The sequence below is a fragment of the Canis lupus genome, chromosome 18 (genome assembly GCF_011100685.1).
Source record: "Canis lupus familiaris isolate Mischka breed German Shepherd chromosome 18, alternate assembly UU_Cfam_GSD_1.0, whole genome shotgun sequence".
NCBI lineage: Eukaryota > Metazoa > Chordata > Mammalia > Carnivora > Canidae > Canis > Canis lupus.
Genome location: NC_049239.1, coordinates 10,096,207 through 10,231,647, shown reverse-complemented (window position 1 = coordinate 10,231,647; position 135,441 = coordinate 10,096,207). Strand labels below are relative to the sequence as shown.

Below are 135,441 nucleotides of genomic sequence, written 5' to 3'. Positions count from 1 at the left end.
ATTGGATCTGATAGCTATATATAGATTCATTTGGGATTGCTTATGGGTACATGGCTTTGTGGCAGTTTTTTAAAAGATTTTGTTTATTTTGGAGAGAGAGAGAATGAGGATGAGTAGGCAAGTGGTAGGCAGAGGGGGCAGGAGAAGCAGGCTCCCCAGCGAGCCAGGAGCCCCATGCACAACTCATTCCCAGGACCTGGGGATCACAACCTGAGCTGAAGTCAGATGCTTGACCAACTGAGCCACCCAGGCGCCTGGGCCTAAGTTTTAAATGGCCAAGAACATTCCTAGACTGTTTTGTGCAATTATTGCCTAACCATTTTTATGGTAGTTTTTTTTTTTTTTGATTATGTGTAATGTGTGATTGTTTCTATTTTGGTTTTTTCTTTTGTTTTTAGTCATTTTCCAAATTGGAAGTAATTGGCCTATCCCTGACTCATCATCTGGGATTTGGCTATTTCTCTGACATTTGCTGAATGTCAGGAATTGTTTTTGTTCATTCTTCTTTCATAATTTATTCCAGATATTTTGCTGATTGAAATAATTCTTTCAAATGTGAAAGTAGTAATTTTTTTAAGATTTTATTTTCAAGCTATCTCTACACCCAATGTGGGGCTTTGAACTCATGATCCAAGATCAAGAGTCACATGCTCTGTGGACTGAGCTAGCCAGGCACCCCAAAAGTTATTTGTTTAAGTGTACAGTTGACCCTTGAACAATGCAGGTATTAGGGATGCCAACCTCCCGCACAGTCAAAAATCAAAATGTATAACTTTGACTCCCCAAACACTTTAACTACTAATAGCCTGCTTTTGGCTGGAAGACTACGGACTACATACACAATCAACACATATATTATATGTTGTGGGTATTGTATACTGTATTCTTACAATAAAGTAAGCTAGAGAAAAGAACATGTTATTAAGAAAATCATAAAAGGGAAAATATACTTACAGTACTTTACTGTAAAAAAAAATGCGTAAGTGGACCTACATGGTTCAAATTTAGGTTGTTCAAGAAACAACTGTATCTTATTCACAGTTGTGACTATGGGCACCTAGACTAGTGCTTGGCAATATGTGGTGCTTAATAAAGATCTTAAATGGATGAGTGAATACTTTAAGTCAAACCCTTTTTTAAATCCCCCAAGTCCTAGTATTGGTTATAATGCCCACACAAAATGATTTTTTCCTGTCATTGAAATCAATAAAATGCTTATTGTGATTTTCATAGAAACAAAATTATCAAAAATGTGTTTTCAACATTCTCTTAATGAAGATTTTTTTTAAGTGAATTGGCCCATTCAGTTTCAGTCGTATAATCTGAAAATTGTTTTTTAAAATGTGACAATAGAGGCACCTGGGTGGCTCAGTGATTGAGCATCTGCCTTCAGCTCAGGGCGTGACCCTGGGGTCTTGCAGGAAGCTTGCTTCTCCCTCTGCCTGTGTCTCTGCCTCTCTCTCTGTGTCTTTCATGAATAAATAAATAACATCTTTAAAAAAAAAAAGAATAAAACGTGACCATAGTAATTCTGTATTTAGATAGATTTTGATTCTAAGACTACTGCTTGTGAAAGGATAATCCGTTTTGATCACTAAAGCTGTTATGAGCCTTCGTGTTTTCCATACCTGAAGGTGATTTACTGAAGTACCTGATACCTCTGTTACAAAATTCACTTGAGTTTGCCAGGAGGCACCATGAGGCCCCTCAAGGGCGATTCCAGGAATCCGGCCCCAGCATGTAGACAGTAACAAAGCCGCTGCAACCAGTCAGCATTTAGGGAAATGAAGCCTTATTTCAGGAAGCCATGCTCGGAGGCAGCAGGCAGACAATAAGGTCATACATCATGAGTTACTGAGAGGATGACTCACCAAAAGTCCCTTTCCAAACCTTGGGACTTAGAGGAAGTAAACACCTGACATATGTCACGAATAAAATATGTAAGTGTTATACTTTACAGTTTGTGATTGTAGAAGCAGGAAATTCAGAACACAAGGGAGTGTAATTTCAGTACAGCACAGCCCCCAGCAACATGAAAATCACATGTGTATGTAAGTGGATTACTACCGAACATACACTACATATTTAAGTACTTAGTATATTATTTTCTAAGATAATATGCTAAACACGTATAAAGTTAAGATTCCCATCATAACTTAAATTTTAATTATTTCGATTAGTGGAGATACTTTCGACATAATTATCATCACTTACACTAATCTCACAGAATCGTCATGAAATGATTATTTATTATTAATTATTTATATGTTAAATGATAAAAATCATGACACTTATTGAACACTTCGATTATGTCAAACACCATCTAAGGGGTCTACACGGAAACTGTTATTTTACTCTCATTTAAGTGCTGTTATCCCCATTTTACAGATAAACTAAGAGCCAGGAGGATTGAACCCCTGCCTTCCTGGCAGCAAACCCTGTCCCCCTAAATACTGTGATCTTTAGCTACTCCCCTCAGGCCTGTCCACTGGAGTGCCCACATTGGCAGCTGCCCACAGAGCTTCATAATACACCTTGCCCTGGGGGCCCTTCTGTCTTCCCCACTCTTCTGCTGTGTTTCCTGGGACCACCTACTGCATTAGTTTGCTGGGGCTGCCATAATAAAATACCATAGTCCGGGTGGCTAACACAGCAGCAGAAATGTAGGTCCTCACAGTGCTGGAGACGAGAAATCTGGAATCAAGGTGTGAGCTGGTGTGGTTCCTTCTGAGGCCTCTCTCCCTGGCTCGCAGATGGCTACCTTCCCCCTTCGTCCTCCACAGGGTCATCTCTTCATGTATCCACATTCCTGGTATCTCTCCGTGTCTGTATCTCCTCTTCATTTTTTTTTTTAAGATTTTATTTATTTTTTTATGAGAGACAGAGACAGAGAAAGGCAGAGACACAGGCAAAGGGAGAAGCAGGCTCCACGCAGGGAGCCCAACGTGGGACTCGATCCCGGGCCTCCAGGTTCAAACCCTGGGCCGAAGGCGGTGCTAAACCTCTGAGCCACCCGGGCTGCCCTGTATCTCCTCTTCTTAGGAAAACATCAGTTGTGCCAAGTCTGGGTGGCTCAGTCGGTTAAGCATCTGCCTTGGGCTCAGGTCATGATCTCAAGGTCCTGGGATCAAGTCCCACTTCTGGCTCCCTGCTCAGTGGAGAGGCTGCTTCTCCCTCTCCCTCTCCTGCTTCTCTTGCTCACGCTCTCTCTCTCTCTCTCTCTCTCTCTGTGTGTGTGTCAAATAAATAAATAAAAAAAATCTTTTTTAAAAATAAAATAAAATAAAAACATCAGTCATATTGGATCAAGACCCACCCAGAAGTCCTCCAGTTAGCTTAATCACCTCTTTTTCTCTGAAAATGTTCAAAATTCAAGGTACCATATCTCTAAATACGGCACCTCACATTTTGAGGTACAGGGTTAGGACTTCAACATCCAAACTTGGGAAGGATATGATTCAGCCCATAACCTCTACTAAATCAACTACTCCAAATGAAACTTTGTTCCAGGCGTGGCTTCTCGGGAACACAAACAACTACATAAAACATGAAGGATCCTGTTTGGCACACAGTATTCCATGTTTCTTTAGTTTTTTGTAAAATGCTGCTGTACCGGCAAAGGACTCTCTTAGTTTTCATTTACATTAAAATGCCTTTATTTCATTTTTATTCTTGAAGGTATCTTTGCCAGATGTAAAAGTGTAGATACTTTTACTAGATATAAAATAGTTATGAAATTCCAAGGTTTTTTTTTTTCTTTCAACACTTTACATATGCCAATTAATTACCTACCGGCTTTGGGTAAGAAGTCAGCTATTATTATGTATCATTCTGTTTACAATGTGCTGTTTTTCTCTGGCTGCTTTAAAGATTTTCTCTTTGATTGGGGATTTCAGTGCTTTGAAGAGGATGTGCTTAGGTGTGGTTCTATTTGTACTTAATGTGCTTGGGAGTTTGCCAAGAATCTTGGATATTTCACCAAATTTGGAGACATCTCTCTCTCTCTCTCATTATAGGACTCTATTTACAAACAATGTGAGACTTCTTGATATTGTTCAACAAGTCACTGGGGCTCTGCTCATTTTTCTCCAGGGTTGCTTCTGTTTTTTTCAGATTGGAGAACTTCATTGACCTATCTTTAAGGGTACTAATTCTTTTCCTCTGTTATCTCTAATCTGAAATTAAAGTTATCCAGTGAATTTGTTATATTAGGTGTTTTAATATATAGTTCTAGAATTTCCATTTGGCTACTTCTATCTTTTCTTTCTTTCTTTCTTTCTTTCTTTCTTTCTTTCTTTCTTTCTTTCTTTCTTTCTTTCTTTCTTTCTTTCTTTCTCTCAGTATGCTCCATGGCCAGTGGGCTTGAACTCAACTACCTTGAGATCAAGACTTGAGCTGAGATCAAGAGTCAGACACTTGGGGCACCTGGGTGGTTGACCGTCCAACTCCTGGTTTCCACTCAGGTCATGATATCAAGATTGTGAGATCTAGCCCCACATCGGGCTCCATGCTCAGTGCAGAGTCTGCCTGAAATTCTTTCTCTCTCCCTCTCCCTCCCCCTCTGCTCCCACTGCCCACTGCGCATGCATGCACATGTGCACACTCTCTCTCTCAAATAAATAAATAAATAAATAAATAAAATATTTAAAAAATAAAAGAGTCAGGTGCTTAACCAACCGACCCACTCAGGTGCCCCTGTTTGGCTATTTAATTCCTGTTTTTCTGCTGGGATGTCCCATATGTTTGTTCTTTACAATTATATTTTCTTTTATATACTTAAGTATATTATAGCAACTGCCTTTAAAATCCTTCTCTGCTCATTATAATCAGAGACATCCTAGGGTTGCTGCCTATTGATTATCTTTTTCTTTGAGTACTGGTCACACTTTCCGGTTTCCTCCTTGGTAATTTTGGATGGTGTGCTGGACATGTGGAATGATACACGGTAGAGACTGAACTCCATTATGTTCTCAAGAATATCAATTTTTCTTACAGAAGACAGCTGGGCGGAACGTGGGCTCCCAACTCTGACTCCTCTATGTCACCTGGCCACTGAAATCTCGGCTCAATTCTTTGAGGCTTACAGAGGCTGCTTGGGTTCTTCCCTGCACCCACATGGGGCAGGGGTTAACCAGATGCTCGTGCAGTTTATATTTATAAACTGGAGACCCCTCGATGGCTCTCCTCTTTCTGGATTTTATTCCTTCATGTTCCTGCTGCACTTGCTCCAAGCACTGATTCTGAACATTTAACCTGTAAGATCAGCAGTTTCTGAGCCTCAGCTACACTGCATGGTCCTGGCAGGAGTCTGCCCTCAGCTAGAGTCACAAAAAATGGAAAACTCACCGGATGTCCTTTCCTTCTTCCAAGTGTCAATTCTCTCTACTGTCTGCCTATTTTGGCCACTTTTCAGTGCTTTCATGCAGTTGTTTTATTTTTCACAAAGCTTAAACGTGTTACCTATGGAACGGTTGATCTGATACAAGCTACTCAACCATTAATGGAGGTGGAACCTCATTTTTTTCTTTAACCAAGAAAAATCTGCTCCATATTGAGACCTCTGTATTGTATTTAATTATACCAACCCCGTTGCTCCCTACCAAACTACGCTTTGATTTTTTTTCACCTTTTAGAAATAAGACATTTGGAAAGAGGACATCCTCTCCCCTCATCTTGGTCTCACTGAGGCTGTGGGAGATGAGATTGGAGCACACTATAAATGTCTTTTTAAAGCAGCTTTATTGGGGTACCTGGCTGGCTCAGTCAGGTAAGCGTCGAACTCTTGATTTCAGCTCAGTCCAGCATCAGGGTTGTGAGATCAAGCCCCACAGGCTCTGCCCTCACTGGGGAAGTCTGCTTCTCTCCCTCTGCCCTCCCCCTGCTCACCCTCTCTCTCTCTCAAATAAGTAAATAATTTTTTTAAAAAAACATTTAAAAAAACAGCTTTATTAAGATATAATTTACATATCATACTATAATTTTTAAGGATGAATAATACCTGAGTAAAATGTTCCTAAACAACTTTTTCAGTAACTGCTGTATTACAAATGGAGAGGGAGGGTTGGCTCCTCCCACCCAGGGAAGCCTGGGTGGCTCAGTGGTTGGCTCAGGGCATGATTCTGGGGTCCTGGGATCGAGTCCCGTATCAGGCTCCCTGCATGGAGCCTGCTTCTCCCTCTGCCTATGTCTCCGCCTCTCTCTCTATGTCTCTCATGAGTAAATAAATAAAAACCTTTTTAAAAATGGAAGGGGAAATGGGCCCCTCAGCTCTGACTCTCCAGTACAATTATTGTTGCTATCATCACGCTCATTCAAAGATATGTGCGGTGGCAGTAAACAGATACATGGCTGACTTTGAAGTCTGGAGTGATTGGGCTTAAAGATGGAAAAAACAGAGATTCTGTATCTAAGGAGTATATTTGAAAGCTGTCTCACATCAAGCCCTCCTGAGATAGGAAGGAATCATACCTGCTTTTTTCTATTTAAGACAGTATATAGGATATTTCTTTCTCTAACTAAGCAGCTAAGTTCCTGCCTGGTTGTTCATTTTCTCTTTTGAATGCGTCTTTTTCTTTTTTCTTTTTTTTTTTGTATTTTTTTAATTGGAGTTGGATTTGCCAACATATAGCATAACACCCAGTGCTCATCCCATCAAGTGCTTCCCTCAGTGCCCATCACCCAGTCACCCCATACTCCCTCCCACCTCCCCTTTAGGGAGTCTCTAGTTAGGAGACTCTCATTTCCCAGTTAGGAGTCTCTCATGGTCTGTCACCCTCACTGATTTTTCCCACTCATTTTCTCTCCTTTCCCCTACAATCCCTTTCCTTATTTCTTATATTCGTCGTATGAGTGAGACCATATAATGATTGTCCTTCTCCAATTGAACACATTTTTTTCTTAATATCTCTGGTCTTAATTAATTGAGCCAGAGAAGTCCCAGGAAGTCACACATGGCTGAATTCTCCATCATCAAAACAATACTTTTTTTTAGAGTTTGCAAAAGGAAGGCACTTATTATTTGGAACATTTGGGGACTGACAAAATCTAACTTTACCGGATCCGGCGATCTGCAAGTAACCTCTAATAATAGATATTACTCACGAGGTAGCTTAAATGTTTCCATCTCCTGGGCTACTTTCCTGACTCCGCTCACCTCACAAGCCTGGCTTAGGCTATGGCTTGCATGTTCTCTGTGCATGCTTTCATCCTATGACTTCCTACATTGCATCAAAATGCCCTATTTACCTCGTGTCTTCCATATTAGGCACTCTGCTCCTTAAGGATATGCTCTTATCTCTCACTTCACTTTGATTCCTTGGCTTTTAGGTCAGTATCTGAAATAAAGTAGATCCTCAATACACGTTTGTTAAATAAATGAATGACTGTGCCCACGCTGCAACTAATGTAGGGAAATTAATTACCATTACAATAAATAAACAGGACATATCTATAAACATTTTAAGAGAAAGATTTTAGAAACACATACGATTCTACATCAACTGGAGTTGACCTTTCCACTTGTGCTTCCAATGATACTTAGTAAGTAAACTTTAAAAGACATTTCTGGAATAAGTCACAGTAACTGTGGGGTTTGCCATCATTTAACAGATTGGAAATCCAAGACTTGTCCCTAAAATGGAGTTATTTTTGAACTGTGCCTTCTTCACAGTAGAAAGAATCCTATTAAAGTCTTTAGGAAATGTAAAAAGATATATATATATATATATATATATATATATATATATATATATTTATTTATTTAGTCCAGATACCCTTCTTGTATTACCCAAAATGCACTACATAATTAAACAAAATGGTTTCACCCTCAGAATTGTGTCACTTATTAGAAAAGAGACAGTGGAATGTATGACTGGACACTTGGTTAATTTATTATGAGTTTAATTTTGGAGACTTATCAGCTCTAAGAACTAGCTGGCCTCAGTTTACTACATTTTGGTTTTTTTCACAAAGGTGTCATTGCTGAGTTAAGATTTTGCCTTACATCCTGGAGAAAAAAATACACCGTTGATGAGACAGCAACCCCTTATCTACTGTCACCAGGTCAATAAGAAACCAGTATTAGCAGTAGCACCAAGATACTGGGCTTTTGATGGAGGAAGGGGTGGAGTCAATAGATACAGCCTGAAAACAGGATTATTTTCTATTCTGGAAAGAACTTAATCCCACCCCTACAATTTCCAAAAGGTTTATCTCTAAAAGATAGGATGCTCTCTGTTCCCGGACCTAGAATAGTATGCCAACTACCTTCCCACTAAACTTCTCAGTAGGGGGACACCAGGGTGGCTCAGCTGTTAGGCGTCTGCTTTCAGCTCAGGGCCTGATCCCGGGGTCCCAGGATCAAGTCCCACATCAGACTCCCCTCAGGGAGCCTGCTTCTCCTTGTGCTTGTGTCTCTGCCTCTCTCTCTGGTCTGTGATGAAGAAACAAATAAAATCTTTTAAAGAAAAATAAACTTCTCAGTAGAGAACCTGGATTTCACAGACTCTGTGGCACAAATTCACTTTCGGGGTAGAAAGAGAAGTCCTCTACAGAAAAGGGGGAGGAAGGCAAAGTAAGATACACAGGAAGAAATGCTGACAAAAGAAACAAATGGTCTTGTGAAGGTTGACAAGTCAGAAAGAAAGCAACAAAGAGAAAGAGAAGGAATTATGACTCTATCCTGGATTAACCATAGATATTATTTTACACACCATTGGAAGATGATGGAAAGACATGTTTTCGATTCTTCCAGCCATTACAAGATGTGTGTCAGTGTATGGATTATGTAGCAGGGGAATCCAGCTGGAGTGCCAGACCAGCTAGGGTTAAATTCTTACACGGCCATCTGTTAGCTTTCCCAGAGCTTCAGTTTCCTTATCTATAAGTAGAAGTGATAATAATTCCTGCTTTGTAGTGTTGTTTTAAGGGTTAAATGAGATAATTTACAGGATGACACTGCACAATGTTCAACAAATGTTGGCCATTATTATTTTTTTTTAGCTATCCTGCCATATGGTTTATGATCATTTATAGTCCCTTTGTGTTTTGTTTCATTTTCTCAGAAGTGAAAAGGGGCACAAATCCATGAACTAAAGGTTTTTGAAGGCAAGGTGTATGTCTTCCTTATTATGGTATTGCCAGTATTTACCATAGTGCTTGCCGCACAAATGGGAAATATTTGTTGAGGGATGGAGGAAAAATTATTACAAAACATAATTTTAATTACACATGATATGGGTTGAATTGTGTCCCCTCAAAATTATTTTTCTTAAGATTTTGTTTATTTGTTAGTTTATTTGAGAGCAAATGAGGAGGGGGGCAGAGGGAGAGGGAGAGAGAGAGAATCTCAAGCAGACTCCCCACTGAGCACAGAGCCTGACACGGGGCTCCATCCCAGGACCCTGAGATCATGACCTGAGCTGAAACCAAGAGTCAGAGGCTTAACCCATCCAGCTGTCCGGGTGCTCCTCCCCACCCCCAAATTCTTATGTTGAAGTCCTAATCCCCAGTACTTCAGAATGTGATCTTATTTGGAAAAATTGCAGATATAATTAGGATGAGGTCATACCAGAGAAGTGTAGGTCCCTAATCCAGTATTATTGATAGCTTTATTGAAAGGGTAGACTTGGGGGCAGACACATACACCAGGGACAACATCCTGTGAAGATGCAGACAGGTATGGGGTGATGCGTCTGCAAGCCATGGATCACCCACGATCGTCAATGGACCAAAGGAAACCTGAGGGGAGGCACAGAACAGATTCTCCCTCACAATCCCATCCTGGCAGAAGGAACCAACCCCTGTCCGCCTTGAACTTAAATGTCTAGTGTCAGAACTGTGTAGTCTTCCTGTTTCCGGCACCCAGTTTGTGGCACTTTGTTACAGCAGCCTAAGGAAATGAATTCAATAAGTTAGTTGCATCATCATCTTTAAAATAACTGTGTATGTTTATTTATAAGTATAGTTCTTGGTGGTTTGAATCTCTTCTGAAAGAGAAGCTTTAGTTAGTATTATTTTGCATAAGCAAATGTTTTTCAAACCAAACATATCAAGAGCAAAATGAAATCACTTTTTGGGTAGGCACAATTCTAAAAAGTTATCTAAGTTTTTTGGAAATGGCATCATATTGCTAAGCTCTATGCCAAGAGCCATGCTCAGTATCTGACATGACAGCTGGCCAAGCGGGTAGCTACAGGAAGCAAACTGAGGTCAGCAACAGAATAAATCTCATTGTTTCATTTTACTGGAGTCCAAGTTCTGTAATCACCTCTACTGCTTTTATGAAAACATTATAAAATGTTTACAGAGCCAAGTATCACTAGTAAGCAAATCTGCTTATGGCACTATTTCTTTTGAATTCTCATGTTTGCTACCTCCATCCTTTTTGGAAACAGACTAGAGTGACTCAAAAAAAGAGCCAGTCAGAAAGGAGACCTAAGAGAATATCTGGTTAGAGAGACATGGTTAAGTTTAGCACTCACAAAGCCTATATGGTCTCTCCCTGAAAATTCACTAATCTGCTGCTGCCAGAAAGACATCATACTCTAGCCCAATCCAGCCAATACATCATCGAAGCAAAAACAGTGACACAGTTTGGCTTCCTTGATACCTAAGACACTTGCAGAGAGGTATGCAGACAATATGATTCTAAGAGTTTTTAAAAGTCGTGTTTTATATTACTCAAAGTTTTAGCATGAATAGGAGGAATTTCCATGCTGTCCAGGTCTTTTTTTTTTTTTTCCAGGTCTTTTTTTTTTTTTTTTTTTTTTCTGTCCAGGTCTTTTTTTTTTTTTTTAATTTTTTTTAAATTTTTTTTTAATTTTTTTATTTATTTATGATAGTTACAGAGAGAGAGAGAGAGGCAGAGACACAGGCAGAGGGAGAAGCAGACTCCATGCACCGGAAGCCCGATGTGGGATTCGATCCTGAGTCTCCAGGATCGCGCCCTGGGCCAAAGGCAGGCGCCAAACCGCTGCGCCACCCAGGGATCCCCTGTCCAGGTCTTTAGCGCACAAAAAGATTCAAAGTTTCTGAGAAGATTCACTTTGCAAATATTCTCACACACTGATTGTATTAGCATTACAAGAATGCTAGAAGGAGGAACATATTATTTAAAACTCACAGTGAGGAAAAGAAGTCATGTTCCATGGCTGGATGAACACTTAGCGTAAGGAAACGCTTTGCCACAGGAGATGAGATGAGTGATCAAGAATTCAATAGAATCAAAAAAAAAAAAAAAAAAAAAGACTTCAATAGAATCAAGAAGTTGGACATGAAGAATGTTAGCCCAAGGAGCTCCAAAGAAACATTGGGAGGATTCTGGATGTCCCACCAACTGTGAGATGAGGGTTAACTCAGTTTTTGAAATAGGTCAAGGGCAGAGTTTATCAATTAAGAGGACTTTAGATGCAAGTGACAGAAAACCCTGGCTCAGTCTGACTTAAATTATAAGATAGTTATGGGATCCCTGGGTGGCGCAGCGGTTTGGCGCCTGCCTTTGGCCCAGGGCCTGATCCTGGAGACCCGGGATCGAATCCCACGTCGGGCTCCCGGTGTATGGAGCCTGCTTCTCCCTCTGCCTGTGTCTCTGCCTCTCTCTCTCTCTCTCTCTCTGTGTGACTATCATAAATAAATAAAAATTAAAAAAAATAATTAAAAAAAATTATAAGATAGTTAATTATCTCATATACTTGTAAGTCGGAAGGGCAGAAAATATGGAGGAGGGGTTGGTTGACATTAAGGACTTAGGTGCTTTCAATACCTTCACTCTGACATTTCCAGCTGACAGCAAAATGCAGTTCCTGGCAATACATCCCGATATAATATCCAGAGGCAGGAAAGAGTCCATTTCTCGGAATCTCCTTTTTATGAATGAGGAAATCTTTCCAAGAAGCAACCCCAGCAGACTTCCGTACACATCTAATTTGCCAGAACTGTATCACACACCTGCCGTTAAACCAATCTCCTGACCAGGGAGATTGCTTCCACCCAGAAACACCGTAATTGGCTTAGACCAATCAAGATTTACTCCTGGATTGGGAATGAGTCATCTGCACCTGAGTCACAAGGCGGGTATGGGTGGATACCTAAAAAAAAAAATCAAGATTTTGGACATACACTGTAACCTCCACCAGTATTTGAGTCTCAGGGAAAATGATACATTGTAGGATATGTAAGAGCTATGCTCACACATGTATATGGTTTGTAGTTTGTGTGTATACACACACACACACATATATATATACTAAGTATAGTATATTCTATATTAAGGCTAGTTTGATTATTAGTCATAAATAATGGTTTTAGTGGTTCTCACAAGTTCCTTTTGCTTTATGGGAAGAATATAAACAGAGACTCAAAGGTTTTTGTTTTTTTTCAGCATAAAGGACTTAGAACCCATTTAGAAAAATGTGTTCAGTTCAAGGCATCACATTTTATGAAAACTGACAAAAGTAGAGTGTATCAAAGAAATCCTGTACTGTGAGAATTAGAAGAATAAATTCGGGCTATTTAACCTGGGGGGACGGGAACACTTGGAGAATAGGAGTCTTAATTTATTCAAAAAGTTAGTATGTGGAATACAGTACAGATATATTCTGAGTAGTTCCACAGGTTAGAAGTAGGACAACTGGCTGAAATTACAGTGAGACACCCTTCAGGTCAAATGAACATGGACAGCTCACAGCAGTGCTATTGAGAAATTCTTGCTTTGGTGGGAAACCAGATCAGGTCAGAGTGACTTTGTAACCTACTGTAAGCTGGCACCCTATTTCATGGGCTGTGATGGTTAATTTTATGTGCCAACTTCGTTGGACAACAGTATGTCCAGATATTTGGTTGAACATTATTCTGAATGTGTCTGTGAGAGTGTCTATAGAGGAGATTAATATTTCAATCAGGAGACTAAGTAAAGCAGATTACCTGCGCTAATGTGGGTGTGCTGTATCCAATCAGTTGAAGGCCTGAGTAGAACAAAATGGATGACCCTCCTGCACGGAACAGGGAATTCCTCCTACCTGATTGCTTTGAACTAGGACATCAGCCTTTTTCTTCCTTCAGAGTCAAATTGAAACACTGGCTCTTCAGGGCACCTAGATGGCTCAGTCGGTTAAGTGTCTGCCTTCGGCCCAGGTCATGATCTCAAGGGTCCTGGGTCCCTGCTCAGTGGAGGGAGCCCAACTTCTCCTCTCCCTCTGACCCTCCCCTGCCTCTCATGCACTCTCTCTCTCAAATAAATAAATAAAATTTAAAAACAAACAAACAAACAAACACTGGCTCTTCTTGAATTTCCGGCCTGTTGGCTTTTGGCCTGCAATTTATATCATTGGCTCTTCTATGTCCCCAGTTTGCTGACCACAGATCTTGAAGCTTCTCAGCCTCCATGTTGTGTGAGCCAATTTCTAGATAAGATAGATAGATAGATGGATAGGTAGATAGATGATAGATAGATAGATAGATAGATAGATAGATAGATAGATAGATATCTGTTATTGGTTCTCTCTAGAGAACCCTGACATACATGGATGGACAATTTTTCACAAAGTGAGTGTCTTTTCTTCAGTTCTTACAGATGAATGATTCATGTTCTGCAGATTATCCTTTCTACTTATTGCTGGTCTGGGGAAAACTAGAATTCTGGTTCAACTTTGATTTTTATTGATCCATTCATCGTTGTTGAGTTCTCATTAGAAAATGGAAACAGGGAGGCTGGCTCAGTCAGTGGAGCATGCAACTCTTGATCTCAGGTTTCTGGGTTCAAGCCCCAAACGGGGTGTGGAGATTACTTAAAAATAATTTTTTTTTTTAAAGTGGTAAGGAAAGAAAATGGAAACAGGCTCCCGAATCTTTTGCCCTTTCTCCAGAGGTCATGGTAAAACAATTTTTGAGAAATTCTCGGATCTAGACCACTTCAAAAGTTTCCTAGAACATCAAAATCCCATTATTATGTTAATTTATTGGTTCCATAATTTTTTTCTCTTTGAGACTTCCAGGTTTACTTTTTTTGTGCTCAGAGAAAAAGGAAATTTGAGCAAAATGAGTCAGAAGTAGAAAAGAGAGAACAATAGATTGTATTTTAAAATGACCAATTCAAAAATATAGAGATATTTGGGATTTAGACTTCATATTTCATTAAATGAATTTCCAGCAATGAAAAGAATGTTATTCAATATTCACTTGCAGTTTTTATTTTAACATTAGGAAATCACATACAAAAGGAACAAAGGCTGTTACTCTCACTCTCTTTGACAGCAATTACTTTGTGCTCACAGCAAGAACAAAAAGAAAAAGTGATTCTGTGCTGCATAAATTTACTCTACCTGGGTGATTTCTTCCGAGCATGGAGGTAGAACCAGGTGAATGGTGGGATACAGACAACATCCCAGTCGCTATATTTGTGCAGACACAGGGGTATGCCCTGTATTTTCTCTCTAGATTGAGAGGCAAATTAGAAGACCCAGATATCTAAAAAATTCAAAATCTGAGAGAGCATTATATGGTGGCTCTGAGAAGCCATATAAAACCGTTTAGTGATTTGCAATCTACAGTTAATCAAATGTAGTTGGCGCGACTATGTGTTTTGCCAATGAATCAAGAGCAGAAATACGTCATGTTAAGAGCCAGTGCAGGATGCGCCGGGGTCTCTGAGCCTGCGGTGATTGTAGAAACACATGTCACTTGGTGCCTCCAACTGCTGAGTTCCTAAGGACAGCGAAGAGCAGAGAATGCCAGCAATCTGGCACCAGACGTGGAGCACAGGCAAGCAATAAACTTTTGTGATGTTAAGCCGCTGAGATAGCAAAATGTTCTGTAACTGCAGTATAGCCTAGCTAATCTTGATTAGTACAGAAGGCATTTACCTCAGTAATTCTCCCCGTGATTCATTCATGTAAAAAGTTGATATCTGGGGTGCCTGGGTGGCGCAGTCCAAAGCAAGCATCTGACTTTGGCTCAGATCATGATCTCTGGGTCCTGGGATGGAGCCCTGTGTCAGGGTCCTGGGTATTGAGCCCCATGTGGGGGTCCTGGGATGGAGTCCTGGGTCTCTGCTCAGCAGGAAGTCTGCTTCTCCCTCTCCCACTGCCTCTCCCCTCACTCATGCACTTGTTCTCTCTCTCTCTCTCTGTTTCTCAAATAAGTAAATTAAATCTTTTTTTAAAGGGTTGATATCAATCTAAGATAAGATGTAACTGTACACAAAGTAGATATAATTCCTACCCTCTTTAGCGAGTAAGAAATACAAACAACTGATTCCAATACACAGTGATAGGTGCTAAGCAAAACCCAGAGACACAAAGGGAGCATATGCCTAGGTCACCTGCGGTAGTCAGGGAAGGTGTGGAAAGTTCTTTTAGATGCAGTGACATCTAAGATGAGATGTGAAAGGAGAATAGAAAGTAGTGATGAGTCGTTGTGAAGTGATATGAAAGAGGAGCTAAGGGGAAGTAGGAGGTTGGAGGGGGAGGAGAGAGATTTTTCTCCAGGGACAAGAACACCACGCGGGGTGGTACTAGACTTCACTTAATGCAATCCCACTCCACCCTCTACTTCATCTAGGCTGAACTGAGATCACAACATACTCACTGAAAAGAATGTGAAGCAGTTATTACACAGCGGTGTTCATCACCAACAAACAGCTGATTTTCAGATAATGCCATCTTTGTGCACCCGGGTTTGTGCAGTTATTTGAATATTTTACTGCACTAGAACTTTATATTTTGTAAAAATTAATGAAAAACATTAAAATAATAACAACATTAAATGTTGTTATTAACAGTATAACTGAGACAAAGGCCAAAAAAGTCATTAGGTTTTCCTCATGTTGTGAATCTTTAAGCCCAAAGATGGGCTTGTGGAAGTTGATTTCCTGTGAGTTCAATGAAAGGAAAGAACTATATTTAAGCACATCTAGAAAATACTGGAAATTTACCGTTGACAGTTGTGTTTCAAACATAAGATACAGTGACACAGGAAATGGAGAGATGGTTAAAATTATGGATTGATAATTGCCATCCTTAAGGATTCCCATGACTCAAAATAAAAGAACATGGTGCAAACAGAATAGGGGTGCACCTCACTGATAAACCTGCTACCAAGAAAAAGCTGAATTCAAGTTTCTCTCAGTACTTTTCCAAAGTTTGTAAGACATTAACAGAAATGATCAATACTCTACAAAATATACATCAACTTCTTTCCAACATGAAAATGAATTTTGTCTATTAAATGCCACCTTAAATGGGAGAACTGGAATGTGTGGTAAGAAATTTCTCATATTTACTATTTGCAAATGTCTTATCAGATAAAGGGCTAGTATCCAAAATCTATAAGGACCTACCAAACTCAATATCCAAAGAACAAATTATCCAATCAAGAAATGGGCAGAAGACACGAATAGAAATTTCCCCAAGGAAGACCTACAAATGTCCAACAGACACATGAAAACTGCTCACCATCACTTGGCATCATGGAAATACAAATCAAACCCACAGTGAGATACACTTCACACCAGTTAGAATGGCTAAAATTAACAAGTTAGGAAACAACAGATATTGGTGAGGATGCAGAGAAAAGGGAACCCTCGTACACTGCTGGTAGGAATGCAAGCTGGTGCAGCCACTCTGGAAAACTGTTTGGAAGTTCCTCAAGAAATTGAAAATAGAGCTATCCTATGACCCAGCAATTGCACTATTGGGTGTTTATCCCAAAGTTACAAAGAGTGATCTGAAGAAGCACCTGCACTCCAATGTTTATAGCAGCAATGTCTGTAATAGCCAAGCAAATAGCCCAGATGTCTGTCAACAGATGAATGGGTAAAGAAGATGTGAGATATATATATATATATATATATATATATATATATATATATATATATATACACACACACACACACACACAACGGACTACTACTCAGCCATCAAAAAAATGAAATCTTGCCATTTGTAATGACATGGATGGAAGTAGAGGGTATTATGCTAAGTAAAATAAGTCAATCAGAGAAAGACAATTACCCTATGATCTCACTCATATGTGGAATTTAAGAAACAAAACAGAGGATCATAGGGGAAGAGAGGGAGGAATAAAATAAGATGAAATCAGACAAACCATAAGAGATTCTTAAACATAGGAAACAAAGTGAAAGTTCCTGAAGGGGAGGGGAGTGGGGGGATGGCGTAGCTGGGAGATGGACTTAAGGAAGGCATGTGATATAATGAGCACTGGGAATTATATAAAACTGATGAATCACTGAACTCTACTTCTGAAACTAATAATACACTATATGTTAATTGAATCTAAATTTAAAAAGAAATTTAGAAAAGAAATTTATCACCTTTAATGTTTAACCTAGGTTTTTTTTTTTTTTTAAGATTTTATTTAGTTATTCATGAGAGTCACAGAGAGAGAGAGAGAGGCAGAGACAGAAGCAGGCCCCATGCAGGGAGCCCGATGTGGGACTCGATCTCAGGTCTCCAGGATCACACACTGGGCTGAAGGTGGCGCTAAACCGCTGAGCCACCAGGGCTGCCCTTAACCTAGGTTTAAAATATATTATGTATGCCTATGGCAGGAGTTAAAAAATAAAGCCCTTGTACAATAATTAGGAATATTCTAGTATTTCTATTATAATCTGGTATAATATGTCTTACCTCTTGCTTATTTAACTTTCACACATTTTGGGGGACTATAGTATGTACAGAAGCAGACAACTACTTGTATTCTAGGAGCTAGATCTGTGTGTGTGTGTGTGTGTGTGTGTGTGTGTGTGATGAGGGAAATGGTAAGTGGGTAAGTGACCGGAGATGAGACTATAGATTGTATAAGGCTGCATAAGACACACAAAGGAATTTAGCCCATCCTGAGATTACTGAAGTATTGAAAGGGTTAAGGCAGAGGAGTTATATGAACCTGTTTGTCTCCAGAAGATCATGAGGCTTTCAGCGTGAAGAGTGGATATAGGGGGGAAATACACTGAAGCCACTCATCTGTACTGCAGTAATAGTAAGCAGGTAATAGTGGTTCGGATTAGGAAGGTGGAAGGAGAAATGGAGTGGAATGGATGGCTTTGAGATATACTAAGGAGGAGAGTTTAAAAGCTTGTGGTGATAGAGTGGATGTTGAGCAAGAAGATGGAAAATGGAAAGTAAACATTTAGATTTCTGGTTTTGGGCATTTGGGTGGGTGATGGCATCAGCTCAGTGTGGACATTCTGCGTTTGAGCTGGATTCCTATGAAACATCCAGAGATAGGGTGTTTCCAAGAACGGAACCAAAGATGGAACACTGGGAGCACCAACACGGAAGGCATGAGCCATAGTGGAGGAATTCTCAAGGGAGTTGAACAAGGCAGAATCAGAAAAGGAAAGTTACAAATGCGAATGGTTCACAAAATTCTGCAGCTGTATCCTGATGCTGGATGATACCTGTCTTGTGTAGTCCTAAATTGGTTAACGTAATATAGTTCCACCATCTCAGAGGCACCACTGCCAATGTCATATATGTTGCAGTTACTCCTCAAAACAGATGTGTATTTACTCTGTTCTGTAACTTCTGATTCCTTCACCCCAACACCCGACATGCCTAGTCCATCTTTTTTTCTTCCGGGATCCAATGTATAAATTCAATATTGCATGTATTGTGCATAACTCTTCTAAAGGATCTTATTTTGTGTACTATATAGTATACATTGCCATATAATGTAAAAAGACAATGCAACCAACTGTCATACCAACTAAAATACCAAATAAATTTTTCAACAGTGAGTCTTTTAAAAAAAAAAATGAGTTTCGAGCTCAGGAGTGAGCTAATGGCAAGAAGTCATCTATATACAGATAGTAAAACCATGGACACGAATGAGATCATCCAAGAAGAATGTGTGGACTAGACTAGAGTGATAAGAGCCTTAGACTTCCTTAGAATGACAAAATTTGAACAAAGACAGAAGGACCAAGGACAACAAGGAGTGGCCAGAAAGGAAACAATGAAGTATGGTATTATAGGAGTTAAGGGAACAGATTGTTTCAAAAAGAAAGGAATGCTCAACAAATTCAAATGCTATTGAAACATCAAAAAGTTGGAGGTATCATGGGGTGCCTGGGTGGCTCAGTTGGCTAAGCATCCAACTCTTAATTTTGGCTCAGGTCATGGTTTCAGGGTCATGAGATCAAGCCTTGTGTTGGGTTCCACAGTGGGCATGGATCCTGGTTAAGATTCTCTCTCTTCCTCTCACCATTACCCTCAAAAAAAAAAAAAAAAAAAAAAAAGAAAGAAAAAGAAAAGAATAAAAGGACATCATGTAATAGGGGTTATATTGGAGACTTTATCAGAGTAGTTTCAAAGTAGTGTTGGGAATGAAAGCCTGATTACAAATAGTTGAGTGACTTGGAGGAGAGGAAGGGGAGATAGCAAGCACAGAAAATTCTCTAGAAAATTTTCTTTAGTGAAAGGAAGGAGAATCTGAGTAGAAGCTAGAGGGAGGGAGGATATGAGGGAGATACTTTCGGCAAATGAAAATACTAATGGCGAGGAACCAGTAGAGTGAGAGGGTGAATACAACAAAAAGAAAACCATTGATGGAGCTAGGTGCTCCAGTAGACAGGAGGAGTTGAGATTCAGGATGCAGAAAGAGTGATGATCTTCTACTGTGGGAAGAATGAAGAAGGAATGGATATGGTTCAAAAGATGTGGGTTTGATTATAATAACTAATACGCACTATCTCATGTAATTTTTAATTCTTTTAATAAACTATACAGTATTTTTAAAAATATTTATTTATTTATTCATGAGAGACAGAGAGAGTGAGAGTGAGAGAGAGAGAGAGGCAGAGACACAGGCAGAGGGAGAAGCAGGCTCCATGCTGGGAGCTTGATCCCAGATCTCTAAGATCAGGCCCTGGGCACTAAACCGCTGAGCCACCCGGGCTGCCCTTATACAGTTTTTTTTTTAAGATTTTATCCACTCATCCAGTTGAGAGAGATAAAGAGAGAGAGGGAGGGAGAGGGAGGGAGAGAGAGAGAGAGCATGAAGGGGGGGGAAGCAGAGGGAGAGGGACAAGCAGAATCCTCGCTGAGTATGGAGCCCAACACAAGGCTTGATCTCACAACCTTGAGATCATGACCTGAGCTGAAATCAAAAGTCAGATGTTCAACTGACTGAGCCTACCAGGCACCCCCAATATAAGCATTTTAAAAGGCAGGGAATAATAGGATTTGTTCTACCTACCAGGTCCCTCCTGACTTTGTAAATACCTTCTGTTCTGGCCTATCCACACCTCTACCCTTTTCCAGGACAAATCAACTTATGATAGTATAATTCATTTTAATGAAGTATATTAAAGACTAAATTCATAGTCTGCATGAAGATGTGAAGGCATTCTGTGTATACCCTGGCCCCCTCCGCTGCCACACAAAAGAATACACTATAAATTGCTGCTGGGTATCTGATAATTCCTCTGGAAAATAATCCAACTTATAAAATTGAACAAAAACTAAGATGGGCAGGAGTTTTCACAGTCACAGAGGCTGACCAAAGGCATATTTTCACGGAGTTTGTCAAACTATATCAAAAAGCCCTTAAAAATATAAAATTGGGTTCTTCATTTACTAGGGATGAAAATGCACAGTTTTATTCATAGTTAACAAGTATAAAAATTTGTTTAAGGTTGAAAGACTATAGAGAAACCTATAGAGAAGAAGAGAAAATAAATAGAACCAAGCTTCTATTACTTCGTTCCAAAGAATATATCATTTGAAAGATGAATCCCAGCAACTGATGGCTTCCAAACGATGAATACTTAATTACACAACAATAAGAATTGATTTTGGAACTAGTTTAATGATAGGAGGACAATATCAAATATAGTGAATCCTCTCATGCACCTTAACTATAACTGTATCTTAAAGAAAATGAAGAAAATACCATAAAACTACAAGTCCAAAACATACCTATTAAGGTATGTTATCAACATTTTTTTAATGTATCAGGAAAGACGAAAAGAAACAACATAGAAATACTCTCAGCTCTACAAATTCAGAGCTTCTATGACCAAAAAAAAAAAAAAAAAAAAGACTGAGGATTCCATTTCTTTACATACTTTTTCTCTACACAGAAAATGCCTATATCTAACAGTCTTATCAATCTTAGCACATACACTTCTTGCCACATGCCAGGTACTGTTCTAAGCACCCTACAGGTAGAAACTCATTTAATTTTAAAACCATGTAACAGAGGGGCATCCACCTGGCTGGCTCAATCTGCAACTCTTGATCCCAGGGTCACGAGTTCGAGCCTTATGTGGGGTATAGAGATCACTTAAAAATAAAATCTTTAAAAAAATAAGTAAAAATAAAACCATGTAAGAGGATATGGTAAAAAAAAAAATATTTAAAGTTGCTATTTTTCTCTCCTACTCTATCATATGTAATCAGTAAAAGTCCAGTGAAAAGATATTTAACTTGGACTTACAAGATCTGAGATTGATTCTGGCTCTATTTACGGTTCTGGGGTAACCTTGGATAAGTTACTGAAACCAGAGCTTCCCAAACCTGACGATCAGAATTCAAAAGAGGGTGTTATAGTTTATATGTTATATTTTTGCATTTATGTAACTATGTATGTAAGGCTTCACCCAAGACTTTCTAATTGACTTTGTTTAGATTGGGACTTTCCTTTAAAGTGGTATAGGTGATTCTGATGAGCAACAGCACTTGGGGACCATTCATTTCACAGTCTTATCATCTAATTCCCTGATGGAAAAAGTATGGAAATATGTGGCCCTCAAGGGTGGACATGAAGTGGTGAACTATAATAAAAGCCTAAGTTTTCAGACCGCCATTCCTTACACATTCTCAACAGAGTGACCACAACAAGAGTTATCTAGAATATTTAAGTCCAAACAGAAATATTAGAAGTGGTATCACACAAGTGACTGTCATCTACAGTACCTGTATAGGCCTACCCTTCCAAGGCCCGATGTCAATAAAAATGAAGAAGGAAACTGAGGCAACGGCCTCACTAATTTAAATTAGAAAAAAATCTAAAACAAATGATCTTTACCTGAATGTGCAGAAAACACACATTAAGTTTTGGAGGGGATTATATATATGGGTATTTTTTCTTCTTCAACTGATCATCACAATATACTTTTTATTTTCATCCCTAAAATACTTTGAATATTTACACCTGACGTCACAAAGGATACGAAGATGAACAAACCAAAGTTTTTGGTGAAGACACAGGCATAAACATAAGAATAGTAGCTTAAGTTTAAAAAAAATTAAGCCTGGCTGAATTTTAGATTCTGCAATCAATCATAAGCCAGAAATGTCCATATTATAAATACATCCTGGCACAACTGTCATATCAAGCTGGTAACCACGTATCAAGTACTACAGGGAACAGTGCATTTGAGGCTCAAAAGTCTGACTTTGACTCTGCTACTTGACAATTTGTAACCAGTCTTTAAGTCTGCTGAGCCTTTTTTTTTTTTTTAAACAACGTGTGCCTCACAAAGTTGTTGTGAATACAAAATGAAGTAATATGTTAAAGGTATCGTGGATATTATAGACAATAACATGTATTTTGAGTTGCTTCTCCATCAATAGTGACAAATTGCTAATAACCAACTGCTTTCTTATCTGGCCAATACACCCAGAGGGTTTTGTTGTTGACAGTTGTTACTATATGTGTAGTTAATGTACCTTCATATTTTTATAAATTGGCATATGTGTATAAAAATATGCATATTACATAGCCATGAATGTTTAAATGTGTTTACATATGCATATACCTTTCAAAAAAGAAATAATGAAGCTATTAATCTTTTTTAAAAGATTATTTATTTGAGAGAGTGAGCAAGCAAGAGAGCACAACCGGGGGGGGGCGGGGTTGGGGGGAGAAGCCGACTCTCCACTGAGCAGGGAGCCCGATGTGGGGCTCTGTCCTGGGACCCCGGGATCATGACCTGAGCCCAAGGCAGACACTTAACCAACTGAGCCACCCAGATCCCTATAAATCTACTAATCTAATGGGCAAAGCTTCATCTACTGCAGGGTAGACATTGGACAAAACCTCATAGGCCTATACATTTTTTATTTTGTATTTCTGGTTAATCAATGATGAGAATGACAGATAATTCACAGGAATGCTTCCTGTTTCAGACAAACATGTAACTGCAGGTAAAACTTTTTATTCTATAGGGACATGAGTAATGCTTTCATAGAAAATTCCAGTTATATGACTACAGTAAACTAATGACTAATTCTAAAACAAGATTCTGACAAAAGCATACCTACCTGTATATGTCCAAAACACAGATTAGCTATAATAGCAGTGAACATAAGAATTAGTTACTAAAATCTTTTACTCTTTACTTATTCTATGTTTAATAGACAAGGTTTGATCATAAATAATGAAAATTAAACACAGGAATAAATCTAAGCCTATCTTTTTTGTTGTTGTTGTAAACTTAAGCCTATTTCAAAAACAGAATCCTTCATGTTCTTGAAGTTGCCCAGGCAGCAAATTTAGGAATGCTCATGAGTTCTACTGGATATTAGTGTTAATTATTAATAATATATAGTTACAATTATACCCTTTCATCCAAGTACCTCAAAGAGCTCTTAAAGCATTAATTTGTTATTTCTTATAATATCTCCGAGAGGCAGGCCAGTAGAGGGTTATTATTATCTCTATTTTACAAAGAAACTAGGGCATGGAGAGGTTAAGTGACCGTGCTAGGGTCATATGGTGAACAAAGAACATAAAGGGGCCTCGAGATCATTGTTCTCATTTCCAGTTCAGTATGGTATCCATTAGCTGGTTGTTAATACACCTACATGTATTTCCACTCTAAGAAAACTGAGAATAATATATTTGAATAATCTAAGAACTAAAGGCGAGAGTCCCTCGTGGTTTACATTCAAAAGTGCCAAATAAAAACCCATAGTCTTTGGTTTGCTGTTGCAGCTCTTATTTATAGGGGTTTTGTTATTTGCAGCTTTCCGAAGTCTTTGCTGAAAACGACCCATTCTATTTCTGCTTTCAGGTAGGTTAGCTTGGCTTTCAACAGCCAAGAAGCAGTTGAGACAGGCTGACTAATCAACTCGAGGTTGACCGTCATTGTGTTCCCATTGCTCACTTTTCTGGAAGTCGACCTCCTGGCTCTCCATTCGACAGGTATTTGTGCAACCTCCCGTCACAATCCTTTGTGGCTGCTTTAAATAAGCTGTTTATCGCCAATGATTAAACTTAAAAACTTTTTTTACGTTAACAATGGCATTCCATCTTAGGAGTTTGTGCTGCTACACTAGCTAACATGGCCATATTTGGGTTTTCTGTAAGCCTGACCTTTCTAGTCTTGACCAGGGAGACATTTGGGTGTTAGCATGTGTGGATGGACATGTACTACCAGACGGGGGATTTAAAAAGGTGATTATTTCAGCAATCTTCCCACAAGAAGGTAAGGAAAAGGAGTGGTTTTGAGACTGTTCAATGAGAGGAGACTGCAGTGGGCTTGGAGGTGGGGATGCGAGCCTGTGGTGTCCCTGACCTCAGCCCAGAATTTCCCCAGAGCTCTAGACACAGGCGGCAACTGCCAGACCGCACTCAATGGGCCAGGTCCAAAATGGCACTCCCTGACCCCATCCCCGCCATTCCCTATCTCATTTTGGTAGATCTTACCCTCACCCTCCTCTAAAAGCAAAATAAGGCATCATTATTGGTACTTCCAGGCATCATTATTGGTACTTCCAGGCATCATTATTGCTTCTTCCAGACATCATTATTGCTTCTTCCAGACATCATTATTGCTTCTTCCAGGCATCATTATTGCTTCTTCCAGGCATCATTATTGCTTCTTCCAGGCATCATTATTGCTACTTCCATTCGCTTACCGAGAATCTGCCCCCAGCAACCAACTGCAATTGGACGCTCACCGCTACCCACACAATGGCCCCATCCTTTCCCTAGACTTCTGCGCCGGCCCCTCGTGCACAGGCCCTGTGGCCCCACTCCTCCCCTAAAGCTGTCCAGGGTCACTCCTCTCCTCCTTGCCTCACCGAGGAGTGAAGACATTTGGTCCCTGCGTCTCCATCACCTTTGTCCCCAGCAACCCAGGCTTGACCTTTTTAAGTCCTGGAATCACTGCCCACGCTCCGACGCGCGATTCGCCGCGTGCCGCATGTCCTCTTTGTGGGGACGTGGATGCGCCCGCCCCGTCCCCGGTGCTGGTGCTGGGGGGGAGGGGCGGGGGGCCCTGACCTTGAAAGACCCGAGGCACCCGCGGGTCGTCCGCTCCGCCCTCCGCAGACCGAGGCCCCGCACTTCCGAAGCCCGCCAGCCGGGCGGCCACCCGCCAAACCACCTCCAACCCCCGCCGCCGAGAGCAAGATGGCGGCCTCCGCGTCCCCTCCTTCCCCGCGAACCCCGCCCGGGCCCCACAAGAGAGACGAGGACGCCGAGATGCGGGCACCTCCGCGAGGCCTGCGGCGACCCCCACCTCGCCGGGCGCGGGGGGCCTGGGTAGGGCCGCCCGCGGGGCAGCGCAGCGGGGCGACGCCGGCCAGTCCGCGCCCCGCCGGCCATTGTTCTCCAGCCCCGGCCCCCGGCCCCCTCCTCTCGGCCCACGGACCGGAAGTAGTTCCCCAGCCGGCCCCGCCCCGCTCCCCGGCGCCCCGGAAGTGATCTGCGGCGGCTGCTGCAGAGCGGCCAGGAGGAGGGTGGATCTCCGGAGAGCGGAGCGCCCCGAGTCCTCCTCCTCCTGCTGCTGCTGCTGCTCCCGCTCCTGCCGCCCAGGCTCCGCCGCCGCCCGTCGGACTCGTCCTCCTGCCGCCCGCGGCGGGGAGCCTCCCAGACGACAGGGGCCGAGCTCTGTCCGCCCGAAGCCCGCGGGGCGGCGGACCGGCTTGCGGTGCAGGTGAGCGATGCCCGCCCGGGCCGCCGCGGGAGGGGTCGGGGCCGCGGGGCGGCGGCGGCGGCGGCGGCGGGGGTGTGTCCGGGCGGCGGCGGCCCGAGGCCCAGGCTCAGGGCCGGGACGCCGAGATTGCACGTCCCGCGTTCCGCCCGGGAGCGAGCTGCGGGACGAGCCCGGGCTGGGAGCGGGGGCCGGGCGAGCGCACCGCCGGGGGCCGGGGGCCGGGGGCCGGGGGCCGCGAGCCGGGGGCCGGGAGCCGGGAGCCCAGGGCCGCGAGCCGGGAGCCGGGGGCCGCGAGCCGCGGCGTGGTCCTCCCAGCCCGGCCTCTCCGCGAGCCGGCCTCGTCGGAAGGTCACCCTGCATCTCTGGCCGCCGCGCCGAGGTCCCCGCCTGGGCGGTGCCCGCGACCCGGGGGGACCCGCCGGCCCCCGCCGCAGTCCCCGCGCTTCACTCCGCCCCTCTCCCCTCCTTCCCTTTCCTCCACTCCGCGCCTGTACTAGAGCAGTTGCTTCTGAGGCATCTCCGCCAGGGTTTTGTGCCAGTTAAAGCAATGGCTTTTTCAGACTGAAGTCCTTAGGTGCTCCGCCTTGAACTGCACAGGTCTGTCTGCCCCTATTAGCATCACCTAGCCTGTAAAGCGAGGGAGAGAATATAGGTTTTTTTTGGGGGGTTTTGTTTTGTTTTGTTTGAGTGAGGGGGTAATTCCTCTTGGAGATTTGTTCCTGAAGGAGTGGAAGATGTGATTTGTGGTTTGCTTTTAGCCTGGGTGTCTGTGTGTAAGTGGGCAGGGATGACAGCACAGAGAGGTGGCAGTGTTGTTTCAAGGTTTAGGGAGAATTAGGGAGTTAACTGGCTTCTGCTGGGAAACCTGAATGTCCAGGCTTGTGCGAGCTTATCCAGGTGTCTTCGGGGTTGTGTGAGATCTCCAGTGCCACGCCCGACGTGTCAAGCTGAAAAGCACCCAATTTGCAGATTGTGGTCGCTGTGTGTGTGTGTGTGTGTGTGTGTGTGTGTCGAGGGGTGGGTGGGTGGGGGGAGTAGGGAGGCCTTTGTAAAACATGTGCCCTAAGTTAATTTTTGTCCTGAAAGTACATTACAACTTTGGTCATCACGTTCCCTTAACTCATATAACAAAATTTGTTAATAAACTCGCAGTGGACGGCCTGTTTTTTGTTTGTTTCCAGCTCCTTTATTAATATATTTAAATGTATATCTTACTCGTTTCTGTGTCTGTGAATACAGTATTATTGTAAAATGATTCTTGTGACTCTTCAGACATTATTTTTAGGCTTTGAATTTTTTCAGGGCAGGAACCGTGTCTTATGCATCCCTGTTGCTCGCAAGTGATTACTGGAACATAGGAGCTCTCCCGTATTTCTTCACTGAATGAATGAATGTGGAGATGATGCCACAGCTGCCTCAGGAGTCATTTATTTCTTGGGTTTTCTGTTGTGTTCCAGTTTCTTGGCGCAAAGACTATGCTTTGTCTTAAATGTTTTTTTGGCGTAGTGAAAGGACAATTCAAGAAGAATCCTTTGTTGTCCTTCCAAAACTATCCTCCCCTGGAAGGTTAAAATTTATATTTAGGGTGTTGTGATTGGGCAGTGTATTCCAGTCTTCAATAATTGCCAATTAAGCAAGTTTATCCAGGGTTATTATTATTATTTTTTTAATATTTTATTTATTTATTTATTCATGAGAGACACAGAGCGAGGCAGAGACAGAGGGAGAAGCCGGCTCTGTGCAGGGAGCCCAACACGGGACTCAATCCTGGGTCTCCAGGATCACGCCCTGGGCTGAAGGCGGCGCTAAACCACTGAGCCACCTGGGCTGCCCATATCCCGGGTTATTAAAGAGATTTCCTAGTGATAGCTTATGTTTGGAGGTTGATAACCGTAACTTATCTTAACCAAAAAGAGGAAATTGGGAGTCACCACTGTTTGGAAAACCGTTGATACATCCCAGAATTGCTTATAGTGGCTTATTTCTCCCCTGGGTATGTGAAATCCTCTCACATCCTGATAGGACCTTGGCATGATTTACCAGTAGCCACTTTCACATTTCTTTGCAGAGATCCAGATGTTCCCTAATGTGTCTGCTGAATATGCAGTTATCTGTATCACTTATTTTAAAGTAGTTTCGTACAATCCTTTCTTTGCAGGGCTTTCAAGGGAAAAAAAGGGCTAATTATAGGGAAGAATCTTGTTTACCATTTGTGTGGGGGAATAATTTTTGTCTGTAGAAGGTTAGGTTATTTTCAATTTAGAGATCCACCCCCCCACCCCACCCCCCCCAAAAAAAAAGTGCTGATACCTTCTTTCCTTTCCGAATGTCTGGTTGTGGTCCTGTACTGGTTTTCCGAGCTTAGCTTCTGCGGGATATGAATGAATGTACCAGAATCACTTCTTGTATATATGTGTGTATCAGTGTTACCCACACTTGTAATCCTTAGTAGATGGGTGGCAAGGACAATCACTTTTGATACAGTATATATTTTTAGTGGAGAAAAACATTATGATATAGGGAGACAGTTTATGGTTTTTCTTGTTTTATAAAGTGTTTTAACTCTTAGACATAGTGGGAAGTCTGCAGTTTCTTATATCAGCAACATCACCACTGTACAGAGGTCAGATTTCTCTTTTTTAATTCAGCAACCGTCTTGGTAATAACAATCCGTATACACTGATTGCCTGCCACACACTGTGATAAGAGCTTTAGTTCTATTATTTTTAATCTCCACAGGACCTCTGTAAGATAGGTAGTTTTTCCATACTTCACTAAGGCTAAGTGAAGTGATTGGCTAGAGGCTGGAAGCTAGTATTAGGAGAGTCTGGATTTGAAAGTAATGATTTCTGAGAGCATTGCATATTGCACTTAATCCTAAAAGGCTCAGGAAAAACAAGTTTCTGATTGAGCTGAGCCTCAGGAACATCGATCTAATGATCTCAGCACTCTTGACCATCAGGTGGGCCCTGGGGTTACCCTCTTTATCTCCAGCTTGCCTACAGATACCATCCACTATGTGTGCCATGATGAAAAAGTGGTTGGGTATGATTCAGATAGGTGTCCTGGAGGAGTAGAGTATTAGGAACTCAGCAGTTGGTGTTGATTACTGCTTTTTACCTCTGAAATACGTGAATGCTCCCTACTTGAGGGGACTTTGGAAAACCTATTTTGTAGTGACCTTTTCTGAAATCTTGTTTTTAGTTCTTTCACTAAATGACATGGCGGGGGTGGGGGGGGTTGTGGGGGTAATTGTGAAGAGTGGTAAGAGAGGTAGAGGTATCCTGGGTTGTTTTTACCATTTCAAACCATATGTCATTTTCTCTTTGGGTTTAATATAGAGGCTTAAAGGCGACAGAGCTCTTGTAAAGGTCTAATTTCTGTTCAGTGCTGGAATTCTCTTTACTCTTTCCAAGCCTGTGCAGTTTTTTTGAAATATGCACTTTTAATGGGCTTAATTTGAAGAATGTGTTCATCTCTTGGTTAAAAAAAAGAGGGGGGAAGAAAAGGTATGTAGCTCTAAGTAAAAAATGGCTCATTCTCCAGCCCCCATTAGTTACACTTATTCTTTGTTTTATTTCTTTAGCTCTAAGACACCTCTCTTACTACCTTATTACACTTAAAAGGATTTGGTTACAATATAGAAAAAATGAAATTAAAGTTCTATGAGTTTTAAGAGTCATGTGAGTAAATTTTAGAAGATAATTTGAATCTTTGATGTGATTATACCTGAAGGTATAATTCCTCAACATCAATAGGGTAGTCTGTGCAAGCCCAAAACAGCAAGCTTACATAAAAATATTAGGATACTATTCTTAAAGGCCTTCAGTTAGAATTCTCTATTAGATTTAACACCCCTGGGATCCCTGGGTGGCGCAGCGGTTTGGCGCCTGCCTTTGGCCCAGGGCGTGATCCTGGAGACCCGGGATCGAATCCCACATCGGGCTCCCGGTGCATGGAGCCTGCTTCTCCCTCTGCCTGTGTCTCTGCGCCTCTCTCTCTCTCTGTGACTATCATAAATAAATAAAAATTAAAAAAAAAAAAAGATTTAACACCCCTAATGCTTGACACACATAATCTTTTTGAAGTCTGGGTTCCAGTTGGGTTGCTGAATTCACTTATTGAAACTAAATATCAAGGTTTGACAATGTCATGTTGGAGGATAAAACATAGCAAGATTATGAAACGATTTCTACTCCCAAAGGCATCACGAAGGGTGGGCAGAGACCTCCATTTTCCACAAAGATCATGATTGTAGTCTTCCAAGCCACGGGATCCCTGCTTTCTAATGCGGTTGAGTAGCTAACATAGTAACTCATTGAAGTGAAGGTTGCCCACTGCTGATTGCAAATGCCTTAGTTCAGCCTCCCTGTCTAGATCTATTCTGGATTACTGCAGCAGTCTGCTGGCCTTTTGTTGCCCACCCCACCTTGATCTCTTCTCCACACTTAGTTAAGGCAGGCGTGATGCTCCCTTGCTTACAGCCCTTCTGCAGATCCCTTCTTGCCTATTAATAAATCCAAACTCCTTTAGTCCTTCATCTCATATACAAAACGTCCAAGACCTACTCTTTACCTAACTCTCAAGCCCCATCTCTTCTCTTCCAGGATATTCTGTTCCAGCAACACCAAGCTTCTGCAATGCTAGTGTTTTCTAGTGCCCTGTTTTCTCTTGTGGTTGTAGCTGTTTCTCCTAACCCCAACCTCATACATGCTGGCTTGTCTTCCAGCACTCAGAGTAGGGTATACCTCTCCAAAACCAATCTTGATTAGATCCTTTTTCTTGATCTCATCCCTCAGAAACAAAAAAACAAAAAACAAACAAATAAAAACCCCAACAACTTTCAAGTTGCTAGTTGCTCTTTTTATGGGCTGCCATAAAATCCAACATAGGACTTTTACCACTATGGGCAATGCGTTCATTAGTCTATTATAAATTTGTTGACCACAATCCACAGTAACTACACACATAACTCATAACTACACACATAAATATACTCTTAAAAGCCTTCACAGGGCTTTATCAGAAGTTCCCAAACTTTCTTAGTTCATGACATCCTTATCATATCAATAATTTTTTCACAACATCCCTAGATCAAAAGAAACACCTAACGGTTTATTAAATAGGCCCAAACAACTTCATAAGTATTTACTTCCTAAAAATCTAGTAGCTATTTGAAAAAATAATAAACAAAAATTAGATAACTTTCTTTGTTAACTGCATATTACTCCATGGTTTATTCAACCAGCCTCCTGTACTTGGACATTTAAGTATTTTCCAATATTTTTCAAATACAAATAACATTATAATGAAAATCTTTATGTATCTGTGTCTTTGTATTGTTGGAGGTAAATATTCAGGATAAATGCATATATAAAATTTGTTAGATATTGCCAAATTCTTCTCCTTAATGGAGCTGTACTATTTGGAATACTACCAGCAGTACGTAAGAGTGCCATGGCCTCGCCGGCCGAGTACCCTGTCAAGCTTCTGAATTGCAGCCAACCTAATAGGTGAGAAATAGTATCTCAGTATAGTTTTAATTAGTGAATTAAACATTTTTTGTATATCAAAGGGCCATTTTTTACATTTAAAAAAATAATTTGTTCACATTACTTGCCCACTTGTTAAATAATTTTTGGCCTTTTTTCCGCTCAGATTTAAAAAGTTCTCTATATTTAAGAATGTTAACCATTTAACTTTGATATATGTTGCAAGTATTTTGCCCAGTCATCTTTTGTCTTTGCTTCTGGTGTCTTTGGACATGCAAAAGTTTGTTTTCATGTAGTCAAATATATTGTTATATTTATTACATCTGGATTTTTAGTTATCAAAGAGCCTTTCTTTATCTGGAATTCAGTCATGTCTTCTTCTAGTGTTCATGTAGTTTCATTTTCCACATTCAGTTTTCTGATCCATTTGGAGTATATTTCTGTAGATTATGTGAAGAATGGATGTAATGTTACCACAAGTGCCATTTTTTTTTTAAATCTTTGCTCCCTTTATCATACACTAGATTTCTGTATGGAGTTGGGTCTATTTTATTCCATCACCCTGACTGTTTTAATCAGAGAGGCATTGCATGTGATTTCTTAGCTGGTAGACCTAGTCCCCATTGTAGCTCACCCTCTTCAGTATTGTCCCTGCTATTCTTGCATATTTTATTTTTCCATATGAACTTCAGCATCAATTTGTCCATTCATTAAAAAGCTCATTTCTGTTTTTATTGAGATTGCATTGAACTTACGATTTAACTTAGAACTGATTTCTTGATGATATGGAGACATCTTAAGATGTCTTAACCTAGAATAAGCAATGTTTCTTCATTTTTTAAAATCTCCTTTGTGTCTTTGGGGAATGATTTATAGTTTTCTTCATATAGGCTTTGAACATTTCTTGTTAAATTTATTCCACAGCATTTTATCGTTGTTGTTGCTGTTATATAAATAGAATTTCTTATACATTTTATTTTCTAACTGGTTATTATTCATTATATGAATATTGCAGATTTTTGCATGTTTTCCTGCTGTCTTGCTAAATTCTTATCATTTGAGTTATTTTTATCATTGCTTCTTTTAGGCTCAGATATGCTGTCATGTCACCTATAGAGATTTCAATCCTTTCTTTTCCAATGGTTATGCTTCTAATTGTTTATCCTATCTAATTGCATTGATTAATATCTCTAGAACAGTGTTAAACTGCAGTATAACAAGTCTTTAATAAGAGCGATTCTGATTGCCTTGTTATTTTTTTCTGTGGATAAACAGAGATGTACATTGTACTAGATATTAACTTAGATATGGTAATGCCTTTCAGAGACTGCAGTCCTTTGCTGTCTCTGTAAGAGATTCTAAATGGAGATGCCTATGGTGAGAGGCAGGAAAGATGGACTTTGCTAGTGGGCAAAGTACAAAGATAAGCAAGGTAAGGACTGATCTGTAGTTTCCCAGTTCACACAGCAGGTCCTAAGTTTTGTTCTTATCTTGCCACACAGTTCTGTTGAACTTCATTTCAGTCATCTCTCAGCCAGTCATGGATGCCACAGGGTGACCTCATTTTCTCTAGACTAAAGCTGCCGTGGATCTATGACAATCTGAGGGCTCCCTTCTAGGCTTTTGCAGCCTCAGGTGGTTTCTTTATGTTATAGACACGTAAATTAGGCTTACCTTGTATTGATGTGGTTATGGCTTGCTTGGGTTCTTGGGTCAGTAGTTCATATGGCAAGGCAGGTTTGTAATTAGACAAGTTTACGCATGGGGGTGACCTAAAGTACACAGATGTGGGGTGGTTCCAGACAAGTTTGTAGGGCCTGGAACCTCTTCTTTCTCCAGAATTCATTTTTGAAGACTTAGTCCTCTAGCTGAAAGTGTATGTTTATGCGGAATCAGGTGTTGGACATCAGCACACATTCCATCTACATGTCAATTAGGATACACACCAGTGCTGTTTCCCAGGTTCTAGAGGCTGCTTTCATTCACTGCCATCTAATTCACCCCAAAAGTTAGCATATTTTCTGTAGATTCTTATAATTTCACAATTATCTAGGTCCATTTGTGAACTCCCAATCCACATGGTGTTACCTTTGTCATTGTAAGTACTTCCTTTCCCAGGAGTGCTGGGAGATAGGATATTATTAATTTCTTGCCTGTTACGCTGAGGAGCTCCTCCCCAGAAGTTTCTACAACTCTTGGTCCATGGCCTGTTTGCCATCTTCACTGTCCCAGGAACACTTGTAGGTAGCTGTAATCTCTTCTTTTCCCTAGGTTGAAGAGCTCTCACTCACCAGGTGAGTAGTCTATGGCCATCTGCACTTTCCTAGGACTGTTGCCTTTTTCTCTCTGGGCCATGTTGCCTCACTGATATGCAGTTCAACCTCGAGGGGGTGTAGGGATTGTCCTGCCTTGAAGACCCTCAAGTCCCACCCTCCAGTACACTGATGGCACCTTGATAGCAGAGCTTGGGGAGGAAGCAAATTTTTTTTGTTCCTTTTTTTTCAGAAGGAAAAAAGTTCCTTCACAGGGAAAGTAATGAGGTAAAAAGGTTCCTTCACCTATCCTCGTCTTTTAAGTCTGAGGACAGTCTGTCTCCCCCCGTCCTTCTGCCTAAGACATTATGTCTGTGACAAAAAATCCTCATTCCCTGAGGTCTTTGGTTGCTCTAGTCTTAATGCTCGGATTATTAGTGACTTTTCCTACTTTTCCCTGTTGGTCTGTAAGGTGTCCCTATTTCCATGTCTGCATGCTACAACTAAGATAATTCTATGTGTCTGCTACTTCATTAATTCTTATTTGCTGCTTGTGGGTTTTGGTAACTTTCTTGATCACTCAGAATAAACAAAACTTGGCCATTTGCTCTGTTTATCTCTTCTTATTATCTTTGCTTTGGCTCAGATAAAACTCATTCTTGTCTTTATATTTTCTTTTGTTTTTTAAAGTTTATTTGGTACAGCTGTTTAAACTGTACAGTAACTTGTCATTTATATTTTTAATTCTGTAAATTGTCTTTTTATGTCATTTGCTTATTTGTGGGGAATGTAGGGGCTGGATTTAAAAAATAAAGGATTTATTGAAATGTAACTCCCATGCCATAACATGTATTCTCTTAAAATATAATTCAGTGGTTTTTAATATAGTCACAGAATTGTGACTGGCAACCATCGCCACTATCTGACTTTTTAAAAAGATTTTATTTATTTACTTGAGCGAGAGAAAGAGAGAGCAACAGAGGGGGAAGGAGAGGGAGAAGCAGACTCCCTGCTGAGCATAGAGCCCGAAGTAGGTCTCGATTCCAGGACCCCGAGATTGTGACCTGAGCTAAAGGCAGATGCCTAACTGAGCCAACCAGGTGCCCCACTGCTGTCTCATGTAAGAACATTTTCATAACACCAGAAAGAAACCCCATGCTCATTAGTCATCACCCCTGATTCCCTCCACCCCTAGCCCCAGGGAACTAATAATCTACTTACCATCTGTACAGATTTTCCCATTCTAGACATTTCTGGATTCCATAAATGGAATCATACAACATTGGCCTTTTGTGTTTGGCTTCTTTAACTCAACATAATGTTTTCAAGGTTTGTCCAGGTTATAGCATGGATCAGTACCTCATTACTTTTTAAGACTGAGTAATGTTACATTGAATGGATATACCAGATTTTGATTATTCATTTATCAGTTGATGGACACTTGGGTATTTCCACCTGGCTCATGTTGAATAATGCTGCCATGAACATTGAGGTACATGTTTTTGCATGGACATGTGTTTTCATTTCTCCTGTATGTGTGTGTATGTGCGTGTGTGTGTGTGTGTATATATATATATATAAAAACTGGTGTTCCTCAATTTTGTGTATATATATTCCATATATATATATATATATAAAACTCAGTCGTGTTGTAACTCCATGTTTAACATTTTGAGAAAACTGCCAAACTGTTTTCTACCCACTGTCGGTGTATGCGGCTTCCTAGGCTCTCTGCATCCTCACCAGCATTTGTTATAGCCCATAGTTTTAATTACAGCTATCCTAGTGAGTGTGATTATCTTCTTTCATCTGCTGGAATACTTTGTCTGAGCTGCCCAGTGTATGTGAACTAATGTACATCTTAGTGTATTATGTCTTTTTCTTCTTAGACATTTTTAACTTGAGGTCCAATTTCTGGAATGTTTTCTTTATTGTAAAAACAATAAACGTGGCTTTTTGTTTGAACTTCCAGGTGAACTTTGCTTTTGATTCATAACAAGATTTCTGTTTTCCATTAGTGTGTCTGATGAGTTTCAAGCTGTTATAACTTTAAATTGTTATCAAGCACACTGTTAAAAATTGTGACATTAGAAGTAGACAAAATACCTTAAGTTAGAGAGTGAAGGGGAATCATTCATAATGAACACTGACAGTGTTTTGAAGATTTGTTGGTGCAGTGTTGACTACAAAATTGAGGAACACCAGTTATATACAAGAGTAACCAAAAATTACTAAGTTTAATCCTGTTTGTATTCCTGTTCTTACCAGTAAGTTTCAAAGTGTAAGTGACTAAATTTTTTTAAATTGAAACTGTGTGTGTGTGTGTGTGTGTATGTGTGTGTGTATATATATATATATATATATATATAAAATCTCATTTGATCTTTCTATCAGCCAAAAGATATAGGTGGGATGAGTGCTCTTTGGGATGGGAAAATTTATTGACCTGCATTCAACAGTGTTTTCTTGGATATACCTATAAACCTAAAGATTTCCACATCAGCTAGTAACTATGTTGCTTTGTCTTAAACGATTATTTCAAGAAGTATTGGTTAGCATTAGTATGTTCATAAAGCTCTGACTTGCTAAGTCTCTCTGCATAATTATTTTATACTTTTAGTTCCCATCTGTTCCCTGTTATTATCTGTATGTTAACACAGTTATAAAATAAAGATGACAGTCTTTATATCTCAACTATATGCCTCTTTCTGAAATGCGTAAAGAACTACATTGGTGATTCTTTTACATTTGGTTACATTTTAAAATAAGAGAGCTCCTTCCCACCCCCAACTTTGTATCTTGAAATATTCTAACTTACAGAAAAGTTAAAAGAGTTTTATATCGAACACTTGTATTTCCCAGTCACCAATTCCAATTATTTTGCCCCTTTTGCTTGATCTTTTTAAGTATAGATGTTTTTATTTTTCTCTACTGTTTGAAAGAAGGCTGGAAACCTCAGGAAACTTCACCTCTGTATATTTTATCTTGCATCTTCTGAGAATGAAGGCATTCTCCTGTATGGTCATAATGCTATTTTAACACATAAGGAAATTAGTAATAATTCCATAACATCATCTAATATGTAGCCCAGATTCAGATTTCCTGGCCTAGTTGCCACCCAGTGCCTTTAATAGCTGTTTTTCCTCTGATCCAGGGTCTAATCAAGGTTTGTGATTTGTGTTTCCTTATTATGTCTTCTTTACCCCTTGATTTCATTTTTTTCTAGTAAACTTTTTTGAGGTATAATTTACGTATCATAAAATTCACTTAAGTTTATAGTCATTTTTAGTAGCTGGTTGTGTAACCATCACCATAATCCAGTTTTAAAACATTTTTGTCACTTCAACAAAATTCCTTTGACCATTTGTAGTTAATAATCCCCATTTCCACCTCCAGCTTCAGGCGACTATTAACTTAGATTCTGTCTCCACAGTTTTGCCTTTTCTGGGCAAATGGAATCATTCCAGAAATAGTCTTTGGGGTTTTTTTCTGCTTCATCATGTTGTGGCATGGGCCCATAACTTTTCTTTTCATTGGTGAATGGTAGGTAAGTATTTCATTAAGTGGATATACCACATTTTGCTCATGTATTTACCAGGTGATGGGACATTGGGATTGTTTCCCTTTATTGGTTTTTATGAATAATTCTGCTATGAACATTCATGTACAAGCCTATGTGTGGACATATGTTTTCATTTTTCCTGGGTATATACCTAAGAGGAGAAATGCTTAGTTGTATGGAATGTTTATGTTTAACCTTTTAAGGAGGTGCTAAACTGTTTCCCAAAGTGGCTACATGTTATTTTGCATTTCTACCAGCTGTGTTTGAGAGTTCTGATTTCTCTGCATCTTTAACAGTGGTTATAGTCTTTTTAGAAATTATTATGGCCATTCCAGTAGGTATAAATTGGTATCTTGTAGTTTAATTGCATTTCCCTAATGATTGATGGTGTTGAGCATCTTTTCATGTGCTTATTAGCCATTCACAAATTTTCTTTGGTGGAATGTCTACTCAAATCTTTTTCTTATTTTTTTTTTTTAAACTGGGTTATCTAACTTGTTATTGAATTGTGAGTTCTCTATGTGTTCCAGATACAGTTCTTCATCAAACATGTGATTTGCAAAGATTTTCTCCCAGAGAACACTGTTTTGTTTTTGTAATGATGTTAACCATGAGCCTTGCTTACTTTTTCAAATAATTTGCCACGGGGCTTTTTTAGACAATTGGAATAAAAGCTAAATGTTTTCTTAATTCTTCCACATGTCTAGCTAGTGCAGAAGCAGAGTAAATAATTAAAGACAATGATAGTCACCTTCATCTTCATTCTACAATTAAGCAGTGAGAAACTCCTTCTGAACCACAAGAAGCAAATAGAGATACTACAGATATTAGGGTTCTCTCAGTTTTAAGAACCAGAAATCCAGTTTAGACTGTCTTCAGCAAAACAGAAGTTTGGTGTTCTCTCCCTCCTCCAGCTCTACCTGTTGGTTTCTTCATTCTGTTGACTGACTCTTCACATGGTGGCCACTTTCATCTCCATATTCAGTTTTTCCCAGCTCAGTGGAAAGAGCCAGTCTTTCTTCCTAGCCCAGGGAATGGAGCACTCTGGCCAGCCTGCGTATCTTGGCCACTTTTGAGAGAGGCAGAGCATCCAGATTTGCTGTCCTGTTGTAATGCAGTAAAGAGACGATGGTTCCCTCCAAGAGAAGGGATGCGGGGCAGACAAACCGTATGTCTGCTACCTTAAGGGTAACATGCATTTTTTGCCCACTTTTATGAACTTAAACCAAAAGTAATACGTAGAAAGTTGACATCTGGAGCTTTTGGAAAAAAATCACATTTGTTATCTGATTAATTTTAATGCTAAATGAGCCTTTACTGGTAGTACTTTTCCTTATCTAAACAAACGGATGTGATATCAGTTTTAAACTAAAACATTCCATATACCTGTTTCACTCTCCAGTGGAGGTGGGAAACAACTAACATTAACAGTGGTAACTTGGGGAAAAAAAAAAAAAAAAACAGTGGTAACTTGTAACTTGGTAATCATGTCTGATTTTTCTGTACTTGTTCTTTCATGTAGTTTTCTTTAGCTCTCTGAGTGGGGTTATATCCAACTGTCTTGGAGTTCCTACATTCCTACAGATTGCTGAAATCAATTTTTTATAATTAGTTTCCTTCCTCTCCTCTTTCATTTACTTGGATTCTCAAGCTCTGTCAGTGTCCATATGTTGTATGATTCATCTTCAAAGTGATTTTTTTTTTTTTAAGTAAAGATAGTTCCCAATTCCTTTTCATGACATTGGGTGTATGATGTGTATGGGGAGGGTGACGATGCTGTTGATGTAGTTATGATTTTCCTGCTCTAAAAAGGAAATAATTTTTATCACTTAAAATGTTTCTTATCTAAAGTCTTTGATAGATATAACTGCTATATAAATACTGTCATGAAATTAAACAAATAACTCTGGATACTATTTGGCTCTTGTGTTGCTTCCATACTTTTCCAGTACTCTTTAAGATTTGTTTTCAGTATGAAAGTTGAATGCAGAAATAAGAACTTATGGTTTGGGGGCTGTCTGTATAAAATGTATCATCTATAAATACAGTGAGAAGAATGGGCCTTGAAAGATTTTCTAATGTATTCTTCCATTGTTTGCAAAAATCTCCTCAAAACTACCCAACCACTTGCCATTGCTTAAACACTTGCAGTGATCTTGTGGAAATCTGGGTCATTTTTGGATGTTTTCATTTAAAGATTCATTCCTGTTTTGTACTGAAGTGTATTATCCTGTGACTTCTCTTTGTGCCTGGTTTGTTCTCTGAAGAAGAACTTATTACACAAACCTATTTTGAGCCCTTGTTAAACAGTACATCTGTTGACAGAATCGAGAACAGTCATTTTACAGATACCTTTCTTCAAGTAATTGAAGATGGCAGTGATACAACTCCTTTGCCAGCTTCCCCATCGCCTGCCTGCTCAGGCCAAACATCCCTCATTTCTTTAGTTAGTTCCTGACTATCTTGATCACAGGCTTCCAAAAATAAGACAGTAACAGACACTTATTTTGAGGTCAAATTTTACAACTTAAAATCTGAAATACATCGAAAGAGGAAGGATGAAACTAGAATCTGTAGATTCCTTCTGTGGCCAGGCCCTGACCCTAAGCAATTTCAGATTTATTATTTCCATGTAATTATCCAGATTCACTTAGATGAGGTAGATGAGGAAACTTAAAGGCAGTAAGAATCAGGAAGTAAAGCTTAAAAATAAAGAAATAGAAAAAACAGCATAGCTTTGAACATCCAAAGTAGAAATGTGAGGTCCTGGCACTAAAGGCTGTTAACATCTGATGTTCAGGAGAATAATTAGGCCATCTTTCAGAACTCTTACTTTATATCTAATTACAATAAGCCTGGTAGTTTGCGTCCAAACAATTTGTAGGAGTGAAGGGATGCTGCTGAAGGCAAGCACCGCAGGCAGTAGTGATCAGTGAGGGACAACTGTGAAAGGAAGGCAAGAGGCAGAAAGACTTAATAACATGACCATATGAGAATTCAGAGTTCCGCATTCCAGGGCAATTCATAATAGCTCCTAAGGGCAGGAGAATAGTTGCTAGTTATGATTCTAGGTTATCAAGGAATTTAAAAAAAAAAAAACTGTTCAGTTAAGTTGAAGAATTTGTAAGACATACAATTCTGAATTCAAAATCTTTATTGAATACACTTTAAAAATTAAAATACTATCCTACCTGGATACTACTTCTGATGGCTAAATTGCTTGTTTCTCATCCATTATCCCCTTTACTAAAGTCTCTTGATTATTTTCTTTTTTTTTATTTTTTTATTTTTTTATTTTTTATTTTTCTTGATTATTTTCTTAATGTGTTTATGTTAAGCATTTAGTAAAATAAGGCACTCAGTAAATAGTAGCTGTTCATCTGTTGATGATTGATTGCAAGAGGTAATCTGTACAGTTAGAATTTGTCATTTCCTATAACTTTAGCTGAATAAGCAAGGTTCTTCCATCTTGGATGTGTTACGGTTCATTACAATTTGTCTTCCTTTTGTGGGTTAGCACATTCTGGTCCACTTCCCCTGCTTGTTAGACTAAGCAAAAACAGTTCAAATTTTCATATAAAAATGTATGTGAGTACTTTTAAAATTACCTAGTTAAGAGTTGCATTCTTTTGGATTAGGAAATAAGAGTATAATGTTGTATTACTCCAAAAATACTTTAGGTTTTATCCTCCTTCTCCTTTTCTTCCAAACCCCAGCTGTTTTGGTTGCTGTTTTGATGTAAGTAGTCAGCTGCCCTTTATTCTTATAAGTTTCAACTATCTCTAATTTTACTACATCTTTAAATCTTTGATGCACATATTGACAATTTATTCTTCAAAGAAAGATTAAAATGTATAGTGCCAAAATATTGTGGGATTTTTGGCTTTTGGTTGGTTAAAACCTAGCAATCTTATCAGAACATTGCTACCTTTGAGAAGTATAAAATCATAAACTTATCTCTGCTTTCAGTGAAATTTTAGTAACTTCATATTAAGAACAGTTTGTCATGCAGTATAGAATGTATTTCATTACGTGACAGATGCGTGAAAAATGTGGGGAAACCAACCTCTGTTTATAAATTACTTTGTGCTATTTCTTTATGTTGATAGATTAAGAAGTATGATACATCCAGACTTTTCAGTAACTTTCCTAAAAGTGTGATGTGCTCTTTGGCATCTTGTACTGAGACTGTGGGGCACCTGGGTGTCTCAGTCGCTTGAGTGTCTGCCTTCAGCTCAGGTCACGATCCCAGGGTCCTGGGATCCAGTCCTGCTTTGGGCTCTCTGTTCAGTGGGGAGCCGGCTTCTCCTTCCCCCTCTGCTCCTCCCCCCAGCTCATGCTCTCTCTGTCAAATAAATAAATAAATTTTTTTTTTTTTTAAGTACTGAGACTGTAATTGTAACATCATTTGGATTCAGAACTCAGGACTCATTTTTTTGGCTTACTGTCAGTATAAAATATTTTCACGTAAAGTGAAAGTTTGGGCCAAGGATAAACAGCAGCAGATTTCCTTTTTGTAGTTTATTTTTGCTAGATTAGTCAATAAACCTGTTTTAGGTCTGTGTCACAATGTGGAAGGTGGGGCAGGAGGGTTTAGAAGGAAGCATTCCCTTTTTCTGTGAGAGAGAGCTTATGAGAGTGGGGGAGGGTGGAGGAGGTGGGAAGAGAATCTTTTTTTTTTTTTTTTTAATTTTTATTTATTTATGATAGTCACAGAGAGAGAGAGAGAGGCAGAGACACAGGCAGAGGGAGAAGCAGGCTCCATGCACCGGGAGCCCGACGTGGGATTCGATCCCGGGTCTCCAGGATCACGCCCTGGGCCAAAGGCAGGCGCCAAACCGCTGCGCCACCCAGGGATGGTGGGGAGAGAATCTTAAGCACACTTGGGGCCCAGAGCAGAGCCCTCCATGGGGCTGGATCTCACGATCCTGAGATCCTGACCTGAGCTGAACTCAAGAGTCACACATTTAATTGATTGAGGCACCCAGGTGCCCCAGGAAGCATTTCCTATTAAGGCAATCATATGAAAGTAATTTTGAGATAAAAGTGGTTAGTAATATGTGTCTTCTTCATTCCAAAACTTGGACAGGTTGGCAATAATGTTTCATAAATGAAAGAAGAAAGGGAAGATTGATAGTAGTTGAGGGTTTTTTTCCCTTTAGAAAATTATAATTTGTTTATTCTTTAACATTTGAAGCTGGTAGACATCCATTTATTGTCCGTAGAATGAAATGTTTTGAAGAGAAGTATAGAAGATTTGAGGAGAGACCGTATGGTGTGGTGACATGAGCGTAGGTTTCATTTAATAAAGTACTTGTTGAAGAAGCACCTGTTGTATGCAGGTACTGTGCTGGACGCATAAAAGGACAGGCACTCAACCTAGGCTTAGGAACAAGGGGTTTTCTGAAGTGACCACCAGGAGGATGAATAGGAATTTGGTAAAAGAAATCAGGATTGGGTTGAATTGGCCATTGGGGACTCAGGACCAGGGAATCAGATCCATGCCATGGATTTTGAGAGAATGTGGCGTATTCCTGAGGGCTAAGGAGGAGCATGTGAAAAGGCCCTGGGGAAACGGAACGGTTGCAGACAGATCACAAGGCCCTTCATCTCAGGCCCCTGGGGAGCCAGCAAATAAATTTAGGAGCATTATGATCAGGTTTGTGTTTTGATCATTCTCTATACCAGTGCTTCTGAAATTATCTTTGGTGAAGAACTATTTTTAAAATTTTCAATATGTATCAGACTGAGAAGATTTTAAAATACAATACAGATGAATTACTTAAAAAAGAAATTTTAAGAACAAAAGCCCATATCAAAAGTTAGAACAGACATAAAATTATTTCTAAGTTTCACTATAAGTTTCCAAAGATATACTCTCAGATTTGTTCTTTCCTGGTCATTAACTAGTTAAGTTCTGGCTACCTCTGCTACAGAGGAGTTACCTCCTTTTGATCATATACTCCATCTCTATAGAATTCTAGAAACTCCCATGTGTATATTTATTTTTAAATCACACACATATACTGCTGTGTGGTTATACAATATACATTATAAATCTTAAAATAGAAAGTAATGGGAGGTTATATAAGCTATTTTAAATTTAAAAATTAAAAAAATGAAAAAATTTTAATAGTATAAAATTTTTTCGGTGATACTAAAACATTGCTTAGTGAAAGCACTGTGGTCAAATGTGCTTTATTAAAACTTTACAAGTCTTGGTTCATTCATAGAATAAATAAATAGTATATTATATCATCATGTTGCATACTGTTTCTCCAAATAGAAATTTTACCTCAATAAAGGTGGAAAAAGATAAGTAAAAAAACAAGTATTATTTAGGTGCCGAGGGACACAGTAGACCATAATATATACCCAAAAAAAAAAAAAAAAAAAAAGTCTCTGCTTATATTATCTTCATTCTAGTGAAAATCAACACTTTGTGAAATGGTGATTCAAAGGCTTGGTTTTAGGTGCAGTCTGTTTTATGTTTGTTTTCATGCATGTCCCATTTGAGATAGATGCCTCTTTAAGATGTAGATCAAAATTAGGAGAATGATGTTGATTGTATCGGCTTAATGATAGTCCTCAGTTTTTAATTTTATCTAACAATTAAAGGACAGATTTTTAGTGAAATTTGTCTTGCTGATTTCCGTGTTCTCTGATGTCAGTTCTTGGAAACTCATCAGAATGAGTTTCCTTTTTGGTGTGTATTTTTGGTGTGTAAATGTTTTCAAAATCCAGTGAAACTACAGTTTTAAACAGGTTAGAAATTTTCAAGCTGGTGGTCAGGTGAGATTATCTTTTAAAGTGGGTACATTTACGTTCATAACAGTAAAAGCTTGCTGAACTCCTGATGTATCCGTTCACTGATACCATGTTGTCTTAATTACTTTAGCTTTATGAGAAGTCTTCATCGTCAGTAGAGTAGGAATCAGTAAAGGTTTTCTCAAGGGGTCTAAATGTCAGCTCTAGGCTTTGCAGGCCATATGGTCTCTGTTAAAACCACTCATCTCAGCTGTTGTAATAAAAAGCAGCCATAGTACATAAACAGATGGGAGTGGCTAAGTCCCAATAAAACTTTATTTACAAAAAGAAGCATTTCGCCATAAACCTAAAACTGCCCTAGAAAATAAAGTCTATTAAAAAGAAAGGTGACTATCATAAGTAAATTTAAAAATAAAAAAAAATAAAAAGAAAGGTGGACAGAAGAAACAGCATCACTTCTATGTTGTTCCTATGGAAGATGCATAATCTGAATCTTATCATCAGACAAAACTCAATTAAGAGACATGCTATAAAATAATTGGTTAGTAATCTTCAAAATTGTTGAATTTATGAAAGTCAAAGTGTGAGGAATTGTTCCCAACTGAAAGAGGGCAAAGAGATGCAACAACTAAATGGAACACATGATTCTAAGCCAGTGCGGAATCTTGGATAGGGTCTGAGGATTCTATGATAGGACTGTGTTAATGTTCATATCCCAATGGTGATGACCCTATTATGACCCTATTATGGTTTGTAGGGGATTGTTCTTGTTGGAGATAAACTCAGAACTATTCAGGTGAGACAAAGCATCATATCAGCAACTTACTCTTCTCTCTCTCCCTCTCTCTCTCTTTCTTTTGAAAGAGAGAGAGAAAACAGGGGAGGGGCAGAGGGAGAAGGAGAAGGAGAGAGAGAGAGAGAGAGAGAATCTTAAGCAGGCTCCATGTCCCGTAATGCAAGGCTTAGCCTCACAACCCTGAGATCCTGACCTGAACTGAAATCAGGAGTCAGAGACTTAACTGACTGAGCCGCTCCTGTTTTGTGGGTTGCCTTTTTACTCTGTTGATAGCATCTTTTGATGCACAAAATCTTTCATTTTATTTTATTTTATTTTATTTTATTTTATTTTATTTTATTTTATTTTTTATTTTTTGCACAAAATCTTCTAATTTTCATGAAGTCCATTTTGTCTATTTCTTTTGTTACCTGTGCCTTTGCCATTGTAGCCAAGAACCCATTGCCAAATTCAATATCGTGAAGCTTTGGCCCTGTTTTCTTCCAAGAGTTTTATTGTTTTAGGTCTTATATTTAGGTCCTTGATCTTGTAATTACTTTTTAAAGTAATTGAAATATAATGTTGTAAGTTAGGACCACATTTTCAGCAATTTTGCTAAGTTCACTTGTTAATATTGATAATTTGATTCTTTCGGAATGTTGCCTATAAATAATCTCAATTTTGCTTTTTCCTAGGACAAAGCAAATCTTCTGCCTTTTATTTCTGTTCTTGCTTTATTGCACTGACTAGAATTTCCAGGACCTTACTGACTGGCAGTGATGATAGTAAGCAGTCTTGTCTTATCCTTCGTCTTATGGGGCATACATTTGCGATTTAACCTGTAAAGTTTTTGTAAATATTATTTATCAGTATAAAGAGGTTTCTTTCTGTTTCTAGTTTGCTAAAAGGCTTTTCTTATGAATGAATGTTGAATTTTGTCAGATACATATTTTTGCATCTGTTGAGATAATCATATGATTTTGTTCCCTTTTGTGAATTACACATCAATTTGTGAATGTGACACTTGTATTCCTCAAATAAATCCAGTTGGCTCATGATGTACTTTTTTTTTTTTTTTTTTTGATGTATCGTTGGTTTTGGTCTGCTAATAATTTTGAATGTTTTTATATCTGTGTTTATGAGAGATTGGCCTGTAATTGTCTTTCTTTTCCTTCTCAGGTTTTCATATCAAGATTATGTAGGTATTACAAAATAAATGGGGATATGGTTCTTCTTCTCTTCTATATTTTAAGGGTCTTCTTTTTATAAAACGAACCATATAAATGGCATAAAATTTTGTGCATTTCCAGTTTCAGTTTTGTTTCACACTAGCTGTGAATTATGCAGAGAATAAAGTTCAGATGTGGTCCTATGTCTGCTTATCCTAGAATCCTCCTCTTATTCGTCCTACTAGTTCCATCAGTAACATATTTACATAGTTTTCCATGTAACACGTTGTTTTTATGAAAGAAGTAATTTAATTTCAGAGGTTTCTTCTCTGGTACCTCTTGCTTTTTTAGCAAATAAAAAGCAGCTCTTGTGTGTTATGTTATTCTAGAATCCAGAAAATATTTTAGCTGACACATTAGAAACTTTTGCACTTTAGTCTAACCTGTCCAAGAATATTGTTCATGTTAACCCTAAAACCTATATGATTTCCAGCAGTATTTGCATTTTAATTTTGCCTTTTGTTATTTGTGTTATTTTAGATGTTTTTACTGTGGCAGGAAGAACAAGTATTAGTAGAATATCATGTGGATTTTGCTATTAGGTAAGAAGCCTTAACGGATGCTTGTGAATCTTTATCATTAAGTTCAGAGTAATTATATGAAGTCTTGATTCAGCATTGCATTACTGTAAAGATGACTAAAAAACATGGAGATTTTCTTCTTGTTCTAGACACTTAGTTTTTAAATACCTTCATAATTCTAATTGTTTCATACGACCATTCCATAATCCTTTTATCCAAAAATGAATATGTTTTAGGATTTGGAATTCTTAGAATTTAAGAAAGATAATTTTATACATATATTAAATATTTCATACTTTCATAATTTGGTGTAGTACCCATTAATCAAATAATATTTCTACAGCAAAATGTATGACTGTTCACACTAAATAAATCAATAGTACAAATAGTCTCTTGTTCAGTTTAGGTTTGGCCTCACATCAGTTTGCACCATACTTACCTGGAAAAAGTTTCATTATTCAGACCTTTTTGTATTGTGATACTACAGCTCACTGTTGGGTTAACAGTGAGGAACAGCAGTGAGGGTTATTGTATATGAGTTAGAGTCCGCTGATGTCGGCATTCCCCTTCCTCTCAGACCCTAATAGGGCATGCCACTGCCCAGAATAACACTGTGAATCGCACTCTCCCTTACAGTTAACTGTGGCCACGTGACTAATTTCTGGCCAATGAGCTCAAGCAGAAATGATTTGTGAAACTCCAGGAAGGGCTCTTAAAGTTGAGAAGGTTACACACCTTGGGTGCCTGGGTGGCTCAGTCAGTGAAGCTTCTGCCTTTGGATCCTGGGGTCCTGGGATGGAGCCTCGCATCTGGCTCCCTGCTCAGCGGGGAGCCTGCTTCTTCCTCTCCCTCTGCTGCTCCCCCTGCTCGTGCTCTCTCTCTGTCAAATAAATAAAATCTTTAACAAGTAAAAAAAAAAGAGAGAAGGTTGCACACTTAAACTTACTTGTAATGACTAGGAATCCTCTGTGGGGATAGTGGCCACCTAAAAAAACGGAAGCATGCCGACTGCTAAATCATTTGGGAGCCACATTGTCAGCCGTGGATTGCCTATCTCTGTATACTTATATCATCATGGAAATTAATTTCTATTTTTAACTGTTATTTTGGGTTTTCTGCCATTAGCAGCCAGACATAAACCTAACACAGAATTAGATACATAAATCCATATTACCATTTCCGTCTTTGATTTCAGTTTGGCATTTGGCCTACTCTCAGATCTGATTTACTGTCCTTGTTTTCTTGCATGAAACTGATGAAGAGCTTATATTAGAAGTAAAAATGAATTGACCCTCTGCCATTGTCTTGTTGCTCACCTGCGCTTGCATGAATCTTTTCAATTCATGGTGTCTATTCGGGAAGCTTTATTAAATTATCTATCTGGCAAAAATGTTTTAGGTAAAAGATAATATTTTTTGTCTCTACCTACCTGGGTCATGTAAACTAAAATACACCCTCATATCCTGACAGTTAGTGAATAGCTATGAGAGAGCACTGCTCTCCACCTCTCTGGTTGCTCACTCTTCCCATAGGTCCGACTGCTCAAACTCCAGATGTACCTTCTCCATTTGACAGAGGCCCAGTGAGGATGCCAGTGTCAGGCAGTATGTTGGCTATTAGTAAAGCTTAATTTCTTCCTCATTTTTTAAAGGTTAGAAACACATGTAAATACGAGTTCTAATATTTTCCCATATTCTGGTGGCTCATTTTATATGCATGCTAGGGTGCACATAAGCCTACTCTCAAGGTCAGTGTTCTAGAGAATGCGCTGGAAGGGGTCAGGCTACCAGACTGGGATGATATGACTCTTAGAACAGCCCAGGTTGATAGGATAATGTCCTAAATAGGATCAGGGGGATTAAGAAAAGCAGCTGGATTTGAAATACTGAGGAAGTAGAATGTGTAGGGCTTGAGTGGTTAATTACACATGGAAAGTTAAGGAGAGGCATCAAGAATAACTAGTTTCTGGTATGAGTCCTTGAGCCTGAATGAACGAGGATGGCATTCATTGAAATGGGGCAGATAGAAGGAAAAACAACATCATTTGAGTTTCAGTTGTCTGTGAATACCCAAATAAATATGAGTAACATATTGGAAACAGATGGGCTTTGTTCACATCCCCACTCAGTTTGTTAATGTCAAAGATTCATAATCTCTTACACAGTCTTTTGAGTCTTGTTTTTTGCACTTATGTGATCCCTGCCTTATAAGGTCATTTGATAAATACTGCAAAGTACTAGAACACTGCAGGTATTCATCCACAAAATTTAGCTTCCTTTCCTTTAAAAATAAGTAGAAAAAATATAAGTAGGAATATGTATTAGTTTGCATTAAGAAATATAACTGAGTGTCCCTGTTTGCTTATGAGCAGATTCTTTTTAATAGGAAATCTACATAGCCTCTACCTTATGGGGCTTATTCTGGGAATTCTAGAACTACCCTTCAACCCATGACTCTAGCTATGAAGGTAATTTTTGTAAATATAGTAGAGGTAGAGTCCAGCTAGTTGTCTTTCTGATAAAAATATTTCATTGGTTTCTGTTGCTATCTCAGATATGTTGTGCCCCTGTAATTAAAACTTTTGGTGTGTGATACATTGGGAATAGTGTAGGTTTGGAATTTCATAAACCTGTATTTGAATAAATGGTTTAGCCATTATTAGCTGTGTGACCTTGGACATGTTACATAACTTTGGGGGCTCATTTACATGATCTGTTACAAAAATCTAAACAAAGAAAATTCCTGAGGTGCCTAGGTGGCTCAGTGGGTTAAGCATCCAACTTCGGCTCAGGTCATGATATCAGGGTCCTGGGATCAAGCCCCATGTCGGGCTCCCTGCTCAGCATGGAGTCTACTTGTCCCTCCCCCTACTCCTGCTATCTCTGTCTCTCAAATAAATAAATAAAATCTTTAAAAATAATAAATAAACCAAGAAGATCTACTTTCCTGTTACTATGGTATCTAACATAAAGCTTTGGACATTTAAAGCCCTTAAATAAGTGTGTGTTTCACCTTCGAGTCACCAGCTTATCAGCTGCGCTGATGTTTTTCCTCTACAGCATGACATTTTTTCCAGGAAGTCAGCCTTACACTTCCCTATCAACACACCTTTATAGAGGCTGTGGTCAGATGCCTGTGGGTGTGGAGAGTATCTGTCCCTGTATACATGGTCTTCAGAAAAAAACTAAAGACTTTAGAGGCTAGTGTGTGGCGGAACCTAGAACCACAGACTCATATTCTAGTCTTTTTTGTGCCGTAAGTTACCAGGGACTTTGATTATGTTTAAAAAACACTATGAAAGTAGGAAATGAAAAAAAGTTAACATACCCAATTTGTTTTACCAGTAAGTTTACCATCAACTTAGAAAGTATTTTTTTTATCTCTTTTCACGGTTAACTCACTCATTCAATAAATACTACTTAAGGATCTACTCCTGTGTGTTATGCACTATATAAAATAATGGAGGTGTGACACGATAAACAAAGAAAAATTCCCTGCCCCCATGAATCTCATATTCTATGCAGAGGAGGCCTCAGTGATGTGAGGGAGTAAGCCACGTGTTTATCTCCTAGTTAGAAGGGATGGCAGGATAACTTAGGACCTTACATTTCATTGTAAGACTGTGTTATTCAGAGTAACATGGAAATTCTTCTCAGGAGTAGATCTATTTTGAGGGTAGAGCTTACAGAATTGCCAGCAGATCAGATGTGGGCTGTGAAAAAGGAGGCAAAAATGACTCAAGGGTTTTGGCCCGAGCAACACAAAGAATGGGGTTGCCGTTAACTAAGATAAGGGGAGAACAGAGAGGGAGGCAGGTTGAGGTAGGTGATACTAGGAGTTTAGTTTTGGACATTTGGGAGTTTGGAACACAACCAGTTGAAGATATTGAGTAGGCAGCTGAATGTAAGTCTGGCTTCAGGGGAGTGATAAAATCTGGGGTTATAAATTTGAATGTTGGGATTCAAACAGCGGTTGAGCGCCTGGGTGGCTCAGCGGTTGAGCGCCTGCCTTTAGCTCAGGACATGATCCTGGGGTCCTGGGATCGAGTCTCACATCGGGCTCCCTGCGTGGAGCCTGCTTCTCCCTCTGCCTGTGTCTCTGCCTCTCTCACTGTGTGTATCTCATGAATAAATAAATATTAAAAAATAAATAAATAAATTTGGGTGTCATACAGAAGTATACTGAGTGTGGTTATGAAGGAATGACTAGAGACAGAAAACAGAGGTTCAAGTTGAACCATGAGATCCACCACACTTTGAACAAAGGAGATCGAAAGGGAGCAGCCATAGAAATTTAAGGAAAAACAAGTGATTATGGTATCCTGGAAATCAAAGTGTTTTAAGAAAAAGGGAGTAATCATCTGGGCCAGCTGCTGCTAAGTGAAGTATATAGTGAAGGTTGAGAATTAACAGTCAGGCTTAGCAACATGAAGATCATTGATGATCTTAACAAAAGCCTGGTAAGAGTAGGCGAGTGGAGGAAAATTAGGGAGTTGGAGAAATGGAATCAGGATTGAGAGTGTTTATTTTTTGTGTTTTTTTGTTTTAATTTTGTTTTTTAAGAAAGAAATACGTGATTACATTCAGTAGAGACAGACAAATATACTGGTTTTCTGGGCCTCCTGGAGCAATATCTGGAGTCAGCTTAAGGGCATGGGATCTACTGCACTAGTTTGGAGCATTGGTCTTACTAGTTGTCATTTATAGCAGGTTGGCAAGCCACAGCTCTGGAGCTAAAATCAGCCTGTTATTGAAATAAAGTTTTATTGGAATGCAGCTATGCCAGTTTATTTAGATATCATCTGTGGCTGCTTTCAAGCTGTAGTGATAGAATTGCAAAGTTGCTACAGAGAAGCCTAAGATACTTACCGTCTGGCTCTTTGCAGGAGTTTGCTTAGATTTACGGTAACTGAAAGAAGAGATGAAATATGAGTGGGAGAGGGGAATTAGAAGGTAGATCTAAGTAACTGAACATTTTGTAAGAGGTATTCAAATGTCTTTTCTGGTTTGGGTCAGATGAGAAGGAAATCAGAACTCTGCATTTAGAGCAAAATGAGTTACAGCCTAGGTGCTTTTTTTTAAGGTGGGTTCTTAGAAGGACCACAGTCTCCAGGGGTGTAAGCTAACCATCTAGGCAGCAACTGCTATGTTACAAATGACCCCAATTTCAGTGGCTTTAAACAACCAATATGTATTATCTTCCAGTTTCTGTGGGTCAGGAGTCAGAAGCAGCTTAGGGGTATGGTTCAGACCCAGTCTCTCCCAAAGCTGCAGTCAAGGTGTCAGCCAGAACTGCCATCACCTGAGACTTGGCTAGGTCTAGAGGTCTGGCTTCCTCTCACACTCGCATGGTTGCTGGCAGGAGGCTTCCACGCCTGGCTAGGGACTCACAACGTGGTCCCCCCACTGCACCCCACCAAGAGACAGATGAGAGAGAGTGCCCAGGACAGAAGCCTTAATCTTTTAACATAGTTCTGGAAGTGACATGCCTTCACCTCTGCTGTATTGTAATGATCGTACAGCTCAACCCTGACACCTTAATTGGAAGATAGGACCAAAGGGTGTGAGTACCAGGAGGTGGGGATGGTCGGGGGCTAACTTGGAGGCTGACTACACAGACTCAGCTTGAATGTCTAGAGAACTATGTCATGTGCCTCCAGCTTTGCCAGGTGTGACCAGTGTTTTCATTACTGCCCACAGCAGCTATTAGTGACAGTTTGATTATATTAAAGCCCAGCCACAAACACGGTTTAAATATTTTTTCTGTTTTCCTAAGCTTTTCTCTTTTCTGGTTATAGAAGAAACATTCATGATAGAAAACTGGAATTCAGATAAGTAAAAAGCTCTGGAAATTAAACACTTTTCATGTGCCTCTGTTTAGATTACTCCTACTGAGATTTTACTTTGCTATCTGCTGTTTTTCCTATTTGTACTAATACGTAATCTGTTTTCATACTTCACATTATTTGTGAGCTGCTTTCACATATTTTGTGAATATTTTTCAACGACCTTCAGTACTCAGTGTCATTTTTAATGATTGTTTCGTAATCCCATTTTATGGCTATCCATAATTTAATTCTTCATTTTTTTTACTATTATGAACAATGTTACAGTAAATATTTCTTTTATACAACCCTGATTATGATATCCTTTTTTTCAAGTATCAGTTCATACTAATAATTCACATACAAATTCAACAAAAGCAAAAACTGTAAGTATAAACTTTGTTATATATAAATTAGTTTTTAAATAGGATCATGATGAGGTTTCTGTGTTGAGGGTCCAGAGATGTTATTAGGTTCTCAGAAGTGGCTGGGATATTCACGTCCTCTGTCAGTTTGTAGAAATAGGTCAGTGACTATAAACTTATCCTACATAAACTTACCTTACAGACTTATCTTACCATAACTATAAACTTATCTTACATAAACCTTGAGTTGTATATAAAAGCATGGTACATCTAATGCCCCCCAAACTCCTAAATCTTATATATGTAAGGTAAGCACCAAAAAAATGTTTGCAGAGATTTGCCACTTGCTATAGTGATTTTAGTAAATGACTTCAGTATCAGCAGATTGAATTGCTTTGTAGTCAGATGTTATATAACATTGACATGTTTATATTAATTTATTAAGAAAATTGCATGAAGTATCTGCTGAACTTAGAATTATCTCTGACTATTCCGTTTCATTTTTTTCTGAGGCTTTTTTTTTTGGAACACTAATCTTGAACAAACTAACTTAGCTTCTGAGACCAGTGTTTAATTTGCCCATAATGCATAATACATTGTAATTCCAAGTAATACAACGTCATCTTATCAGATGTGGGAGTAGGCTGTCTGTCTCCTTTGCTGGCTCTCCTTTCTCTGCCCCTCCCCTCAATCAACAGTTCTTAACCTGGAGTTCCTTTTCTTGTTGGGGAAATGTCTCAGGATTTTACCAATACTGATGACCTGTTCTCCAATCATTTTCTAGAGTTTAATTTCTTTTTCAAAAGTGTACATATGTATTAGTTATTTGCTAGATACTGTGCTAGGTGCTAGGATTTCAGAATTGAAAACAAAAAGCTCTTTGCTGTTTAAAAGCCCCCAGTAATTAATGTGGTGAGAAGCACTGATAGAGGTTTTGTCCAGAATGCTCTGGAACCAGCAAGGATTTACCCACTCAGGCCCAGAAAGCAGTCAGAATGCTTGACATGCTTCACAGAAGAGGTTCTGTTTAAACAGCTTTCTTTTCTTTTCTTTTTTTTCTTTCTTTTCTTTTCTTTTCTTTCTTCTTTTCTTTTCTAAGATTTTATTTATTTATTCATGAGAGAGAGAGAGAGAGAGAGAGAGAGAGGCGGATACACAGGCAAAGGGAGAAAGAAGCAGGCTCCATGCAGGGAGCTTGACGCATGACTCGATCCCGGGTCTCCAGGCTCAGGCCCTGGGCTGAAGGCGGCGCTAAACCGCTGAGCCACCCAGGCTGCCCTAAACAGCTTTCTTTACCCACATTTCACATCACCCTGTTAGGCCAAAGTGTTGTCATTGAAAATGTTTTGATCAAGTTGTATGGATCAGGAGCTTTTTTTCACCCTTAATTTAATATGGTATCAAATATGCATTAAATTAGTCACCTTAGAAATAACTAAAAAGTATATTTATAGAGTAAGAAGCAATTTAAGTTTAATTATCTGAATCTCTACCACCCTCTTTCCTACTCTGAATCCTTTTTTCGGAGTTTATAGACAGTTCGTTCATTTTTTTACCATAATAAGTAATCAGAAAGAACTTTCCAGTGAGCCAAAATTTGCCTTTATCTTTTCTTCAATATTTTTAGTTTTAAATTCTAAACATTTTCTCCCAGTCTGTTGCTTATCCTTTCATTTTCATTTTTTTTAGATATTATTTTTAAGAGATCTCTACACCCAAATGAGGCTCAAGCTTACAGCCTCAAGATCAAGAGACACACGCTCTACCACCTGAGCTAGCCAGGCACCCCTCATTTTCTTTTTGAAAGGGAAAAAAAATGTTTAAAGTATGAACTCAATCCATTTGATACCTCTCAAAAGATGCAATACTTTTCTTCATTTATCAGTAAAAGAAGTTAGAAATCAGCTTTAAGAAAACTCAGCAAATGGTGAACAAATCTCCTTGGAAGTCACAGTCACATACAGAGAAGAGAGGAGGGACAGATCGGATACCACCTGCCTTTATGAGATTCATCAAATACTGGGCCTACTCAAGGGTGGACAGAAAAGTCAGCTCTCAAAAAGGAATATGTGAGGCGTTTACTACACACCTTCCTAAGAGCACTTGGGCAGGAGTGGGGTGGGGAAGACAGGTTTTCTAAACTAGATCTAGGAAATGGAATCAGTCATCTTCTACACCTTAAGGGCTGTCCGCTGGTTAATAACTTTGTTTTTTTTTTAAAGATCAAAGAAAAACCAAACACCCCCAAAATGGAAGAGAAACAAATACCACCAAGATATCCCTGGTTATTCCCCAGAGCAGAATCAAAAAGCAGCTTCAGCAATCCAAAGTAGTCTGTTAACAGTCATCACAAGTATGACTTGCCTTTTAAACAATGACAAAAAAAAAAAAATTTTTTTTTTTTTTTTTGGAAACAACAGATCAAAAACTAGTACTGATCACTTTTCTGGCAATACAGAACTACTCAGAATTAATTAGTATTGGAGGCAAAGGGGCCAAACCGATGGGCCTAGTCTCACACAAGTGCATGTGGCAAGGTTCAGGGTATTATTAGTTGTGATTGGAAAGACAGATTTTAATTTTTCATCTTTAGTCTGATTTAAAAATGGCTTTAGTAGGATGTTACACCAGCTGTGCGGCAAGGGCTCTGGAGATAAGTTCATAGTGGCACACACCAGGAGCTCCTCTGGTTCTGGCTGTGGGGCAGCCAGTCTTGCATGGTCAAACACATTCTTTGGGCCTTTCTGTATGAGTTCAAAGCACTCCACATACTTGATAGCCCTCAAGCAGTCTCTGGAGTGATAGGCTTCTCTTTGTACTTAAAGCTTCTCAGTAGTAGAGAGGTCATCTCTGAGATCAGTTTGGGTCCCAACAGGCAAGACAGGAGTCTTTGCACAGTGGTGAATTATCTCAGGCACTCAACTTTTCTTTCACATTTTGAATGAGGACAGAGAAAACAGTGAAAAACATAAAGTCCAAGAGTATGTGGCTCTCCACCAGTCATAACCATGACTACATAATTGTCAAAAACAGTTGGTACATATTCAGATGGAAATATGCCATGTAGGCTATCAGGAGATACGTCTTTCCAGCGACACCATCGCCCACAGCAATGCACTTGTTTATTTGTCTACAGTACTGAGACAGTTTTGTATCTATTTTGAAAATTTCAGATTTTGTGTTGACCTCTGCTTCTCCACTGGGACCTTTCTATAGAATCTTTCACTTTCTTCTTCCACCTGCATCATTTTTTTAAAGTAACCTCCACACTGAGTATGGAGCTTGCTTAAAAAAGTCATGACCCCAAGATCAAGAGTCTCGTGCTCTACCAACTCAGCCAGCCAAGCCCCCCTCCTTTTATTTTCTTAACTGTCTTTTATGTTTTGAAGGCAGAAAATACTTCTTAAAATTTTTTTAATTTGAGTATAGCTGATGCACAACAGTATATTAGTTTCAGCTGTACAGCATAGTGATTCAACAAGTCTGTGTGATGCTTTGTTCACCACAAATGTAGCTACCACTTGTCATCATTATGGAATGAATAAATCACAGGAATAAAAGGCACACCATAGGAATATAGTGGATAACGGTGTAATCATTTACTTAACTGTCTTTTAAGAGTGGAAGTTTCTAATTTTGTTGCCCAATTTATCAGTTTGTTCTTTTGTGGATTTTGCTTTTGGTATTCTAAGAAATCATTACTTAACCCAGGGTCACATGCGTAATCCAAGGCCACATGCCTAATTCTATGCTTTCTTCTAGAAGTTTTGCCATTTTAGGCTTTACATTTAAGAATGATCCAATTTGGGATGCCTGGGTGGCTCAGCGGTTGAGCGTCTGCCTTTGGCCCAGGCCCTGATCCTGGATTCCTGGGATCAAGTCCTGCATCGGGCTCCTTACAGGGAGCCTGCTTCTCTTCCCTCTACCTGTGTCTCTGCCTCTCTTTCTGTGTCTCTCATGAATAAATAAATAAAATCTTTAAAAAATAATAAAAACAAAAAAAAGAATGGTCCAATTTGAGGTAACTTTTGTATGGGTATACCTTTTTTTTTTTTTTTTTTTTTACATATGGATATCGTAATGGTTCCAATATCATTGTTGAAAAGACCATCCTTTCTTTTAGTACATTGCCTTTTGCACCTTTCTCAACAGGTGTCAAAAACTGAAGAACCCACTTTTCCACCAGCAGGTGAATGGATAAACTAGTTGTAGTGTATCCATACAGTGGAGTCCTGGGCTTAATAGAAGGAAAAGAAGGGTTGCTGATACAGGCAACAACAGGGATACATCTCAAAACTATGTGGAGTGAAAAAAAAAAAAAAACTATGTGGAGTGAAAAAAGCCTGAGGGATACATACTGCATAATTCTAGAAACTCTAGAAAATGCTAATTAGTCTATATGGAAAATAATATATCTAATTCAATGTATTAAGGAAAGTGGCAATAGAAGGGGAGATTACAATGGGTCAGATTTTTTTTTTTTGGGTCAGATTTTTAAATAGGTCCAGTTTATTATATGTTATACCTCAATAAAGCTGTTACAAATAAAATTTTTAAATTTTATAGAATAACACTATAAACTTTTTTTTAAAAGATTTTATTTATTTGAGAGATAGTGTGAGCTAGAGAGGGAGCACTAGCATAGGTGGAGCGAGAGAGAGAAGCAGAGAGCTCAGTGTTGGGCTCGATCCCAGGACCCCAGGATTATGACCTGACCTGAAGGGAACACTTAACCGACTGAGCTACCCAGGTGCCCCCACAATAAACTTTTGTATCTAAAATTTTTCTTTCTTATTCCTTAATTTTTTCTTCATACTATAGCCTCCATTTTCTTCTTCTTACTAAAAAATGGTGTATAGGTCTCAACATAGCATTCAGAAAATGTGATCATTGTAAACTCACTTCAGGTATACCTTCTACTTCTTTATTTAAGTCCTTATGTCATGCCAGTTTCTATAGTCTTTTGTCTTTCCTTGGTACCATTGTTCAACTACCAACAACACACTTTGTTATCCATTTAACTCAAACTCCCCTAAATGTCCACACATACTTCACTAGTAGAAACTGAAAAATGCAGAGGGTCAAGATACATAAGGTTTAAGGGGAGAAGTGTAAAAAAGGAATGATCAGGGGCAGATGACAAAGGGAGACGGTATTACAGAACTTAGATTTTAACCTTAGAGCACTATGGAGTCTTTGAAAATTTTAACTAACCCATGTCAAACTAATTTCCCTTTTAATGTGATAAGTGTGGTTACATAAAAAGGCAGGCAATATTAACAGTAAGGGGCTTCGTATCAGTCGCTTTGGTATTTTAGTTAATATATAGTTTTTTGGGGTGGCAGGGTCAAAGCTCTTCTTCCAATACTTTAATTTTTCCCAGGCTTTGTACGTTATAGTTGCATCCCATCTACTGAAATATGACTAGCAATTCAGAGTTCAGAACTAACTGAATTTTCCTGCTTCTGCTTCTTGGGTTTATGAGAATAACAACTATATTTAGGCTTAAGAATTTAGTCTACTGGAATAAAATACAGGCTTCATGTATTCATCCTTACTGTTTTTCAGTATGAAATCTTAAAAAAAAGGGCATGTGAGAGGTTTTAATATTTTATTTTTCTTCCTTTCAAACTTTGAGTCAACGTTCACTAATTTTGGTTAGATATGATTCTCTGTAAGGCACTACTGATTCTTGATGTCAGCAAGAGATGGCAAGAACCCAGAAAGGATAAAGGTAATTTATGAGCAGTAGCCAGTTTTCTGGCAACTGGAATGCTTTGTTGCAAAATAAAGTTTATTATTAAAAGTTTCTTTGTCTTCATACAGCACCTGTCACTGCCCGTGTTTTTCAACACCTGGCTTAACACAAAACTACTAGAGAGCATATGAAACCAGTTCTTCAGGAGGTTAGTTGAACTCAGCCCTCCAGTATGATGGATTGGTGGCTGTGGAAGCCCAGAAGTAGGTACCAGTTCCTGGTAAACATGCTCAGCCCATCCCTTGACCTGAACCCTGGGTTTTGGGATAGAGTGAAAAAATGAGGATTAGAATACTGGCTTCAAAAGTCATTTGTGAATACACAGTGATTTCATGTCTGCTCTAACCACACTGACACAGACACATAGTTTCTGCTGGTTCATACCATCCTGGGTCAGTTCCAGTTTTACCTCTGCCACAACTTTCTGCGGAATTTCTTGTAAGTGACTTAATTTTTCTTTCTTTTTATGAAAGATGAGAAGAGTAGACTATTTTAAGACTTCCTTCTGTGGGTTTTCAGTGACATTCTATTTACTTGACTTAACATCTCACAGTGAAACTTTGAGGTAAGAATGAAAATAACTTGTTAAACCCTATCATGTGTAAAATTGGAAGAAATAGGCTAGTATACTGAAGGGGATATTGTATTGGATGAGGTCCCTAGGTAAATCTCACTTTCTGAGGGGGTTGGACCTTCCAGATGTTCTCTCTGATTATCAGATTGTCCTCTATACTGAAGCCTGTGAGTCTTACATGATAATGAGATGCTACAACTTTGCTTCTAACCCCCAGTTTGAATTTAGGTGCACATATTTAGTGTTCTCATTTTAATATATTTTGAATTTTACCTAATGTCTTCTTCTCTCTTCTGTTGATTACATGGGTTTTCGCATTTGGCTTATTCATGTGACCATATTTTATTTATTGTATTCTGGCATTTTTAATATTAAGCTGTTAATATTTCTGGGATAAAACACATTTAGCTGGAAAAAAAAAAACCCATACTTAACTGTAATGTGTTCTTCTTTACTAAGAGATAAAATCCAAGTATTTGTGTTTTATGAAATGTCTCTTTATTAGTGAAATTGTAATGAGACCTTTTTTTTTGTATGATTATTGCTATTTTGGTACTACTGACTTTTATTACCCAAATGAAGTGTTTTGGGTAGCTTTTCTGTGCTACCCATGAGAATTATCTTTTCATGTTTAAGAGAAATTACCTTTAAAACTGTCTGGGTCCCAGGGCACCTAGGTGGTTCAGTGGGTTCTGACTCATGATTTTGGCTCAGGTTATGATCTTGCCATTGTTGGGTCAGGCCCCAAGCCCCACATTGGGCTCTGTGCTCAGTGCAAAGTCTGCTTCAGATTCTTTCTCCTTCTCCCTCCCCCTCTGCCACCCTCCACTCGTGCTCTTGCTCTCTCTGTCTCTCTCTCTCAAATGAATAAATAAAATCTGTCTCAAATGAATAAATAAAATCATCGTAGAGTACATATAAAACAAACAAAAACTGTCTCGGGCTCAAGCCTGGTGGAGAGATCATTCTTGCCAGTTTCTTCTATAATGATAGTAAAGTTTAGATGGTAAACACTTAGGATCTATATTTTTTAAAGTCCTAGATTCATACCAGCAGTGTGACTTTGGACACCTGTTAAAAACTCTGTGTGACTGAGCTGTAAAATGTGGGTAATGGTTTTAATGTCCTTTAATAGTCTTGAGATTAATCAAGTAGTTGGAAAAATGTCTAATATAAATACTCAATAGATGAAAATATTTTCCTCCAATGTTATTGTCTTATCTCCAGGTATTTTTTTAATTGTCCTTATCCCCCCCCCCCTTTTTCCTACTTTCCTTGGAATTTTTCTCCCAGCTTCTTTCTTTATTTTTTTTTTTAAGATTTTATTTATTTGACAGAGAGAGAGAGAGAGAGAGCACAAGCAGGCCAAGTGGGGAAAAAAAAGAGGCAGACTCCCATCTGAGCAAGGAGCCCCACACAGGGCTTCATCCCAGGTGCCCCTCTCCCAGCTTCTTGAACCATGTTTGGCTGAATGCTCTGTAAGATAGTCCTAGAAGAACATAAAAATTTAAAAATATTAACCTTAGGTAATAGGACCACACAGGTAAACTTTCCCTTTGTCCCTTTACTCTCCCAAGTTTTATATGATGAGTACATGTTACTTTATAATCATCATGAAAAACTGAGTGAAGGAGGAGCTCATGTCTCATGTATGTGTATGCATGTGTGCATGCACACGCACGTATGTGTGCACAGGAGGGTGATCAACGCTAATGATAACATTAAGAGTACTTAACAGGGACGACTGGGTGGCTCAGCGGTTGAGTGTCTGCTTTTGGTTCAGGGAGTGATCCCGGGGTCCTGGGATCAAGTCCTGAGTTGGGCTCCCCACAGGAAGCCTGCCTGTCCCTATCCCTTGTCTGTGTCTCTCTTTCTGTGTGTCTCTCATGAATAAATGAATAAAATCTTTAAAGAAAAAAAAAGAAAGAGTACTCAACAGCATTTGCGATAACCCTCAGAAATGAGTCTGTAGTAAACAGATTTGCAATGGAGAATTTAGTTGATAAATACTCAAGTTGTTATTAAACCTAAGTTCAGATTGGATATTTCTTATATTCACTGTTATAATTAAAAAAAAAAGAATTTTTAAAAAAATTAAAAACAGTGATATCTCCTGTCTTTTTGCTGTGCCATACTTACACAGTAAGCATCATAGAGCACATACCAAAAGCTTAATGTGATTAGATGGATGCCTGGTGCCATGTATAATATCAAGTCAGAATTTTAGAGGTTACCAGTTTACATTTTCTGTTATTATTTAAAAAGAATTGGACATAAAGAATTGGCTGCTGGCCCTCCCCTCTGCCCTGCAGCTACCTGCTGCCTTCTCTTCATCCAGCATAGCCCTACTGCACTCTGACCACCCCACATGCTGTCTGGGTTCAATACGGCCTTCCATCCAGGTCTCGCTCTGCAGCCTCCTCCAGATCCAGCTCATGGTGGACCTTGTGGAAATAGGGTCTTCACATCCCATCCTGGGAATCCCCAAAGTCTTTAAGAGAAACACCAACAGCAAAAAGATGAATCTGGGAGTTGGTGCCTACCGAGATGATAATGGAAAGCCTATGTGCTCCCCAGCATCCAGAAGGCAGAAGCCCAGACTGCTGCAAACAATATGGACAAAGAATACCTACCCATCGTGAGACTTGCTGAATTTTGTAAGGCAGCTCCAAAACTAGCCCCAGGAGAGAACAACTAAAGGTTGAAAAGCAGCAGATATGTCACCCTGCAGACCATTTCTGCAACTAGGGCCTGAGGACTGGAGCCAATTTTCTGCAGAGGTTTTTTTAAGTTCAGCCGAAGTGTCTTTCTGTCCAAACCACCCTGGGGAAATCACACACCCATCTTCAGGGATGCTGGCATGCAGCTACAAGGTTAATTGATACAATAACCCCAAGACTTGCAGCTTTGACTTTACAGGCTCTGTGGAGGACATTTTGAAAATGCCACAACATTTTCTCCTGCTTTCCTGTCTGAGCCCACTGCCCCATGGGAGTGGACCAATGCCATGAGCCGTAGAAGGAAGTGGCAACAGTGATGAAAAGGAACAGTCTCTTGACGTTCTTTGACATGGCCTCCCAAGGCTTTGCCAACAGTGATGGCAACAAAGATGCCTGGACTGTATGCCACTTCATGGAACAGGGCATTAATGTTGGTCCCTGCCAGTCCTATGCCAAGATCATGGGCCTATCTGGTGAGCACATGGGAGCCTTCACTGTGGTCAGCAAAGATGCTGATGAAGCCAGAAGGGTAGAGTCACAGTTGAAGATCTTGATCTGTCCCATGTATTCCAGCCCTTCCCAATCAGTGGAGGCCAGATTGCTTTGACCATCCAGACCAGCCCTGACCTACAAAAACAGCGGTGGCAGGAAGTAAAAGGCTTGGCTGACCAAGTCCCGATCATGTGGACTCAGCTGGTCTCCAGCCTCAAGAAGGGAGGGCTCCTTCCACACCGTGACAGCACATCACTGAATGGACTGCCATGACTGCCATGTTCTGTTTCAGGGGACTAAAGCTTGAGCTGGTGGAGAGGCCAAGGAGTTCTTCATCTGCATGACAAAGGATGGACACACCCCTGCGGCAGGGGGCTTCCTTGCCCAAGCCTTTCTCCAGGTCACTGAGTAATTTCCCTGTGAGAGGGACCAGAGCCGACCTTCCTGTCTACAGCCTCCACTGTTGTGAGATTCAAACGGAAGAAGGAGGGTGGATGGTGGCAAGCAGGTCATTCTTTCAACCACAGTACTTAAACACTCAACCACTGAATAAGTTTCTCAGAAAAGAACATGTAGTGAAATAGGGCAGAGGCATCTGTGGTGGGTGTCTGAACTTTGTGGCTCAAAACCAAGCTCCTGCTCATCCTTTAACTCCAGCTATTCCAGAAGAGCTTACAAAAAAGACATGGCCCAAAAAACCCCATCGATCATGCCATTGTGAAGTTCCAGAAGCTTTAACTGCAGCACATTGTGGTGTTGGGGACACCTCTGTAGATCCAGCATGAGAATAGCACCTGTGAGAGGCATTGCGGGAAGACCTGGCTCTAACATTAGCAGGCAGCCTCGTGTTTGTCCGCTCGTGATTGAGCAAGCTTATCCACACACCTCGTTACAGAAATCGTGTTTCATGAAAACCAGCAAGTGTGCTGCCGCTGCAGCCAGGGAAATAAAAGATGCTGTTTCCTGTCTTATTTAAGAAAAAGAAAAAGCTCTGCTGTTTAATGCTTTCGGGCATTTTAATGTTCTTCTCTTCTCCCTTCGTGTTGCTGTTCTTTCCCTTCAGCACAGAGCTTTATAACCAGCCTCAATTTTCATCCTGTTCTACTGCTCGATTGACCATCAACCCCAGCCTATAGGGGTTAGTTCAGCATCCTCTTCAGTGATTGTCTCCTGTCGGGATGCTCCCTCTGCCTTGTTGGTCCTCTTCCTCCATTCAGTGCAGTAGTTCAGTCTCTCATCTCACATCAGCAGCAGGCAGGGCAGGGCAGCACCAGGGCAGAGGAGTATCTGGGCTTTGGTTTTAACCTGTGTGTGCTGCCGGCTGGACTCAGGCTTCACCCTTTGGAAAGATCACCACCGTCTGCTCCAATCATGTAGACTTATTACAGCCTGGTTTCTTTGTTATAATAAAGTTTCTATAGCCCCCGCCCCCCAAAAATAAAAAGCATTGGCTATTCAACCACATTTCCATAAAATAGAAACTCAGCAAGTGATCAACTAAAGACTATAGTAGAGGTTAGTTGGTACAAAGGGAATTTCTCTTTATTGCTGTAGAGTTCATCTGTCCTGTTTCATGGGGTGCCTGGGTGGCTCAGGCAGTTAAGCATCTCCCTTCAGCCCAGGTTATGATCCTGGAGTCCAGGATCTCCCCCTCTGCCCGCTTGTACATGCGCACTCTCTCCCCCCCCCAATAAATCAATCAATCAATCGATCAATCAATCTTTTTAAAAAATAAATTCCTGGTTTATAAAAATAGTTTCAGTACTTAATTTGCAGAGCATGACTGATCACTATGGCCCTTATAAATTCTTACTTTTAGCCAACCTCAGTGCTATGAAGAAAACATTTAAAAAAAAAAATCACTTCAACACTTCTCTATAGCAGTGAAGACTATTGGCTCTCCTTTCTCTTTTCTCCCGCTTGTGCCTCACTCCTACTCCTTTTCTGTGCCAGATATTGCCTAATCTTAACTTTTTCCTTATTTATGATGATTTGGCCACTCATTTCAGGAAACCTATTTAGTCTTAAAATTGGTACTGAATAATTGTTTTCTTTAAAACTGAGGCTGATTTGGGGGTGCCTGGATGGCTCAGTTGGTTATCTTCCTTTGCCTCAGGTCATGATCCCGGGATTGAGCTCCGTGTCAGGGCCCAGGGATCATTCCCTGTTCAGTGGGGACTCTGTTTGTCCTTCTCCTGCCTCTCCCCCCCGCCCCGACACCCTAAGTCGTGTACTCTCAATTGCTCTCTCTCAAATAAGTAAATATATACATAATCTTTTAAAACTGAGGCTAATTTTAATTAGATGACTTTGAGATTTTCATAATTCCTGAATTTGAAATATTTTGGGATTTCAAATAAGCCAACTGAGGATTTTAACTCAGGTTGTAGTGAAAGCCATAGGCTCACTCATCTGTATCCCCAGCTCCCAGTGAAAACACAGAGGAAAATAAAATTTACAGACAGAAGTTTGTAAATTCATAACAGCATTGAGAATGAGAACAGATGGAGTGACCATCAGCAAAGCAGAGACTTTCCAGGTTTTAGAAGACAGAAAGCAGATGGCATCGATGGGTGAACCAGGGTAGAAGAAGCCCCAGGCCGGCATACCCATGAGGAAAGCTGCAAGTGGAATCTCTTCTTCCCCATAGATTGCTGAAGAGCCTTTAAGCTGAGGCCGTAGGAACAGAGCAGAAGAGATGATAGGACAAGGTATTATATATGTGTATATTAAGAGCTAACTGGATATCCTACCCACATACCAGCCCATACAAGTGTTGCAGTAACATTGGTTCCTGTGCTAATTTTGGAAATCTACTTTTGAAAAAAGTTTCTTTTTAAACTCTCATTTTGAGGAGGACTGGGAGTTCCAGTGAAAGTGTTAGTGACTGAAGGTAACCTCTGCTTGTTTTGGTTTTTGGAGAAGAATCTAACCTGGCAACCTGTTCCTTGCCCGTGAACCTTGAAGTGAGCTCCTCTGAAAATGCCAGTGAACGTGAAGTCTCCAGATCTGTCATGGGAAGGAGATCTAGTCACCACCAGAAAAACCTGCTTTGCTGGACTGAGGAAGCTAGAGGAAGAAAGCCTAGCCAGTGGTGACTTGAAATTAAATAAAATGTAGTATGCTATTATTGCCAGATTAGTATAGGATGTAAATTAACAATTCACAAAATAACTAAGTAAATGGAAAAAATATTCACCCTCTTCATGTAATCAAAGATGGAATAGAAATAACGAGATCTTTTTTCTAATATAAAAGCAGATTTTTTAAAAAGAATTCTGATTGCTTAATAGGAATGTTGTGAACAGTTAATTATACAGTCCTATTGAAAAGGAGTTGAATATTATGTCTGCTAAACCTTAAACAGTCCATTCATTCATTTCTGTTTCTTGGAGTCTACCTCATGAAAACATTTTAAATGTAGAAATAGATGGTCATTCATCGTTACACTAAATAATTCTAACCGGCTATAACATTTTATATTACAGGTCTTGGTAAGTAAGCTTCTATAATACATCTACAGAATGACATACTAAATAGCCATTAAGAATTATAGCCAGGAAATCAATAGAACAACCCAGAAGAACAAGTATGACTTAAGTGGAAAGGGATGCAGAAGGCAAACTTGTGTGTTTATAACCTCTTCCCATGGTGTCTCAGTACTTGATTGTGAGATCCTTGAAGTCAGGGATCCAGACTTGCTTATCTTTGTGCCCACCCACTACTGCCCCCCACCCCATGCCTTGGCATGGTACCTGACCCTCAGTAATTATATGTTGGCTCAGAAGATGGGCATAGGAAAAACAGGAAGGAAATCCAAAAGTAAGCCAAAAGATGAGAGAAGCCACTTTACACAGAGAGAGCTAACTTACTAATGAAACATGCATTAAGAAGTGGAATTTAACAGATGTCTTCATGTGCACTTAAATTCCTTAAAAATATTTCATGTGCTAATGATTGTTTACTGTTAAACTTTTTGTCAGTATTTCTTCTAATATCTAAGGGGTTTTTTTTGAAATTTATTTCAGAGAGATCGAGAGAGCATGCGCATGTAGGGGGAGAGGGACAGAGGGATAGAGAAAGAAAAACTCAAGCAGACTCTGCACTGAGCACAGAGCTTGACCCTGGCGCAATCCTATAACCCCAAGATCATGACTGGAGCCAAAACCAAGAGTTGGTCACCTGACCATGCCACCCAGGCACCCCTCTAATACTAAGGTTTGATATAAGTCTTATTTAGTTGAATAATTTTTAAGCAGGATTATTTAGATATAATTAGTTCAATTATTTTTTTCTGGTTGCATTTTTTAAATTAGCAAAGCTTCCATAGACAGTATGAAGTTCATAAGTCTATAAACAAGAGAAACTATAACAGTATATATTATTTATATTTATATTTATATACACACACACATATATATATTTAATTTATAGCTCACACACAGTAGAACCTAAAGCAAATATAAGTTGCCCAAATTATACTTTTTTGTTAGAGTTGTTAAGCATCCAGGCTCTGAATATTTTTTTTTATCCAATTTTGTAGCTGGTAAATTCAGTAAATAACACTTAATGTATTTAATTTTCAGATAAGTAACATTCTCATGGTTCAAAATTCAAATGATTACTTTCTGTTGTGTATCCTTCCAGAGTTAGCATAGGAATACAGAAGCAATATGTATATTCTTTATAATAATTATTTGCTGTTTTCCTAATAAACTACATAATCTTATTTCAGAAGCACATTTAGGTGTTCAAAGACAGATGTTAAAATAGCTGTAGATAGTGATTTACAGCTATTTTACTCTTTTACCTTTCGGGTTCCACCCTGTTATTTATTTCTCAGCATTACTGAATCAAGACATGAGGTGGTAACAAAACCACTGAGGCCAAGGTGAAAAAAACACTTATACTTGGGCTATACTTAGATTCTTATTTTAAATTATTTTGATCTATTAAAAGATCAGTATTGATTTTCATAATTTCCTTTCATGAATTCTTAATACCTACCCCTCCCCACCACAAAAAGCTGCTTGTTCCTCTTCTTTTTTCTTACCCATGTCCATTCTAGGCAGAAAGTTTGGTGATTTGGGTTGAACTTTCCTTTCCTTCACCTCTCATATCTAATCTGTCCCCATATTGAGTGTCTCTTGAATCCATCCATACCCTCTCCCTGGTCCACAGTCAAGTCCACGTGGGCCTGTAGCCTTCCAGCCATCTGCCTGCCTCTGAGTCATAGTCTCTCGCTTCAAAACTCGTGGTGGGTCTCCACTGCTTGGAGGACAGGAATCTAAATCCCTAGTACATCCCTAGTACATTTTCTTTCTGTTTCTGTCCCTTTTTACTTCTGGCTTCATCTCTCACTCTCGCTCTGGGAGTCACCTGGTCAGCTAATGCTTTGTCTTTCAAGTCTCAGCCTTCCTCATTTGTTCCAGAGAATTTTTGTTAGTTTTAACTGCCGCAAGGGCTTTACCTTTGTGGTGCTGTTAGTAATTTTGCCCTGGGCTGAATATATGCTGCATATAAAGGTAGGATCTTCTAAAAAGATGAATGTTTATTTCCTATACTTACCATATTAGACATCTTACATAATGCTGTTTTGTTCATGTTAACTTTGGCTTTGCAAATGAGCAGAGACCCAGGGAGATAAAGTAATTCGAGCCTTTGTGATTTTAAGGGTGTAATTTGATATCTCTCATGTTTGGCAAGTCATATAAATTTATTCAGACAAAGCAAAATGTTAGACCATCTTTAAGCAGTTTCCAGCTACTGTACCCTTATAACAGTATTATTTTCCTTAGTTCAGTCTTTATTGTAATTTTGTATCCTCCTTATTCAGTGCAGCTTGAATTGGAAAATATTATGTCGTTACATTTCAAAAATAAAACAGTGCCTCAGGGACTTTCTAACTTGGATATTGATCTTTAGAGCTTGATTGTATACTTTAAAATGAAGATCTCCTATGAGTTTAGGGCGTCAGTTACTACTAATGTTATTTATTATTTCACCTGGACTTCTTCCACCTTCTCTTTTTCATAATGACTAATTAATAAGGTTTTGCTTATAAATATTCAAAACAGTAGTTTCTCTTGTCACTTAAAATTTGTCATAGATTTATTGGAATTCCAAAAGTATGAAATAAAAAAAATGATTGGACTTCATCAAAATTGAAAGCTTCTTCTCTTCCAAAAACAGGTAAGGAAAATAAAAAGATAAGCTACAGATAGAAAATATTTTCTTATAAAGGCTTTTATACGAGAAAATATAGAGAACTCTTACAACTCACTGAAAAAACAAAAACCCAATTTTTAAAAATGGGCAAAAGATTTGAACACCAAAGACATATAGATAGTAGACAACCACATGAAAAGATGCTCAATATGATTAGTTTTTAGGAAAATTATAACCACAGTGAAATACTGTTACTCAAACTATTAGACTGACAGTTCCCAGATAGAAAGCAACTAAAAATCACATACATGTTAGTGGAAATGGAGAAGGGCATAGCAACTTGGAAAACATATTTAAACATGAAATTACCATGCAGTTTAGCAGTCTCTTTCCTAGATATTAACCCAAGAGAAGTGGAAACACACACACATACACATATATGCGCGCACACACACAAACTTGTATGTTTATAGCTTCTTCATCTTTAACATATTTTAAATGGAAACAACCCAAATAAATGTAGATGGAGAAGCAAATTGTGCTACTTCCAGACAATTGAGTACCATCCAACATTAAAAAAAGATGTATGCACCACTGGTACATGTAACAATATGGATGTATCTCAAAAGCCATAGCTAAGAAAAAGAAACCAGGCACAGAAGTCTATATGTATAATATGGTCCATTTATATAACGTTCTGGAAAAGGTGATAGGAACTAAAGTTGGATCAGTGGCTGCCAGGGGATGGGGTCAGAAGGGAAGCATGACTGCTAAGGGGTAAGAGGAACCTTTTTGGGGGAATGGAAATGTTACGTATCTTGATTGTGGTTGGTTACATGACTATACATTTATCCAAATTCATTAAAAAGGTGATTTTATTGTATTTAAACCAAACTGCCTTTGAAGAAAAGTTAAAGCCAGGTTTCAACATCAGAAATTATCTTCACAATTTTTTTAAAGATAGATAGTAGATAGATAGATAGATAGACAGATAGATAGATAGATAGATTTGAACAAGCAAGAGAATGAGCAGTGGGGATGGGCAGAGGAAGAGAGAGAAAAAAAAAGAAGCAGACTCCCTGCTGAGCAGGAAGCCAGACATGAGGCTCACTCCCGGCACCCAGAGATCATGACCTGAGCTGAACGCAGATGCTTAACCACCTGAGCCACCCAGGCCCCTGTATCTTCACAAAATTAAGGGTAAAGAAAACTCTAGGACATAGATCAGAGGACTCCTAAATCAGGTCCTTTGTCTTTTGATTTAGTGGTCTTTTTTTTTTTTTTTAATAAATTCTTCTATATTAAAAAAATAGTATTTTTCATTACCAGATTTTGTGCCTTTACCAACATACAATCTTCTTGCCCCCAAAACAGGATCTTATTTTCATTTATTTGAGTCACCCTTTATAAAGTTACCTAGGTACATTATTAAATTCTCATATATATCTTAGACCATTTTGTTAATCTTTTTTTTTTAATTTTTTTTTCAATTTTGTTAATCTTATTCTGTTATGTACCCTTTGTGAAAGCTGTTGTAAATTCAGGCTTTTCTTCCATTTTATATATAAACTTTTTTTTTTAAATTGTTAGACATTTGGTTGTTTCCCGTTTTGGCTACTGTGAATAAAACTGAACATTCTTGTACAAGTCTTTGTGGACATATGTCTTCATGTCACGTACCTAATTGTAGGAGTAGAACTTTGGGTCGTAGGATATGTATATGTTTAGCTTTTTGAGAAATAGCCACTTTTGAAAATGATTGTGCCTTTTTTTTTTTTTAAGATTTTATTTATTCATGAGACACACAGAGAGAGAGAGAGAGAGAGAGAGAGAGAGGCAGAGACACAGGCAGAGGAAGAAGCAGGCTCCATGGAGGGAGCCTGATGTGGGACTGGATCCTGGGACTCCAGGATCATGCCCTGGGCCAAAGGCAGGCGCTAAACCGCTGAGCCGCTGAGGGATCCCCAATTGTACCATTCTTATACTTCCATCAGCAAAGCATGAGTTCTCATAGTTCAACATCCTTGCCTACATTCAATATTGTCTTTTTAACTTTAACTTCTAGTGGGCATGAAGTAGGATATCCTTGTCACTTTAATTTGAATTTCCGTCTGATGTGGAGCAACTTATTATGAACTTTTTGGCCAAAGAAATAACCTTTTATGAAGTATTTATGAAGCTCAAGTATTATGCCCAGTTTTTATTGGGTTGCTTATATTTTTTCATTAATTTGTTGGAGTTATCTATTCTGGATGCAAGCCCTTTTACAGACATATATGTTGTGAATATTTTTTCCCAGCCTGTAGCTTATCATTTAATTTTCCTAACAATCTCTTCTGATGAGCAGAGGATTTTAGTTTTAATAGTTCAGTTTTTCAGGGTTTTTTTTTGTTTGTTTGTTTGTTTTTGTACTTAATATATTTTGTGTCCTCTCTAAGAAATCTTTTTTCTCCCTCAGGGTCTCAAAGGTATTTTCCTATTTTCTGAAAATTTCATATATTAGCTTAACATTTGAGTCTTTCATACATGTCAAATTAATTTTTTGGTGTAGTGTGAGACATGCATAGAGGTTCTTTCCTCCCAAGGTTTATACAATTGTTCTAGGACCATTTGTTGCAGATTGTCATTCCCACCATCTAATTGCTTTGACCCCTTCTCCCATTATACATTCTAACTGGTTCTTTGAAAGAATTCTATTTTGGGGGATCCCTGGGTGGCTCAGCGGTTTAGCGCCTGCCTTTGGCCCGGGGCGCAATCCTGGAGCCCCGGGATCGAGTCCCGCGTCGGGCTCCCTCTTCCTGTGTCTCTGCCTCACTCTCTCTCTATGTCTATCATAAATAAATAAAATTTTAAAAAGAAGAATTCTATTTTTTATATAACAAAGTTATTAATAGAATCATCTATCCTTTGAAATCTCGTTAGAGCAGTTTTTTAGTTGATTCCTTTGACTTAAATGTTACCAATTAATAATGATCATTTACTCCTTATATCTCTTTCTGATGTCATCAGGTGCTACTTTCAGGACAATGCAAAAGAGTGATGGTACTGGGCATTCTTATCTTATTCCTGACAAAAGCGTTAATGGAAATGCTTTTATAAAATGCTTTTATTGTGAAGCATGATGAGATTTTTTTAGGGTTTAGTTTTAAGGTCACCAGTTTCTGTATTAAGTGAGTACCAATAAATTTCTACTTTACTATGTTTTTATAAGTAGTGAACTTTGAATTTTATCAAATATTCTAGACCTTATAAATATACTAATACAATTATTTTCATCTATTAATATGAGGAATTATATTGACCTCCTAAAATATAAAGCTATTCTTGCAATATCTGGTTGAACCCCACTTGGTCACTTTGGTTTATTCTTTAACATGCTGGATTCTATATGGTAACATTTTTTATTTAAAGTTTTGCCCTGTATTCACATGATAGGTCAGTTAATCTACATTTCCTTTAGTCTCTTTGTTAAGACTTCATCAGTGTTAATCTAGATCTCTGAGGATAATTGGAAACATTCTCTGAAACATTAAATAGTATTGATAATACCCGTTCTTTATTTTTTAAAAAGATTTTATTTATTTGAGAAACAGCGAGAGAAAGAGAGCGCACAAGCAGGGAGGAGTGGGAGAAGCAGGCTCCCCGCTGAGTAGGGAGCCCGATGGTTAGTGGGGCTCTATCCCAGGACCCTGAGATCATGACCTGAGCCGAAAGCAGCCACTTAACTGATTGAACCACCTGGGTGCCCCAATTCCTTCACCCATTCCTGAAGTGGCTGGAAAATTGTACCAGTGGTATTATTTGTGCCTGGTATAAACCTAAATAGTCTTAAATCCCTTTCAAAAAAGAATAGTGTGTCTTGTTTCCTTGCTCAAGTATACTCTAACTCTTCTAAAATTGTTAATTTTATACTAAATTCCTGGTGGGGTTTTTTTGTTTTGTTTTGTTTTTGTTTTTACTGAGCAGATACTCTTAATGCAGATAGGGAGTGTCATGGGTGAGTTGTTTGTATGAAATACTTTACAGGGCCGCCTGGGTGGCTCAGTGGTTGAGCATCTCCCTTAGGCTCAGGTCGTGATCACGGAGTCCTAGGATTGAGTTCCCCATTAGGCTCCCTACTGCCTATCTCTTACTTCTCCCTCTGCCTATCTCTCTGCCTATCTCTCTGTGTGTCTCTCATGGATGAATATAAAATCTTAAAAAAAAAGACTTTTTAAAAAAGATTTATTTATTTATTCGAGAGAGACACAGACAGAGGGAGAAGCAGGCTTCATGCAAGGAGCCCGACACTGGACTCGATCCCAGGTCTCCAGGACCACACCCCGAGCTGAAGGAGGTGGTAAACCGCTGAGCTACCCGGGCTGCCCGAAAAGAAATACTTTTTTGAGAATGAGTCACTAATTTGACGTCTACCTACTTGTGATTAGTAATGGTTTGATAGGAACTAAACTTTAGTGATCATAAACCTTTAATGCAGTTTTGAAATTGGAGGGGAAGTAAATACTTCATTTAACCTCTTTATTACAAGGAATCTCTCATTAAGAAGTTCACAGCTGATATTTTTTTTAGACTAAAACCTAATAATAAGTGCCTTTATTAGGAAAGTCTAAAGACAATAATGAACTCTGGAAATATTAAGATTGTTAGCATTTTCGGTTTTGGTGGGCAGAGAGTGTTTGATATCTTACTTGGTAAGAGTATTCTCTATTCAGTATTGGAGAGCTAGATTGATTGATTGTTAGAAAGTTTCTTGAAGTTGAAAATACAGAGCAGAATTTGGATTGAAGATTTGTGGTCTGAAGCACCTTGACCCCCTTTCTGTAGGTGGTAGGCTGAATAAACCCAAGATATCTATACCTAATCCCTGGAATCTGTGAATGTTACTTTCTATGGCTAAAGGAACTTGATTAAATTAAGGCTATTGAGGGGCACCTGGGTGGCTCAGTCAGTTAAGTGTCTGCCTTCAGCTCAGGTCATAGCCCTGGGGTCCTGGAAACAAGCCCCAGGTTGGGCTTCCTGCTTACTGGGAAGTCTGTTTCTTCCTTTCCCTTTACCCCCTCCACTCTTTTTTCTCTCCTTCCCCAAAACAAAAATCTTTTTAAAAAGTTAATTAAGGATTTTAAGATGGGATGCTTATTCTAGAGAATTTGGCCTGAAGTGTAATCACAAGTATCCTTTAAGAGGGAGGTAGAGAAGGTTTTGACTACAGTAGAAGAGAAGGCGATATGACCACAGAAGCAGGGATTGTAATGATTCAGCCAAGGGATTTAAATTTTTTTTTTTTTTTTTGCAAAGGGATTTAAGACCGTTTAAGGGCCAAGGAAAGCCAGTCTCTAAAAACTGGAAAAAGCAAAGAACAGATTCTTCCCTGGAGCCTCCAAAAGGAATCTGCCCAACTGACACCTTGATTGAGCCTTAAGACTCATTTTGGATTTCGGCAGCCATAACTGTAAGACAATAAATATATGTTGTTTGAAGCTACTATAGGTTTGTGGCGGTTTGTTACAGCGGCCACAGGAAACTCCTACAGTGTGGCTACCCATCCACTAAACATCAGCGGCAAGGCCTTGACCTGTGGAGTTCGACTCCACAGCCCCAGCCCTGAGAACAGTGTCTTTGTGGAGGAAGAGAGAGAAAGAAGGAAGGCAGGGAGGGAGGGAAAATCAAGGAATTCATATTTCACACAAATATTTTGAGCATGGTATAGGTGTCTGGTTTCTGAATGAAGCAGAAAAACAGTAAGGTTGAAAACTTGAAACCCACCCATAACTGAATATGTTCTGTAGTCTTATTCTAGGATATCACTTTGAAAAAATTAAACAGTAAAAGGTAGAAGATAACTGAGAAACCAAATACACCATTTGAAATTCAAGGATTCTTGTCTCATTAGTTGAGGCAGGGAAACGAATCCACATACATGGAGATGTCATATTTTATTTAAAATGGAGATTCAGTCCCCCAATTCCTAATTTGAATGAAAGTTCCAACAAGGTAGTTAATTGCACTTGTGTCAAGTGAGTGCAAGAAATAAACAAGCTTATATTATTTTATGACTAGTTCTTTGCTTAAAACATATGTACACATGATACAAAAACCAGAATGTACAAAATGGTATACATTACAAGCCACTGTCCCACTTCTATCCACCAGTGACTTCCTTTCCATCCTCACTGGCAACCGTGTTGTTAACCACTGTTTTATATCGTTTCTGATGTAATAAACAAGTGAATTCCTAAAAAAGCCTTTTCCTCATCTGTGCTTGTTCTGTATCTTGTCTGTGTCTTTTTTTTTTTTTTCCCACTTTAACAGTATGTTTGAGCTCCCTCCGTATCACTGGGTAAAGACCATCCTTGTTTTTTGTAGTTAGGGTTACTCCATGCATTCAGTTTACACTTCACTGCAATGAATGAATGTGCCTATTTCTTTACACCAGGGATAAACTTTGTAAAAGGACTAGAAGTAAACATTTTAGACTTGTGGGCCACATACATTCTCTGTTGCATATTCTTTGTTTTGTTTTGTTTATAAGCCTTCAAAAACATAAAACCATTGTTAGCTCAGGGACCATACAAAAAGTGGGCCAAAGGAGCTATAGTTTGCTGACCTTTGCAAACTTAACAACCTGATGGGTAAAACAATAGTGTCCCAATGTATTTTATTTGTATTTCTCTTATCAGTAGAGCATATTAGAGCCATTTATATTTCCTTTTCTATGACTATTCCTATTTTCGGCCCATTTTCCTATAATTATTGGTCTTATTTATAGTAACATTTTATATACGGAAATTATCTCTTTGAAATGAATTGCAAACATTTTCCTCAGTTTTGTCTTTTACTTTACTCATAAAAGATTTTGTTCACTAGAAATGTTTTGAGTAGTAAAATTTGTTGTTTTTTTTAAGATTTTTTATTTATTTATTCTTGAGAGAGAGAGAGAGAGAGAGAGGCAGAGACACAGGCAGAGGGAGAAGCAAGCTCCATGCAGGGAGCCCGACGTGGGACTCGATCCTGGGGCTTCAGGATCATCAGGCCCTGGGCTGAAGGCGGCGCTAAACTGCTGAGCCACCGGGGCTGCCCGAGTAGTAAAATTTGTTAGTTATTTGCTGATGAGTATTATGTAATACTTTAGGCCCTCCCATTCTGAAATTATCAAACAACTCTTTCAGGATTGTTTTCTTTCCCCTCTGGTGTTTTGTGGTTTTTTGTTGTTGTTGTTGTTGTTTAAGATTTATTTATTTGAGAAAGAGAGAGAGGGATATAGGGAGAGAGAATCTCAAGCAGACTCTCCATTTAGCGAGGAGCCCACTGCAGGGCTTGATCCCACAACCCTGAGGTCAAGACAAGAGCTGAAATCAAGAATTGAATGCTTAACCAACAGAGTCACCCAGGCACCCCAGTGCTACTGTGATTTTATCATCTAAATCTTTGATCCGCTTGACGTTTATATTGGTGTGAAGAAAATGAATCCAACTTTATTTTTTTTCCAGATAGCTCACCAATTGTCCCAAGTCCATTTATTGAGATATTCTCCATGCTTCCCTCCCCACTTCCATTTGAAATGCCACCTTTTTTACACACTATAGTATATATTCAGATCTATTGCTATATATTCTGTTCCATTGATCTATCTAGGCAAGGTTTTGCTTTTGAGTTACAACTCCCGCACTGAATTGCTGTGTGATCATATTTCATTGAGGAACTATAGATTCAGTAAAATAAATAAATGATCAGATCTGTCTGCAACCTTCACCCATACCCCTTCTTTTCACTTCCCCTCACCTCTGTTACAAAGAAGAGGTGGCCCTCCTCATGCATGACCCATCTCCACTCCTCTGTCCCACTCTCAAAGGCACTTTGCTCCTAGAAGCACCCTCTCTCCTATATCATTAATTTCTGTCTCTTTTATTTAGTTATTTTTGAAGTATCGTTAACATACAGTGTTATGTTAGTTTCAGGTGCATAATATTCAGCAATTCTATACATTAGTGCTCATCACATTAAGTGCACTCTTTTTTTTTTTTTTTTTTTTTTAAGACTTAAGAGTGTTCGGGGGGGTGGTAAGGGGCAGAAGGAAAGAGAGAGAGAATATTAAGCATGCTCCATGCCCAGCACAGAGCTGGACACGGGGCTCCGTCTCATGACCCTGAGATTATGACCTGAGCCAAAATCAAGAGTCAGACATTTAACCAACTGAGCCATCCAGGTGCCCCAGTAAGTACACTCTTAACCCCCTTTGTCTATTTATTCATCCATCTCCCACCCATGTCCTTTTGGGTGACTACCAGTTTGTTCTCTGTAGAAGAAGAGTCTGGTTCTTTGTTTCTCTCTTTTTCTTTATTCATTTGTTTCCTAAATTTTACATTTGAGAGTATTTGTATTTGTCTTTATCCTACTGATTTATTCACTTAGCATTATATCCTCTGTGTATTCATATTGTTGCAGATGGTAAGATCTCATTCTTTTTATGGCTGAATAATATTCCATTGTGTGTATTTAGCACACGTTTATCCATTTATCTATCAGTGAACACTTGGCTTGCTTTCATATATTGGCTATTATAAGTAAGACTACAGTAAACATAGGGGTTGCCTGTCTTCTTGAATTAGTCTTTCGTTTCCTTTGGTAAATTCCCAATTAGTGGAATTACTGGATCATACAGTAATTCTATTTTTAATTTTTTGAGGAACCTCTGTACTGTTTTCCAGAGTGGCTGTGCCAATTTGCATTCTTAAAAACAGTGAAATGAGGGTGCTTTTTTTCTTCACATCCTTGCCAACACTTGTCTTACGTTTTTTTTTATTTTGGCCATTCTAACAGGTGTGAAGTAGTATCTCAGTGTTGTTTTGATTTGCATTTCCCTGACACAACTTGTGATGTTGAGCATCTTTTCATGTGTCTGTTAACCATCTATTGTCTTTGGAAAAATGTCCGTTCAGGTCCTCTGCCCATTTTTTTAATCAGATAGTTTGGGGGGTTTTTTGGTGTTAGGTTGTATAACTTTTTTGTATGTTTTGGTTTTTAACCCCTTATTAAATACAGCATTTACAAATATCTTCTCCCATTAAGTAGGTTGCATTTTGTTTTGTTGATGGTTACTTTTTGCCTTTATTCCCTTACCTCAGGAGACACATCTAGAAAAATGGTTCTACAGCTGATATCAAGGAGATGGCTACCTATATTTTCTTCTAGGAGTTTTCTAGTTTAGGTCTCACATTTAAGTCTTTAATCCATTTTGAGGGGTTCTCTTTTTTCCATTTTGAGTTCATTTTTATGTATGTTGAAGAAAGTGGTCCAATTTCATTCTTTTACATGTAGCTGTCCAGTTTTCTCAGCGCTATTTGTTGAAGAGACTGTATTTTCCTTTTTCTCTATTCCTGCTTCCTTTGTTGAAGATTAATTGACAATATAACCATGGGTTTACCTTTGAGCTGTCTGTTCTGTTCCGTCTATTTGTCTGTTTTTGTGCCAGTACCACACTGTTTTGATTACTACAACTTTGTAGTAAATCTTGAAATCTCCAGATTTGTTCTTTCTCAAGATTGTTTTGATTATTCAGTGTTTTTTTGTGGTCCTATACAAATTTTAGTATTCTTTGTTCTAGTTCTGTGAAAAATGTTGGTATTTTTATAGGGATGGCATTAAATCTGTAGATTGCTTTGGGCAATATGGATGTTTTAATAACATTAGATCTCCCAATCCATAAGCATGGAATATCTTTCCATTTGTGTCATTTTCAATTTCTTTCATCAGTGGTTCATAGTTTTCAGAGCACAGGTCTTTCACCTCTCTGGTTAAGTTTATTCCTAGGTATTTGTTTGTTTTTGAAGCAGTTGTAAATAGGATTGTTTTCTTAATTTCTCTTTCTGATACTTCATTATTAATGTACAGAAATGAAACATTTCTGTAAGTTAATTTTGTATCCTGTAACTTTACTGAATTCATTTATCAGTTCTAGTAGTTTTTTGTTGGACTGTAGGATTTTCTATATATAGCATCATGTCATCTGCAAGTAGTGAAAGTTTTACTTCTTCCTTACCAATTTGGGTGCCTTTTATTTCCCTTTCTTGTCCTATTGTTGTGGCTAGAACTTCTAGTACTATGTTGAATAAAAGTGGTAAGTGGAAATCCTTGTTTTGTTCCTGATCTTAGAAGAAAAGCTCTTAGGGATCCCTGGATGACTCGGTGGTTTGGTGCCTGCCTTCTGCCCAGGATCCTGGGGTCTCAGGATCAAGTCCCGCATTGGGCTCCCTGCATGGAGCCTGCTTCTTCCTCTGCCTGTGTCTCTGCCTCTCTCTCTGTCTCTTATGAATAAATAAAATCTTTAAAAAAAAAAAAAAAAAGAAGAAGAAGAAAAGCTCTTAAATTTATTGTCATTGCCCCCAATACAGGTAGTATTGATAGTTATGCAAGTACTAGTTATGGAAACTAATATTATTACCATTTGGGCTGCAGCTGCTATAGGCCAGCCCCCTGCCCTCAATAGCATGGACTAGATAGACTCCTCTGCTCTTGCTCCTCCACCATCCGCTCTCCACACACCAGCCAAGCTAATCTTTTCAAGATATAAGTGAAATTATGTCACTGTCTTGCTTAAAAACTCCCTGGTGCTTCCCATTAAAATTATAATAAAACTCAGACACCTCTCCATGGCCTGCAAAGCTTTTTGTCAGTTGGCCTCCCCTTCCTCTCGCTCTCCCCACCATTACTCCCAAGTCTCCATGTACTCTGGCCTCCTCCAGGTCCCTAGAACATGCCGAACTCTCCCATTTTGGGTCTTTGCACTTGTCATTCCTCTGGAATGCTCTTCCCTCAGAGTTGCCTGGTTCTCTCATAAAATTCAGGTCTCAGCTCAAATGCTACCTCTGAGAAGGAGTCATGCTTGACTGGCCTGGTTCAATTTGCCCATCCCTTGCTCTTCATCTTGTGCCTGTCATCGTCTTTATTGCATTTAGCACTATGGAATTTTCTTATTTATGTATCTGTTTGCCTTCAGTTTTAGGTAGGCACAGGCTTCAGTTTGTTTACCATCAAAACAACATATAAACTAGGGATTGGGAGCTAAATTGTAGAATGCCAACTTTTTGAAATGGGGAGAGAGGAGCGTCTCCTCCGTGGGAGCTTCTTGTCTTGCATTGCCTCTTGAAAGTATGGGATATGCAGCTCATAATTATTAGGGACTGATTGCACTTTGGAAAAATATCTCTGGGACTTTTCCTTCTTTATATCTAAGTCACTATTTTATCACATTTAAATATTTTACATATTTAAATAGTTATATGAAATAAATGTAAATATTTATATACTTCAGATATTTAAACAGTATTTTAAATTGTTCTGGAAATAAAAGTGTTCTCAGTTGGTGTGACTGCTAAATGTTTTGCTTTCAAAACACACACAGCTCTTAGAGTATACTTAATTGTTTTAAAAATAAGACAGTAGGTACATAGTCATGAAGTTACTTACAGCTAAGTAAGGATCATAATGGTGGGAAGTCATTTTCTGATTCATGTAGGAACATCATGTTCCATCAACTGCTTAGGCTTGGTAGACTTCAGGCTTTTAGTTCCTTACCTGAAATATGCTATTCTTTTTCAATTTCTGAGCAGTGATAGTCATTCATAATCTAATGATCATGTCCTTGGTACCCAAAAAAAGGGAGGGCTCAATTCTTGTTTGTTAAATCGATCAAATTGCTAGCCTCTAAGTATAGATTCTTTACAGTACACTTGACAGCGCAAGCTGCTTCTGCTAAAATGTTTGTTACAAAATAAGAACAGGATCAGAAATTGCATATATAGTGTCAGCTCAAGTTATGCTCCTTATAGATTGAAAGCAGTCTCAAAGTATAACATGTTCATGTTGCTAAATAGATAAGATTATGGATTGCTGTTTTTTTTTTTTCCTTAAGACTTTTCTGTTTAGGGGGCACCTGGGTGGCTCATTCAGTTAAGCATGAGGCTCTCTTAGTTTCAGCTCAGGTCATGATCTCATAGGTGGTGAGATCAAACTCTGTGTGTTGTGGGAGACTCCTCAGCAGGGAGTATGCTCGAAGAATGTCTCCTACCCTACCCCCACTCACCAGCACGTGCTTTCTCTCTCTCTGTAAGATAAATAAATCTTAAAAAACAACAACAACAACCAACTCTTTTGTTCGGGCAAATAGTCATAAGGGCCTGATTTCTGGGCACAGCCCAAGAATTGCCCAGCTCTTGGGTGCCTTTAAGCCATTGTGTGAGGCAGAGACCCACAGCAGACTATCCTTGCCCATACCTGTGATTGAATTTCTAGTAGCAATGATGGCTTTATTACTAGTACAGTCTAAATCACTCCCCATGGTTGTCAGACTGAGAACATTTATTTGCTCATTCAACACTTGTGTACTGAATGGTTGATTTTGCCAAGCCATGGTAGTCACAATCAACATAAAGTAACCCAAGCAGACATGACCCCCTGCACTTGGGTTGCTTCTGGTGTATTAGGGAAGAAGACTCATAATAAGCAACTAACACATTCAAGTAGTTTCAACTTGTAATAATGGTTGAGAGGGAGAGTATCAGATGGTATATGAGAGCACAGGGCAGGGGAGAGCCTAACTAATTTAGATTGAGAGTTTCAGGTAAGGCTGAGACCCCCAAAACTGAGAGGTCTTAGCCAGACAGAATGAGAAGATGCCAAAAGGCAGGGACCAAGAGGCACAGAAGAGTACGTGAAGGACTACAGGAGGCCGGGTGAGAGCCCGATGCAGCCGAGCTGGGAGACATTGGCACAGGACAGAGAGGCAGGCAGGATGAGATGTGGTTTCCAGGAGCTGCAGTTTGGGAAAGCTGTGCTGTGACCAAATAGTCAGAAGATGCCGGGAGGAAAGGCTGCTGCAACCCAACCCCCTCAAACCTCTAATAACAGAAAGTCTCCTAGCTCGGGCTGCACACAGGCTGGCTGCTACCACCTTACGGCCTCTTTCTAAGGCCTGGTCCTGGGTGCCCTTGGCACACGGCGGCACTCCAGCTTCTGGAGGAACCTGGTCTTCCCACATGGAGCATGTAAAAGTGGTAAACAGACGCATGTTCTGAAGAAAATGAGGGCATGCAGGATCCAGGTATTTAAGTTAGGTTGGCCCTCCATTCCATGATGTCCCATGGGAGGTGTGATAGACAGCATTGGATTCTGTCTGTAATTCTACTGCCAAGTTCCTGGGATGAGATTTCTTCATTTATAAACTGACAGTGAGCGAACCTTTCAATCAGCAACCTTTTTTGGAGGAGGGCAGGGTGCAGGGGAATCAGTTATTTCTTACTAGAATTAGAAGAACTGTCTCTTTTATTATTGCCCATAAAGGTTAATGTGAGAACAAAGTGATTGTTGAGACTGTTTTCATAATCTGTGTGATTCTGTTCAAATACATTGAATACTCCATTATTGTCTGCATGTGGTTGCATTGGGAAATCTTCACTTTGGGTCACAGCTCATTACTGAAAGCTAGCTGTTATAGGAGAAATGCCCTTGACTTGTATACTTGTATCGTCATGGTGTTCTCTGATAAGTTGTTCTTCCTCTAAATGAGCATACTTTGCTCTCTGTTTAAAATCGCCACAATGATTTTATGAAAATGAAAACTAGTATCTTGAAGCCCAAGGACACTGTATCTCTTTCCTACACTTGGAACTCTGAAGAAGATTGTACTGGCTGGTACTTAGTTTTTCATTCTTTCTAGGTTCTTCTTCATCCTTTGCTGAAAATCACTCTGTGACACAAGATGGCTGCAAACAAGCCCAAGGGTCAGAATTCTTTGGCCTTACACAAAGTCATCATGGTGGGCAGTGGTGGTGTGGGCAAGTCCGCACTGACTCTACAGTTCATGTATGATGAGGTAAGTGCCGGTTTTATAATGGGTATCAAAGTTCGGGCTGTAGAGAGTATTTCAGTAGTTTAGTTTTGGTGCTCTTTTAAATGTATACCTGAATCCTTGAAAGCTACTCATTGTATTTCCCATTTTTAAATTTAGAGCCAGCATTTGTACACATCTTGACTTAACAAATCAATAACTCAAGATCCTTAAGAACTTACACTTTAAAAACAAAATAAAACTGGAAACGGTACCTATTTTTAAGCAATCTAACTTTTTGGCTTTTTCATTTCAAATGTTTAATGGAGGTTCCCATCTTGAATTAATAGAAGTGGTAGATATAGTATCTAATCGAGACTTAAAGTTAGCATAATAAGGTGTCCTGTAGTAACTTTAACAGTAATGATTTTAATAATAGTGAAAAAATCAGTAGTATCTGGCATGGCACTACACTCACCATTAGGTAAAAAGCTGTGTCCCTAAAATATAATTAAGAGAAGGTTACAGATTTGTGTGCCTGTATTTATATCAGACTTTACCGCCCAGAGTTAAGGTCATAGCCTATATACAGCAATATATTCTTTCCCCAGAAGACTTTTGTCAAGCCTAAATAATTTAAGAGTTGATAATCTGGTTTAAGCATTTATTCTCAATTCTTCCTTCCAATAGAGAAGCAAGGTTTTATGGTTACTCTTTTTTACTTAATCCTCCAAACAATCCTGCATGGTAGGTGATATCCCCATTTTACAGATGAGAAAACAGGACCTCAGAGAGTTTTCTCAGCCTGCCCAAGAGGAGTGATCTCTAATGAGTAACCAAAGCCTGGTCTCCTGATAACAAATCCTGCAGATCTTACCACCCATTGTCTCCTTCCATTGCCTGTTCATCAGCATTTTTGGCACACACAAAAAAAGCCTAAATCTAATCAGCTCTCTTGCTCAATGGTGACTATAATAAAACATTTGGAAAGAAAGAAGATTGAAATGATACTTGAAATGAAATTGCTGATTTAAGTGTTCAATCTGTTTTCCATACTACTCATTTTAATAGATAGTCTTTCAAAGTAATCGCTTAGTCAGGCCCCTTCTTAACAATAAGGAAGAGGTCAAAAGTAAGACTATTCACATACCTGATGAGTGATAAATGGCTAAGCTCTCACTTAGTATTCATAAATATTAATATTCACAGTAGTATCTGGTATCAAAATATGTGTCTTTGTTAAATCATCATGTGTAATACTTATAAAATTAGTATGTAAATATGGGTAGACTGTTCTGTAGCCTTTATGGTTACAAATACACTGTGTTCGTTTTTTTTTTTAAATAATTACATATTGAGTATCCTCCCTGTACCAGGTAGATCGGGGAGCTAGAGTGATGAGTAAAATAGTCAAGGTCCCTGCTCCCAGGGGTTATGTTCTAGTAGGGGGATATGGACATTGAGCAAATAAATAAGAAAATATCAGATAAGGAAAATGAAAATATTTATAGGAACTAATTTTAAAAACATGCAAAAGTATGTATACATACACACATGGTAGCAATGATACACTGATCAAAAATATCAAGGTGAGATTTACAGAGTTGAAGATAGATGGAGGAATGTAAAGTTGTTTAATAGTACTGTTTAAAAAATGAGGCATGTAGAGAGCGACCTCAAGGTTTGTGATTTGCTGTTCTACTAAGTAAGTAGCATAAGCCACTTTATTGAATTGGTTCATTTTAGAGAAGAGATTTCACAGCAGCTTTCAATTGACTCACTTTCAAGTTATTTCTACAATTCTGGCATGAAAATTTATATAGAGAATCACATTGAAAGGAGTTGTTATATATTTGATTAAATACACAAATAATCACTTTTGCAGGTGTGGTGTTTTCAGGAAGGGAAAGGCACAGTTTTCAAGCTGTAAACAATCTAGACTTCATCATTCAACCCTTGCTTTTTATAAAAGTGGAAGCCACCAAATTATCTAAAATGAAATATAGAATAGTGTAATTTTTACCATTGGGGAAAGCTGAAGGAAGAGTACATGGGACCTCTCTGTACTGTTTTGGCAACTTCACATGAATCTATATTTCCTCTCTTCTAGTTTGTGGAGGACTATGAGCCTACCAAAGCAGACAGCTATCGGAAGAAGGTAGTGCTGGATGGGGAGGAAGTACAGATCGATATCTTGGATACAGCTGGGCAGGAGGATTATGCTGCAATTAGAGACAACTACTTTCGGAGTGGGGAGGGTTTCCTCTGTGTCTTCTCTATTACAGAAATGGAATCCTTTGCAGCCACAGCCGACTTCAGGTATGGCAGGGACTCATGCCTTTGCACCAGCATACCATGCAGTGGTGTCGTCCCCAGAAACAAGTGGACAACTAGAGCTTGTTACTTGTTAGTCTTTCACCCTGTGTGTAGTTGTGCTTATTCCGTCTTTGATGGCAGTCTGTGACTCCACCCACGGTGTACTTAGACTCAGATACTCGGAATACCTCGAGTAATCTTATAGCTGTCGCAATGCCAGCTGTATTGGAGCGTGAGTTTGTGAGCCTCAGTACCAAAGGTCTCTTATACATTTCTGAAGTATTTCTCTTTGCAGTATAATACTACTGCTGCCGTAATGGTTGACATTTGGATCACATCATAGAGCTCTGACCCAGATTGTAGATCTTTCTGTGTTAGTCACCAGTTTCACAGCCCCTGTGTAATGTTCAGCAGGCACATCGCCATCCTCCTCACAACACAGATCCCCTGACAGCACACACTGATTTTTCCTTTAAGATTTTATTTATTTATTTGAGAGTGAGGGAGAGCACAAGCAGGGGAAGGGGCAGAGGAAGAGGGAGAAGCAGACTCCCTTCTGAGCAGGGAGCTGGATGCAGGACTCAATCCCAGGACCCTGAGACCGTGACCTGAGCCCAAAGCAGCCACTTAACCAACTGAGCCACCCAGGCACCCCTGATTTCTTTTAATAGAAATAATACCATAGATTGGCACACGAGGTTGTGTTATATAGTATTTTTTATATCTTACCATTTGCTTAATCAAAATCTGTCATCCATGTGGTTTGCAGGGGTGCAGTTGGTAAAGGGGAGAGAGGTTCTAAGAGAAATACAGCAAAAATAAGTTCTTGAATAGTCTCAAATATTACGTGTGTAATCAAAAGTATCCCTTTTTTTTAAGATTTTATTTACTTATTTTAGAGAGAGTGTGAGCAGGGGGAGGGGCAGAGGGAGACTCCCAAGCAGACTGCACTAAGCATGGAGCCCAGTGCGGGGCTTGATTTGACAACTCTGAGATCATGATCTGAGCTGAAACCAAGTTGGACACTCAACTGACCAAGTCACCCAGGTCCCCCCCCCAAAAAAGTATTTTTTAATTATATATATATTTGTTTGTTTGTTTGTTTCAAGTTTGCCTTGGTATGAGGGATGCAAAAGAAGCGAGCATGTAGTGTATCTTTTTCTTTTTTTAAAGATTTTATTTATTTATTCATGAAAGACAGGGAGAGAGAGAGGCAGAGACATAAGCAGAGGGAGAAGCAGGCTCCTCCATGCAGGGAGCCGGATGTGGGACTTGATCTCAGGACCCTAGGATCACACCGTGGGCCAAAGGCAGGCGCTCAACCACTGAGCCACCCAGGCACCCCTGTAGTGTATCTTTTAAAGATTGATACAGCCTAGCTGTAAAAACCATAAAACCAAGAGCAAGGTAGTAACAGAGTAGGAGATGTAGACAGTGCTCATTACAGGGATCCAGGAGGCTTTTGTAACATAGGTGAGCCGGAAGGATAAGAAGGATTTCCACAGACAAGGAAAGAAGTTTTCTGGAGGTTGAGCAAAAACTGAACCTGGCTTTATATAAAGCTTCTTTTTCACATATACTTGAAAGTCCCAGAACTGAAGGAATTTAAAAGAGCATTCTTTGTAGAAAAAACAAAAGTCATTGAGAAACTTTTAAAATGCAGATTAATTTATAAAATTAATTTTGTTGGTTTCTCTAAGGAAAGAGTTTCATATATGATAAAGTGCAAAGGGTGGCAGGCCCTGGTAACTTATAATCTTGGGAGACATGTTGAAAGTTAATTTAAATGTCGGTGCTTATTCACTCATTTAGCAAATAACTGAGTGTTTGTTATGCAGCAAGTCCTGGTCTAGGTAATGGGATAAATGTTGTCACCATAGTTGCCAAAGACAAAGTGGTATCTCAAGGGAATATTTTTCCACCAAGAGTAAGAATCTTAGGCACTGCTGTGACAGAAAATAAATGAATCATTCATTACTCTTCTATTGTACCTCCGACGTGTTCCCCTTCCCATAAATAAAAATAGTCCCAGTGACTCAGCAGCAACAGGAAAACATTTTTGAGACCATCTGAATGGTTACACACCATGCGGTCTCGCCCACAGGGTGTAGCACCAGTGGCAGGGCCTCTCTTGAGCCTTCCTGGGCCTCCCATCACCGAGGCAGAGCCCCCGTTTCCTCATCTGCGTGAGCGGTACGCTTGCAACAGCACCACTAGCACACTTACTACCCTCTCAGAATCACCTTGATTTGTGTGCTTTTTCTGACAAGGGGAAAACTCTTGAGAGCAGGACCTGTTTCTTAGCCAAGTATCTCTAGTACCCATATTTGGCACAGTTCCTGGCATGTATCATACAGGGCATGCTTAGTAAACATTTGATAAAAACGTTTGATAGAAACATTAGAGGCACACCTAGGTGGCTCAGTAGGTTAAACATTGGCCTTCGGCTCAGGTCATGATCCCAGGATACTGAGATGGGGCCCCACATCAGGCTCCCTGCTCAGCGGGGAGCCTGCTTCTCCCTCTGCCCCTCACCCTGCTTTTGTACTCTCTCACGCTGGCTCTCTCTCAAATAAGTAAATAAAATTAAAAAAAAAAAAGAAAGAAAGAAATGTTAGAAAACTCTCTTATTTTTTTTAGTTCGCATGTCAAAAATGAAGAAGTTGGACCAGTTTGTAAAGGTACTTTCCTATTCTAAAATTCTATAGTTACCTTTAAATTCTATTTAAAGGGAGCATCACATTAAGTAAAATGTGAATGAAGACTAGCATTGCCTTTCTCTGACATCCAGAAAGGTAGCTAATTAAAACCAACTAATTCACTCTAAGAAATAATGTCTTCTCATCCCTGAACCTAGGAAGTCCATGGGCTTTCCACGGCCATATTTGTGGTAGCATTCATCACACAGTAACAGGAAGTATTGGTCTTCCTGAAGCCCCTGATGCAGAAAACCTAGTAGGTATTTACTAAGAAATAAATTAATGACTATGTATACATATGACCAGAAGTACTAGAGTCAAAGAAACCAGTCAGTCTCTGGTAGTTAGTGAGATCAAGTCGTAAGTCTATTGTTGACATCTTCGTTGAGGCTGTTGATCACAAAGGAACCTGGTTAAGAAGGTAACAGCACAGGGATCCCTGGGTGGCGCAGCGGTTTGGCACCTGCCTTTGGCCCAGGGCACGATCCTGGAGACCCGGGATCGAATCCCACATCAGGCTCCCGGTGCATGGAGTGCATGGAGCCTGCTTCTCCCTCTGCCTGTGTCTCTGCCTCTCTCTCTCTCTCTCTCTGTGACTATCATAAATAAATAAAAATTAAAAAAAAAAAAAAAAAAGAAGGTAACAGCACATTGTTGTCACCAACACTGGAAAAAGATTATGACTGGCCAATGTCCTCTTCACAAACACGTAAATTTAATAGGAGTAATGGTGGTGTGGCCATGGTCTTTGCAAGAGGTCACATGAGTGGAGGAAAACATCACAGCCCTCCTGTCCTGTACAGCTTAGCACACGTCCCCCAGTTCCTGGGCCCAGCTGACCTGGTTCCTTCCTCATAGGGTGGTTAAGGTAAGTACAGATCAGTGAAAGATGGAGGTGACTGTGTGGTCCATAATCTGCTCATGCTAGAAAACTAGGAATTCAGGTCCAGACAGCTGCCTATAAGCGCTGAGTCTGTTGGAATGTTTACGACAACATTGGTAACCAGGTGAATGAAGGAATACTAAAAATAACACTGCCTAATACACAGTGCTCACCACGCACCAGGCGCTGCTCTCAGTGAACAAGATAAACAAGACGAGCTGGATACTAGCGAATTTCATAGATTCTAAAACACACATTCTTTTACATCTTATCATCTCTTAAAATCAGGCCCATGTCTTCTAGTAGAACATCTTTCATTATGACTGGCAGCAGTTTTTCTTAGTGGTGCATAACATAACGCGTGCAGTTAGTGACATTTAAAGCCCATGGCCATTGCGAGCACTCAGTAAAATGCTAGCAGCAGTGGAGGTGGTGGTGGTATTCAGGCAATGCTGTCAAGGAAGCACAGAATAGACAAATGTGAGATTAAGGCTTGGCAAAGATTCGTATTCCGTCTCAAACATCACGAGAGATCGCTGCAAAGTCCGTGTCCTCTGCTAATCTGTCATGCTAATAACCCCATTACTCATCTCCTTTTCTCTTAGTCTAAAATATTGTTCCTGTAGTTTCAAATCCCTTAATAATTTCAAAGGAGGGGCGTCAGTAAGATAGCCAGAGAGTGTTGATTTTGGAAGAAAAGGTCTTTTTCCAGCAATCACTAAGAGCAACTATCATTCGTTGAGGATTCACTGTGTGCCAGACACAAGTCTAGGTACTTTACATTTCATCCTCATAGCACCTGGCTGAAGAAGGTTCTGTGGTTAGCCCCATTTTCCATGTGAGGAGACCAGGGCAAAGAAGCATTTTTGCCCAGAGTCACATGACTGGGAAGGGCCGAGAACCATGACACCTTTAAAACTGGTGATGGCCCATAACTTCTCTCTAAACACAACATCTGGGCAGCCCGGGTGACTCAGCAGTTTAGTGCTGCCTTCAGCCCAGGGCCTGATCCTGGAGTCCCGGGATCGAGTCCCATATTGAGCTCCCTGCATGGAGCCTGCTTCTCCCTCTGCCTGTGTCTCTGCCTCTCCCTGTCTCTCTGTCTCTCATGAATAAGTAAATAAAATCTTAAATAATAATAATAATAATAATAATAATAATAATAATAATAATAAACAACATCTGTACTCGAGAGATGTCTGGCCTGTGTGGAGTTTTTAGAAACATTTAGTGGGACCGGTGATATGAGGCAATCCTCCCCCAATCCTGTGACCCCAGTTTAATCATGAGAGAAACATCAGCCAAATCCCAACTGAGAGGTTTTCTACAAAGTAGCTGCCCAGCATGTCTCAAAACTGTCAAGGTCATCAGAAACAAAGGAGGTCTGGGAACTGTCAGAACCACGTGGAATCTGAGGAGATGTGATGACTAAATGTCATGCGGGATCCTGGACAGGATCCTGGAACAGGGAGAGGACATTAGGTAAAAACTAAGAACATTGGAATAAAATTCGAACTTCAATTAATAAAGACGTCTCAAGAGTGGCTCATTAGTTGTGATAAATGTACCACACTAACGTAAGATGTTGCCTGTAAGGGGAACTTGGGTGCGAGGGTATGGGAACTCTAGCGTCTTTGCGACTGTCCTACACATCTAAAACCATCCTTCCAGTAGAAGTTGATTTTTAAGAAGCATTCAGAGAAAGTTGCATTTGACACTGGGTTTTGTGCCTCTACTGCCGTATTTATGTTCTCCTCGCTAGTGCATATTTCCTTCATCTGTGAAGTGAGTATGTAATTCAGGTGATCGATGGTGGAATAAGGAGGAAGCGTGGCTCATTTCCTACCATGCATGAGCTAGTTGCTATTGTAAAGAAACATGTAAACAAATGCTAATTGCAGATGGGTTTTGTTATTTTGTTAGTATAACATGGGGTAATTTTAATATTTCTTTCTTATTTTCTCTTGTCCAGGGAGCAGATTTTAAGAGTAAAAGAAGATGAGAATGTTCCATTTCTGCTGGTTGGTAACAAATCAGACTTAGAAGATAAAAGGCAGGTTTCTGTAGAAGAGGCAAAAACCAGAGCTGACCAGTGGAATGTTAACTATGTGGAAACATCTGCGAAAACCCGAGCTAATGTTGACAAGGTAAAGGGTGGCCCTCCTTACTGCACATCATGTTAATAATAAGTTGATTCGCTTTGTCTCAGCTCCACTGTGTCTAGAGATTTGTGAAACTTGCAAATGGTGATTTAGCATGTGCTGATTTGTATCCGCCCTGAATGCTCCAGTGCAGCACATGAGGAATTTCCTACTTCACCTTGTCCTCAGGTTCCCGAGAGACACCGAAACATGAGACTTTTTTCCTCGTGCTGACAGGATTCTGACCTGAATCCCTGCCTTTTTAAAAATTTTTTTCTTAATCCTGATCGGCTGGATAATTTAAAAGGCGTGGTAGAAGTCCTCTGAGCTAACACCTGCCCAACCCCATGCCGGTTCTCCGAAGTAAAGGTGCCTCCCAAGACAGGAGCCCCAGAGAAGAGGGCTTCGAAATCTATTACTACGCTTCCACTCCCCACCCTGTTTTTTCCTCTATCCCATCTTCCGCCTTCATTCAGGTGGCCCTTCCCTGAGTCCTGCCTCCTCTCTAGGAGCCAGCCCAGGTGCGTTATTTCATCCTCCTGTCGGAGACGCACATCTTCCAGAAGACTGCCCATCAGCTGAGGCAGGGGCAGGCTCCCTGAGCCCTGCAATGGGGCCTTTGCCAGCCCCCGGCATCTAGGCTGTGCCGAGTGCCTCTCAACTCTAGCTGTAGAATTGTCTCTGAGACTTCACGGACACGGATTCCTGGGTCTTACCCGCAGAGATTTTGATTCATGTGCTATGAGTGGGAGCTGAGAATTTGCATTTTCTGCAAGCTCCCCAGTGGTGCAGACTGCGGCCCTGGCGAGGGCAGGGCTGGGTATAGGCTATTTTGGTTACTCTGGCTGTGTCACGAGCAGACCACCGTTTACTATGCTCTGAGAACCACTGGGCCAAGAATTTGGACGGGTCCCAGTGGAGGTGGCTTGTCTCTGCTCCACAGTATCTGGTGCCTCAGCTGGAAGCGTCTCCGCTTAGGTTCACAAGACTGTTCACACGTGTCTGAGTCAGCCAGTTGATGCTGGCTGTTGTCCAGGGACTCCTCCGTTCCTCACCATGGGACCTTCTCCACGTGTCGTGCTTTAGGCGTCATGCTGAGCCCAGGTGGCTCAGCAGTTTAGCGCTGCCTTCAGCCCAGGGCGTGATCCTGGGGACCCGGGATCGAGTCCCATGTTGGGCTCCCTGCATGGAGCCTGCTTCTCCCTCTGCCTGTGTCTCTGCCTCTCTCTCTTTCTCTGTCTGTCATTAATAAATAAATAAAATCTTTAAAAAACAAAAACAAACAAAAACCCGTCCCTGTAGCAGGGTGGCACGGTGAGCGCCAGGGGCAAGCGTCACAAGGGAAGAACCAGGCAGAAACCACATCACCTTTTATGACTTAGCCTCGGAAGTTATGCAGCATTATTTCCACGTTGTCCTGTTAACTGCAGTGGTCACAGAGTCCCGCCCAGGTTCAGGAGGAAGGGGAATCCACTCCACTTCCTGATGAGGGTGGCAAGGTGCTGGAAAAGCGGGAAGGGGGTTGTTGCTGTGGCCAGTTTGGGGAAATGTAGACTGTAGTCAGGGGTCACCTCTCCAAAGCAAAATAACATTAAATGTGGCGGCTTATAAATACTGTCATTTCACGTACCACAACAGCCCGAAGAGTGTAAATGCCAGATAAAATACCTCAGTGGCTAAATAAAAGTAACTTACAGCAATTATCCAGTTTCTAGAATTAGGTTATATTTGGTTTCTTGCTAAGGAAATAATGTTAATAGTTAGAAGAGCACATACTCATTTGTGTTTATAAGATGCAGGCACTGTAGCCAGCACTAACCAGGTATCTTTAGCCCCGTAAGGTGTAAGTACTCTTCCCATGCTCACTTTTTTAGATGAGGAAACTGAGATGCAGAGAGATTACATACCCAATTCAAGTTCAAAAGGCCTGTGATGGCATCTGCTGGTTCTGGGTGTGGCCGACTCAAGTGCCTGTGTCATCTCCCGACTATTTACAACACACAACAGTTGGAGTACCTGTGGTATCTCCCAGGGCGTACGTCACCCACTATGAAAGCCTGGTACAAGTTTTCTGGGGTAGTGAGTGTTAATATTGTCTCCTTCTATTATATTGGGTAGTATCTTGTTTTGTCACAGAAAATAAATGCTCAACTCCCCTACGAGACATTAAGGGCTCATGCCGTGTCCTCATCTGGATTCCAAATAGACCATCACATCGAAGTTTCAGAGGCAGATTTTGAGTCCACCCTGTAAAAAGCTTCATGATCATCTGAGTGGTCCAGCCAGGGCCTCGCCTGTCTCAGAGGCCATGCCTGTCACAGGGGAGTCACCCAGAAGCAAGGGTCCACCTGGCAAACCTGCTTTTAGACTCACTGGGTGCCAGGTTCACTTCATGACCTTGTTAGTGGCCTTCTGGCTAAATGTCCTGGCTCTTTAATGCATAACTCCAAGATTGCTCTTAATTTTTAAGGAACACCTTGGAGGAATGGAAAGACATTGAACAAGTAGATGTCAAAAACGAGAATATGATTTATTACATAAAGAGCCAATTTTATGTTGGGAAAAGAATTTTAGAAGAAATGTACTGTATTTTTAATTTTTTTTGTCATTAAAAATGTGAACACCTGCTTATTGTATAAGAGAAATTCGTAGCAAGGAGAAAATGTGAGTCACTCTTCACCCAAATTCCACTCCACTCCCCTTCCTTTAAGGTAACCACTACTAACTTAAGTATGTCTTTCCAGACGTTTATCTGCATTTAAAGACCAATATATAGAGTCTAAGGGAAAGTTTGTGTTTGCTTGTGTTTCCCTGTATAAATAGGATTTTTATATATAGTACATTTATTTATATAAATACACACATATATGTTGTATATATATAAAATATTTCTGTGTATGAAGATCATCCATTTCTGTAGTTTGCTTTTTAAATTTTATAACAGGCGCTTGGGTGGTGCAGTTGTTCGGGCGTCCAACTCTTGATTTCAGCTCAGGTCGTGATCTCAGGGTCATGAGATCAAGCCCAGTGATGGGCTCCATCCTGGGTGTGGAGCCTACTTTAAAAAAAACCTTCTGAAGTTCACTCCATAGTGATCTGTGTGCATCAGGAAGCCACAAGCAAGTCCTCTGATACTATATGTAGCTAGTTTGGAAGCTTTCCGCCCGAGCTGGCCAGCTGTGCACTCCAAGCACAGACATTCTAAAATCGCCTCAGGGAAGCCAAGATGCAAGGAGTGAGGGCAGAGACCCCAGGGGTCGTGTTACCCATGTGTTTCAGTCTCCTGCACTCTCTGTGGGCTTGCTTTGCTCAGTTTTTCCCTGTTCTAACCATTCACACCCGTTTGTGTGTTGGTCCTGTGTCCGTTTGACTTAAGCCATTAGTCTCTGGTTGCTTCCTTGCCTTTTTTCCCCCCCAATAGTTTCCTTGCCTTCTGATTTACTTTCTGTTTCTTGCTTCAGATCAGGAATCAGCCGTTTATCTAAGGAACACTGGTTCTCTTGGGAGGAATGGTGTTTAGCAGCAACAGCCTGAGGACTAATGTGCTTACTGCTGTTGGGTTGTCATTGCTTCATGGCCTTTCAGTGAAGTGCTGGGAAATGCGTATGATTGAAAGAAAACAAATCATGAGATCATACTGTTACTGCTAATTCAGTTTTAGCATTCAGGATTCTCTACCTCTTTGACTTTATATCTTACTTAGATATAAGAAAGATGTATCTTCTCTCTTACACTGAAAATCGTCATTCCTAACCCACATAATTGCTCATACACTATCCTGCAGCGTATATATAAAATTCTTCCAAAAGAGTAATACCACTGTTACTATCAACCACTAAATTACAAAGTGAAGTTTAAGATTTTTCTTGTTTTGTTTTTTTGTTGAGGTTTTATTTTTTATTCTTGTATATATACTTGTATATATCTTGTATATAACTACGAACATGTAGTTAGTCTTGTTTTAGTTTGACTTTCAGTTTTGGGCAGCTGCTTTTTTGTGTTTATTTTCGTTTTTTAAGCTGTAAAACATTTACATTTCCAAAGTAGAAGTTGTATGACGAGGTATATTCAGAGATGCCTCATTGTTCCGTGTCCCCTGTTCTCTTCATCCTGAAAATAATATTGGTGTTTGGTTTATCATTTCATTGTTTCCATTTCAAATGCAGGCAAATCCACATAACTCCTGTTCAGCACACATGCAGGTAGTTCTCTGCTATCCTTGATAGCACCTCTCTTTTCCAGTTAGTGTTTCCTTTAGACAGCTGGAGGAATGTTTGAAAAGGCCCAGCAGCCGTTCCATAGCATACGTTTGCTTACTTACAACACTCAACAATGCACAAGCTAACTAGAGTTTTTTAAATCTCTGATTTCAGTTGAGTGAGTTCTTAATACATCGGTGTGATGTCACATCTTATTTCATGCTTATGAGAAAAATAAAATAGAAATTATAACAATTTTTTTAAATTCAGAATTTTAGAGTGTAACCCATGAAAGTCACTCTTCCAGGCATCGCACACACACACACTCATGACTGAGCAGTGTGAGCCCACGTCCCTGTAGACCTGTCTGCCCTCAGACATTTGTTACTGACATTTAACTTTTGAGTTGTTACACTAGTAATTTTTAAATGATTATGCGAATATCTCTCATTTGCCAGTTTCTAGGCATCAGAATTGATAAATTCTCAGATATGTTGAAAGAAATTGTTTTCTTCGCATCTGGTATCAAAATGATAAAGGAAGCACTTGTTTTCCTTAGCTTTGTTTCTAAAAATGGAGCTGAAGAAAAGCAAGTCAAGTTATTAACTAGATATTATATGTATATCTATATGTAAACTATAGTTATTAACTATAAATTTTATTAAATTAATTACTTTTAAATGTGAATTAGTAAAATACATTCATTCGTTGTAAGTTACTCAGATGGAATCCACTGAGCTTTAACTTTGGAGCTATCATCATTTGTAGGGCTTTGGTCTTTTTTTTTTTTTTTTTCCCCCTGAAAATTGGAATGGGAAGATTAGGTTAATGATGGGAACAATTTTACCGAAAAGTGCAATACAGGGAAGTTCCCAGTTTTCCCAGTACCTTGGGGAAGGAGTCTCTGGGGTTTGTTTGTTTGCTTGTTTGTTTGTTTGTTTGTTTGTTTTTAACAGTGATAAAATATACTTTTATTTACTTTCTTGAGTCAGAGGGTCGTAAAAAAATTATTGCTAAAGTAGATATCAGGCAAATAGTAGAAAGGTACTTTAGAAGTCCAGTTACCTTGGAGTTTATTTAAACTAGGAGGAAAGGTCATAATGTTTTCATGCAATACATATTTGGTTGTGACAACCGTGACAACAAAAGGATTATGGGATGCTGCACTTGTGATCCATAGAATACACCAATATTGTAGATTGTACATAATTTAAAGAAATGTCTCAAGCACTGTTTGAAATACTGTAATAGCCAATACATAGAGGCATGCTTTCAGGTGGGCACAGGAATGCGGTTTAGAAAAGAAAGAGAAATATCACACTGGAACTACTCAATTTCTTCAAAATCACTGAGCAAGAAAAGCAACATTGAACTTCCATACTGATTTTACACAACTTTTATACAGTACCTTGACTTAAATCCAGAGCAAAAGTTAAGACTCTCTTCCTCTTATTTTTGGTAAACAAGTGCATGGTAAACTTAGATGACTTTTCCCCCTGGATTTTACCTGGGAGTGGCCTTTTTAATGTTTTATTTAAAAGAGGCCAGGTTTGGCGCTTTTATACTGATGTCACCAATGTTAATATTTCTTGGGATCTCAGGAAGATTCATATTCTTTACAGCTGATACAGCACTGCTGGAGCTCCCGCTAAGCCAGCCTCAGATTTCTCCAGTTTATTTTGTGCATCAATTTGTGTAACAGTCTCATTCATGTTGGTCTCCAATACCATTTCCCCCCATCACCATTTCTGCAATAATATTGTGAACCTTATCACATGGAAAATTAAATCCAGTTCACATTTTCAAAACACTTGTCTAATATTTCCACAAAGACTTGAATTAGATCTAAAATGCCAAGTTCACTTTCTGAATAATCCACACAGAAGACAAAATACAATGTTGCATAATGTCTATACATCAGTTTGTTGTCAGATCCTCCGATTAACAGTCCTCCGTCTAGGAAATTACAAACATTTCCATCCCTCTTAGCTACCAAATGGAATGTCTCCCTGCTGATGTGCTGTTGTGTATCTTCACTGTCGGCTGGTAGGACTTGGAGAGCCGTGGCTTCCCGTGGTTGTTGAAGCTGAGGATCGCCTTGATCATGGCTGAGCCGGGCGGACCGGGTGGGACTGAGTGGGGGCCGGGCGGGATCTCAACGGCGATCCTTCCCCGCCGGCCCCCTCCCACCGAGTCTCTCTGGTTTTGTGTCATCTTCTCCTTGTGCTCCCCAAACAGGAACCCTTAAGTCGTCATTCTTAGCTTATTTCCAAGGTTTGCTGCTTTGGTTCCAAGAAGTACCAAGCTCATTTGATATGTTGGTTTTATTTACCCTGTTTTCTTCTTTCTAGGTATTTTTTGATTTAATGAGAGAAATTCGAGCCAGAAAGATGGAAGACAGCAAAGAAAAGAATGGAAAAAAGAAGAGGAAAAGTTTAGCCAAGAGAATCAGAGAAAGATGTTGCATTTTATAATCAAAGCCCAAACTCCTTTCTTATCTTGACCATACTAATAAATATAATTTATAAGCATTGCCATCGAAGGCTCAATTGACTGAAATTACTTTAACAATTTGGAAATTGTTATGTATCACTAAAAGCATGAATTGGAACTGCACTGAAAGTCAAATTCACTTAAAAAAGAAATTAATGTGGCTTCACCAAGAAGCAAAGTTCAACTTCTTTCATAATTGCCTACATTTATTGCAGTCCCGAATGTAGCGTGTGGGCTTGTGTTTTGCGGGCAGTCTTTCTGGAACTGTTAGAGCTGAGACGGGGTGGGGGGAATGGGAGGAAAGGCTACTTCCTCTGGTTTATTATAAAGCTTAAATTTTATATCATTTTAAAATGTCTTGGTCTTCTACTGCCTTGAAAAATGACAATTGTGAACATGGTAGTTAAACTGTACCACTTTTTTTAACCATTGTTATGCAAAACATAGAAGAAAAGTTATTGGCATGATTGTTGCATATAGTTAAATTGAGAGTAATTCATCTGTGAACCTGCATTAATTACCTGGTGATTAACGTAGAAAAGTGGTGTAAACTTGTACATGGAAATTTTTGAATATGCCTTAATTTAGAAACCGAAAAATACCCGGTGACATCATTCTGGGTGTGTCCTCACTGGTGCCGGGGGCCTGTCGCCGCGTGTGTCCTGGTGAGAGAATGCTTGCTTGGTATGAAGTACAACTTTTGTATAGAAGATTCTTGAAAAATAACCTGTCTGCTAGGAGTCTGTCCAAAATTTAAAATGTGTGCCATACTCTGGTTCTTGAAAGTAATGTTCCAGAGCTCCTTGATTGCTTTTAATTAACTGTAAGGTAGTGTGAAATGAAGGGCCAGCATCTACTTGTAAGATAATTTTAGACTGTGAGGATTCAGCACAGTTCTGTTTCAGTGAGCCCGTTTTTCTTTAAGACGCCGGTCCCTGGAAATCCCTTCCACAAGTGGTGAGCCTGTGTGAGGTCGTTGGTCTCTCCGGAACGGGGCACACGGAGAACGTCACTAGAGCCGAGGCCCTTTGCACTGGAACACTTGGGGAAAGCCTGGGTGCTTGCCACCTGGCCATTTCTCAGTGTGCGCTCAGGAGGCTGCAGTTGGGCTCGGGGAGTGCTCGGGAGTCTCTCTGGTCCGCGTTCATAATGAAGAACGCCAGAGCACGGTTCCCTAGAGTTAACAGCCGGCGGGCAGCCTGAGTGTAGTGCGGAAAGCACGTGTGGCACACGCAGGCCAGAAGTTAGCTTGTGTCGCTATTGTGTGGTGTGCCCACTGGGAAAATTCTAGCATGCTATTCGGGGACGTAGTTTCAATGGGAAATACACCACTGTCAAGAGGTTTCTTTTCTTCTTCGGACTGGGACTAAGGCAGTTGATTCAACAAAGTTCGTCTTTCTTTTCGCTCAGTCCTAATTTCCACAAGTCAAAGGTGTGTTCAGGCATTCCAGGTAACAGGTGTGTACGTAAAGTTAACAAAAATAGGCTTTTTAGGAACTCTCAGCTCTTTAGATATTACATCTGACTTGTCATGTTAAATATTTGTCCTTAAAGGGTTTGAGATGTACATCTTTCATTTCGTATTTTTTCATAGGCTATGCCATGTGCAGAATTAAAGTTGCCGATGTAACACTGGCCCGGCGGGCCCAGCGATCTCCACGTGTACTCATTGCAGTCTTATTTAACCAGGGGTCCTAACCACTAACATTGTGACTTCGCTCTGAGACCTTTCCTCTCCTGGGTACTGAGGTGCTATGAAGCCAACTGACAAAGATGCATCACATGTCTTAGGCTGATGCCACTACCCGATTGGTTTATTTGCAATTTGAGCCATTTAAAGACCAATAAACTTCCTTTTTTTTAAATGCTTGTGGTGTTACTTGATGTCTATAATATATATAACATGTAGCGTTCAGCTTTATCAACCTGGGCACCCTGACCAGAGGTCTTAAAACTGCTAAATCTCAGGGCTCCTGGTGGCTCAGTCAGTTATGCATCTGCCTTCGGCTCAGGGCATGATCTCGGGGTCCTGGGATCGAGCCCCGTATCCGGCTCCCCGCTCAGCAGGGAGTCTGCTTCTCCCTCTCCCTCTGCCTCTGCTTGTGCGCTTTCTCTGTCTCTGTCAAATAAATAAAATCTTAAAAAACAAACAAACAAACACTAAATCTCGAGCTCTCAGTTTAGGGTTTGCTTTTGTGTAACCCCAGATTTCCTAGACAGCAGCATCATTGGTCAGCGGCAGCCCAGGCTCAGAAGCAGGCAAATCCTATTGCACAATTACGTGGGAGATACCCTGGGTGGTCCCGAAGGTCACGGTGTGTGCTGTACTTTCAGAATACTCCCAAAGTCCCGAATGGCTAGGTGACGGTTTTATATGCACCTTCTAATCAGAATGATCCTCATGTATCATTTAATTTCCAGATTGTGGCAGGAGTCCCCACCCTGCTGTCATTTCATCAAGCTTCAAATCATTCATTCTGTCTGGCGTCGCATGTCCGGTGGGAAATGGTATATAAGCTGTCAGCCAGCCTGGGTTAGAACCGATTGGCCCCGTACTGACTCAGCACTGCCTTGCAAAATCCAGTTGATCTTAATTTCTTAATTCATAAGCACATGTAAGTTATAACTGATGTAGTTTTAACCTCCCTCGCTGGACCCATCTTTTTTAAAGTATTTCTTTGGCGGGGGGGAGAGAGCACAAGCACACGAGTGGGATGGGGGGCAAAGGGAGAGAAGCAGACTCCCCGCTAAGCCTGGAGCCCAACATGGGGCTCAATCCGACAACCCTAGATCATGGCCTGAGCCCAAACCAAGAAGAGTTGAACGCTTAGCCGACTGAGCCCCTGGGCCCACTTTTAACACCAGTATGGGGCATGATGCTAAATGTACACCAAATAAAGGTCAGGTTAAGTTCCGGTCCTAAATCAGAGCGTCATGTCTCAAAATTGTGCAACAAGAACGTAAAATGTATTTGGCAACCTTGTATCACTACCTGTAGAATAAAAGCCTCGAAGTGTTTACCAAAAGCGCCTGCGAGGTTGTCGAGGTAGTCGAGGTAATCCTTTGGATTGAATCCAGTGGTTGAAGCCTCCTTTAGCCGCTGACTTGGGAAGTCAGGATCGGCGGGTAAATAGAGGGTTTCCTGCGTGCTTTTCGTACATAGTGTGTCCACCTCGTGGGCACGGGCGCTGCTGGGAACGCAGCAGGGGAGGGACAGGCACCAGTGCCATTCCGGAGACCCATGCTGCAGAAAGGAGCTCTGCCCCTTGCGGAAGGAGGGGAAGTCAAAAAAAAAAAAAAAAAAAAAAGATCAGGGCTCCTTACTCTGGGCTACACCCCCTATTTCTTGATTGTCAACAGGTAAAACAATCACAACAATAAGGGGCGCCTGGGTGGCTCTGTTGGTGGAGCATCTGACTCTGGAGCATCCGACTCTTGACCGAAGCTCAGGTCTTGGTCTCAGGGTCGTGGGTTCGAGCCCCGCGTTGGGTATGGAGCCTACTTAAAAAAATAATGTTATGATAGCAAACCGCGCATCCTCTATGCCAGACACCGGCTATACGTGTTGGAATTTCATATTCCTCCCATGAGGCCGGTGCCATCATTACCCCCTACTTTGCAGACGAAGGAACCGCCAAAGAGCAGTGAGGTCCCGTGTCGGGGCCCCAAAGCCCCAGGTGGCGGCCCTGGGGCGCAGGGGGCGGAAGGGGGGCAGGGTGAGGAGCAGAGGGCAGGCTCGGCGGCCGCACGAAGGTGGGAGCCCCCCACCCCCGCCCCCACCCCCAGGCTTCCCGGGCCGGGGCCACGCGTGCTGATTGACGAGCGTCCTGGACGGGACCGCTCGGGCTGCCTGTGAGCCGGCCGGGCGCTGGGGCGCAGCCTGGTTGCCAGAGACAGGCGCCCCTCAACCCTGGGGGCGGCCTCCCGGGCGACTGGAACCTCAGGAAGGAGCGGCGCCCCTCTGGGGGCGGGGCCTCGCGGCTGAGCGGCTGCCTTGGGCCCAGGCCGTGACCCCGGGTCCCGGGATCGAGTCCCGCGTCGGCTCCCCGCATGGAGCCTGCTGCTCCCTCTGCCTGTGTCTCTGCCTCTCTCTCTCTCTCTCTCTCTCTCTCTCTCTCTCTCTCTCTCTCTCGGTCTCTCATGAATAAATAAATACAATCTAAAAATAAAAGCTCAAAAGCCCCAACAGAAAGGGCCGAGGTGTTCAGGTGCTCGCAAGCACCCAGCACCGACGCTCCCTCCCCCAGGCCGAGGAACACGAGTGGGGTGAACCGGAGGGGAGGGGGGTGGGAGCCACCGCCTCCGGGGCGCCCGCCGAGCTCGCCCCTGGGGGAGGGTGCAGGACCCCGGCCCCGGGCGCGGTGGCTCGTCCGTGTCCTTTCCGGGTCCCGCGCTCCGTGGGTTTCACCCGCCGGGACGGGCAGCGACTTGCGCGTGGGACCCCGCCAGGCCCCGGGTCACGGCTCGGGCACTGCGCCCCCTTCCGGGCGCCGCCGGGGGTGCTCCGGGGAACGCGGGCGCGGGCGGGTCCCCAGGTCCCCGGGCTGCCTGCCGGGGCCGCACGCGGGGCGCCACGCGTTCTTTCTTTTATATATTTTTTAAGATTTTATTTATTTATTCATGGAGACCCGGGGGGGGGCAGAGACCCAGCGGGCTCCTGCAGGGCGCCCGCCGCGGGACTCGATCCCGGGACCCAGGGTCACGCCCCGGGCCGAGGGCGGCGCCGACCCCGCTGCCCAGGATGGACTTCGAGACGCGAGGAAGGTCCTCGCCGGCCCGGGCCACGTCCTGTTCGGCCCGGATCGAAGCGGGCAAACACCCCCTTCCCGGCCGTGTGCGAGGAGCTGGGGGGCCTGCGGGAGGGCGGGGTTCGGGGAGCCCCGGGCTGCAGCCCCGGAAGCCGGGAGCCGGGAGGGGCCTCCGAGGGGGAGCCGCAGGGGCTGGGAGGGGGGCGGCCGAGGTCGCGGGGAGCAGCCGAGGTCACGGGGGGGGGGGCGGCCGAGGGGGAGCCGCAGGGCCTGGGAGGGGGTCGGCCGAGGTCGCGGGGAGCAGCCGAGGTCGCGGGGGGGAGGGGCCGAGGTCACGTGGGGGGGCGGCTGAGGTCGCGGGGAGCGGCCGAGGTCGCGGGGGGGGGAGGGGCCGAGGTTACGGGGGGGGGGGGGCGGCTGAGGTCGCGGGGAGCGGCCGAGGTCACGGGGGGAGCGGCCGAGGTCACGGTGGGGGGGCGGCTGGGGTCGCGGGGGGGCGGGACCAGAGCAGCCTGCCGGGCGGGCTGGGCCCTGGCCTGGGCTCCCGACCTCGAGGGTCAGGAATTCCTCCCCGGGAGGTCGGAGGGCCCCGGGGGAAGGACAGGTCACAGGGCTGCTGGTTCCTCGGCCCCCCTGGAGCACCGCGGGGGGCAAAGGCCGGGTCCTTAGCAGGGGCCTGCGCGAGCCCCCCCTTCCTCCTTGGCTGAGCCTGGGGCCGTCCAAACATGCCACATTTTGACGTCTGGTTTGCGGGAAGCTACAGCTGAGCACAGCTGAAGAGTCTCATTCCCAAAGAGTTTTTTTTTTAAGTTTTTGGTTTTTAAGTAATCGCTACACTCATCACAGGGCTCAAACTTAAAACCCGGAGATCAAGAGTTGCACGATCACCGCCGCAGCCCGCCGGGCACCACTGCCCGCCCCAAGAATTTTTGTAAAGCAATCCGAGGAACCAGCTCCAAGAGTTCGTGGGGTTGAACGAGCCGGCCCCACTTCATAGACTGAGTCAGGTGGCCTTTTGGGAAGTGGGGGCTGGCTCATTGACTCAGACACCAAAATAGAATGACCTGCCTCCACCTTGACCCTCCATTTCGGGGTCACCTTGCAGTCACAAAGGCAGTCTTTGGAGGGGCCCACACATGAGGGAAGGGGTGGAATGGGCACATGCCCCACTGTACACACATCACACCTTGCCTCTGGCTGCTCTGGCCGCCGGCCTACAACACGCCTGAAGTTCCAGAAGGAAAGTGCCGGACCTCTCAGTACACGAACAGATCAGTTAAATAAATTGTGAAACCGGAGTCATGGTTGTTTATTCTGAAACTGAGGTTAACACTCAGGGGCTGTTTCCAGCGCAGGACCTGGGAAGGCAGCTCAGCTCGAACGGAGGTGGAAACACGACTACGAGCAACTGCTTGGGTGTCTTTGCTCCCCTGCTGGGAGAGGCCTCAGCTGGGTCATGGTTCTGAAGCCAAAGATAAAAGTTTCCAGGAAAGAAGGCACGAGGAGCCTTCTGAGGTCATCAGCCACGTGGGCCTCAGAGGGCCATCCTGTGATGGTCAAGGGCTGCACGTCCCAGCAGCAGAGGAGCGCACTGTGCTTCTAGAGTGGAAACTGAAAGCCAGGAAGCAGGTCCCTTTTGTTCCAAGACAGGCTGTTGGCTCATCCATCCATCCTTCCATCCATCCTTCCTTCCATCCATCAAACATGATTCTTCATTCTTCCCCATCCTTACCCTTCCATTCTCATCCAAGCTGGATGATTTGACCTAAGCTATCCCGACAGCCTCCTAACACTGTTCCCACCCCTGTTCCCCTGCTACCCCCCACCCAGTCCATCCTGGATACAATAGTCAGAGCAGAGGTCAGATCCCATCAGGTCCTCCCTTCACTTAAACCATCTCATTGACTTCAAGTCTTTTTTAAACATAGAATTCCAAAAAAAGATGTAGCAGGCTGGAAACACACCCCTCCCAAGATGTCCACGTCCTCACCCGCAGAACCTGTGAATACATCACTACCTTACCTGGCAAAGCAGACTTGGCAGATGTGATTAAGTAAAGGCTCTCGAGACGGGGCATCTTCCTGGATTATCTCAGTGGACCCAGTGTTACCACAAGGGTCCTTAGAAGCTGGAGGCAGAAAAGTCAAAGTGAGAAAACGAGTAGGACAACAAGCTGAGAGCCAAGTGACTCAGGGCCCTGGCCCCTGGACATGAGCCACCCTGGATGATAGATTCAATGAGTTGGCAACAGTTACTTTTCCTTATCATCCTGCCCGCCCGCACCCCCCAGGGCAGCAGAGGGCCTGGTACAGATTAATGTTCAGCAAGCACTTGTCGGGGCGGATGCGGTTGGTGCAGAGAGGAAACAGCCACGAGGATCCCTCAGACTGGAGAGGAGACAAGTTCTATGGACGAAGTCAAACAACGTGGGAAGCGCTATGGAAGTGTGAAAAAGTCTGGTGAGAAGAAAAAGTGGAGTGTCCCTAAGTCACTGCTATCCTGGGGCAGTGTTGTCTACTTAGCCTTTTCTTGCAGAAAACCTGAGTCATTCGTAAGAGCAGAGCGAAGAGGCCAATAGACACCCACCCACAGGCTGTCATCTTCCATCCGGGTTCAATAAGTAGCAACATTTTACCAACCGGTTTTCATCTTTTTTCCCAACTACACTTTCTTTTCTGGACTATTTTTCTCTAAGATTTTATTTATTTATTCAGGAGAGACAGAGAGAGAGAGAGGCAGAGACACAGGCAGAGGGAGAAGCAGGCTCCCTGCAGGGAGCCCAATGCGGAACTCGATCCCAGGACCCCAGGATCTCATCCTGAGCCGAAGGCAGATGCTCAACCAGTGAGCTACCCAGGTGCCCCATTTTTCTGGGCTATTTTAAAGTAACCCCAAGAGATTATACCACTTTACCCAAAAGTACTTCTCTTTTGTTTCTGAATATTTTCACTTTTTAAAAAAAGAGTTATCCATTTATATTTTATTTATGTTTTTAAGTAATCTCTGCACCCAACATGGCTCAAACTCATGGCCCTGAGATCAAGACTCATATATTCCACCGAATGAGCTAGCCAGGCACCCCCATCATTTCTGAATATTTTAGAACAAGTTCCAGCTATTATATCATTTTACCTATAAACACTTCAGCATGCACCTTCAGTAGGTAATTTTTGTTCATAAAACATGATATCACACCTGACAAAATTAATAATGATTACTTAATACTGTCTAATACCCAGTCTATATTCAAATATTGGCTGTTTCCTCCCCCTAAAAGTCTCTTTTTGGTTTGTTTCCATTGGGATCCAAGTACAGTCCACACATTGTATTTTATTGCACGTTCAAGTCTTTTCTTTTACAAATTTTTATGTTACAATAATTTTAGATTTACAGGCCTGTTGCCAAGATCTGACATCCTGTTTTTCATTCTCTCAGCCTCTCCTGATGCTAATATCACCAGGGCACGCTGGTCACAGCGAATAAATTGACACTGGTGCACAACAGTTAAACTGCAGACTTTGTGGGGTCGCACCAGTGTTCTCACTTCTCCTATTTCACGTTCTAATCCAGAATCCGCACTGAACTTAGTCCTCATGTCTCCTCTGTCTCCTCTGCTCAATGACAATTCCTCGTAGAGAGGAGCTGGAAGTGTGTGGGCGCAGGCCCCGTGGCACAGAAGGCCCAGTGAGAGCTGCCCCCTTACCCTCGGCGGCAGCGTTTCTGAACCCCACTCCTCTCCCCCACCCTCGGACTGCCTTCTTCATTGCAGCTGGTAGGCAATTGGCCTACAAAATAGTGTGCCTTACATTCAGAAGATGTGGTTTTCTTGGTTGTTGGCCAAGGTGTGGGGAAAATGCACATCTTGGAGGGCGATTTGGCAGGATCTATGAAAATACAAAAAGCATGGGGCACCTGGGTGGCTCAGTCGGCTAAGCATCCAGACTCTTGATTTCAGCTTAGGTCATGATCTCAGGGTTGTGGGATCCAGCCCCACATTGGCTCCATGCTCAGCGCAGAGTCTACTTGAGACTCTCTCCTCCTTCTGCCCCATCTCTTTCTCTCTGTCCCTTCCTCTCTAAAATAAATAAATAAAATCCTTAAAAAAAAAAATATATATATATATATACTACATAAAAAGATAGAGCACATACCTTAATGTTCACAACATTCCCTTTCTCTATATCTTGCTAAAGAAACACTCCCACGCATGCCCAGAGGCCTGTATGAGGTGGTTCACTGCAGCACTGTTTGCTGGAGAGGCACTGGGAACCACTTGGAAGTCGAGGAGCAGAGTTGTGGCTAAACATAACATAGTCCTACAATGCAGGGCTTTTACAATAATGTGAAGGAACAGACTGGAGATATGTATCAACACTAAGAAAGTCTCTAAAATATCCTTAATTCAAAAATGCATCTGTTGCACTGTGATACAAACAGTACAACCTTTTTGTCAAACTGAGATACAAAACAGCACCATATACATTCTGTGAGTTTGTGTATCTTGAGAAAAGTATTTTTAAAAAACCTAGATGCGATATGCCTCAAATCCATAATAATGGTCATCCCTGGGAGGATGGCGGAAAAGGAAAGGATTTGGGGGTTTAAACTTTATCAAACCTGTTTTACTATTTTTAAATAAAGAACGCATTCATGGGCGGCACCAGGGTGGCTCATTTGGTTGAGTGTCTGACTCTTGATCTCAGCTCAGGTCTTGATCTCAGGGTCATGAGTTCAAACTCCGTGTTGAGCGTGGAGCCTACTTTTAAAAAAAAAAAGAATGCATTCATGTACTACTTACATGGTTGAAACTAATTTTTTACAGTATATGATTGCACATATCCAACAAAGGCCTTATGTCAAGAATACGTAAGGAACTCTCAAAACTCAACAGTTACAAACAAACTCCAATTAAGAAACAGAGAAAAGGCATAAACAGGTATTACACTAACTGCCAAATGAACACATGAAAAGATGTTCAGCACCATTAGCCATTAGAAAAATGCAAATTAAAGGCACTGTCAAGATAATGAACAGACAAGTCACAGACTGGGAGAAATATTTGCAAAAGACACAGCTGTTAAAAGACTATTATCCAAAACTACTCAAAGAACACTTAAAATTTAACAATAAGCAAGCAACTCAATTTAAAAATGGGCCAAAGAGCTTAACAGATACATGCAAAGGGCAAATAAGCATATGAAAAGATGCTGCACATCATAAGTCATCAAGGAAATTAAAATGAGATCCCACTACCCACCTATTAGAATGGCCAAGACCCAAAACACTGCCCATATTAAATGCTGCAGAGGATGTGGAGCAAAAAGAATCCTCGTTTGTTGCTGGTGGGAGTGCAAAATGGAACAGCCGCTTTGCAAGGCAATTTGGTGGTTCTTAGAAAACTAGGTATCCTCTTGCCATACAATCCAACAATCGTGTTCCTTGGTATTTACCCAGAGAAGTTGAAAACTTACCTCTACACAAAACCTGGACTTGGATGTTTATAGCAGCTTTATTTTTAATTGCCAAAACTTGGAAGCAGCCTTGATGTCCTTTGGTGGGGGATGGATAAATAAATTGTAATCCATCCAATAATGGAATATTGTTCGGCTCTAAAGAGCTAAATGCATGCCACTAACTGAGGGAAGCCAGCCTGAAAAGACTACATATTACATAATTCCAACTAAATGACATTCCGGAAAAGGCAAGATTATGGGAATAGTTAAGACCAATGGTTGCCAGGGTTTCAAGAGGAGTGATGAATGAACATGCAGAGCACAGAGGATTTTTAGGGCAGTGAAAAGATTCTGTGTGATGCCATAATGATGGATTCATGTCCTTATACATTTGTTAAAACCCATGGAAGGTACAACACCAAGGGTGAACCCTAATGTAAACTGTGGATTCTGGGTGCTAATGATGCACCAGTGTAGCTTCACCCATTGTAGTAAATGCACCACTTTTGTGGGGAATGTTGAAAATGAAGGAGCCTATGTGTATAGGGGCAGAGGGTATATGTCTCTTAATTTTAGTGTGAACTTGAAACTGCTCTAAAAAATAAAGTCTATTTTAAAAACACGCGGAGGGACGCTTGGGTGGTGAAGTCAGTTAAGCCTCCAACTCTTGATTCCAGCTTAGCTGGTGATCTCAGGGTCAGGAGATCAAGCCCCGTGTCCAGCTCCATGGTCAGCACTGAGTGTGCTTGAGATTCTCTCTGTCTCTCTGTCTCTCCCTCTGCTCTCACTGCTCTTGCGCATGCTCGCTCTCTCTCTCGTTCTAAAATAAATAAATAAATAAAAATGCGTGAGAAGAAAAGTTTTTACCGGCAGACGACATTTTGTATATAAAAAATCCTAAGGAATCCACTGAAAATGATTACAACCGATAAGTTCAGCAAGATTAGGGAGTACAACATCAATATACAAAAATCAATCAATATACTAGCAATGAATAACCTGAAACTGGAATTAAGAAAAACAATTCCAAGAAAAAAAAAAGCATTTACAATAGTGTCAAAAGAGTAAAACACTTAGGAAAAATTTAACAAAAGCAATATAACATGTATGGTCTGAAAAATTTTTAAAAATTGTTGAAAGAAATTAAATATGACCTAAATAAATGGAAAGACACCCTGTGCTCATGGAGTGGAAGACTTAATATTGCTAAGACGGCCATACTTTCTAGAATGATCTACATAGTTGATGTAATCCTTATCAAAATTCCTACTGATTTTTTTTTTTTTTGCAGGAACTGACTGATTCTTCATATGTAAAGCCAAGAAATTCAGAGTAGCCAAAACACTGTTGCAAAAGAACAGTCCTGATTTTAAAATGTACTACAAAGCTGGTGCAATCCAGACTGTGTAGTGTTGTCATAAGAATAGACAAATAGATCAATGGAATAGAATCAAGAGTCCAGAAACAAACCTTTATTTACACTTACCGTCAATCTATCTTGGAAAAGGGTGCTAAGACAATTCAATGGGAAAGAATGGTTGTTCAATAAAATGGTGCTGGGACAACTGGGTATCCATGTACAAAAGAAATCAGACTTCTTATTCATACCATACATAAACTTTAACTCAAAATGGATCAAATGACGTAGCTACAACTACAAATCTCTTTTCTAGAAGAGTCCTTCTTTTCTAGAAGAAAATACAGAGATAAACCTTCATAGCCTTAGACTAGGCAAAGGCTTCTAGGCTATAAGACAAAAAAAAAAAAAAAATAAGAAAAATGTATAGATAAATTGGACTTCCTCAAAATTAAAATATTTTGTGCTTCAAATAATACCATCAAGAAAGCATAAAGAATGGAAGAAAACATTCGCAAGTCATAAATCTAAGGGACTTGTATCTAGATTATATGAGAACAGTCACAATAAAAAGACATAATCCAATTTAAAAACGGACAAAGGATGCAAGTAGACATTTTTTCCAAAGAAGATTTGCAAAGGCCATCAAGCACAGGAAAAGATGCCCAATGTCTCTAGTCATTAGAGAAATTCAAATCAAAACCACAGTGAAGGGCACTGTGCCCGCACAGTCGGTAGGAGTGTGTGATTCTTGATCTCGGGGTTGTGAGTTCGAGCCCCATGTTGGGTGTAGAGATTATTTAAAGTCAAGTCTTTCATTTTACTTTTTAAAAATATTTTAATTATTTATTTGAGAGAGAGAGAGAGCAAGAGCAAGGGGAGGGACAGAGGGAGAGGAGAAGCAGTCTCCCCGCAGAGCAAGAAGCCCAACATGAGCACTCTGGGATCATGGCCTGAGCTAAAGTCAGACACTTAACCAACTGAGCAACCCAGGCACCCCCAAAACAAAATCTTTTTTGAAGAAGTCCACAGTGAGGTCCGACTCGTCACCCACCCGGATGGCTAGAAGCAAAAAGACAGACAATAGCAAGTGTTGGTGAGGATTTGGAGAAGTAAGAACCCTCATCCACTGAGAATGGAAAATAGCACAGCTGCTTAGGAAAACAGTTTGGCAATGTTACAGGGTTCCTTCTCCTTCAGTGCCAGGGCTTCTTGGTCACAGGAAGAGTGAAGAGGCCGACCAGATGAAGATTGGTGGGCAGCAATGCAAAGTTTATTGAGCGATAGTACAAAGCTCCCAAAGAGGGAGGAGACCCAAGAGGGTTGTCCCCAGAGTTCCTAAGTCTCGGGGTTTTTACGGGCTTGGGAGCAGGCTGGTTTAATCTCATCAACCCTTTCCAAGCGTGTCACCCCATCAGGTTTTGTCATCTACCTATCACGTGGGCAAAGGTGGATGGCTCCTGCCAGGGTGAAGTAAAACCCTTTTAAGGGTGGTTTCCTCTCGGGGTGCCTGGGGGCCCCTTGTCCCTGCCTGCCTTTCTTCCAACTATCCTTCATTAGCAGTGTCTGAAACGGTTAAACAGAGTTATGATATAATCTGGCAATTCCATTCCTGGGTATATACCTAAAAAAAATAGAAACCTACATCCACACAAAAACTTGTATGTAAATGTTCATAGTAACACTATTCACAATAGCCCAAAGCGGAAATAGTTAATTCATAATTGTCAATCAGTTCGATCCATAAAATAGCCAATCAGTTCAATCAATTCATCAGAGCCAAAAGTGGAAACAACCGATAAATGGATGAACCTTGATGACATCATCCTCGGTGAAAAAAGCCAGGTACAAAGGACTACAAATACATGATTATAAATATATTATTTACATATTTATTTATTATTTATATATATTTATAAATATAATTTATGTATATATATTTATATATTCCATTTGAATGCATTGTCCAGAACAGGCAAATCCACACAGACAAAAAGCAGATTAGTGGTTGCCTGGGGCTGAGGCTTTGGGAGAAATAGAGACCAACTGCTGATTGGTGGGAAGTTTCCTTTCAGGGTGACGTAAGGGCTCTAACTTGACGATGGTGATGGTTGCAGAACTCTTAGTATCTTCAGAGCCGCTGAACTGTACACTTTAAATGAGTGGTTTGTGAATTATATATCACCCACACTGTTACAGTTAAAATAAAGACTGTGTACTGTACAAGTCCATTTATAGAACATTCCCCGTCTAGAAATGGGTGGGTGTGAACACAAAGAGGTAGCGGGAGGGAGTTCTTTTTTAGTGATGAAACAAATCTATATCTCAAATACAGGAATTTCTATACAGGATCTATACAAGCTGCAAACACAAGTGAATGCAGGGTGTTTTTTTTTTTTTTTAATTTAAAAAGTGACGAAAAGTGAGTAAGGCCTATAGAACGGTAACAGGCAATGCCAATCCCCTGGCTTTGAAACTGTGTCACACCCAATAAGATGCCACTGGTGGGGGAGGGGGGTGAGGTGAAGGGCACACAGGACTCTCTGTACTAATTGTGCCGTGTCCTGCGAGCCTATAATTATGTTGAGGTAAGAATTTTAAAATAAAATAGAATTTTCCGAAATTGGAATGCTCTCTCCTGAGAAATGATGATTTCTCCATTGCTAGAGTTGGAAAAAGGTTGTGTGACTCTGTACCAGGCTGGTAAGAAATATCATTAGTTCGTCCTAGGGCTGGCTATCAGAAAGGCTTTTCTAGAGCAAAGTTTGGATCTGTCTCTCTACAAGCCAAGGGACCCGGCCTGGATTTCCTGGCCTGCGCACGTGACCTGGAATGTGGAATTCTCCCAGAAGTTCCTGGAAGGACCAGCTGCCCTCAGTGCTCCAGGTCCCAAAGCTCGCTGTCTCCCAAGGCAGACACAACCCCCCAGGTCAGCTCTCTCTGAGCAAACCCAGCCCCAACCTCAGCTCTTACGTAATGAAGCTGGGGGTAGACAGGGAGCCGGGGAGAGGCTCTTTCCAGAAACATCTCTGATAAGACACAGAGCAACTTCCAGCTCCAGGAGCCATTTGAAGATAGTGGCCAAGTTTTACTCACTTTTTAAATTTTACCCCATTAAAAATAAAAATAAATAAATAAATAAATAAATAAATAAATAAATAAATAAATAAATAAATAAATTCACCCCATTGCCTTATCCAGAACAAGAGAAATGGCTTCTGGAAGAAGACCTCTTAATTTTACTCTCAGACCCCAATGGGTCTCAACTCTGCTACACATTCCAGCTTTGAAAACATTTGCTATTTCCAGTTCCACACCAGAGCAGTCAAAATAGATTTTGTTCTTGTTTTTCTTGCTTTCCTATTTCCCGGCATCCTCAATGTCATTCTGACATCACTCAGCCCCAGTGGTGAGCATCTGAAGGATGCTTCCCACAATGACAAAAGGCAGCAGCTATCAATCCCCAGGAGGATTTGGTTAAATGTGATTGATGTCAACTCAATAACCAGTTTTCGGCTTACCTAAGCTTCCATCAATTTATTCCATCTATTTTACTTTTTCAAGATTTTATATATTTATTTATTTATTTGAAAGAGAAAGAGAGCCATGGGTTTCAGGTAAAGCATGAGTTAAGCGGTCTCGTCTGTTTCTGATTTCAATGGTTGGGGTCTATAGGAGAGCAAGGGGGCTTGCCCGCACGTGTTCCTATGTCTCATTGCACCTTCTTGAGGCACCGAAGATGTTTTGCAATGACCCGAACATTCCAATGGCCAGCTCAGGAAAGCCCCAGTAGCAACGGAATGCCTGGAAGACCACACCCCACACGTCCCCTGCCCTGCCCTCCATCGCATGCTGAACACATACCCCCCACCCTCACCTGGGATTCCTTGCTCTCTGCCCTCTCTGTCGCACCTGTCCCAGATGCCAGCACCCCAAATAGGTCTCTCCCTTTCTCTTTTCCAAACTGTTGTCTCTTGAGTTATTGGCTTCTCTTGCAACAAGCTTATCTGAGTTTGGTCAGCCACAATGTTGGCAAACCCAGCCAGGAGCTAAGCTTGGATCTGTCCAGCTCCCGGGATTCTCCAGGACAGGGCAGTTCGCCTTGGCAGTGCCAGGGCTCACCCGCTCACGTCCTGAGTTAGTGCCCCTTATAGACCGTTGGTAACAGAGACACACGGAAAGCATAAACCCCAAAGAGCAAAAGTTGTACGGTGAACAGGAAATCTACTTCCCACCTTGGATCCCCAGAGGCCACCCTTGGTCCCAGCTTATGTTCCCTCCTGGACAGCACACGCCTATATTCCTAGTGGAGATGCATTTTTAGAAGACAGAACTCTCGTGTGCTTTGGTGTGTTGTGTATGGTTCTGGAAAAGAGGATAAATTTAGGATATACTGCACTGTGTCTACTGCACAGTGTGTATTTGCATAGTAAAAGCTCCGTTTCTCAAACTTATTTGAACCCAGAACTGCTCTTTTGGGGGAGATTCCTTTTTATTTTTTTTACCTTATTTTTTATTTTTATAAATTTTTTATTGGTGTTCAGAGATTCCTTCTTTTAAAAAAATTTTTATTTATTCACTTGAGAGAGAGTGCACATGTATGAGTGAGAGCACAAGCAGGGGGGAGGCTCAGAGGCCCAGAGAGCAGGGAGCCCAACACGGGACTCAATCCCAGGACTCTGGGATCATGACCTGAGCCGAAGGCAGATGCTTAACCGACTGAGCCTCCCAGGCGCCCTTGAGGAGGACCCGTAAAGGCATCTTCTAGTACTGGCAGTTTCTGACACCGCATATAGGCAAAGGCTCATGCCAGCAGGGTCATAGTTGATAAATTAGCCAGCGTGTCCTCATTCCTGGCCATTCCTAGGCCATCGTGACCTTTCCCCTATTAGAGCATAAGCTGTAGCCTCCTGGGCTCAGAACCCCAGAGAAAGGAGGAGGCCAGCAGCAACACAAAAATATCCATCCTGTATTTCTGGCTCGCAGATTACATCTTGGAGGCAACAGGACGAGAGATAAAGGTTTTGAGTTTCAAAAGCCAAAGCCCCAAGGGACTCAGGGCAGGCAGCTTATGGCAGAAACCAGAGATTTGGGTGAATGCAAGGGAGTAATTTCTTCCCTGCCCCGGGAGACCCTCTGCACTGAGGAAGGGATCAAAAAGAAGCACAAAGGGAGACGGGGCACAGCTGAGTGGCCCCGAGAAGGGGAGTGGTACGGGCTGGACTCCCCATGCAAGTGTGGAAATCTAGAAGCGAAAGGACCCAGGTTCATCTCCCCCTTGGGAACTCCGAGGGGAACCCAAACCCCACGGCCAAGCCCCAAGTCCAGGGTGGCACAAAGTGTATTCGCTGGAACAGGATTCTGCTGCAATGGGTTTCTCCCCAATAAGGGATTTACATGCTTTGAAAAAAATTTTTTTAAATTTAATTCCCATGTAGTTAACATACAGTGTTCCGTTAGTTTCAGGTGTACAACATAGTGATCCAGCATTTCCCCGCACCGCCCGGTGTTCCCCACTGACAAGTGCACCCCTTAGGCCCCTTCCCCTGGGACCCCACACCCCCACCCATCTCCCCTTAGGGAACCATGAGTCTCTTCTCTAGAGTTAAGAGTCTTTTTCTGGGTTTGTCTCTCTGTTGGTATTTTTTTCCCCCTTTGCTCATTTGTTTTGCTTCTTAAGTCCCACATATGAGTGAAATCATACAGTATTTGTCTTTCTTTGACTGGCATATTTCATTTAGCATGAAACTCTCTAGGTACATCCATAAAATATGGAACCCCACAAATTTGCGCATCATCCTGGCTCAGGGTCCGTGCTAATCTTCTCTGCATCATTCCCAATATAGTTCTAACTTTTAGTGTAGCAAAGCAAAGCCTGAAATTTATTTCCCCTTAAAAGTAAAAGTCCAGGTTGGCTGTCCAGGGCTGGAAGCGTACTCCACGCCACGTAGCACCCAGGCTCCCCTATGTTGCTGCTTCGTCTCCCGTGGCCTCGACATCAGAGTCCAAGTGCTGGGTGGCAGGATGGAGGAAGAGACAGTGACAAAGCAAAGGGAACCCACAGGCTGTCACCTAAGAAAGGTCTCTGGAAGCACCTGCATATCTCCAGCACGGCCACTCAACAGGACGTAAGTCACCTGGTATCATGGGTTGAATCGTATCCCTCAAAAGGATACGTTGAAGTCCTAATCCCCACACCTGTGAGTATGACTTCATTTGGAAATAAGATCTTTGCAGATGTAATCAGGTTAAGATGAGGTCATTAAGGGTGGACCCTAACCCCATGTGATCGATGGCCCTGTAAGAAGAGAGACACAGACAGTGGGAGACACGTAGGGAGAAGACAGCATGTGATGCTGGAGGCAGACTTTCCCCCCCAAGCCGAGGAACTCACGGAATGCCAGCAAGCATCAGAAGCTGGATGAGGCAAGAAAGGATTCCTCTCCTAGCACCTCCACAGAGAGGATGGGGTCCTGCGACACCTTGATTTCAGACCTCTAGCCTCCAGAACTCTAACACAATAAATCTGGTTGTTTCAAGCCACCCAGCCTGTGGGACAAAGTGGACAATAGGGAGGCCACGGTGGCTTTCGAGGGGAAAATGATGTGAGGAGGGTGGTTCTACGGAGACCGTCTCCCCCTGTACCATTACAATACTTAGCGGCTGGTGTAGAAGCCAGTGAGGGCTGGATCTTGAAGCACCCTGAATAGCAGGCTCTCGAGTCCTCTGAGGGTGGGAAATACCCACAATGAGATGCCCTCACCATCAGCAGATCTTTCTAGGCTCCTTCCGCTTGTGTGTTACACAAATGGGCCAAAGACGGCCTCCACAGGTCAGTCCCTAGGCTGCTGTTCCTTGGCTGTGGGCTGAGACCCATCAGCTCCAAAGCCCACCCCCTCCCTGGGGCAAAACTCAAATTTTTTACACATCCACTTACTTCAAAAATAGCTCAAAGAAACCATTTAAAGCTGGCCTGCTTTTGCACACTTTGCAAGACACAGCTCACCCCATATCTGCGAGCCAGAGAGAGGACAGTCTGATAGTTATAAGACCCCAAGCTGCCCTTTGACCCAGGCACTCTCCACCCTGCTGCTGAGCACCAGTAGCTAGACAAGGAAGCCCCCTCTGTGAGTCCCACATCCCTGGGGGCTCCCCTGCCTGCCTCTGCTGGATGGTGGCTCATTGAGCTCACTTAGAGCTTCTGCTGGTTTCATGCTATGAGAGGGTCACCGCCCCCCACCTGCCCCGCCTCCCGAGGGCAAACTTGTTAAATCTTGTGTGTTACTGCCCCTCATGGTCATGTTTTCCCTGGGCCAGCCCCCAAACTCCTTGAACCTCGACACCATACCCCTCTTACTCCTTCCTGAGACGGCGGCTCAGGATAGGGCTGAGGCTCGAACTGAGGCCTCATTCTTCCTGGGTGAATCTTCCCATCTGAGGCCAAAGGGGAGAGACTGTTCTGGGGCAGAGAGGATGGACACTACACAGGGGCCCGGAGAGTTGGCCCTGAGGCCTCAGTCCCTACCTAGTACCAGGGAAGGGCAGTGTGGGGGATATGGTCAGGATGTCATCAAGAAAGGATACACTTGTTAGTGAAAAGCCAGACACACACACTTGCTATCAGATTTCTTAAAAAATGATGTTATTATTTATTTGAGAGAAAGAGATAGTGAGAGAGAGAATAAGCCCAGAGAAAGGGGAGAAGCAGGCTCCCTGCTGAACTGGGAGCCCAATGTGGGGCTCAATCTCAGGACCCTGGGTTATGACCTGACCCCAAGGTAGATGCTTAACTGAGCCACCCAGGTCCCTCAGATTTTATTTATTTATTTGAGAGAGAGAGAGAGAGAGAGAGAGGCGCGGGGAGGGGCAGAGGGGAAGAAGCAGAGTTCCCGCTGAGCAGAGAGCCTGATGCCAGCTCCATCCCAGGACCCTGGGATCATGACCTGAGCCAAAGGTAGATGCTTAATGAACCCAGACACCCCTCTTATCTTAAAAAATCTTAAAAAAAAAAAAAAAGCCAAATGCATAGAAACACAGAGTAGAAAAGTGGCTGCAGGAGCTGGGGTGTAGGAGGAGATAGGGAGAGTTGGTAAAGAGATATAAACTTTCAGCTCTAAGATGAATAGGATCTGAGGAGCATTATAGTGTAAAACATGGGGATCCCTGGGTGGCTCAGCAGTTTGGCGTGGCCTTAGGCCCAAGGTGTGATCCTGGAGCCCTGGGATCAAGTCTCGAATTGGGTTCCCTGCATGGAGCCTGCCTCTCTCTCTCTGTGTCTCTCATGAATAAATAAAATCTTTTTAAAAAATGTAAAACATGGTGACCACATTGAAAACACTGTATTGTGTTACTGAAGTTTGCTAAGAGAGTAGACTGTAAATGTTCTCACATAAAAAAGAGAGAGAGAGAGAGAAGACAGACAAGCATGTGAGGTGATGAATGTGTTAACTAACTACGTGGGGGGAATCCTTCCACAACGTGTATGTATATCAAATCTCTGCGATGTACACTTCAAATATCTTATAATTGTAGGTGCCGATTATACCTCAACAAAGCTAATTTTTTTTTTTTAAGGGGAGGGTTACCCTCTTTTAGGGCCATGTCTGGCCATGATCTCTTCACTGCCTTCAGCACAAAGGGCCACTTTCAGCGCAGTCCTGGTCTCGAGTGGAGAATGCAGGTTCGAAGGCCGCCCCGAGTGCCATCCCCCGGAGGGCAGGAGCCTCCTGTCTCCCGCACGGCCGCACCTGCAGTCCTTGGAGCTGGGCCTGGCTCACAGGTGGCCCTTGCACGCGCTGAGCAAGGGACGCACGGAGGAAGGAGGGGCTTCCCTGCAGGGAGCCTCTGGAGCTGGGTTGAGCCGGGTTCTGTGGCCTGCTAAGGTACCTTCTGGGCCGAGGAACCCTTGACAGGGACACCGCCTTCCTCACCCCAGCCACAAATACCAGGGAGGAGATGCCTGCCACGAGGAAGGCGCACGCCGGCCTCCGCGGCTTAGAGACCCAGGTTCTTTCGGGGTCTGCGGCAGAGGAAGGAGACGGCGGGCATTCAGGCTCCGTCCTTCACCGCGGGGCTGGCGGGCGCCCCCGGCCCCCAGGCGTCCCCCGCCCCGCCCTCCCCTCCCCCCCCCCCTCCCCTCCCCCCTCCCCCCCTCCCCTCCCCTCTCCCCACTCCCCCTGCGCCTGAGCCCCACCTTCCCCGCAAGTCAGCGACCCGACTCCCCGCCCAGACCTCTCCGGCCCTGCTCCCAGGGGAGGAGCAGGAGGGATGCGATGGGGGGGCGGGCGGTGAGTCGGGAGAACCCGAGAGGAGGTGCCTGCAGGACGTCCGGGGGACCGGGAGCCCTGCCGCCCCGCGCCCCCTTCCTCCTCGCCCCGCGCCCGCCCTCCTGCCCAACCCCCAGCCCGAGGCGCCAGCCCCGACCGCCCACCCAGCGACTGTTGACGTCACGAGGCTCTCGCCATCTCATTGGTCGAAATTTCTCTCCCCCTTGCGTGGGAAGGAGGGGAGCTGTGGTCCCGGGTGACGCGGGCGGCGGTTTCCATGGCGACTGCCGCCGGGCCGCGAGCCAGGGCCGACCTGGGCCTCCCCCGGCTCCAGGAGACGGGGTCCCCGGGGCAGAGGCGGCTGCGTCCGTAGGGCCTGGAAGCCGGAAGCCGGATCCCCCCGGCTCGGGCTCGGGCTCGGCCGCGGGGTGGGGGCGGGGTGGAGATGGGGGTGGGGTGGGGCTAGGAGTGGGGGCGGGGACCGGGTGGGGGCGGGGGTCCCCAGCCTGCAGCCCCGCTGCGAGTGCGCCCCGCCAGCTTTGTTCTCGCTGTGGCACGTCCTCTGCGCATTTTTTCCTTATGTGGAACCAGAGGGAGAGGCCGAGACACAGGCAGCGGGAGATCCCGAGCGGGACTCGATCCCAGGACCCCAGGATCACCCCCAGAGAGAAGGGACTGGCTGTCCGCGCCGCTGCGCGGGCACCTGCAGCTTCACGACGAGAGCTTCCCACTAACCGGGAGGCGGGCATCCCAGACCCAGCTCTGCCTCTGGCCTCCGTGGCCGCATCTGTAAAATGGGGATGTTGGGGTCCGGGCCGCGGCTTCGGGGTGCAGGGGCATTGGAGCCCTTGCGGCTTGGCGCTTCCAGCGGGGGTCTCTCACCTGCCAGGTGTCTTTAAGGGGTTCGAGATGAAGCGACTTGCCCCGGCTGGCACAGCTGGACGAGTGGCTGAGTCAGAACACGGGTCATTTCCAGCGCTTCTCGCCAGCAAGGCACCCCCTGCGGCGCCTCATTTGCAGACAGGACGGTGAATCCCTCCGCGGTGGGGTGTCGCGGAGACTGTGAAACCACGGAGAGAAGATGCCAAGCCCCTGGCTCTTAAGAAATGGTCATTATGATGTCTAATTTTTAGTAAAGAAAATGGATTTTTGTTAAATGTGTATTCTGCGTGGGGTCCCCAGGCTCATTCTGTTAACTGTTTGCCCCTTTGGCGGGTGTGGCTTCCGGTGCTTTTGCCTCCCCCAACCCTCACGTCTTATTCCCAGGGACTCAGCTTGCTTCTCTCTCCTCCTGATCATTTCATTATCCCCTCCACCACCCCCAGCTGTACCCCAACTTGCTGCCATCTCATAGATTTACTGGTTCCAAAGAAAAGGCATAAACTTTGCCATAATTCATAGTTTTGGGGGTTTTAAAGATTTTGTTTATTTATTCATGAGAGACACAGAGAAAGAGGCAGAGACACAGGCAGAGGGAGAAGCAGGCTCCATGCAGGGAGCCCGATGTGGGACTTGATCCCAGGACCCTGGGATCTCATCCTGAGCTGAAGGCAGATGCTCAACCACTGAGCCACCCAGATGACCCTAATTCATAGTTTTGTTTTTCACACAGGAACACATTACAAGAGAAATAATGAACCAATGCACTTATGCAGCTTAAGAAAATTATGCCAAGATGTCATGTGACTGCTCTGCTGGGCACTTAAATATTGGCCTCGCTCTGGTCACGGGCCTAGGCTCCCTTTCCACCTCCAGCACATCTGTGCAGACGGTTCCCAAATCTCTGTTGCCAGCTCAGGTCTCTCCTGACATGTGGACTCAGCTGTGTACTGTGCAACGTCCTCAATCTTTCATTCAAGAACATGGAGCTCCCCACTTCTCTGAGTGGGGCTCAGGAGCATCAAGTCAGTGAAAGACAAGCCCCCATTCTGACCTAACAGCCTGGGAGGGGGAGGACCAGGCCAGAGCCCACCTGCCTCGGCAGGCAGGAATGAGGGATGATAAGGGGGAGAACTGAAGCCCCCTCTGTGCATTTTGCTTAGTCGGATGCCTTGAGACCCACTAGATTCCATGGTCCCCACCTCAGGCAAGAACTGAAAGTAGACGGGGCGCCTGGGTGGCTCAGTGGTTGAGCAACTGCCTTTGGCTCAGGGTATGATTCTAGGGTACCCTGATTGAGTCCCACATCGGGCTCCCATGGGGAGCCTGCTTCTCCTTCTGCCTGTGTCTCTGCTTCTGTGTTTCTCATGAATAAATAAATAAATAAATATCTTAAAAAAAAAAAAAAAAACTGAAAGTGGACCCCAGAGGAACAAAGCTGGAGAGAGCTAGTGGGGTAGGGAAATCTTTGGACGTGCTGTTTCCTCCTCCTCCTCTAGTTAACTTAGACCTTCCAGAACTTGAGGCTCACAAAACCTTGTATGAAAGGGCCGCAGCTTACCTATGTGCACCCATCTCCCACGGATCCCCTTCTCTTCAAAATTACCATGAAGTCCTAGCACATGCTCTTGGGTAGAATGAATGAGTAGAACATTCCCGCTCCTCTGTCCCGCCCCACCACCTACATCTTCACCAGGCTCTTTGCAGCTTGTCCTTCTGATCTCAACTTAGACGTCACTTCGTCCAGGAAAACTTCCCAAACGTCAAAAAATTGGCTAAAGATAACTGACGGATGCATATCAAAGTGAAGTGACACTTTGTCTAGGATTTGTCTTAAAATACGTTGAAAAAAGTAAAGAGGGCTAAATGACCAAGAGTGGCCAATTTTTGATACTTAAATTGGGGGATTATTGTATGAGGATTCATTATACTATTCTCTCTTCCTTTGCATATATTTGAAAGGTTACCAACTAAAAGAGAGAGGGAGAAAGAGAGAGAGAGAAGAAAAGCACACATACACTAATACACAAAGTCTTGGGTAGGAGTGACAAGGCCAGACATAGACCCTTTTGCCTTTGGCCAATGTCCTGTTCTGTGTCTCATGAGTGATTAGTTTGAACTGTTTGTCCCCTTGAAACTAGATAGACACAGAGATGAACATTCCCCAGTTAGCTGGAGACTTCCCCTAACTGCCAAACAGCCCCACTGTTAAGTCCCCCACCCCTGCAACCTGTCTCCTTCCCCCTGCAGAAGTCTAAGGCGAACCGCCCTGCCTACACACTCTGACCTTCCGGTCCCGGGAGCCGTCCCTAATGCAGTTGACTGACTGACAAAAGTTTATCTTGTCTGTTCTACAGTTTCATAGTATTCCTCTGCATCATAGATATTGTGCTGAACTGTGATCGCCTGTCTGTCTGTCTGTCTGCCCGCCTGTCTTCCCCAGCGTCAAGCACAATACCTGGCATAGAGTAGCTGCTCAAGAGCTGTTTGTTGAAAGTGGCCATTCTTTGACTGTTCTTTCTGGTCTAGCCAAGAGGGTTCTTCTCTTCAGGTCTTCCTAGTTTGGGGAAATAATGGGTCCATATGTTTACTACAGAAGGCTTATCTTTCTGTTCTCTGTAATAAGAAAATGAAATCTAGCCCATTTAGAAGTTTTATACTTTTAATAAATTGAAAAGAAGGGAGGGCCAGATCACAGTTCTGTATTGGGTTTTCTAGACTTTCTAGTCTTTTCCAAGACTGTTTTCACTGAGGTCAGTAACAGCTGACAGTGGATTTCAGCTGGGGCTCACCTGCAGTTTTAAAAAATACTGATGCCTGGTCCCCACCCCCAAAGATTCTGGTGCAATTAGCCTAGCGTGCAGCTGGCCAATGGATTATTTTTGTTGTTGTTGTTTTTAAAGATTCTATTTATTTATTCATAAGAGACACACAGAGAGAGGCAGAGACATACACAGAGGGAGAAGCAGGGTCCCTGTGGGGAGCCTGATGTGGGACTCTATCCCAGGACCCCAGGGTCATGACTTAAGCCAAAGGCAGACATTCAACCGCTGAGCCACCCAGTTGTCCCTGGCCAATGGATTCTTTAAAGTTCCCCCAAGTGATTCCAATGTGCAGCCCTCAAATTGAGAATCACTGTTAGATCCGAGGCATCATCAGGATTCCCTTCTGCTCAAGTGGTGGAAGCGGCCTAGTGGGACAATGGAGTCAGACTCCACTTGGGTGGCACATCCCTGGGATTGGCAGTGTGACCAGCAGTCTCAGTACTGGCAGCCCTAGACAACTACACCCAACCCAGTGTCACCAATGTCGACGGATGGCAGGGAGCCATCTCTGGGTGTTTCAAGGTCTGGCAGCTCTGAGCTTATCACCAAGAGGCCTGGCTCGGGGAGACTGGTCATTAGCCAGAGCCCGAAAGTGGCTGAAAGAGCTGGATGATGAAGAGACGTAGCAAGGCTGCGTTGCCCAGTCTAAAGGGTTGACACCTGGAAGGTCGTCTGCCTCACAGGTCGCGATGGGGAATAAACGAGTGTGTGCAGTGAAGTGGCACCAAGTGGGATGTAAGCCTTAGCTACGATTACTGCTGCGTGGAGGGGTGAGCAAGTGGGGGACCTGATTCAGTGGATAAAATAGGAGCCCCCTGCCCCTACCCGTGGGGTCTCCTCACAGGAAGCTGTTCACAGCGACTTTGTCTCTAGTTCCTCGTAATGAGAACTCGGCAGTGTTTACGCAGCCTAGGTGAACTTCGGTTTCTACGGCATGTAGCTGTCTTTTACTAACGTGCTTCGTGTTCTGGGGAGCTTCGATCATCGCATTTTCCTCCCTTGGAACATCAGCAAGACGCTGGGGTTTACACTAGGACTTGCCATGTTTGAGAGGGCATTTCATTCTTTCTCTCTTTTTTTCTTAAGACTTTATTTTGAAAGGGTGATTTTATTGTATATAAACCAAACTGCCTTTAAAGAAAAGTTAGGGCAGCCTGGGTGGCTCAGGAGTTTAGCGCCACCTTCAGCCCAGGGTGTGATCCTGGAGACCCGGGATCAGTCCCACGTCGGGCTCCCTGTATGGAGCCTGCTTCTCCCTCTGCCTCTGTCTCGGCCTTGCTCTCTCATGAATAAATAAATAAAATCTTTTTTAAAAAATAAAGAAAAAAATAAAGAAAAGTTAAAGCCAGGTTTCAACATCAGAAATTATCTTCCCAATTTTTTTAAAGGTTTTATTTATTTATCAAGAGAGAGAGAGATAGAGCAGTGGGATTGGGCAGAGGGAGGGAGAGAGAGAGAGGGAGGGAGAAGCAGACCCCCAGCTAAGCAGGAAGCCTGACATGGGGCTCAATCCCAGGGGACCTGGGATCATGACCTGAGCCAAAGGCAGCCGCTTAACCAATTGAGCCACCCAGGCGCCCGAGGCTGACACTTTAGAGGCAGGGACCGTTGGGCGTGCCATGCCCTGTCCGCGTGAAGTCCCTGGGTTATGGGTCCTGGATGGAGAGACACCGTCAAGGAGCCAGCAGCTCTGCTCCGGGATCCTGACCTCTCTGCCACCTTGGGTCTGCTGTGTCACCAGAGGTCCTCCCCAGCCCTTTGGGCTGCTGACCCTTCAGATATCAAACTCGGAGCGCAAGTGCAGTAACTGCACCTGTTGACATGGGTGAACAAGAATATTCTGCTCTGGCCCGGTCATGTCATTTCTTTTGCCTTCCCAAAGGAAAGGGGTCCGGGAACTGTCAACAGTTTTGATCAAAAGCTGCTAACACAAGTCAAAAAACAACTTCACAAGAACAGAAGAGACTGTAGGCTATTTCTTATTTCCCTGGAAACTGAGCGTCTGTTGAAAGGATCCTTGTATCTGAAATCCAAATTCTGAAATTAAGAGCCCTGACTATGGGCAAGGCAGTGACATTTATTAGTGTCTTTGTGTGTCACCCATTGATAAATGCCTTACAGATACTGAAATATTTAAAATCCTCTAAATACAATTATCTTCAGTTTTGTTGGCCTAAAAAAGGAAGCTCTGAAATTGAGGCAATACCTCCAAGGTAGCGTGGTTCATAAGTGGTTGAGCCGGGAACGCCATTCTGGATCTATCCACAGAGTCTATGTTCTTAAGGGAGGCAAGTCATCTGTTTGCTAATGGCTGGGCCATCTTGACGTAAATAAAATGACTAAAGGTCTTTTTAAAGATATGGGTTTTTCGGGGCACCTGGGCAGCTCAGTCAGGTAAGTGCCTGGCTCTTGAGCTCAGCTCAGGTCTTGGTCTCAGGGTGGTGAGTTCAAGCCCCACGTTGGGCTCCATGCTGGGTATAAGACCTACTTAAATAAACAAATTTTTAAAAAGAAAAGAGATGGGTTTTATAGGAAAGGCAGAAAATAGATTGAGGCAAATACAAACGCAATCAAATAATCATCCCTTGTCCAAAGTTACCACAGAAAACATTTTAGTGTTATATCTGAAAACATCAGTATATCTACCAGCTTTCGTCCATCTGAGCCTTTGTAGTGACACTTTTTCTAGGTCAATAAATGTAGATCTGTGTCACCTATGGTTGACTGGATAGTATCTCAGTGTATGCATGTTTCCTAAATTATTCATCTGATTCCCCTATCATTAGACATTTAGATTATTTCTTATTTTTATACTTTAGAAGCAGTGCTTTGATACATTTCTTTGTACATCTGGATGATTTTATTATTCTTTCCTTAGGAAAGAAAATCATAAAAGGGAAATTGCAAGGTCAAAGGGAATGCACATACTTCATAAAAGACAAACTTACAGATTAAAGTATATCTTGTAGACAGAAAGGGCACATATCATCAGTGGATAGTTTGATCTAAACTCAAGTGGAAGGGAAGGGGAGTCGGGGGATGGGGTGACTGGGTGACAGGCACTGAGGGGGGCACTTGACGGGATGAGCACTGGGTGTTATGCTATATGTTGGCAAATTGAATTCCAATTTAAAAATATACAAAAAATAATAATCTCAAAGAGAACATACTTGTGCAAATTCCACCCAAACAGGGCAGCCTGGGTGGCTCAGCGGTTTAACGCTGCCTTCAGCCGAGGGCGTGATCCTGGAGACCCTGGTCCCTGCGTGGAGCCAGTTTCTCCCTCTGCCTGTGTCTCTGCCTCTCTCTCTCTCTCTCTCTCTCTGTGTGTGTGTGTGTGTGTGTGTGTCTCATGAATAAATAAATAAAATCTTAAAAAAAAATACCACCCAAATCAAGAAACAGAAAAATATGAACAACCAGTACAGCTCTCATCCCTCCCCCCACCTTTTCCTGTTCTCACCTTTCTGGATGTAACCTTTTTTTTTTTTTTTTTTAAAGATTTTATTCATTTATTTGAGAGAGAGAGAGAGAAGGAGAGCACAAGTGGAGGGGAAGGGGCAGAGGGAGAGGGAGAGGTAGGCTCCCCACGGAGCAGGGAGCCAGATGTGGAGCTCAATCCCAGGACCCTGAGATCATGACCCAAGCTGAAGGCAGACACTTAACCAACTGAGTCACCAGGCGGCCTATAACCACTCTTGACATTTAACATCAAAGATTGATTTTGGCTCTTCTAGCTTTGCATAAATGGACTCATACAAGTGTGCACTCATTTGTGTCTGATCTCTTTCACTCATTATTATCTTTGTGAATTTATTCATGTTGTTGGTTCAGCAGCAGTTCATTCATTTTTACTGATGTATTTTTTGGTATATTCTAATAGTGCAGTTTTAAAAAATGTATATTCGAGGCGCCTGGCTGGCTCGGTCAATGAAGCATGTGACTCTTGATCACGAGGTTGTGAGTTCAAGTCCCACATTGGGTATAGAGATTGCTTAACAAAATATTTAATAATAATTATACTAAACAAATAAAAAGTGTGTATTCATGTGTAACCATCATGCCAGGAGCCTCTCTTGTGCCCTCTACCCGTCAATGTTTTCCCCGAGGTAACCCTTCTTCTGGTTTTGATCATGCTTGATTTGTTTTGTCTATTTTTGAACTTTATATATAAATAGATCATATAGTATGTGTACTCTTTGATGACTGCCTTAATTCCCTCATCGTTATTTCTCTCCAATGCACCACATTGTTGGGTACAGCAGGACTTCTTTCTCTATTGCTGTATAATTTCATGAATATACAATGATTTATTTACCCATTCTACTGCTGCTGGGCTCTTGGATTATGTCTAATTTCTGGTTATTATCAATAACGCTACATGAACATTCTTGTACATGTCTCTAACATTTGGAGGGGAAATGTCCCTCTTCAGTAGTTTTCCTTTTCAGAATTCTTGGGCTTTGTGTGTCATTATACCATGTAGATATATTCTTTCCTACCATTTGGTAAAAAACCTCAGAAAAGTTAACTGTTAGTGTTTTGATCTGGATAACGCAGAGCACAGGGTTAATTTAGTATCATAATTTTGAGAATTCTCATTCAGTACTCATTTTATTTAAAGATTTTATTTTTAAGCAATCCCTACACCCAAAATGGAGCTCAAACTCACAACCGTGAGATCAAGAGTTGTGCGCTCCACCGACTGAGCCAGCCAGGCACCCCTCATTTAGTGTTTATTTATTAAGATCTTTATGTCTCTTGGTGAAGTTTTTATAATTTCCTTCACATCATTTGATGCATTTATTTTTCAAGTTTATGCCCCGGTACCTTAAATCTTTGGTTGCCTTTGTAAATAGGAGCTTCTCCCAGGGAGGTCTTTCAAGGACACTGTGCCAAAGAAATAAATGAGTACTGCTTAGAAACTCAGTTATCTTACAGAAATTTTACTTGTCTCTTTTGTTTGTAAACAACCATTTAGAATGCTCACAGGGACTTAATAACATGTCCCCTTGGCTTTTAATTGCATGGTGGTAAAAGATAACATAAAATTCCAGAGAAATCTGAAATTGCTTGGTGGTGTTGGAAGCTTTCCCAGTTGGGGAGTTGCTGCAGAATTTCTACTCCAGCTGACGGGGGAGGTCTAAAGACGGGGTCGTTTCACCCATACTCCCTACATGCAGGAACTAAGGCTGAGGAAGGCCATAAACCAGACAGATGATGTCAAACGCACGTACAGAGCTTTCAGTTTCCACAGGGGGAGGGGGAGAGATTCCGGAGGTGATCCAGTGAAGGTGAGAACCTTCCAGACCAGCCACCACCTGGGAAGTGGCCCTGAGGTGGGAAGAGGCTGAGTGCACTCAGGGGGAATGATGCTGGCGGCCCGGATGCAGTGGGCAAGGGGCTGTCCTGAGATGAGGCCCAGTCCTGCAGGATCACGTGGAGGCAGTGCCCTCCCCACTCGGCTGACCTGAGGGACCCGGGGGGTGGCGGAGGGCTGGAGGCTGGAGGTGGGTGGGCAGGTGGTCCTGGCTGGAGGTGGGTGGGCCTGGGGAGACTGAGTCAGAGTCCCGGGTCTGCCCCTTCTGCCAGTCGCCTGCCTCTCTCTGCGGCCAAAATCGAGCAGAACAATCTGGCGCTTTAGCTTCCTTCCCAGTGAAGTAAAACACATAACTGGTGAAAGGACCATTGAGGGAGAAACACATAAAAATACTCTTTCAGGGGCACCTGGGTGGCCCAGTGGCTGAGCGTCTGCCTTTGGCTCAGGTCATGACCTCGGGGTCCCGGGATTGAGTCCTGCATCGGGCTCCCTGCATGGAGCCTGCTCCTCCCTCTGCCTGTGTCTCTGCCTCTCTCTCCGTGTGTCTCTCATGAATAAATAAATACAATCTTTCTAAAAAAATACTTTTTTAAGCATCATAATGGCAGATTACACTGATCGCCATGCCTAATTTTATTTAATAGGCAGCAAGCGGGAACACTTCAGCCTTTGGTTTCTCCCTCTGTTAGGCATGTTAGTCTGCGAGGGTGCGGGGAGAAGCTGCTTCTTAAAAGGACCCTTTTGAGGGAAAGAAGAAAAAAAATGAGTGGGAAATACCAGAAAGGGAGACAGAACATGAGAGACTCCTAACTCTGGGAAACGAACAAGGGGTGGTAGAAAGGGAGGTGGGCGAGGGGTGGGGATGACTGGGTGATGGGCACTGAGGGGGGCACTTGATGGGATGAGCACTGGGTGTTATTCTATATGTTGGCAAATTGAACACCAAAAAAAAAAAAAAAGGACCTTTTTGAAAAATGGGGAATCCCTTTGTGATGGGAATAACTTCCCCCTCTAATTTGATGCAGTGAGTTAGTGATAAGCATTCTGTTTATTTTATTTAAGATTTGATGTATTTACTTGGCAGAGAGGGCCCTGATGCAGTTTATCTGATCTCAGATAAACTTCCTGGGGAGTGGGGTGGGGGTGGGGGTGTGGGGGGTGGCTATTTAGAGAAGCAGGAAACGGATAGGCAAGCCCCAAGGACCAGGTTATGCGGGCCTGGAGGGAAAGGTTAGAAACAGGCCTGCCCACCCCACCCCCCGACCCCCCATCATCTGTGATCCCTCCCTCCTTCGCTCAGCTGCGTGATGGAGACGCTGGACACTGAGGATGCCATCAGGTTTTAGGGCCTGGTCGAGGTAGCTCAGTGGTTCTCAATGTCAGCAGCCCCTGTTAAAACACAGATTGCTGGACCCCACCCCAGAGTCTCCCAACCCATAGGTCTGGGTGGGAGCCCACAAAACTCCACTTGCAGCAGGTTCCCAGGTGATCTGGTTCTCAAGTTGGGAGAACTATCCAGGTAACCCAGACCTGGTCTGGCCCTGACCCGGGGCACTAGGAGGAGGGGCTGCCTGGAGCCCAGGAAGAAACTTTGTTCCTTGCAAACATTGTTTCTTGTGCTTTGCAAAGGGAAGGCTCTGGTGGTGGGCTGGCCTGACTCCTCCTCCTTTTTATAAAGGTAATTCTGAGTCTCCAAAAAACCCCCCTTTGACTGAAAGCCTTGTGTGAACTGGAGAGCTGAGATTCGATTCTAGTTATTAATGTGCTCAAACCTGAAATTGTAAAATGTGCTGGTTTCATCAAAAATCATTATAGCCCCGACCTCAGGGTCACGCCCACACCAGGATCTCCACGATGCTGCTTATAAGGCAGGTTTTGTTGGTCTGAATCTTGGGTTGGGTCCATTTCCTTGGACAGCCCAAGGCATCTGTGAATCTCTAGCATTTGTTGGGTGGGGGGTGAGTGGGAGAGGCAAAAAGTCATTCTGCCGGTTTCTGGTCTGGACTGTTGGGTCATTAAGATCCTCCCCCTTGTGCTGGGCCCTGCTTCCAGGCCGCCCCATCCCCGTGGCTGGGGGAGCCTCACTTCTCCAGGAGGCCACATCTGGGCTGCCCACCGGCTGTGTGCCAGGCGCCACCTCCTGGCCTCACAATTTTGTTACTTTTCTCCCCATTGTGTTAATCAGGTCCTCCCACGCCCTTTTAGTGTCAGAAGGGAATGTGGTTCTCTTGCATCCGAGAAGTTTCAGTGTCTCTTTAAATGTCTCAACCACTTGTGACTTCACCGTTCTGGTGGTTCGGCAGGAGCTAGCCAGACACAGAGGCTCGGGGCGTTTGGTTTGCAAAAGTGAAATGCAGATTGGGTGGCTCTCTTCTGGCTGGGGCGTGACATTTCCCTGCAAGGGCCACACCCCCGAGCCCCCGAGCCTGAGGGGGCCCTGAGGGGGCCTGAGGTGTGCACCTGCCCGCAGAGGGGGCCCGAGGTATGCACCTGCCTGCAGCTCACGGGTCCTGTCGTGGCTCCGTGCAGCAGCCAGCAGCTTTCTGCGTCACCTGGCATTTCTTGAAAAGGAAATCACGCATAAGCACGTGTGAAATTCCCATTATGCTCCGAGAGTTCCCTGCGGTATCAATTGCACGGGCTAAATTGGGCGCTTTTTGTAGCAAACCTGTGTGTCCTGCTATAAGACTCTACCGCAGTCGGGAAGGATGTGCTGATGCGGAAACGCCTCTAAAATTAAGTGTCAAGTGATACGCTGCAAGGTGCAGGAAAATAAAGCGCCACAACACCCTAGGTGGGCAGAGAAAGTGTCTGTGGGCTCAGGACGGACAGACCAACCCGAGACTTCGTCTAAGCTCCGCCGAGCCGAGCTGGGTGGCCCCATCACAGCATCCTGCCCCTGCGGTGCGCACACCTGCCCGCGGTGACCAGTAAAAGATAGACTGAGGCCGGGGATTATCTGAGCAGGCATCATTTGAATCAGGCAGTACCAGCAGAGAGTGGCCGGGAGCACTCCGTGGGCAGGAGCACTCCGTGGGCAGGAGGCAGGCGGAAAGGTCCTTCTGGAGAAGACAGGCGAGCAGAGCAAAGCAGTGATTTGATGAGAGGTAGCTTGAGTAGTTGCCTTATTTGGGATAGATGAGTTGGCTGTTTGTCCTTAAATTTGGTTTTCTGGGATTCTGGGTGCACTGACTCTGGCTTAGGTTTGGGGTTATTCACGTAGACTACCAAGGCATTAGAGCCACCTCGGTCCATGGCTTACACTGGGGTCCACTCTGGCCGCCGTCACTCCGTGGGTTTGACGTGTTTATAAGGATCTACATCCGCACTTACAGTATCCAGCTGAGCAGTTTAACTGCCCTAAAAATCCTCTGGGCTTCGCTCAGGGCCATCACTCCCGCCTCCCTCCTCCCCGGCAACTGGAACATCGTTGTAGAGCTTGAATCCCACAGATGAGCCCACCCAGATGAGCTTTTTCACTTTGCAATTAAATTTCCAACACGTCTTTCCATGGCTTGATGGTTCACTTCTTTTTAGCACTAAGTAACACCATATGTTGTAACGAGGGGTTATTTATCCATTCACCTATTAAAGATTCCAGAAGCTTCTCATCTCCTCAAAAGGAAACTCCGTATCCACTAAACACTCGCTCCCCATGCTTCTCTCCCCGACCGACCGCTGGCCACTGCTGATCTACCTTTGGTCTCTATGGATCTGCCTATTCAAATGTAATCATCCTTTACTGTCCTGACTTTCTGGTCTTTAATTCATTTGCCATGTCCAACTTCTCTAGCTTCTCAGCACTTTCCTCTGCAAAGTGTGAGACTGTGTTAACATCCCTTGGAGTCTTTGCATTTTAAACCCATATGAACATAGCAGGCATAAGGCAAAAAGCAAATATATATATATATATATATATATATATATATATATATATTTTTTTTTTAAATCATATTCCTGGGCCTGGCTGTGACCCCTTCCACCAGCACCACCTGGAGCATCCTTAGAGTCACCTGGAGAGTTTCATGAAATGCAGAGTCCACCTGTCCACCAGGGAAGTCTTACCCAGGGTGTCTTCGATATGGTTTCACCATATGTCCTTCTGTTTGTGCGCACTGTGGGCACACTGGGGCACAGCTGAAGGTGGTGTAAGAGCCAGCCCTGGGGTGCAGCATTGAGGGAAACACGCATGTCACCCCTTTGCCTCACCCCAGTCAGGGTCCTGCTCTGGGGTCTCCTAAAATTGTGTGGGAAAATTGTGTCTTCCTAGGGAGAGGGAACCAGTGGCCTGCATCCGAAAAACACAGGTCACACCTCTAAGGCCTCCTGGTTTAAATGACATGGGTTTTCACTGTTACCTTTTTAAAACTGCTATCTTTAATTACCAGTCACAGCCCCAAGCCCCAGCGAATGCACACCTTTAGGCCTAAAGATGTCCAAGAACTCTTCACAATTACTGACGTTAAATTTTCTCAAACGGAAGGTTTGTAAGATCCTGTCTTAGTTTCCAAGGGCTGCTGTAACCAAGGTCCACAAAGGTGATTTGTACAATTGCCTCAGTTTAGGGGCTGGAAGTCTGAAACCAAGGTTGCAGCAGAGTCGTGCTGCCTCTGAAACCTGTAGGTAAACCTTCCTTGCTTCTTCTAGTTCCTGGCGGCTGGGGCACTCCGTCCCTCCAGTCTCTGCCTCCATGGCCACATGGCCTTCCTCTCTCTGTGTCTGGGTCTCTGCATCTTTGTCTCCAAATATCCCTCCTTAGAAGGACACCAGCCACTGAATTTAGGGCCTACCTAGATCTACTATGACTTTATCTCAACTTGATTCCATCTGCAAAGACTTGACTTCCATATAAAGTCACATTCATAGGTTTCTGACAGACGTGGATTTGGCAGGGTAGGGACCCTATTCAACCCAGAACAGATGCTTTCTCGATTCAGTTGTATACCTCTTGGTTTTTCATTTGACTTGGATTCACTAGCTCCCCCTAGCTCCAAATGAACTGGAGTCTTGTGTAAAGATTTTAATGGATGTTGCCGACCATCTGACAGCAGTTTAAAAAGAACAGAAAATTATATTCCTCCGCAGGTGGAATTGGCACAGCAAGGTCTCCATGTGCTCTGCTCCCCTACAGAAATGCACACACATAGGGGAGCATCCTTTAGGGTTTTACCACTTGTGCCCACTTGTACCTTCCAAATGTAGGAGACTGTACACCTTGGGCTGAGGTCGTGACCCCGGGGCCCAGGATCGAGTTCCGCATCGGGGTCCCCACAGGGAACCTGCTTTTTTCCCTCTGCCTATGTCTCTGCCTCTCTATGTCTCTCATGAATAAGTAAGTAAAATCTTAAAAAAATAAAAATGCTATATCAGGGGTGCCAGGGTGGCTCAGTTGGTTAAGCATATGACTCTTGATTTCAGTTCAGGTCATGATCTCATGGTTCATGGGATCCACATCGAGCTCTGCACTCAGAGGGGACTCTTTCCCTCTCCCACTCCCTCTACTCATGCTCTCTCTCTCTAAAATAAATAAATCTTTTAAAAACAACAAAACCCAGAATACTGTTTCAGCTTACAACCTCTTATCACCTGCCTCTGAACATCAGATGTTATTTGCCTTTGTACTGTGTTGACTTTTTTTTTTTTTTTTTTTTTATTTATGATAGTCATACAGAGAGAGAGAGAGGCAGAGACACAGGCAGAGGGAGAAGCAGGCTCCATGCACCGGGAGCCCGATGTGGGATTCGATCCCGGGTCTCCAGGATCGCGCCCTGGGCCAAGGGCAGGCGCCAAACCGCTGCGCCACCCAGGGATCCCTGACTTTTTTTTTAAATACTGTGTTGACTTATGGTGAAAAACAGTGGCAGTAAATTTGTTGGTGCCTCCGTATCAGTAAAGGCAGAGGCACCAAACTGTATGTCATGGTGGCATTCTTCATCTCCATGCACTAGGCGGTTGTTAAAAGCCAATATCATGTAAGAATATTCTTGGGGCAGCCTGGGTGGCTCAGTGGTTTAGCACCACGTTTGGCCTGGGGTGTGATCCTGGGGTCCCGAGATCGAGTCCCACGTCGGGCTCCCTGCATGGAGCCTGCTTCTCCCTCTGCCTGTGTCTCTGCCTCTCTCTCTCTCTCTCTCTGTCTGTCTCTATGAATAAATAAATAAATAAATAATCTTAAAAAAGGAATATTCTTGATAACGCAGTAAAAAGTCACTCATTATGTCAAATCTTATTTCTTGTATACACGTCTTTTTAATATCCTATGTATGAAATAAGTATGCATAAAGCATTCTGCTGCATCCTGCATCCAATGGTTGTCCAAGAAGAGAATTTGAACCACTGTTTGAATTGCAGACTGTACTAGCTGCACTTTTCATGGAGCACCCTTTTTACTTTCTGAAAGAACACCTAACAGACAAACTACATTTTTCACACTTGAATATTTGGCAGGCATTTCCTCCAAAATGAATGAAGTGAGCCTGTCATTTTAAGGACAATGATTGACAGTATTTGTTGGCAGTGATACAATTTGAATTTGCAAGTAAAAATTAAAGTTTTGGAAAACTTGTACCCACCAGTGTGAACTTGATAGTTTCCCAACATTTAAAGATTTTTCTGATAAGACCTGTAGTCATATTAACAAAGAGGATTTTTTTATACTACATAATGAAATGTGTCACCTTTTGTAAGATTTGTATAACTCAGTTAATCAATATTTTCCAAATGATCAATGCATGATGTTGCAAAAAATGCATGGGTAAAAGATCCATTCAAAATGCAAGATGGAGAGGCACATAGTCAGTTGTCTGTTTTCTGCACAGGTCATGATCTCAGGGTCCTGAGATTGAGCTCCGTATTGGGCTCCCTATTCAGCAGGGAGTTTGTTTCTCCCTCGCTCTCTGCCACTCCCTCTACTTGTGTTTGCTCCCTCTCTCTGTCAAATAAATAAATAAAATCTTTTAAAAATTCAGGATGGATTTTAATGTAGCAGAGTATGAAAAGTACAATAATATGGTTTCAGGTTCCACGTTGCAACCTAGGAGACTATCACTTGTCAAGTTTGGGGCAGTGTCAAAAATAGCTATGATCATCTAAAGGCATTATTAAAATTCTCTTCCTCTTTCCAACTGTTTAACAGTGAGGATGAATTTTCTTTAAATACTTTAAAGAAAGGTGAGCAGAAGCACTGCAATAAACTGAATGAAGAATATGAGAATCAAAGTGTCTTCTATTAAACTAGACATCAAAGAGATTTGCAAAAAGAAGAAAAGTAAAAAAAAAAAAGCAATTCTCCTCACTGAATGTTTTCCTGCTTTTAAAAATATTTAATTTTTTAATTTTTAATTTACTTAACATGTAATGGGTTTATTATTGTATTGCTGTGGTCACCCCTTGGAGATATATAGATCCCACACCCAAAATTTGGCTCAGCATCACACTTATACCAAAAGGGCATAAAGCAATTTATTACTCACATAATGAGGCTTTCTGGGAAAAGCAGGGCAGATTCTCAAGATATTTTATAAATGGCTTGAGAAATCAGGGAGAGGTGACTGGCTTGGAGTTTTATGATGGTTAGGAGGAGGGGTTGGAGCAAGCATTCCCTCATATGGGCCAGATCTTATGTGGTCTGAATTTTTTGTTGACACCAAGGGAAGGAGCTCATGAGCTTTCTTACTGCCTTCCCAGATGTGGGCAAGATGGAAACATGAGGAGGATAGATTGAAAGATGTCAGAACTCAAATATCAAAAATGAAGTTGGACTGATTATTTTTAATTTAAGATTTTATTTATTCATGAGAGGCACAGAGAGGCAGAGACATAGGTAGGAGAAGCAGGCTCCATGCAGGGAGCCCAATGCAGAACTCGATCCCAGGACCCTGGGATCACGACTTGAGCAAAGGCAGTTGCTCATCCACTGAGCCACCCAGGTGCTCCGGTTGGACTGATTATTAAAATTCACCCCTGATATTTGACTGATGACTGAAAATGCCACAATTCCTTTAATTGAATTTGAACTCATAACAGCTAAGCTACTATTATGCTCTGTGCAACCTGTAGCCCGAGTCCGGTAGGGAGCTCAGTTGAAGACCTCATTCAAGGCACGTGTATTTGGCAAAGTGACATGTGTGCCTTGGTCACTATCAGTAAAGTTTGGAACTGCAAAGAAGTGTTTTGGTGAACCCTCATATTGTGGTTTTAGTATGTACAGAGATATGTGTGACCTTGGTTTATAATTTGGGTGTCTGTTAGCAATAGATTTCCAAAGGTCTTTATCCATAGGGATGTAGCCTTGGATAAGGAATCGTTGCTGCCATTGACTGGACCAGATGGCTGACCACTGGCAACAAATAGCCCGAGTACCTGTTAAAATGTGCAGATGGGGTCTGTTGTTGGCCAGGGACCAGCGCTAAGCTGACTGCCTGTAGTATAGCTAATTGTGCCAATTCCTTGTGTCCATCCTTAATAAGGATGTCCCAGTAAAGGGATGGAAAACAGCAACTCTCCAGCAAGCTCCTTCCTGTATAATGATGATGATATTGTCTGGAAAGTGTTCAAACTCCCATTGCTCTTCCCTCTATTGATCCCCAGAGGCTCCCCAGGTAGTCAAGGGGTCCTCCAGCATGGTAAAGACTG

The 135,441-nt window shown here is 41.9% G+C and overlaps 1 protein-coding gene, 1 non-coding gene and 2 pseudogenes across 3 annotated transcripts; 2 read left to right on the top strand and 2 right to left on the bottom strand.

The window, feature by feature from the left end:
- The first annotated feature begins 25,677 nt into the window (after positions 1-25,677).
- On the top strand, positions 25,678-98,824 carry RALA (RAS like proto-oncogene A). Of its 2 annotated transcripts, none has more exons than XM_038562663.1 (5): positions 25,678-25,906; positions 82,118-82,273; positions 84,339-84,547; positions 90,099-90,273; positions 96,818-98,824. In XM_038562663.1, exons 2-5 carry the CDS (start codon positions 82,160-82,162, stop codon positions 96,938-96,940), a joined length of 621 nt encoding a protein of 206 aa, XP_038418591.1. In that variant the 5' UTR covers positions 25,678-25,906; positions 82,118-82,159; the 3' UTR covers positions 96,941-98,824. The 2 variants fall into 2 exon arrangements, with proteins under 2 accessions (XP_038418591.1, XP_038418592.1); XM_038562664.1 differs by lacking the exon at positions 25,678-25,906 and adding an exon at positions 73,702-73,855.
- LOC100682966 lies at positions 61,395-62,650 on the top strand (annotated as a pseudogene).
- LOC111089997 lies at positions 96,015-96,809 on the bottom strand (annotated as a pseudogene).
- A 15,458-nt stretch (positions 98,825-114,282) lies between the features above and the next one.
- LOC119864346 lies at positions 114,283-114,386 on the bottom strand. The gene has a single exon (XR_005373730.1). It is a non-coding gene; the product is annotated as a U6 spliceosomal RNA (small nuclear RNA).
- Between the last annotated feature and the right edge of the window lie 21,055 nt (positions 114,387-135,441).

What these genes read in the sequence shown, in the direction of transcription:
- RALA (XM_038562663.1), top strand. Translation starts at nt 82,160, where the DNA reads ATGGCTGCAAACAAGCCCAAGGGTCAGAATTCTTTGGCCTTACACAAA. An exon ending in GCAGCCACAGCCGACTTCAG is followed by an intron (nt 84,548 to 90,098) that starts GTATGGCAGGGA and finishes TCTCTTGTCCAG; the next exon opens with GGAGCAGATTTTAAGAGTAA. An exon ending in CCCGAGCTAATGTTGACAAG is followed by an intron (nt 90,274 to 96,817) that starts GTAAAGGGTGGC and finishes TCTTCTTTCTAG; the next exon opens with GTATTTTTTGATTTAATGAG.